This window comes from Ceratotherium simum, chromosome 33, assembly GCF_057802395.1.
Source record: "Ceratotherium simum simum isolate JZ-2026a chromosome 33, ASM5780239v1, whole genome shotgun sequence".
NCBI lineage: Eukaryota > Metazoa > Chordata > Mammalia > Perissodactyla > Rhinocerotidae > Ceratotherium > Ceratotherium simum.
The window spans coordinates 17,724,540-17,868,718 of NC_141932.1; the positions used below are offsets into that span (position 1 = coordinate 17,724,540).

The 144,179-nt window shown below is 38.4% G+C and overlaps 3 protein-coding genes across 12 annotated transcripts; 1 reads left to right on the forward strand and 2 right to left on the reverse strand.

Moving 5' to 3' along the window:
• Window positions 1-791: 791 nt before the first annotated feature.
• Window positions 792-45,371, reverse strand: ZNF45 (zinc finger protein 45). 7 transcript variants are annotated; one of them, XM_087421621.1, is made up of 10 exons: window positions 23,176-23,236; window positions 22,387-22,625; window positions 20,747-20,832; window positions 18,310-18,375; window positions 14,015-14,172; window positions 13,856-13,928; window positions 12,569-12,615; window positions 9,953-10,079; window positions 9,253-9,348; window positions 792-5,978 (listed from the first exon to the last, which is right to left on the reverse strand). In XM_087421621.1, exons 7-10 carry the CDS (start codon window positions 12,581-12,583, stop codon window positions 4,150-4,152), a joined length of 2,067 nt encoding a protein of 688 aa, XP_087277747.1. In that variant the 5' UTR covers window positions 12,584-12,615; window positions 13,856-13,928; window positions 14,015-14,172; window positions 18,310-18,375; window positions 20,747-20,832; window positions 22,387-22,625; window positions 23,176-23,236; the 3' UTR covers window positions 792-4,149. The 7 variants fall into 7 exon arrangements, with proteins under 7 accessions (XP_087277747.1, XP_087277750.1, XP_087277751.1 ...); XM_087421624.1 differs by having other exon boundaries at window positions 22,387-22,553; window positions 23,176-23,203; XM_087421625.1 differs by lacking the exons at window positions 18,310-18,375; window positions 23,176-23,236 and having other exon boundaries at window positions 20,751-20,832; window positions 22,387-22,903.
• Window positions 45,372-45,622: 251 nt separating this feature from the next.
• ZNF404 (zinc finger protein 404) lies at window positions 45,623-73,565 on the forward strand. Of its 2 annotated transcripts, XM_014795133.2 has the most exons (5): window positions 45,623-45,755; window positions 46,574-46,647; window positions 60,584-60,659; window positions 62,985-63,111; window positions 69,882-73,565. In XM_014795133.2, the coding sequence occupies exons 3-5, from the start codon at window positions 60,651-60,653 to the stop codon at window positions 71,402-71,404; spliced, it is 1,659 nt and encodes a 552-aa protein (XP_014650619.1). In that variant the 5' UTR covers window positions 45,623-45,755; window positions 46,574-46,647; window positions 60,584-60,650; the 3' UTR covers window positions 71,405-73,565. The 2 variants fall into 2 exon arrangements, 1 of the variants encoding a protein (XP_014650619.1); XR_015549489.1 differs by lacking the exons at window positions 60,584-60,659; window positions 62,985-63,111; window positions 69,882-73,565 and adding an exon at window positions 52,514-54,557.
• Window positions 73,566-85,669: 12,104 nt separating this feature from the next.
• Window positions 85,670-116,044, reverse strand: ZNF283 (zinc finger protein 283). Of its 3 annotated transcripts, none has more exons than XM_087421628.1 (6): window positions 115,902-116,044; window positions 114,797-114,847; window positions 113,185-113,248; window positions 110,663-110,750; window positions 108,750-108,876; window positions 85,670-90,350 (listed from the first exon to the last, which is right to left on the reverse strand). In XM_087421628.1, the coding sequence occupies exons 3-6, from the start codon at window positions 113,214-113,216 to the stop codon at window positions 88,816-88,818; spliced, it is 1,782 nt and encodes a 593-aa protein (XP_087277754.1). In that variant the 5' UTR covers window positions 113,217-113,248; window positions 114,797-114,847; window positions 115,902-116,044; the 3' UTR covers window positions 85,670-88,815. The 3 variants fall into 3 exon arrangements, with proteins under 3 accessions (XP_087277754.1, XP_087277755.1, XP_004440419.1); XM_087421629.1 differs by having other exon boundaries at window positions 114,797-114,923; XM_004440362.3 differs by lacking the exon at window positions 114,797-114,847.
• Window positions 116,045-144,179: the final 28,135 nt, after the last annotated feature.

Consider the following 144,179-nt stretch of genomic DNA (forward strand, 5'->3'; position numbering starts at 1 on the left):
ACCCCCACAACCACATCAGCTCCAATCCCCTTGTCCAACAATCCATGCTTCACTCTCCACTATTCCCTCATCACCACACAACTTCCTACTTCCCTCAACCTGCCAGATAATATCTATAAAACAGTACCAGAACATGTCACCCAAAAGACAAACCAATGCTGGGCCTACCACCAAGCACCCCAGCCTGGGTAACCACTTACAAACTAATTCCCATAGTCCTTGGAGGTCTTTGCTATCCATATTAACTGCTCACCATCCTCTTCAGTCACCCTCCAACTCCCTTACTTCCCCCAGCGCTCCCTCAACCTCACGAGGTTCTTCCTCATTAACTTTCCCTTCACAATTCCCATGCCCTTCCAGGCCTCTACAACAATTGATATAATTATATACAACTATTGAAACTATATGGCCCCCACATGTATGCACTGATGTATGCCCCTCCCATAAAAACGTACACACAGGCTTTTACTATGAATTGGGCCTTATCACAATCTTTGGTATAATAGGTATAATTCTAAGTCTTTTCAGTTCTATAGCACAGACTTAGCACTTAGAAGCCAGCCAAACAATGCCACAACTCCTGGCAGACCACATGTACCCAACAGCCCAAGATTTAGAAGCCCTTAATGAGAGAGAAAACTCTGTACCTGCTATGGTAGCTGATAACATATTGCATTAGACTACCTACTGGCACCTCAATGTGGATGCTTAAAGGTAACCTCTGGCTGCATGTAGGTCACTAATACAGGAAAGGTCTCCAGAACAATTCAACAGATAAAACAACAAACCCAAATAGTTGATGATTTTATTAAATTACTAAAATATTCCAAGAGATTTCTTGAACCCCTATTGATTTCTTCTTCAGATTAACATTATCTGGCCCTACATTATCTTTCAGGGAGCTAGCACAATAATTGCTGACCTAATTATTTTCGGTTAACTTTGCAAATGTGGTCTCTCTCAAATACAAGTTTATTTACAGGAAAACCTGGGAGGTTGCCATGCTAGCCCAAACGTCAGGGGTGAATTGTGAAGACCACAGGAAAGAAACTTGGACATGACTTAATGCCAGCAACCTACGAGCCTCATCTCCTGCCCATGTCTACCGTCTCCTTCACAATCCTGATGAGGTCCTCCCACCACCTCTTTTAAACTTTGTGCAGGCAAGACTTCCCCTCTACATGGAACATTATTCTTTCTCTCTGTTCTGGACCTTCTCCTAGACAGTCATCCCTTCCACCTTTGATCATACCAAAGGACTACTGTCATGAGTTTTGTCATCCAAACCTAATGTTGGGGGCAGCTTCCTTGTGTCACAGTGGAGTCACCGTAACATGCATATCAATTGGCAGGGAGAAATAAAACTTTTTCCAGATGACATGATTGTCTACACAGAAAATCCCAAGGAATCTACAGAACAGCAACTTTAACTAATACGCAAGTTTGGCAATATTGTAGGATACAAGGTCAACATAAAACAATATGTTGAATATACTAGCAATGAACAATTGGAAATTGAAATTTGAAAAATAGTACCATTTAATTTAGCACCAAAAAGCACAGACTACTTAGGTATAAGTCTAATAAAATATGTGCAAGATCTATATGCTGAAAACTACAAACTACTGATGAAAGAAAGAAAAGGAGTCCTAAATAAGCAGATATACTGTAGTCTATGGTTGAGAATAGTCAATATTGATGTCAATTTTCCCCCAAACTCGTCTATATATATAAATGCAATCCCAACAAAACTCCCAGCAAGAGTTTATTTTTAAAAATCACAAAGTTGACTTGAAAATTATGGAAAGGCAAAATACAATAGCCAAAATAATTTTGAAAACAAAGAATGGAGTTGGAAGACTCATACTATCTGATTTCAAGACCTGTTGTATAAAGCTACATATTGGCAAGATGACAAACACACAGATCAATGGAACCAAATAGAGGCCACAAAAAGACCCCTACAGGTACCGGCTAATGATTTTTCACAAAGGGGCAACAGCAATTCAATGCTGAAAAGATAGTTAATTGGATATTCATATGCAAAAAAAAATGGACCTTGACCTCACACTTTATAAAGATTAACTCAAATGGATCACAGACCTAAATATAAAATCTGAAACCATACAACTTTTAGATTAAAAAAGAGGAGAAAAATCTTTGTGACCTTGGTTTAGGCAGAGTTCTTCTATCTGAAACCAAAAGCACAATCCATGCAAGACAAAAATTGAACTTTATCAAAAGTCAAAAAAGCTCCATCTGTAAAAAATATTAATGGAATAAAAAACACAAACCACACACAGGGATAAAATATTTGCAAAACACATGACTGACAAAGGACATGTATCCAGAACATATAAAGAACACTAAAAAATCAAGAACAAGAAAATAGTTCACCCAAGAAAATAGGTATGTGATTAGCAAACATTCATAGGAAAGATGCTCAACATAGTCATTATGGAAATGTAAATTATAGCCAAAATGAGATATCACTATAAACCTATTGAAATACTAAAAACAAAACAAAACCCTGATATGCATTGATGGTGGGAAGGCAAAATGGTATATCCATCTTAGAAAAGTTTTCGTTTTTCATGAAGTTAAACACAGTCTTACCATACAACCCAGCCACCCCACTCCTAAATATTTACTAAGACAAAGAAAACTTATGTTGACACACAAACCTGTATGTGAATGTTCACAGCTTCTTTCTTCATAATCACTAAAAACTGGAAACCCAAATATCTTTCAAATCATAAATGGATAAAGTATGGTACCTCCATACAACAGAACACCACAAAGCAATAAAGGGAACGACTACCAATACATATATCAAGATGGATGTAATCTCAGGAGCATTAACTGAAAGACACCGGATTCCAAAGGTTACATACTATATGATTCCATTTATACGACATTCTGGAAAAGCTAAACTATACAGACAGAACACAGGTCAGTGGCGGCCAACACAGGGGGAGGAGGTGCCATGGGTTGACTACAAAAGGGTACAGGGGAATCTCAGGGCAAGGGTGCTGGAACTGCTAAATGTCTTGATTGTGGTAGTGGTAACACAACAGTAAGCACTTGCCAAAACACGAAATGATCCACCAAAGAGTAGATTTTACTGTATATAAATTATTCCTTAATAATAATAATTTAAAAAAGAAAGCCTAGCTTGTAGGATTTTCATAGATGCCTTTTATCTCATTGAGGAATTTGTATCATGAATGGATGTTGAATTTTGTTAAATGTTTTCTCTGAATCTATTGAGAGGATCATATATTTGATCAAAAGAATCCAGTCACAAAAGAGTATATACTGAACCCATATGAAGCTCAAGAGACCTAACTAATCTAGTATAGAAATCACAGTAATTGTTGCCACTAGAGGTGGAGTGACCAGAAACGGGCACAAGGCAACATTCTGGTTTAATAGAAATATCATATACATTAATCTCGGTGATGATTACATGTGTATGCATTGTCAAAATTCATGAAGCCATAACCTTGAGATTTATGCATATTACTGCATGCAAATTATACCTGAATTGTTAGCATAAAAAACTCCTGTTCACAACTTGCTGAATTATTTCTGGAATCACTAACGGGTTACAACTTTCAGTTTATAATCACTAGTTCACATGATCTGCATGGTTGGGAAAATGAGCCCAAGTGGTCTAATGTAAATGTCTTCCAAGGCTTGCTGAATTCCTCTTCTAAGTAGAATTTTCAGAAATGAACTGAAAAAAAATTTCAACTGTGACTGGTGGCCCTTTTACTCATTTAACGATCACTAAAGACCTACACTGTGTTAGGCACTGAAAAGGCAGAGTAGATTTGACAGTCAAGAAAGTCCCTATCCTCTTGGAGTGTATATGCTAGTGGAATCAATTTTGGCATTTCCATCTTAGTACTGTTGGTTAACTCCAAATCAGACTCATCCTTCCTAAGCCTCTCTTCTGTGTAATATCTGCTCAATGTCAAGGTTCTGAATCAGGTCCTTATGTCCCCATTCTCACGAGGCTTCTCTGCTGTGTGGTCACCCAGCCACTGTAACATGTCAAGCTCTGGCTGACTCTTATGAAATAAATGCTTTGTCTTCCATGATAGGACTATTTCAGCACCCATTGAGGTATGAAAACATATAATTTTATAGGGCTTCTTTCCTGTATGAATTCTCTGATGAGGGAAAGTCCTTATCACCCTCATCATCAACATGGACTCTCTGATGAATTATAAGACTCGAGCTCCAACTGAAGCCCTTCCCACACTCCTCACATTTGTATGGTTTTTCTCCAGTGTGGACTCTCTGATGGGCTTGAAGGTATGAGCTCCAACTGAAGACTTTACCACATTCTTCACATTTATATGGTTTCTCTCCAGTGTGGACCCTCTGGTGGGCTTGAAGGTATGATCTCTGTCTGAAGCGCTTACCACACACATCACATCGGTATGGTTTCTCTCCCGTGTGGACTCCACGATGAGCCAGAAAATTTGAGGCCCGACAGAAGCCCTTTCCACATTCCTCACATTGGTATGGCTTCTCTCCAGTATGGCACCTCTGATGGGCTTGAAGCTGTGAACCCACACTGAAGCCCTTCCCACACTCTGCACACTGATATGGTTTCTCTCCAGTATGGACCCTTTGATGCACTTGAAGACTTGAAAACTGACTGAAGGCCTTCCCACACTTCTCACATTTATAGGGTTTCTCTCCTGTGTGGATTCTACAATGAACGTTAAGATCTGAACTCCGACTGAAGCCCTTCCCACATGTACTGCATTTATATGGTTTCTCTCCAGTGTGGCCTCTTTGATGGGCCAGAAGATTTGACGCCTGACTGAAGCCCTTCCCACACTCCTCACATTTATAGGGTTTCTCTCCAGTATGGACTCTAAAATGAATGTTAAAATCTGAGCTACGACTGAAGCCCTTCCCACATGCATCACATTGATATGGTTTCTCACCAGTATGGCCTCTCTGATGGTCCAGAAGATTTGAGGCCCGACAGAAGCCCTTCCCACACTCCTCACATTTGTATGGTTTCTCTCCGGTGTGGCTTATCTGATGGGCTTGAAGGTGTGAACCCACGCTGAAGCCTTTCCCACACTCCTCACATTTATAAGGTTTCTCTCCCGTGTGGATTCTACAATGAATGTTAAGATGTGAGCTATAACTAAAGCCCTTGCCACATGCATCGCATTTGTATGGTTTCTCTCCAGTGTGGATTCGCTGATGAGCCTGAAGTCGTGAACGCCAACTGAAGCCCTTCCCACACTCTTCACATTGATAAGGTTTCTTTCTCATGTGGATTCTCTGATGGACTCGAAGATAAGAGCTCTGACTGAAGCCCAGCCCACACTCCTCACAATTATAGGGTTTCTCTAATGTTTGGACTATCAGAGAAGCTTGACAATGAGAGCTTTTCCTGACGCTCCTCCCACACTCCTCAAATTTGTGTGGATTCTCTCCAGTGGGACCTCTCTGATGATGACAAAGATACGACTTCTGACTGAAACCCTTACATGATGTATCATATTTGTCTGCTTTCTCTCTACTGTGGACTCTCTGATGGGCTTGAAGACTTGAAAACCGACGGAAGGTGTTTTCACATTTTTCACATTTATAGGGCTTCTCTCCTGCACGGGCCTTCTGGTTAATTTGAAGATGAGAGCCCCGAATGAAATCTTTCCCACACTCCTCTCGTTTGTAGGGTTTTTCTCCAGTTTGGGCTCTGTGGTGAACTTGAAGATGTGAACTCTGATTAAAGCCTTTACCAAATTCCTCACATTTACAGAGTGCATCACCTTGTTTTTCCACATGAGAGCCAGTTCCTTGAATATTTACCATGGAGTGTTGACATCTGGTTAACTCCTTTGTAACCTGTTGCCAGATTTGTGAGTGGAAAAGCTCTTCATGTGGCAGGTACCTTAATCCAACTTCATGAAGCATCTCCAGGTCATTTAGATTCTTGTGTCCTAAAAGGGTAAGAGAATTTGGAGATGTGGCATGTGAATGCTTTGTTTAGAAATGTCAATGTTACAAACTTAGGCCCACACCCTAAGGCTTTTTTTAACCAAGAGAAGGTTCCATTTTTCTTTATCATCATGTAGCATGTTCTCTGATTTACATGCCTCCAGAAACCAAGATGCAGACCACCAGGCTCTCATTTATTATGCATTAACAAATTCCACTTAGAATCATTCTAAGTTTCATAAGTGAGCTGCAACTTAGAAATCTGGTAGCTGCAGAGCAAGAAAAATACTTCCTAGGGAATCTTTACAAAGACAAAACTGCACCTTACTAAAAGCCTGTCTTATTTTGCTGCAGCAGGTGTCTAATAAATAGCTCCTACATAATTCTGCCTACTGCATGCACATCTGACCAAATGCTCAAAAGGTCTAGCAAAACTCTTACAGACAGATTATCAGAAGATGTCCCCGTGCAATGTTGAAAACCTTTGCTTTGAATTATTTCATTGGAAGTTTACTCCAATGTTAGGAGCCTTTGTGGCATTAGACTAGTTGGAAAGACACATGTTTGGGAGAAAATACCTTATCACCTAAATTCCTAAAGTTCAGAGTAGTGAGCAAAGAGTGGTCCTTCATGTCCTGCTGGAAAATATCCTTCAGGAGGACAACTTGGGGAAGAGGTTTACAGTAATAACATAAACTACTCTAAAGCATCAAAGCAATTAAAGTACCCATAACCTCCAGGGGGAAAAAAAGTAAAAAATTAGAAGCTAATCTTTTACAACAGAGCAAGAACTTGTGAGGAGGAAATAAATAGGGCATAGTATAGATTCTCCAAGTCGACACTGGACAGGAAGAGTTATGTTCTCCTTGGAACTCTGTTCCACCAATTAGCCATAGAGCTTGCTACTGACTTCTTTTCACATCTCTCTTCAAATAACACCTTATCAGTGAGGCCTTTTACTACCCAATCTCAAACAGTAAATGCTCCCTATCCACTCTACAGCCCTGGCAATCTCCATTCACCTTACCCTGCTTTGTTTTTTGTTGTTGTTTTTTGCCCTTTGTTTGTGAGGAAGATTAGCCCTGAGCTAACATCCATGCCCATCTTCATCTACTTTATACATGGGATGCCTGCCACAGCATGGCTTGATAAGCAGTGTGTAGGTCTTCACTCAGGATCTGAACTTGCGAACCCCGGGCCGCTGAAGTGGAGCGCATGAACTTAACCACTACACCACCAGGCCGCCCCCCTGCTTTGTTTTTACACGGCACATATTACCATCTGACATACTACATTTGTCCTTTATCTGTTTTGTGTCTTCTCTCACTTGAATGCAATACCCACAAGGATAAGCTTTTCACATTGCTCACTACTTTATCACCACCCCCAGAACTCTGCCTAACGCAGTCAGTGTTCAACAAATACACGCTGAATGGATACATGAATCCCAATTTGACTTCTTTGTGAGAGTTCGGGCTGTGTTACACAAGTAAAAGAGCTTTTTCAAGTAACTTACCCATAATAGGAAAAGGATTGGAAACAGCAATTGTTCTGGGAAGTTGAAAGGCATCACCAGATACAGGGCTAAACTAAGCAGGTGTTACTGATGAGAAAATCACGTTGATCACAAAATCATGGCTCAAATCACTTGGGAGGTTTAAAAAAAAAAAAGGAAAAGGCCTAAAAGTGGCCATAGGGCCTATGGATTGATTGCTTCTGTAATTTTTGTACTCCCTTTCTAAGTGTGTAAAATTTTTCCTTTTGCACGTAGGAGTCAATACCTAAAACCTCAGGAATAACATTGTCTGGGAAAGCAGACTCCAACTGATAGATGTTCCTATATGGACCACACCACTGTCTTTCAAGCTGAAGACTGGGATTGAGTGTGAAATAAATTTAGTAGCTTGTGACAAGCATTAACAGGAACAGAAAAATATTACAGGAGCTTTTAAGCAGTAAAGGTATATCTGTATAAAATGACTATTAGAATCTTCATTCTAAAAAGTAGTTCTTTACCAAGACACTATGATTTACTACTAAAGCCTGCAGGAAAGCCACGGGGGGGAAATGATAATCAATTTGGTTACAAGTGCAAAGCTAAGCTCTCATTAGATGGGGTTTAATGGACACATATCTACATATATCCACAAGCATCTAATAAATTAAAATTAGACACTCACTGGGGGGAAAACACTGTTCTAGACTGTGCCTCCATCACACATTTTTGATTACTACCCTTTAAGTATCTCCATGACTAATGGAAAAAAGTCCAAGTAACCATTATTAACTCATTCATTCATTCAACAAATGTTTATAGCATGCCTGCCCTCTGCCAAGTCTGTTCTATACACTGAGGATATAGCAATAAAGAGAATTTCTCCTCTCCTGAGATTATATTCCAACGGGAATACAGTGACAAAAACAAAAATATATGTTTATCTGGCAAGTGGTGATCAATGCTTAGACACCAAGTAAGACAGGGTAAAGGAAAGAGTGGAGGAAGAATACAGTATTATGAATAGAGTGGTCACGGGAGGCCTTTCTTACGATGTTACATCTGAGAAGAGACCTGCGTGAAGTGAGGGAGGGGCCAAGGGGATGACAGAGCGCAAGAGCACTCCTGAGAGAAAGAAGAACCAGGGGAGGGTGACCAGCAGAGCATGCTTGGCACAGCAAAGAGGCAAAATTGGGTGGAATAGACTGACATGGAGGAAAATGAAAGGTCATGTTTACAGAAGGATGGGGAAAGATGGAGCAGCAGCCAGTGGGATATTATGAGCCACCTGGAACTTACTCTGAATCAGATAAGAAGCGACTAAAGGTTTTAAGCAAAGGACTGACGAGATCTGACAAACATTCAAAAGAATCACTTCAAGAGCCAGCCCTGATGGCCTGGTGGTTAAAGTTTGGTGCACTCCACTTCGGCGACCCGGGTTCAGTTCCCAGGCGTGGAACCATACCACCCGTCTGTCAGTAGCCATGCTGTGGCAGCAGCTCACATAGAAGAACTAGAGGACCTACAACTAGAATATACAACTATGTACTGGGGCTTTGGGGAGAAAAAAAAAACTGGCAACAGATGTTAGCTCAGGGCAAATCTTTCCCAGCAAAAACAAAAGAATTACTTCGAGTAGAGAACTGATTGTAAAAGAGCAAAGCTGAAGAGGGGGAGTGAGACAAAGCCTGCAGCCTGTGCAGATTAGGCACTGACTCGGACCCGAGTCATCATTGTGGAGGTGACAGGAAGCAGGACAGACTGAGGCGCACGGCTCTCACCTGGGGAGCTCCAGCTCTGGCTTGCCGTCTTTATCATCCAAAGCTTTTCTTCTCTCTCTAACTGGGGTATTACATCTGGTGTGAAGGACTGATGCCCTGGGAAAAGCCAAGGACAAATATTTAAAATCAATACATTAGAGGCAAAATTACTAACAATTGTGGTTCTCTGCGTCATCTCAGGACATCAAAATGAGTGTTTTCCAAACTGTTAATTATGACCCATCAGAGGAAATACACTTTATGCAAAAATCCAGGATACATAGACATAAGTATAAATTACAGGAAAAAAATGTCTATTTTCATCACATCCTCTCCACCATTTCTCACGCTATTCTTGGCAATAAGCCATAGTTTTGCTGCAATGTGCATTTATTGGCAAGGGCCCTGGTATTTTCTACCCTATTTTATTTCATTAAAAAATGCTGGTACAATTCCCTAAATGTAGGTGCTGACTCACTAATTGGAGACAACAACTTGAGAAAGGCCAAAAATGTATAGCAGTCATGCTGTCAATTTACAGTTCATTTACAAAACACACAGTTTAGGTGGTGGTGGGGGAAAGACTAGAGAAATGCCACCTCTGTGTCTCCTGCTAATTAGAAAACTGGAAACCAGTTCAGGAGCTCCAAAGCCCCACATGTCCAAGGACACACACACACCGCAGGGGGCTGAAGTTCAGTCACAGAGCGCCTGTCCTCACCCACAGAGAGCAGGTTCCTGAAGTTCTCCAGCATCACGTCTCGGTACAGCTGCCTCTGGGCGGAGTCCAGCAGTCCCAGCTCCTCCTCCGTGAAGACCACAGCCACGTCCTTGAAGGTCACGGCCTCCTACAACACCAAACACACGTAACCTCAATCTTGCAACAAAGGTCCACTGGAAGGAGGGTAGCACTGAGAAAAGTGGAAAGGATGTGTACGAAGTGGCTTCAGATTCCAAGAGACTAGAGTCAATTTTACTATAATATAAACATTCCAAATAACGCATATTACATTTTAGATTTTTTCTTTTCATAATCAATGCTGAAAAGAACAACTTTTTACACAGATATTAGCTCCCCGTCTAATTATTTTCTTATAAGTTCCAAGATGTGAAAACTGCAATGTCAAAGAATACGCAACTTCAAAATTATTATGTACAATGGCAGATTTTCTCTTCAACTTTTTTGCTAGTTTATCCCTCCCCCAAGAGAATATCAGCATTCCTGATTCTCTGTACCATACACAACGCTGACTATAACCAAAGTTTTTAAATCTTAGGTAATCTGATCAGTAAAAAACAACTTATTTTGGTTATTTCTATTATTGATAATTAATAAGCTCATCATATTTTCATATATTTACTGGCCATCTTTAATTTTTCTTCAGTACCTTGTCTGTTAATGTTCTTTGCTCATACTCCAATTGGGGTTTTATGACTGTAAAAGTTTCTATAGAGATTTTAAGCTTTTGGTTTTTTAACATATATATTATAAATATTTCCATCCACATTTTGCTATTGTCCTTGTATAGCTTTGTGTACAGCATGGTTTCTCATCCTTGGCACTACTGATATTTTGGGCCAGATCATTATCTGTTGTGCACAGTAGGATGTTTAGCAGCAGCCCTAGCTTCTACACACTATCAGTAGCATCCCTCAAGTTGTGACAGCAAAAATGTTTCCAGACGTTGCCTGGGGGCAAAATTGCCCATGATTAAGAATCATTAATGCATAGTATTGTCTTAACTTCTCATTATGAAGACTGTGTTCATCACCAGAGCCCTGCACCTCCAGGTGCCCTAAATGAGCAACAGAGATCACAGAGAAGGGGCCACTGAAGACTCACCAGGTACAGGCAGTATTATCTGTGGTATCTTCTACCTTCCAGGACAATTAGGTACCACACACAAAGGACTAGGTCCCTGACCGGAGAATTCTGTTCCCTTGCCTCGCTCTCTTTATCTAAGTAAAAATCCTAGGAGTTTTTTGGATCAGTTGGATCTTTGGTTTCCCATGTGAACCTAATCAGCTTTCTGAAATTCTACAATCCTGCTTCTTTGTAATTAAAATGCAGATGAGACCAAGTATTGCCTCACAAGGTTGGTCTGAGACTAAATGCAGCAAGAAAAGAAAAGTATCTGGCAAATCCTCTTGTACTCCTGGACTTTTTAAATTAGTACATTATTACTTCAATAAAATAAATTAACACATGAATAACAAATATAAATCAGTAAATAAAACATGCACATGACATGACTCAGATATGGGTAAGAAACAATCTAGCTTTCATTTTTTTTTTTTTTTTTGTGAGGGAGATCAGCCCTGAGCTAACATCCGTGCTAATCCTCCTCTTTTTGCTTAGGAAGACCGGCTCCGAGCTAACATCTATTGCCAGTCCTCCTCCTTTTTTTCTTCCCCAAAGTCCCAGTAGATAGTTGTATGTCATAGTTGCACATCTTTCTAGTTGCTGTATGTGGGACGCGGCCTCAGCATGGCCGGACGAGTGGTGCGTCGGTGCGCGCCCGGGATCCAAACCCGGGCTGCCAGTAGTGGAACGCGCGCACTTAACCGCTAAGCCACCGGGCTGGCCCAATCTAGCTTTCTTATGTGAAAATATCTAATATTTTCTCTGTGTGAAGCATCAATTAGACCCTGGAGCACCACGCCATAGCTGAATGTTCTACATACAAAATACCCGAGGTACCGCATAGCAAATGTACTTTGTCAATTTTGAGTTCCTAAAACATTAAGAAGGATGGCAAACTCCTCCAAATTCCCTTTTGAGGAAAATAGTTACATTATGAAAACTGTTATTAGAATGTTCTTTAAAATACTAAAAATTCTGAACTACCTAAATATCCATGAATGGGGAAAAGTTATGAGACACACACAGACACAGACACACACACACTCACACAGTGTACATCAATTCAAGGGAATGTCATGTTGCCATTAAAAATGTAGGGTATATAATATTCATTAGAAAAGACACAATTTGAGAATTTTAACTATATAATGATTACAAATATACAGTTATGAATGCATGAGAGGACAAGAACATGGGAAAATGAAAACAGTTGTTTTGTAAGGAAAACAGTAGTAAAGTGGGAGATTTTTTTTCACTGCTATTGACTTTTCCTACCCTACTCTTATTTGTGAACTTATAAAAGGTGATAAAATAACAAAAAGTAAACTACACTAAAATAAAAAGTCGTGATCATAAGAAGTTCCCAAAGGCCTACTGTTCTCTTTAATCCTTCCCAAGAAAGAGAAACAGGAGGTGTGTAATCATTGAAAATAAGAGGACAATTGAAAACCCAGAAAGGCAAGCCCAACTCACCTTGAACTTGGTCATTCTGTCCTCCTCCTTCTGGGAAAGGGCTGAGTCTAGGGAAGGCACAACAGGGGAAGGAGAAAAAAGCCATCAGAGTCTGGCCTAGGATGTCGCTAACCCATATGGCTGCTGTACGTGAAATAGCAACGGTGCCCCTTCCTCGGGGTGGCCCGGTGAGCACGGCATGGGCTGGGTTCCAGATACCACTTCCCCCTCAGCAGAGGGCCCCTGCGCAGTGAAGGACCCACCCAAACACACACAGTGGCCCTAATACAAGTTCTTGTAGTGCTCGGTATGATTCTGATTCTAGGGAGGGTAGAAATTGAGAATAAAGGAGCCAGGTGGAGAGAGTAATCTCTGGGGCCAAATGCCTGGGTTCATGGCACTGCTACTTATTAGCTGTGAAATCTTGGACAAATTATTAGTATCTCCATGCCTCAATTCTTTCATCTGTAAAATGGAGGGATTAACAAGGCCCATGTCATAGGATTGTTGTAAGAATTAAATGAGTAGGCAGAATGCTCAAAGAACACTTACAAAGTACCTTACTTCTTGGTAGCAGCAGAAAAGCAGGTAATATTCAGTAATATAAAACCTGTCTTCATAAATGGTTTCTACCAATGGAGCCTTTAGAGATCGTTGCTCTGTCATATGAAAATCACCTTTAACTTCTGAAATATCTGTTGTTCTCTCTTGGTTTGTCATACTTAATTTGATGCCTTTGCAATAATATTTAAGATTATAAGGACGATTGGTTTTGTGTGTGTGTGTAAAACATATATAACATAAAATTTACCATTTTAACCATCTTTAGGTGTACAGTTCATTAAGTACCTTCATATTGTTGTGCAACCATCACCACTACCCCTCTCCAGAACTTTTTCACCATCCCAAACTGAAACTCTGTCCCCATTAAATACTAACTCTCCATTCCCCTTCCCCTCAGCCCTGGTAACCACTATTCTTTCTCTCTCTATGAATTTGACTACATGGACAACTGTTTTTTAAAAAGACATAGGATCTTGCCAAATTTACGATGCTAACAGTAGGGCTTTAAAAAGACTCTATCATGGAGATGAAGAAAAACCAATAAAAACCTGTGACTCTGCAAGATTTATTTAACCACAAGCTAGATAATCAATATGTCATTCAAATTAGCAAGCTACAGTAATCATATTAATGGTAAAGACAACAAAAACGGCAATGTTTAACATTAAATAAGAACACAGTACATCCTAGGGATCTTGCGAAGCACTCGGCACACATTGTTTCATGAAGGTACCTCCCACGTACCTGTGAAGACACTACTGTTGTACCAGTCGTATGACTCTGGTCTAATCTCCTATACCTCTGTGCCCATCCTCAGCTATAACAAAGAGAGAAAAACAGAATGTTAGAGGATTATTGTGGGGAATGAATGGGCTAATTTATGCAATGCCCTTGGCTTAGTACCTGGCATTTTAGGAAGTTCTCAATAAATGATGATGACGACGACCGCTGTTCCCATTTAACAGATGAGGAGGCTGAGGCTTGGTGAGGTCCAGAGGCAGGAACCTGAATGCAGCTCTCACATCACAGCCAGTATTCTAGATCTTGTCTCTCTGCTGCTTCTAAAGATAAAAATAAGCAGATGGGAATTTAAGGTCTTACGGAAAGAGAAATGAGAACTTGAGAGCTGGGATAAAAGACAGACATAGAACAGGGAAAGGACTCTGAAGCCAAAGGATGTGCTTGAGGGAGAAGAGAACAGAGTTGTTGGGGTGCAGGCTCTGGACTCAGACCACTGGTATTTAACCGCTGGCATCTCCAACTTGGTGGTACTTTGTGCCTCAATGTCCAATCCATAAATTGGGGATAATAATAACAACAACAACAATCATAATAACCTCATAAACCTCACTCGAAGGTTAGTCAGCCTAAGTGACTATACTTAAAACATTTGGAACAGTGTCTGGTAGCTTAAGCATTCAATACAAGTTACCCATATGCCTTCTTTACCTGAAAATAGTCAAGGAACCCCTTCCTCAGGGTGACATGGTGAGCAGAGAGTGGGCTGAATTCCAGATACCGCTCACCCCTTCAGCCGAGAGCCCCTGCGCAGTGAAGGACCCACCCATCCACACACAATGGCCCTAATATAAGTCCTCCTTATAGCTCTCAGGGTATGATTCTGATTCTGGGGAGGGTGAAACTGAGAGTGAAATACCAAGGTTAAGAGATTACAATTAGTCGGTTAATTACTATTTAATTAATAATTAATTATTATTAGTCATCTGACTTCACATAGAAGAACCCTGGTATGGAAAAGGGCACTGTAAAACTTCCTAATCTTAGAAGAAATACCCTTGGAATTTGTAATTCACTTTGTTCTGACTCTGTATTTCCCTGGCGACGCCTGCTCAGTAAGAGTGCTTTGCAGGGAGATCTTTCCATCACCTCTGGGGAACGGGATAATTAGTAAATTAGTCTAATTAGTCTACAATTAGTCGGTCTTGTGATTAATACTTACTCAGCTTTATATCTCAAACGCCTAAAACAGTGCCTGTAACACAGTAACTGCTCAGCAGACTCCCAGCGGTGTCAGTGTCCTGATGAACGAGCCACCATCAGGCAGAGGCACATAGAGAAACAAGCCTCTTTGGTCTAAGGTCTCTAAGTGGTAAAATTCTGAGGCTGACCCCATTTGGGAGGAGAGCAAGGGTTTTATTTCCAAGTTTTTCCTCTAGGTCTTTCACAATATTTCCTGTCCTTAGGCAAAATGAAGGTCATCTTTGGAAGGAAAAGAGCCTCTGGATTTTTAAAAATACCATCTTAGGAAGGTGCTTTCTGCTATTCAAAGTCTGTGCCTACATGGACTCCTGTTGCAAAATCCACAGAATGTGTCCATCAAAATATTGAGAATGACAACTATTTCATTGCCTGCATAATTAGCACTACACAAGCTAATTTATTAATTCTTCATTAAATATATGAGTTTATTAACTCAATGAACACTTATGGAAATCTTACTAAAAGAGATACAATTACCTAACCTAGTGAGTAGGAAACCAGTAATTATGCTACACATTGCTAAGCAGCAGAGTAGCGAAAGGGGTCCTCTGGAAGCACAAAGTACGGGCCCTGAGGCCCACACTCAGTTGAAGCAGGTTCTGCATAAGCATGGCTTGATCTGAGCCCTGGAGGGTGACTGAGCTCTATCAGCCAAAGAGAAGCAGTATCACTGAAAACCTGCAGGAGAGCGCAAGTGCTGACCTAAGTGAAGGCCAACGAGAGGCAGAAAAAGATGGGCAGGACGGCAGGATTCAACCACGATGATGTGGAAAGTTCCAGTTTTAGCTGCAAGTCAGCAGGAGAGCAGCGAAGGACTGGAGGAAGGGAGAGTAAGATTCCTTTTGTGTTGGAAACAGATTACTCTCCCAGCAGACAGGAGGAGATTACAGGGGGAAGAGACGGGGGCCAGAGAGACTGTTAGGAGGGCCACAGCAAGCATCATTCCCTTCTTTCTTCAAATCTCCCCTCCTCAGACGGTTCCTCCCTGGCCACCCTATAGAGAACTCTGATCTCCTAATCACATCCTAACACTTCCTACCCCCCATCCCTGCTTAATTCTTTCCTCTTTAGCACACATCCCTCTCTAACATCCTACTAGGTACTTTATTTATACTCATCACATCTGTCCCACATGTGTTTCCTGCTGTATCCCCAATACCTAGTATGCTGCTGCAAGCTCTTGGTAGGGACTCAACAAAGATCTGCAGATGACCACTGTAATGAAGACCTGACAAATACATCATGTGGATCAGGGCCTCGTTATTCACTACCTGAGTCATTCATTCAACATAGAATTAAGGAAAGCCTACTCTGCGCCAGCCAAGGATCCCAAATGTGAAAGAGACAGCAGTGCGCAAAGCTGGCAAAGACCTGGATCTCATGGAGCTGATGTTACGACAGATACAAGGAAAATAATAAGCCAATAATGTAGTGAGAGATGCTTTCAAGAACAAGGCAGGGTAAAGGGATAAGAAGAGATGGGAGGAAGGGCTGTTACAGAGTTAAGTTGTTGTCAAGGAAGGCTTCTCTTACATTTGAGCAAGACCTGAACCAAGGGAGAGAGCCTCACAGATCTCTGATATCTGAAGGATGTGTAATTTAGCCAGAGGGAAACAAAATATTTTTTGTTAAAATGCCACAACTCTGCTCTCTCTACTAGTGCTTCTCAGATTTTAACATTCCATGAACTGACTGGGGACTCTGTAAAGATACAGGTGCCTATGTTTCACCTCCAGAAATTCTAAATCAGAAGACCAAGGATGGGAACTAAGAATCCACATTTCTAACAATACCCAGGGGATGTTGATGCTGTTGGCCCCTGGATCACAATTTGAGTAGCATCCGTCAAAAACAGCCCTCTAGATATTTTCAGACAGACTAAGGACTTGAGGTTTTCACCTCTAACTTTTCTACTTACCCCAACAGATTGCCCTTTGCCCAAGGGCAAATAAATTAAAGAAAGTAAACACAAATTGCAAGCTTCTCTCTCTCTCTCTCTGAACCTAACAAACGGGATTAAAATCAAGGTTTGTTAGGATCAGAAGGAGCACCAAGATCAACTCTCAGCACCTAATTTTACTCACAAGGAAACTCAACCCATCAAACACTCCCAATAATTACAGCAGCTGATACTGATGGCAGCCGACTTACTAGCTACCAAGAAATGAAAGCTTCACATGTACTACCTCACGTGATCTTCTTAACAACTCTAGAGATGGAGACGATGATTATCTCCATTTTACAGATAAGGAAATTGAGGCACAGAGAAGTAACTTGGCTCATGATTAACCAGTGGCCAACAGAAGAGTCAAGATTTTCACCCAGAGCCTTCCCTACTAGGACAGTGGTTCTCAACTCTGGCAGCACATTAGACTCACAGGGAAACTTAAAAAAAAAAATGCTCAAGCCTTATCCACAACTAATTAAATCAGCATCTGTGGACGTGGGTTGCTGACATCTGCATTTTCACATCCTTCCCACTGCCATGATTTCAGGCCAGGATCTCACTGTCCAGTCAGGACATCGCCCTACGCAACAAACCCAGGCAATCTGACACCTGGGCCCACACCCTCGACCAACACGTGGTGGTTCTCAGACTCTGGTGTGCATCTGTACTGTAAGGCCTGAAACTCCACGTGCTGCCCTGACATCTTTGAGCCTCACTGGGCCTCAAAGGCCTAGCCATGAGTTCATGAGTTCCTCCGCTCTCTCCACATACAGTCTCAAGCCTGAGGGAAGGGCTCCCCACTGAGCTAGTTCCCTATGTATTAACCATGTTTTCAGATTCTGTATCGGCTATTTGACACGCTATTCCTAACCTCTCCATACGTCTGCTGAAACACGGGGCTAAACTATCGACCACAGTTATTTATAACGTCCCTGCAAGCTAGCTTTCCAGGGCACGTGAGAGTCATAATATAATTCCTCCAACCACTGACTCCGACCTGCGTGTTCTCAGTATTCAATACAAGACATCTCCACTAGTTACTTCCTGCCACTATAGTCATAAAGGCACAGTCCCAGTTCCTCTCTCTCTGCTTCCAGACCCATGTGTGTGACAGGCTTCGTGTGACCATGTGTGGCATGCTGTGCCTCTCATTTCTGGGGGAACTGTATTAAAAATGTTGCTCAATGGCATTAGCCTCTCCATGTTGTCACTCAGTCACCTTTATAAATTAAGACCAAACACAACTCACCCCATCAGCTGGTCCAGCTGCATCCCACTCGGTCCTTAACTCAACAGGATCCACCTCCCCACCAGTCTGCAAAATTATCCACACAAACCAGTCACATCCTCATGCGGGAACCAAGGGTCACTCTACCCTCTCGTCACCACAAAGCCCACCTGCCATAACCCCTGCTGGTTCATTCTATTCCCGAGCGCAACCCCTGGATGGCCCAACATGGCCTGCAGTGTCCTCTTCCCACAGGCGGTGAGTATGTGACTAAGAAACTGCTGTCAATGTCATCTGTCCGGTGTTGGGTGTCACGTGTCCCACCATCTCATACTGTTTAGGACAGGGATTCCTCCTTCCCAAACAGGGTGAACAGGAGGTGATCAGAACAGTATCAGAATCACCCAGAGAATTCGGCACATGTGTGTGGTGATGGGTTGTAATTAGTATTTGGGTGATGAACATGATGTAATCTATGCAGAAATAGAAGTATAATGATGTACACCTGAAATTTATACAATGTTATAAACCAATGTTACTGCAATAAACAAAAAATTAAAAAAAAAAAAAGAATCACCCAGAGAGCTGATAAAGAACACAGAAGCCCAGACTCACTGATATAGTAAAAGGCCTGGGTCTTTATATTTTTACCAAGTTCCCTGGGTGATTCTGATGTGACCAAAGTTAGAGAACCACTGCATTATTCCATCCTGCCTCACAAGGAGTTAACTGAACTGCCCAAGGACAGCTGCGAAGGCAGGGGCAGGGCTAGTCAGGCCTTCTGATCACCAATTCCCTGCTTCTCTCCACTCTAAGAGGCTGTTGGAGGTCTAAGAGGCCAAGAATGACTTGTAAATGCCCCTGGAGGCAAATTCTCAGAGTGAAAAGAGAGGCTACCATTTAGAGCAGCGCTGTCCAACAGAAGTATATATGTGTAATTTATATGTTTCTAGTAGCCACATTAAAGAATGTAAAAAGAAGCAAGTGAGCTTAATTTTAACAATATATTTTATTTAACCTACTATATCCAAAATATTATCACTTCCACTTGCAATCTATATAAAAATTATTGTGATATTTTACATTCTTTTTCTCATCCTAAGTCCTTGAAATCCATTGTGTGTCTCACACTTACAGCACATCTCAATTAGCACTAGCCCCATTTCAAGTGCTCAATAGTCACAAGTAGCTAACGGCTACCATATTGGATAGTGCAGACTTAGACCTTTTTAAAGCAATAGAGACCATATAATTATTCCCCAGGGACTCTCAAGGTTCAAAAGACAGCTAATTAGTGTTAGCTATAAGTTTAAACAATAGTTATTATAGAAACTATTCAGGGCCGGCCCCGTGGCTTAGCGGTTAAGTGCGCGCGCTCCGCTACTGGCGGCCGGGGGTTCGGATCCCGGGTGCGCACTGACGCACCGCTTCTCCGGCCATGCTGAGGCCGCATCCCACATACAGCAACTAGAAGGATGTGCAACTATGACACACAACTATCTACTGGGGCTTTGGGGGGAAAAAAAAAGGAGGAGGATTGGCAATAGATGTTAGCTCAGAGCTGGTCTTCCTCAGCAAAAGGAGGAGGATTAGCATAGATGTTAGCTCAGGGCTGATCTTCCTCACAAAAAAAAAAAAAAAGAAACTATTCATTTTTGTTCAACTGTACAATAGAATTGAAGTATTAAAAGCAAAAGATGGGGGGGAAATACCTTAAAATATCCTTTTGCCCTTTCAATAACTTGCTGCATTGTCAATGTTGCATACTCACCAGTAACAGACAAAGGACAACTCTAGTCTGTAATACACAGAGGATTGACTATGTGCCAGGCACTGTTTCAAGCACTCTACATGTGTCTTTTAATCTTCACAAAAACTTTAGAAGGCAGGTGCTGATATTATTATCCCTACTTGATATGTAAGAAAACTGAGGCACAGAGAAGTTAAGTAACTTGCCCAAGGTTATCCAGTTAGAGTGCTAGAGCTACATCTCAAACGCAGCTGCTGAGGTTTGATCCTGGCTCTGCCCCTTGCTGACTGTGCCACCACGTCATTTATTCAATTGTTTGTGCCTGTTTCTTCATTTTTAAAATGAGAATAATAGCATTGTTATGAAAAACACACGAGTTAGTACATGTAAAGCACTGGAAATTCTTCAAGTCTTAAGAGGTGCCCAATAAATATTAGCTATTCTCACATCCCCATTATGATCTCCACGCACGAAACAAAAAATTGAACACTAACATCAAATTGTTTCTAAGGAAATTTGTTGTAGATCATGACAATATTAGGCATAATGATCCATCAACTTCTGAATACTCTGAAAAAGTTGGTGGATTCTACAGCCCACCAAAAGTGAGATAAAAGACAAGGAATATGGAAACGGACTGTCTTTCTATTTTGTTCTCTAATCCCAGGCTGTCGCACCCTTTTGGACAGCTACATGAATCACACTTACTCACTGAATAACTTCTCTCTGCCAACCTCATGCCAGGCACTCTGAGAAGAATATGACAAGGTCCATGAAACAGAGGTCCCTGCAGCCTAACAGGAGAGAGATAAGAAACCAAGAGTTATATGCCAGTGGCAAGTATGACTCCAAAGGAGCAAAGAAAATTCATCCTCCTCCTTCCCTAACTGCAACTCTTTCTAACTTTCTCATGTAAGTTACATTCTCCCAGTGGCCAAGAGTGAAAACTTTCGAGTTGCTGTTAATATCTCTGTTATGCGCTGAATTGTGACCTCCCTCAAAACTCATATGTTGAAGTCCTAACCCTCAATAGCTCAGAATGTGATTGTATCTGGAGACGGGGCATTTAAAGAGGTGATTAAGTTAAAATGAGGCTGTTAGGGTGGACCCTAAACCAATGTGACTGGTGTCCTGGTAAGTGGAAATTGGGACAGAGAGAGGGACATGCACACACACAAAGGAAAGACCACATGACAGCACAGTCAGGAAGCCATCGGTAAGCCAAAGGGAGAGGCCTCAGAAGAAACCAAACCTGCCGACACCTTGATCTTGGACTTCTAGCTCCAGAACTGTGAGAAAATAAATTTCTGTTGTTTAAGTCACCCAGTTTGTGGTATTTTGTTATGACAGCCCTAGTGAACTAATACAATCTCCCCTCCCCTGTACTTCATATATAAACAATTTATGATAACTGAATTTTAAGTCCTACTGAGTCAACATCAGAGCTTGCTTTAAAGTAGTTAGGGGGAAAAATGTGTGTGGGGGAGAGAAAAAAGCAACAAGATGAGCAAAGATTGAAGCAGGGTGATTGTTACATAGGAGTTCATTATCCTATACTTTGGGTGTGTTTGAAAATTTCCACAGTAAACAGTCAGGGGGTAACTATGAATAGTGTGATAACAATTTCATAAAACATAGATAAAAAAAATTTAACAACTGCTAAATAGAAATGCATTAAAATGTTAATAATTGTCTATATCCTAGTATTATGGGTAATTCTTAATGTTTTTCTTTTATATATTTATACATTTTCTGAATTCTCTACAATGAGTGTGCATTTCTTCTATAATCAGACTATGAACTATAGGTATTGTTTGAAATAAACTTAAAAAAAAATGCTTTAAAATTTTAAACAGAAGTCCAAGCTCACTAACACTGCTTTCAAAATCCTCTACGACAAAATTCCAGCCTACCTCCATAACTTGATCCCAAATGACTCCTCTGCAGCCAGTGTCCTACGGCTGAATATTTATATAACTGTTTTTTCTATTTTGTTTCCTAATTCCAATTTGAGGATTTTAAACTGTGAGACCAAAGATCTAAGGAACACAAGCCCGAGACTCAAATCCCACTGCTCTTACTAGCAGGGTGGGCCAGGCTAAGTCATTACGCTCTCTGTTTCCAAGTTTTCGTCTGTAAAAATAGAGTCAATAACAGTATTCACTTCACGGGGCCTTGTGAAGGTTAATGTGTTCATTTGTACAAAGCCCTTAAAATGATACTTAGCACTCAATGTTTAACCATTATGACTATTACTCATGCCTTGTGGAGGTTCTACATATTTTCCCACTTATTTAACAACAACGGAACACCTTTGTAGCAGAAACATTTGCTAATGACTAAAATACCTTCTATCCCTCTGAACAGAAAAGGAAGATGAATGCGAAGTCCTGCCGCGGTGGGGCTCTGCTGCCAGGAGCCCCGGGCTCACTCCCTCCTTTCTGCAGCCCTCTTTCAGAAGTCAGGGCAGGAGAAGGAAAAGAAGCTGAGAGAGACCACAATCTTGTCTGTGGGCCTGGAAAAACCACAAAGGATGCACTCTTTCTTTAAAAACAGCTCAGAAGTAGTCCAGGCACAGCCTCCTTTCCTGCAGGCATCAGAAAGAAGAGCCAGTGGCACTTCGAGGAGCTTCCAGAGAAGGAATACTTTTCTAATTATTATAATAGTATTAATATTAACAGCTAACACCTTTGCCACACGCCTGAACTGTCCTAAACATTTCACTTGTAGTATACCATTAATTGCCAAACAAATGTTTAAGATAGGTACTCGTAATATCCCCTTTTACAGAAAAGGAAACTGAGGCACAGAAGCATTAAGTTCTCACCTAATGCTATAGCGCTAGGAAGTGACAGAGCGCGTGGAAGGTGTGGGGGGGAGGCGGGTTGGGCAGCGGAGAACCCGGGAGACCCTCCACCCCTGCCCGATCCCGGTCCGCCTCCAACCCGGGGAACCGCGAACCCCCCCAAACGCTGAGGCTCCGGCGAGGGGAAGGCAAGCGGCTGCCCCCGCCCCTCGACCCCGCCCTCTGCCGCTGGCCGCGGCTTTTCTTCCCCGTGACCGAGCGCCGGCCCGGCTGGTGCCACGACCAGTGCAGAGAAGTTACAAGAAGCCGCGGGGTCCCAGGGCTCACTCACCTCCCGGGGAGAAACGCAGGCCTCGATCTCAACCTCCTGCAGCGGAAGTGCCTCCGACTTCGCGGAGCCCCGGGACTACATCTCCCAGCATCCCCGAGAGGGACGGGCGCCGCTGCCCCGCCCCCTAGAGCGGAAGTGCCTGCCCCACACCGACGGCCTCAATCGAATTTCCCAGAGTCCACCAGGGGAGGAGGTTTGCCTTCTCGCCCTCCGGTAGCCGAGCTTCCAAACACGCAGAACCGTGGGTTATACTCTCCTGTTTCTCTGGCGGAGCAACTAACGCATTCGCGCTTTCCCGGAGTGGAAGTGCCCCAATCACAGGAAGCATCTGGATTACGCATTCCAGAATCCTCTGTAGGGATGAGCCTCCCGCCAGCCTGCAATTTTCCTTTTGAATTAGCAGGCGGAGTGTAAATAAACCATCGGGTGCTTGTAGAACTCGGCTTGCGTTTTCTTTTTCTCATTGTTCCCGTTTACACGTGACAAAAGTTGGAAATAGGGAAAATAATTGTAAAGGAGTGGTATGTGTGAGCTAAAAATAGAGATCATAAAAGAGACGGGCTGCACCAAGCAAGCCTTCTTTATTACATGGGCCTGGATTCACCTGGGACCAAGAACCCACGAAAAGCAGATGAAACCATGGAGCTGGACAAGAAACAAAAGCAGCAAATTCTGCGCTTTTCCTTCACCATAGTTTCTTGCACTGACAAGGAATTGGAGAAAATAGTATAGTGTGGAATAGGGTCCACCCTGTATAGTATCTTGAAAAATTTTCTTCTTTGAGTTCAAATTAAGGAATCACATCACTTACTTATTGCTCTTATCAGAAATCCGTGATGGTGTCTTAAAATTTGGCAAAGCAGTTGGAACTAAAAAGTCCTTGATTATTTACTAAGGAGAAGAAGGGCAGTGAAGTGAGGGCTCAAGTCATGAAGGTAACGAAAAATACGAAAGCTGTGCTATCCACTTTTATCCTAGGCAGAAACTAAATATTTTTCTAATTTTATTATGAAAGTATGTTTTAAAAAACAAGAGCAGAAGTAGACTACAAAGGAGGAGCTACAAATATTTGAACAATGTCCAATTGAGGCCATCTCAAATCCTGGATAAGTACACTCTCTGTGTAGGAAAACAAAGAGAAATAACCACAATTTTTTTAAGTCAATGGCTTAAATGATAACCATTTGATCAAATGATCTCCGATTCCCCTTCCCCGAAAAACAAAAACAAATCAAAAGGTTTACAACTGAAAAATAAGACTAAAAAGAGAAGTAGACACTCTAGTATGGACTGAAAGTCCAGCTCCAAATTGTCCCTGAAATTGAATTATGGTGATCCTGTGCTGCTAATTCCCTCAGGAATCTGGTAGAAGAAAATTAAAAATCTCAATGAACAAAGATAATATTATCTCAAGCATCAATTTACTTCTATACTTTTTGAATAACAATAGAAATATTGGAAAAAGTTGGCTTTAGATAAAGCAATATTTGAGCTGTTGAGGGACGCAAAAATGATTTACAAAAATTTATTTCTTGAGGGATGTAACACAAATCTAATTTGTATGCACCTAATAAATATTCTCAAATATTTAAAGCAAAGACAGAGAATTAAAAAGAAAAATACATAAACACAATCAAAGTGGAAATTTTAACATACCTCAGAACAAAGCAGACCAAAAAAGTTATCAGGAAGTATTAGGAAGACTTGACGTACCTGATAGAAACCAGAACTAATAAACATATACAGAATGCTGAATCCAGCAACTGTTGAATCTTTTCAAGAACACATAGAATGTGTTGCATAAACACAAAAATTGAGCATATCCTGGACCAAAGAAGCAATAACAACACATTTCAAAGAACCAAAATAACTCACAGTGGAGTCTCCGGGTATAATGCAATTAAGCTCAAAATCAATAATAAAAGGGTAACTAGATAACCCCATTATGTTTAGCTATGAAGGAATTTACTTTTAAAAATCCATGAAGCAAAACAAGATCCTAATGTAAACTAAAATATATTTTAAACTGAGTGATAATAAATATGCTATATCCCAAAACTTGTAGGATACGACCAAAGCCAACTTGCAAGGGCTAAAAATCATAAATGAATAATCTAATTTAAGAGGTTAGAAAAAGAACAGGAAATGAAATCAAAGAAAAGTATTTTTAAAACAGCAAATAAATGAAATAGAAAAAAACATAAAGGGTTGAAATGTTATTCTTTAAAAAGAAAATAATAAAATTGTTAAAGTCCAGTTGAGGCTGACCAAGAAAGTAGAGTGTATTCTCAAATTACAAATGAAAGGATGAAAAATTGGTCATCACGACAAATCTTTCAAACATTAAATATGTATCAGAAATTTATGCCAATGAAATTGAAGATTTATGTGAAATGGATAAATTTGTAGAGAATTTGACACAAGAAAAAATAGAAAATCTGAGTAGATCTAGAACTATTTAAAAATCGAATTTGTAAATAAAAATCCTCATAAAAACTAATCTCTAAATCCAGGTACCATCACAGTGAATTCTAGCATATATTTAACAAATCTATCAGAGAATAGAAAAATAGGAAACACTCTCCAGTTTATTTGATGAGTTTAATAAAAACTCGATACCAAAATCCAACAAAAAAACTGTAGGAGAAAACAAAATGCCAGGCCCTTGGCATCATTAATGTATATGCACAATTTTGGAATAAAATTTTAACAAATCAAATCCAACAAAATATAAAGAGGATAATACATTATGACCAAGTTGGGTTTAATCCAAGAATGCAATCAATTTAATACACTCTGTTACAAAATATATCTACAGAGATGCAGAAAATTTCTTTCATAAAACAACATATATTCATGATAAAAACTCAAAAATGGTAATAGAAGTGATCTAAAAAAAAACCATAACAAATATTATTCTTATTGGTGAAGTGTTGAAAGCTTTTGCTCTGAGATTAGAAATGAGTAAGAAAGCATACTCGCATACCTTCTCTTCAACAACATACTGGCCCTCCATCACTTATTCATTCTAATAATTTGTTAATAGACTTTTTGAATTTCCCTGTTGCTGGCAAATTTCCAACAAAAGGAACAATGCACAGCAGTGGGGAGAGGGAGGACTTTTTTTTATAGATGCTGATTTAGTTGGCTATTCATATGGAAAAAATGAAATTGACACCTACTTCATGGTGTATTGCACACAAAAATCAATTCCTAGTTGATTTTAAATCTAAATGTGAAAAGAAAAACAAATCTCCTAGAAAATAATAGAAGACACATCTTGATGATTTGGTGATAGGGAAAGATTTCTTGAACAGGACATGCAAACCACTAACCAAAAGAAAACAACAGATAAATTAGACCACATTACAATATACTAATGGAATAGAAAAGAGAATCCACAGATCCACACATATTCATTCACCTAGCTCATACTAAAGATGACACTGAAATGCAATGGAGAAAAGCTAGTCTTTTTTTTTTTTTCCTGGTGAGGAAGATTGGCCCTGAGCTAACATCTGTTGCCAATATTCCTCTTTTTGCTTGAGAAAGATTGTCCCTGAACTAACATCTGTGCCAATCCTCCTCCACTTTATACATGGGACACCACCACAGCATGGCTCAATGAGTGGTGTGTACGTCCGTGCCCGGGATCTGAACCCACAAACCCCAGGGCACTGAAGCGGAGCATGCGAACTTAACCACTATGCCACCGGGCAAGCCCTGAAAAGCCAGTCTTTTACATAAATGGCACAAGAGCCTGGGTGCCTGGAATTACCACAACATCCCTGGGTTGCCTACATCTAAGCTTCTTTTATGTGAAATAGAAATGAACTATTTTATTTAAGCCACTATTAGGAGAGTCTTTGTCAATTGCAGCTAACCCTTCTCCCAACTGAAACATAAGGAGAGTAGTTTTTACCTTCCAATCTGCATTTTTTGCAAGAAGGAATAAGAGATATGAATAGACGCTAAATGTTGCTTTGTCTCCACCCACCTAACCAGGATTCTTATGCAATGAAAACCAGCAATAATGCCCATGACACGGGCCTGTTGGACTCCTCCAACCTAGGGGAGTTAGTGTCTATGCCTACGTTGGGATGCAAGGGGAGCGTGACAGATGGAATAAGTTGAGTTCAAGCTGCACAACTCCCTGTAGTCCAAGGAATCTCACATTTGGAGATCCACATCATATCCATCTATGGGAAGGCACCTCATCCATCGCTGAAGGTCTTCCTGCTTTAACAAAGAAAATAGTGAGTTTCTGTACCTTTTGTGCTTGCTGTTTTTAAGACATCATTTGGGTCTATTATTTTCACCCCCAGTTCCTGAAAGCTTGTATTATCTCTATTGAATTTAGGTGTCTATGAAATTAGCTCTGTAGAGCATCTTCAATTATCATCATTTAGAAAGATAACAATGGTAAGAGATCTTCCTGACATATTTCTTGGTTAGTGAACAATACCCACACTTCATTCCCCAAAGCAAACCCCAGATGCCACTATAGCATTAGAACAGCTGAAGAGCCAGTGACTTCTGCTATAATCCTAGCAGTCCTACAATCAGCTTAGGTTTACATGTCTGAGACACATGCCTTCTTGTGACCTATGGATGTTTCTCTCTCCCAAAGAATGCAAATCTAAGGACCACTACCATATACAAATTTCTCCTATAAATGAGTCTATATGAGAGCTGAGAAATTTTATTGCCTTTCATTCTGATTTGAAAAATAGCCTTGCGGGGCCGGCCCCATGGCTTAGCGGTTAAGTGTGCACGCTCAGCTGCTGGTGGCCCGGGTTTGGATCCCGGGCGCGCACCGACACACCGCTTCTCCCGCCATGCTGAGGCCGCATCCCACATACAGCAACTGGAAGGATGTGCAGCTATGACACACAACTATCTACTGGGGCTTTGGGGGAAAAAATAAATAAAAAATAAATAAAAATTTAAAAAAATGAAAAATAGCCTTGCTTATCCTAGGATTAGCACTGAAGATGTCATTGAGCATTACCAACTCAAATTCCTTTAACACTAAGACTATTAGTGGTAGTGGTATTGGTAATATTTTATTTTTTAAACCAACTTTATTGAAGTATAATTTACATAAAATAAAACACGTCTATTTTAAGTATAAAGTTCAGTGAGTTTGACAAATGGGTACACTTGTATAAGTACCCCTACACTCAAGATATAGAAATTTCCATCATGCCAAAAAGTTCGCTTAAGCCCTTTTGTAGCACTTTGCCCCACCCCAAGCCCCAACTACTAATCTGCTTTCTGTCAATAAAGATTAATTTTTCCTGTGAGAATTTCATACAAATGGAATTATACAATATGTAGGTACTCTGATGTGTCAGCTTTTTTTGACACAGCATAATGTTTGTGAGAGTGATTCACGTTGTGTGTATCATTCCTTCTTATTGTTGAGTACTTTTCAATTGTATGGATATATCACAATTTGTTAATCCATTCATTTCTTGATGAACATCGGGAATGTTTCCAAATTTGGCTATTACAAATATAGCTGATGTGACCATTCCTACATAAGGATTTATGTGTCCATAAGTTTTCATTTCTCTAGGCAAATAACTAGGAGTGTGCCTGCTAGGTCATATTATAATTATATTTTATAGCATTATTAAAGCATAATTGATGTACAATAAACTGCCAATAAAGCATATAATTAGATGAATCTTAACATATGGATACAACTGTGAAACCATAACACAGTCAAACATCTCCAGTATCCCCAAAAGTCTCCTCATACTCCTTTGTAATTCCTCCCTCTTCTTATATGTTTAACTTTATAAGAAATTGCCAAAATATTTTCCAAAGGGGCTGTAATTTCATATTTCCACCAAAATGTATGAAAGTTCCAGTTGCTCCACAACCTCACCAACACTTGGTATTGTCACTTTTTTTTTTTTATGAGGAAGATCAGCCCTGAGCTAACATCCATGCTAATCCTCCTCTTTTTGCTGAGGAAGACCGGCTCTGAGCTAACATCTATTGCCAATCCTCCTTGGTTTTTTTTTCCCCAAAGCCCCAGTAGATAGTTGTATGTCATAGTTGCACATCCTTCTAGTTGCTGTATGTGGGACGTGGCCTCAGCATGGCCAGACAAGCAGTGTGTCAGTGTGCGCCCGGGATCCGAACCCCGGGCCGCCAGTAGTGGAGTGTGTGCACTTAACCGCTAAGCCACGGGGCCGGCCCCTGTCACTTTTTAATTTTAGTCATTCTGGTGGGTGTGTAGTGGTAACTTTTGCGGTTTTAGTTTGCATTTTCCTGATGACAAAAGATGTTGATCATCTTTTCATGTGCTTAATGGCCATTTATGTAATTATTAAGAGTTTGTTCAAATCTTTAGCCTATTTTCCCCCAGCTTTATTGAGATATGACTGACATATAATACTGTATAAGTTTAAGGTGTACAATGTGTTGATTTGATACACTTATACATTGCAAAATGATTACCACTGTAGCATTAGCTAACACACCTCCGTCATGTCACATAATTACCATTTCTTTTTTGTGGTGAGAACATTCAAGATCTACTCTCTTGACAACTTTCAAGTATATAATACATTATTGTTAACTATAATCACAATGCTGCACATTAGATGCCAAGAACTTATTTATCTTCTAACTGGGAGTTTGTACTCTTTGACCAACATATCGCCCATTTTCCCCACCCCACAACCCCTAGTAACCACCACTCTACTCTCTGCTTCTACAAGTTCAGTTTTTTTAGACTCCATATATTAATGATATCACACACGGGCCGGCCCCGTGGCTTAGCAGTTAAGTGCGTGCGCTCCACTGCTGGCGGCCCGGGGTTCGGATCCTGGGCGCGCACCGACGCACCGCTTCTCCGGCCATGCTGAGGCCGCGTCCCACATACAGCAACTAGAAGGATGTGCAGCTATGACATACAACTATCTACTTGGGCTTTGGGGGAAAAATAAATAAATAAATAAAATTATGAAAAAAAACTGATATCACACAGTATTGGTCTTTCTCTATCTGACTTATTTCACTTAGCATAATACCTTTAGGGTCCAACCATGTTGTTGCAAATGGCAGGATTTCCTTCTTTATCTATTTCCTTCTTTATATATACCACATCTTCTTTGTCTATTCATCCATCGATGGACACTTAGGTTGTGTCCATATCTTAGCTATTGTGAATAATGCTGCAATAAACATGAGAGTGCAGATATCTCTTTGCGATCCTGTTTTCATTTCCTTTGGATATACACCCAGAAGTGGGATTGCTGGATCATATGGTAGTTCTATTTTTAACTTTTTGAGGAAACTCCATGCTGTTTTCCATAATAGCTGTACCAATTTACATTCCTATCAACAGGATACAGGGGTTCTCTTTTCTCCACATCCCCACCTACTTGTTATCTTTCATCTTTTTGATGATAGCCATTCTAACAGATATAAAGTGACATCTTATTGCAATTTTGATTTGTATTTCCCTGATGATTAGTGATGTTGACCATCTTTTCATGTATCTGTTAGCCATTTCTACATCTTCTTTGGAAAAATGTCTACACAATTCCTCTGCTCATTTTTAATCAGATCTTTTTTTTTTTTTTTTTTGCTATTGCCTTGTATGAACTTCTTTATATATTTTATATATTAACCCCTTATCAGATATATGTGTTGCAAATGTTTTCTTCCATTCTGTAGGTTACCTTTTCATTTTGTTGAATGTTTCTTTTGCTGTGCAGAAGTTTTTTAGTTTGGTGTAGTCCTACTTACTGATTTTTGCTTTTGTTGCTTGTGCTTTTGGTGTCATATCCAAAACATCATTGACAACGCTAATGTCAACGAGCTTTTTCCCTGTTTTCTACTAGGAGTTTTACCAATTCAGGTCTTATGTTTAAGTTTTTAATTCATTTCAAGCTAATTTTTGTGAGTAGTGTAAGACAGGGGTCCAATTTAATTTTTCTGCATGTGGTTACCCAGGTTTCCCAACACCATTTATTGAGGAGACTATCCTGTCTCCATTGTATATTCTTGGCATCTTTGTCATAAATTAATTGACCATATATGCATGGGTTTATTTCTGAGCTCTCTTTTCTGTTCCATTCTTCTATGTGTCTGTTTTTATGCCAGTACCATACTGCTTTGATTACTATAGCTTTGTAATATAGTTTGAAATCAAGAAGTGTGATGTCTCCAGCTCTTCTTTCTCAAGATTGCTTTGGCTGTTCAGGGTCTTTTGTGGTTCTATATAAATTTTAGGGTTCTTTTTCTATTTCTGTGAAAAATGCCATTGAAATTTTGATAGGAATTGCATTGAATTTATAGATGGCGTTGGGTAGTATGGACATTTTAACAATATTAATTCTGTTGGTCCATGAACACAGGATATCTTAACATTTTGTTTCTGTCTTCTTCAATTTCTTTCATCAAAGTTTTGTAGTTTTCAGTGTACAGATATTTCACTTCCTTGGTTAAATTATTACTAAATATTTTATTGTTTTTTACGCTATTGTGAATGAGATTGTTTTATTTATTTCCTTTTCAGATATTTCATTGTCAGTGTATAGAAATACAATTGATTTCTGTATGGTGATTTTGTACCCTGCAACTTTACTGAATTCATTGCTTAGATCTAACAGTTTTTGTGTGGAGTCTTAAGGATTTTCTATATATAAGATCATATCACCTGCAAGCAAAGACAATTTTACTTCTTCTTCTCTGACTTGGATGCCTTTTATTTCTTTTTCTTGCCTGATTGCTCTGGTTATTACTTCCAGAACTATATTGAATATGAGTGGTGAGAGTGGGCACCTTTGGCTTCTTCTTAATCTTAGAGGAAAAGTTTTCAATCTTTCACCATTGAGTATAATGTTACCTGTTTGTCATATATGTCCTCTATTATGTATCTCCTATACCTGATTTGTTGAGAGTTTTTATCATGAAAGGATGTTGGATTTGTCTTCCGCATCTGTTGAGATGATCATATGATTTTTATCTTTCATTCTATTAATGTGGTGTATCACATTTATTGATTTGTATATGTTGAATGATCCTTGCATCCCAGGGATAAATTCCACTTGGTCATGATGTACGATCCTTTTAATGTGCTGTTGAACTCAGTTTGCTAATATTTTGCTGAGAATATTTGCATCAACATTCATGAGGGATATTGGTCTGTAGTTTTCTTTTCTTATAGTGTCCTTCTCTGACTTTGGTATCAAGGTAATGCTGGCCTTGTAAAATGAGTTTGGGAGTGTTCTTCTCTTCAATTTTTGGAAGAGTTTGAAAAGGATTGATGTTAATTCTTTAAATGTTTGGTAGGCTTCACCAGTGAAACCATCTGGTCTTGAGATTTTCTGAGTTTGGAGGTTTTTGATTATTGCTTCAATCTCCTTATTCATTATTGGTCTGTACAGATTTTCTATTTCTTCATGATTCAGTCTTGGAAGGTTGTATGTTTCTAGGAAATGATTCATTTCTTATTGGTTATCCAATTTGTTGGCATATACTTGTTCATAGTAGTCACTCATGATCCTATGTATATCCTTTGTATCTTCTCCTCTTTCATTTCTGATTTTATTTATTTGAGTCATCTCTTTTTTTCTTAGGCTAGCTAAAGGTTTGTCAATTTTGTTTATCTTTTCAAAAAAAAGCTTAGTTTCATTGATCTTTTCTATTGCTTTTCTGTTCTCTATTTCATTTATTTCTGCTCTGATCTTTGTTATTTCCTTCCTTCTGCTAACTTCAGGCTTAGTTTGTTCTTCTTTTTCTAGTTCCTTGAGGTGTGAAGTTCAGTTGTTTATTTGAGATCTTTCCTTTTTCTTAATGTAGGCATGTATCACTATAAACTTCTTAGAACTGTTTTTGTAGCATCTCATAGATTTTAGTATGTTGTGTTTCCATTTTCATTGTTTTAAGGTATTTTTTAATTTCTTCTTTGACCCATTGGTTGTTCAGGAGTTTTTGTTTAATTTCCACATATTTGTAAATTTTCCAGCTTTCCTCTTGTTATTGATTTCTAGTTTCATACCATTATGTTTGGAAAAGACACTTGATATGATTTCATCTTCTTAAATTTGCTAAAATTTGTTTTGTGGCCTATCATATGATGTATCCTGGAGGATGTTCTGGGTCCACTTGACAAGAATGTGTATTCTGCTGCTGTTGCATGGGTTGTTCTGTATATGTCTCTTAGGTCCATTTGTCTAAAGTATGGCTCAATTCCAATATTTCCTTGTTTCTTTTCTGTCTGGATGATCTATCCATTGTTGAAAGTGGGGTACTGAATTCCCTTACTATTATTATATTAACTATTATTGTAGTGTTGTCTATTTCTCCCTTCAGATCTGTTAGTATTTCCTTAAAATATTTAGGTGCTCCAATGTTGAGTGCATATATATTTACAATTGCTATATCTTCTTGATGAATTAATTGCTTTTCATTATATAATGACCATCTTTGTCTCTTATTAACATTTTTTGCCTTAAAATCTATTTTGTCTGATGTAAGTATAGCTAACCCTGTTCTCTTTTGGTTTCCACTTGCGTGCAATATCTTTTTGGATTCCTTGACTTTGAGCCTCTGTGTGTCCTTAAAGCTGAAGTGAGTCTCTTGTAGGCAGCATATAGTTGGGTCATTTTTTTTTTTTTTTGGCAGGGTAAGATTTTCCCTGAGCTAATATCTATTGCCAATCTTCCTCTTTTTTTTTTTTTCCTCCCCAAAGCCTCAGTGCATGGTTGTATATCCTAGTTGTAAGTTCTTCTAGTTCTTCTATGGGAGCTGCTGCCACAGCATGGCAACTGACAGACGGGTGGTGTGGTTCTGCAACTGGGAAGTGAAGCTGGGCTGCCAAAGTGGTGAGAGCACCGAACTTTAACCATTAGGCCATCAGGGCTGTCTCAGGTCTTACTTTTTTAATCCATCTAAGCACTCTATGCCTTCTAATTGGAGAACTCAATCCATTTACATTTAGAGTAATTATTGATAGATAAGGACTTAGCAATGCCATATTATTAATTGTTTTCTGGCTGTTTTACAGTTCCCTTGTTCCTTTCTTCTTCTCTTGCTGCCATCCTTTGTGAATTGTAGTGGTATGCTCTGATTTCCTTCTACTTATCTCTTGTTAATATACCATAGGTTTTCACCTTGTGGTTATGATGAGGATTACATAAAATGTCTTATAGATATAACAACCTATTTTATGCCGATAACAACTTGACTTTGATCACATATAAAAACTCCCCTGGCTTTTATGCTTTGGTCACAATTTATCTCTTTTTATATTGTGTATCTATTAACAAATTATTATAGCTATAGTTATTTTTAATACTCTCATCCTGTAACTTGTACACTATAGTTAAGTAGTTAATACACTACCATATTATAGTATTAGGATATTCTAAATTTGGCTGTATATTTATCTTTACCAGTATGTTGTATATTTTCATATGTTATCATGTTACTAATTAGCATTTTTTCATTTCAGCTTGAAGAACTCCTTTCAGCATTTCTGGTAAAGCAGGTCTAGTGGTGATGAATTCCCCCAGCTTTGGATTGTCTTTATTTATTTCCCTTTGTCTAAAGGGAAAGCCTTTATTTCTCCTTTATTCTTGAAGGATAGCACTGCCTTTGAAGTATTCTTGGTTGGCAATTTTTTTCTTTCAGTACTCTGAATACATCATCTTTGACTCTCTGATATCATCTTTTAATACATCATCTCACTTTCCTGGCTTGTAAGGTTTCTACTGAGAAATCCACTGATAGCTTAATGGTGGTTCCTTTGTAGGTTACAATCTTCTTTTCTCTTGCTGCTTTTAGAATTCTCTTTGTCTTTGATTTTTGAAAAAAAATTTTGTATTATTTTTAATTTTATTGCAGTCACATTGGTTTATAACATTGTAAAAATTTCAGGTGTACATCATTATACTTCTATTTCTGCATAAATTACCTCATGTTCACCACACAAATACTAATTACAATCCATCACCACACACATGTGCCTAATGTCTTTCATTTTTGACAGTTTCATTATCATGTGTCTTGGAGAATATCATTTTGGATTGAAATTATGGGGTGACCTATTAGTTTCATGAACTTGGATGTCTGAATCACTCCCCAGGTTTGGGAAGTTCTTAGACATTATTCCTTTAAATGATTTCTGCCCATTTCTCCCTCACTTCTCCTTCTGGAACTCCAATAATTCTCACATTGGTTCTTTTGATGGTGTCCCATAGATCCCATAGGCTTTCTTCACTCTTTTTCATTCTTTTTTTTTTGTTGTTATCCTCTAATTAGTTAACTTCAAAGTTCCCTTCTTCTAATTCACATGTTCTTTCTTCTGTTTGGTTGATTCTGCTTTTGATGCTTTTTATTAATTTTTCACTTCATTCATTAAATTTTTCTGCCCCAAATTTTCTTTTTTATGATTTCTTTTTGTTAAATGTCTTATTTTGTTCATGTACCATTTTCCTGATTTTGTTGAATTTGTCTTTCTTTGTTTTCTTGTAGCTCATTGAGTTTCCTTTAAAAAGCTCTTTTGAATTCTTTATTGGGTAAATCATTGATCTCCATGTCTTTGGGTTCAGTTACTGGAAAATTATTGTGATCCTTTGGTGATATCATGTTTCCTTGATTTTTCATGTGTCTTGGAGTTTTGTCTTCCTGTCTTTACATTTGAAGTAGCAGTCACCTCCTTCAATCTTTACTAACTACCTTCGGGGGAGAAATACCTTCTGTTAGTCACACTGAAAATTCTAAGACTTTCTCAGACCTTGTATGGATACACGTGCTCCACGCTTTTTGTGACCTCTTGTAGCAGAACCCTTAAGTTTGTATGTCTTCTCTTGATCCTGTAATACACAAGGCCAGCTGCTGATAGCCTTTCTCTTGTTTTCCCAAAGGAGGCACTACTGCTCAAGTTTGTGGTTTCTCCCTGGTCTGCTTTCTGTGCATGCTCCCTCTTCTACCGAAGCTCACTCTCACTGTCATCCTTAGGAGTCTGCATGGGGAGACAGCAGCAGATTTGGGGGGGGGGTGTTTGTGAAGCATGGGGTGGACTGTTGTTAGGCCCATATGTAGCCTGCCACCATTGTGCCACAACTAAGAAAGAGACGACAAATACTAGATGATAGTAACTGGCCAAGGCATTTTGTCTACCTAATTGTTTAGTGTCTTTTTCACAGTGGGTGCTCTCTGGTGGGTATTAACGTGAAACACAAAGTTCTTTACATTCATGCCTACTACCATATGTCTCCCCACATGCTTCTGCCCCAGACTTCCTTTTCCTTGATCTTCCAATCTGCTCTTTTCAGGTATCTTACCAATTGTCAAGCCATGCACCATTACACGAGTCTATATATATTCTAACTTTGGGTCACTTTTCATTTCACACCAAGTGGACGACCAGATACACTGATAAAATTCAGACCCCACTGGGAGAATTTTCCCTTGTCACTGACCTTCGAGGCCACTCCTAAATGGGGTTTTAGTGTGCCAGCCATCTATTTATGGCTTGCATACTGAACCGATCCATATATGAATCAAACTTGGGATTTTTTTCTCCTTCCTCTATCAGCTGGTCATAAATGACTCCTCATGAGGCCATATATACATACATAAGCAGAGGGAAAGGGGCTGGTGCAACAGTGGTGGATGAAATGGAGTCTGGGTTACATACTCACGTAGCTTGCTTGTGCACTCTGGTCCTGATCATGCTTAATTCCAGATATACCACTTCCATCTTGAAATGGGTTGTTGTGAGTTAGTGAGTCTGAGAAAACCCAGCTCACGGTGGACAACTATAGCCACATGGTCATTTGATGTTCCATGGTCAGGTGCTCCATCTCTACCAGGTTCCACTAGCATGCCCAGAGTTATTTATCAAAAGGTATATGATTCTGCACTGCAGATGGCTTCTCCAGAACCCTTGGGATCTGTGTTATGATTCTCCCAGTGCGGTTTGCCACAAACTCCATGTGGCTTCTTTACTCACCACTGCTAGGTCTTATGCCCTAAGATGAAGTTATGCGTGCACCACATTCTAAAACTGCTGCAGAGTCCTTTCCTGTTCTGGGCCTCACTCAAATCTGGCAACCTTTTTTATTCATCTGATATGTGTTGTAGCAGCGTTCCTAGGTGTGGAAAATGCAGCTTCCAGAACACAAGCCTGAAAGGCATTGTGTTTTCTGCTTCAAGGAGAGAGTTGCAATATGTAATAATTTGTCCTTTATTTTGTAAATATATCAGAAGGTCCCTTATCACTGGACCCCTAAATATTTTACTAATGTAGCAGATTGCTGAATCACTCCCATCCTTTAGAGCACAAAAGTCTTACCCAGGCTTCCAAAGGACCAAATGATTTTTCTTCTTTGGGCTAACTAGCACGATGTCATCCACTTAGAGGATTAACGTGATGATTTTCAGGATATCAAGATGGTTCATATCGGTTTAGACTATATTATGACCAAAGGCAGGATCATTAACCTAGCGCAGTGGCAAAACTGTAAATGTATACTGTTGTGCATTCCATGTGAATTGTTTCTGATCCTTTCTTTACTGATAGGAATGGAAAAGTACACTTTATTCAAATCAATGGTTGCATCCCACGTACCGGAGAACATGTTAATCAGCTCTAGAAAGATACGACATCTGGTAGGGTGGATTCATCTGGGGGTACAACTTGATTGAGTTTGGAGTAGGTTACTGTCCTTCTCAAAACCCGTTCTATTTTTTCCAGAGGACAGGCTGGTAAATTAAATGGAGATAACATGGGGGAAAACAGCCATTACTTTCTTTTTTAAAGCTCTTTAAAAGGACTGTAGTTTCTGTCTTTACCTCTAGGAAATTATATTGTTTTACATCTACTATATTTTCTAGGGTGGGGAGAAGTTTCAGAAGTTTCCATTTGGCTTTCCCTACTATGATAGTCAAATATCCAACGTTGGGTTCAAGACAACTTCAAAGTAGTTTATTTTGATTTCAGATTGGGGACCAGAAAAATGACTACCAAGTGGTTTTGTGGACCCAGTAAACCCAATGTAAGCTAGACTTCAGGTAGGACTCCATCTATTACCAGGCTTCCATATGCCCCACGGCAATAGGAGGGGTTCTGAGGATCAATGTCAACTCAGACCTGCATCCAAGGGTTGTTTAATTCCTTTCTCCAGTATGCAGTTACCAGAGGAAATGCCCATATATCCCTTTGAGGAAGGGTTTGGAAATATTTACCATTCCCATACCATCATTTGCTGTAATGTTGTCGGGTTCTCCCCCCTTGGAAACTGGTGTCTTCTTCACTTACAAGATTCCATGTCTGAAAATTGCTTTATGTCTGTCTGGAAATTGGGCAAGGAATAATGACTTTTCAGTGGGGAGACTGCCCTTAGCCTCCTGATATTCCATCCTTGATTTTTTTCTTACATTTCAATATGAACACTTTCAAACAGCAAAAAGTTGAATTTTATAATGAACACATATACCTGAGGCCTAGAAACTATCATTAAAATTTTACTACACCAGTTTTTTCACACATCTATCCACGTACCCATTTCTCTATCAATCCATCAATATATCTTATTTTTGAAGCATTTCAAAGTAATTGCAGATAGTAATTTTCCCCTAAATACTTCCACATTGATATCATTATCTAGAATTCAATAGTTGCTTATAATAATTTTCTTTTGAGGTAGAATTTACATACAATAAAGTACACAAATCTAAAGTAAACATTTACTAAGTTTTGATGAACGCATTCACTGGTATAAACTAAATCTCTATCAGGATATAGAATATTATTATCAGCCCAGAAAGTTGTTTCATGCCCTTCTAATCAATCCCCTCTCCAATTCCAAAAGAAATAACCACTGTTCTCTTTATTTTCCACCATAGATTATATCTGCCTGTTCTAGAACTTCATAGAAATGGAATTGTAGAGTATGTACTCTTTTTATCAGTGTATCTTTCACCTAATATAATAAAGGTTCATCCATGTTGTTGTATAAATATTCTAAGTTCATTCCTTTTTACTGACGAATAGAAGTCCATTGAATGAATAAACCACAATTTTGTTTATCCATTCTTCTATTGATGGACACCTGTGCTGTTTCCAGGTTTGGGCTATTACAAATAAAGCAGCTATGAGCAATCTCATACAGGCCTTTGGAGGGATATATATTTACTTTTCACTTAAGCAAATATTTGAGTTGAATTGCTTGGTACCTTTGCATGGTAAGTGTTAAACAGCGTTAGTTTTATAGGAATATGCCAGACTCTTTTCCAAAATGATTGTAACATTTTACACTCCACCAAAAATATATGAGATTTATAAGCGCTCCAGACAACGTTTGGTGTTGTCAGTCTATAATTTTAGCCATTCTGGTGGGTGTGTAGGGCTATCTCATTGTGGTTTTAATTTGGATGTCCCTGATGGTTAATGAACACCTTTTAATGTAACTATTGGCCATTTGCATATCTTTTTGGTGAACTCTCTGTTCAAGTAATAATTCCATTTTTTAGGTTATTTATCTCTTAATTGAGTTTTAAGACTTCTTTATGTATTCTGATTACAAGACCTTTATCACATATGTTTTGCTAATGTTTACTACAAGTCAGTGGCCTGCCTTTTAATCTTTTAAAAACAGGTTCTTTTGAAGAGCAAACGTTTATAATTTGATGAAGTCCAATTTACCAATGTTTTTCATTTAGGGATCATCTTTTTAGTGGGTTAATTTCTGGAGTCTAGTCTGTTCCATTGATCTATGTCTATTTTACACAAATACCACACTGTCTTATTTAATGTATCTTTACAATAATTCTTGAAAGTAGTGTAAATGCACCAAAATTATTTTGGCTATCAACATCCTTTGCATTTCCAAATATTTTTAGAATCACCTCATTAACATCTACTTTGAAAGCCTTATGAGAGCTTGATAGGGAATGTGTTAAAACTAGACAATTTGGGGGAAAAATAGCGTCTTAACAATATAGAGCCTTCTGATAAATGAAAATGATCTTTCTCCTTCTGTCTTTAATTTTTCTGTGATCTTAAATATTTTTCAGAGTACAGGTCTGGCACATATTTTGTTATATTTATTCCTATGTATTTTGTATATTTGTTCCTATTGTAAATGGTACTACCAGTAATGAAAATACAACTGGATTTTGTATATTAACATGCTATCTTGTATATAGCCTTGCTAAACTAATTTATAAATTATAAGTGTTTTATAGATTTCATTAAATATTCATAATAGTAATTAGTATTAGCATCAGTATTTGTAATTAGTAAGTTATATGTATTTTGTAGATGACCTTTATCAAATAGTGAAGTCATTTGGGCCTAGAGGTTTTTGTGGGGGGGAGCCAGGAGGTGGAGGAGAGTTAGGATTTTAATTACAAATTCAATTCCTTCAATATATATTCAGCTACATAGTTTACCTATTTCTTCTTGAATACTCTGGTAGTTTTTGTCTTTTAAGGAACGAGCCTTTTTTATCTGAGTTGTCAGATTATATATTACCATGAAGTTTTACATAGTATTTCCTTATTATTCTTTTAATATCTGTTCAATCTGTAATGAACAGATTGAACCTCTGTCATTCTTGGTCTTGGTAATTTGTGTCTGCTCCTTTCTTTTCTTTTTCAGTCTGCTTATACATTTGTCAATTTTATTGATCTTATCAAAGAACAAGGTTTTGGTTTCATCGATTCTATTTTCTTTTTTCTCTTTAATAAATTTTTTTAAAACAGCTTAATTGCAATATTATTAACATACCATACATTTCACCCATTTAAAATGCACAATAGTTTTTAGTATATTCACAGAGCTGTGCGTCCATCACCACAATCTAAAGTCTCAAACTCATTAGCTCTTCCCATCCCCCCAATCACCCATTCCCAGCCCTAAGTAACCACTAATCTATTTACTGTCTCTACAGATTTACATATTCTAGATGTTTCATATAAATGGAATCATCCAATATGTGATCCTTTGTGACTGGCTTCTTTCACAATGTTTTGAAGGTTCATCCATGTTGGAATATGTATCAGTACTTCATTTCTTTTTTAGTATCAAATAATATTCTATTGCATGGATATATCACATCAGTTGCTGCATGTTTGGGTTGTCTCTACTTTTTGGCTATTATGAATATTGCTGTTTTGAACATTTGTGTTTGGAAGCCTGAACATCATATCTAATGGCAAGTAGTGCACGTACCTTATAATAGAGTATTACCAATTCCTCTCTTTCATCTCTTATAACAACGCTATCATTCATTTCACTTATTCATCTGCTATCATCACATTGCTGTTATCATTATATTGAACAAATAGCTATATATTAGATCAATAAGAAGCAAAACAAAAGATTTAATTTTATCTTCACTTATTCCTTCTCTAGTGATCTTTTCTTCATGTAGATCTGAGTTTCTGACCTATATCATTTTACTTCTATATGAATAATTTGTTTTAACATTTCTTGCAAGCCGGGTTTACTGGCAACAAATTCCCTCAATTTTTGCTTGTTTGAGAAAGTCTTTATTTCTCCTTCACTTTTGAGGAATAATTTCACTGAATATAGGATTCTAGGTTGGTGAGTTTTTTCTTTCAACACTTTAAATTTTTCACTCCACTTGTATGTTTTTCATTTTACTTCCTGCCTGCATGCTTTCTGAAGTCTGATTTAATTTTTATCCTTGCTTCTCTGTAGGTCAATTGCAACCCCCCACCCTCTGGCTTCTTTCTAAGATTTTCTCTCTGTCATTGGTTTTCTGAAGTTTGAATATGATATGCCTAGATGTAGTTTTGGTATTTATCCTAAGTTTTCTGGATCTGTGGTTTGGTGTCTGTCATTAATTGTGGAAAATTCTTAGCCATTATTAATTCAACATTTTTTTCTGCTCCTCTCTCTCTTTCTTCTCCTTCCCCATTCTCATTTCATATATATATATTACACATTTTTTATTCGTTTCCAAGTTTTTGGATATTCTACTTTTCTTTTTTTCATTTTTTTCCTCTTTTCATTTCAGTTTAGAAAGTTACTATTGACATATCTTCAAGGTCACTGATTCTTTCCTTGGCCACGTCCAGTCTACTGGTGATCCCATGAAAGGCATTCTACATTTCTGTCGCAGTGTTTTTCATTTCTAGCATTTCTGTTTTTATTATTATTTTTCTAAATTTTGGTAATTACACATAAAATTTATCATTTAACCATTTTTAAATGTAACCATTTTTAAGTTCAGTGGTATTAAATATATTCATATTTTTGTGCAACCATCTCCACCATCCATCTCCAGAACTCTTTTCATCTTGCAAAACTGAAACTAAATCCATCAAATAGTAACTTCCCATTCCTCCTCCCTACACCCCCAGCAACCAACATTCTACTTTCTGTCTCTATGAATATGAGCAATTTAGGTACCTCATATAAATGGAATCATACAGTATTTATCTTTTTGTGACTGGCTTATTTGAATTATCATAATGTCCTCTAGGTTCCATGTTATAGCATGTATCTGAATTTCCTTCCTTTTTAAGGCTGAATAATAGTCCATTGTATGTATAAGCCACACTCTGTTTTTCCATTCCTCCATCAGTGGACACTTGGATTGCTTCCACTTTTTGGCTATTGCGAATAATGCCACTATGAACATCAGTGTCTAGTATTTTCTTTAGAATCGTTGTTAGGATTTGCATCTCTCTGTTTACTCATTGGTTTTTGCAAAGTTCTCTTGTGGAAATGATCTCAAATACGTATATAACCTCTGTCGCAGTAATTCCATTGAGAATTTATTAAAAATATGTATATCCTTATTTCTAGGAGATGCATACTGAAGTATTTAATATTTTATTAAAAATGAAAGGAAATAGGGGCCAGCCCCGTGGCATACTGGCTGGGTTCACACGCTCCACTTTGGCAGCCTGGGGTTTGCAGGTTCAGATCCTGGGTGCGGACCTACACACCGCTTATTAAGCCGTGCTGTGGCAGGCATCCCACATATAAAGTAGAGGAAGATGGGCACAGATGTTAGGCCAGGGTCAATCTTCCTCAGCAAAAACAAGAGGACTGGCAACTGATGTTAGCTCAGGGCTAATCTTCCTCACCAAAAAAAAAAAAAGAAAGGAAATATTTAAAAAGTCAATGTGAAGAATGGGAACACCATAGATAGAACTATTATCACTAACAATGACCACTCTGCCATTAGAAGTTGCCATATTTCAACAGTGATAAGGCCTTATACAGGAAATAGAACTCTAATTTTGTATTTCTTTGGAATATATATATATATATATATAACAATGTATTAATTACCTATAATTTGAAGTATGGCAAGTAGTTCTCTGATGGACAAATTAAATGGTCTTAAATACGCTGCCTTCTCTGAGTCAGTTTTCTCTCCAGAAAATAGAAGTAACAATGCTGCTTGACGTAGAATTCAGAACATGACTCCCTCGTCCAAGTTCTCTGCTCTAAGCCAAACTACCTCTCCAAGGGCAAATTATGTCTCTCGCCCAGGGCTTTCCAAACTTATCCAGTAAAAATTCCTTCACAGTATAGGAGAATGGAAGCCTACCTCTGGGAGTCTAAGATGGACACAAAAGCTGCAAACTTTTGCATACGGAGTATGTGACTCTGAATTCTTTCTTATTTGAAAAGCTATGTTGATTTGTATTCTTTTCCTTACAAAAAAGAACTATCTGATTGAATATAAAATATCCAAATGATTTGCCACATAAATAGCAAATCGCCTTTTACCCAAATCTTAAAATTATTGCTCCAAGAAGATGCAACATTCCTCTCTTTATTTCCTTGTTGAGAAGGGTAAGAAGGCTTGTGGTCACTCACAAATATACACAGTCGTAATGTTACAGGGTTTTATATTCATATAGTCAAAATCACACATATCTGGCTCAAAGTCATGCTGTTTCTCACTCAACAATCTTGTTCACACAGTGATTCACATTCACAATCTCCACAGAATGCACCCATAAGAAAAGCATATCTTTTAAAACATCACATAAATTTTAACAGTCATACTCACTTCCAGATAAAAACATACAATCTCATATCTCAAATCACAATCTCATAAGACTCAAAAAGTGCATCATTTTATAGAATTTCACAGAGTCACAAAGCAGTCAAACATTTTACTACCTATTCCCAAAGAGTCTGGAAAAGAAAATTTTATTAGGAACCTAACACATGTGTTCAAACTTCATTCTCAAGGTGCTCATCGAGCTGGAGAAGGAAATATTCCAGTCCATCCTGGAGCCACGAAGGGGTTCACAAGGGGAAAGGTCAGAGTTTACACACAGTTTCACATAAGATCAATGGACAGTGTGGTGTTTTCACAAGTCCCAACGGGGAGTTTGGAGAGGAATAAAGATGGATTGAAATCTGATTTGATTTGGCTAAGATTCAGGGCAGCCTTATGACTTTTGTGGGCCCCTTCTTCATAAAAATAAAATAAAAATTATATTTTATGACTGCATTGGTATAATAATAATAATAAATTAATATAAGTTGTCTTGACTTAAACATTTTCTTTGACTTAAAAATTCATTTTTAATTCTGATTTTAAAAGAATTTTTTGTGCCCCTAAAAGTACTGTGGGCCCCAGGCACTTTGCCTACCGTGCCTAATGGACAAGTAGGCCCTGCTAGGTTGCGTCTTGGGCAAAAGTCAGCCAGACTCGGGTTTTAGTGGAGAGAAAGGCATGTTACTGGGCACGAGGAATTTCGGGGTGGGGGATAAGAAGGCTTAATAAATTTTATATAATCTCAAAATCTAAAACACAAACCATTTTCACATCCAAAGGAACACACTCCGCAACAAACCAAAGAAACACAACCTCACACATGGCTACAGACATACAATGGGTCCCACAATGTCACAGAGAAGGAAAACACACACATACCTGCACACGCCCAAGCAGTCTTTCCTTAAATCAAAAGCATCCCTCACGCCCGCTGTGCTGCTGGCGCTACTCCAGGCGCTGTGCCCCCTTGGGGGGCGAAAGACCCAAGTCCCCGTCCTCGCAAAGCCCACACCCAGGGAACCACCGCGGACCGTACCCAGGAACCTGGCACGCAGGTTTGAGGCTCTGGAGTCCGCCTGCTCCTGCCCCGCCTTCCACAACCTGGACTCAGAGTCCACTCGCCTCCTCCAGTACGCAGGACCCCCTGAAGTCACCGTCCTCCATGGGTCACCTCCTGCAACGCCGCGGACCCACACACGCCCGCGCCTGCGCGCTCCGAGCACAGGCTACAGACCCGCGGGCTCCCCTCCTCCGTGACTATGCCGCTGGACTGCATTTCCCAGAAGCCCTCGGGCTCGCGTTACCCTCGACCTCTGGGTCCTCTTCCGGTGTCCGAGCAGCTGTGGTCCCTACGTGGTGAGTAGGTGGTGCCCAAAGATAAAAACCAGCGGGGCCTCCCCCAGTCCCCGACCGCAGCCGGTCACGACCCTGCGGTGAGGGTGACAGGCGCTCCAGGCGAGGACGCTCCGGGCGTGGACAGGGCGTGTCAGGCCCGGAGTCTCAGGCCTGTCTGCGTGAGCAGCAGAGGAGGAGATTTGTGTGCCTGTGAGCGACGGGGTGTGTGTGTTTCTAGGTCTAGGTGTCTCTCTGTGCGTTTGTGTGTCAGCGACTGATATTGTGTGTGTGTGTTTCTAGGTCTAGGTGTCTGTGCGTTAGTGTCAGTGATAGTGTGTGTGTGTGTGTGTTTCTAGGTCTAGGTCTAGGCGTGTCTCTGTGCGTTTGTGTGTCAGTGACTGGTCTTGACTGTGTTTACTTAACTCGGTGATTGTGCTTATTTAACTCTGTGGTTTACGGCTGAGCGAGGCTTGTGTGGCCATGTGGGTTGTCACGGGCACTTGTGGCTCTAGACTCCCTGATTTCCTCCGCCCTGTCCCCTCCCAGCCGCTTGGGGTTTGCCGTAGATGAAAGGGAAGCCAGATTCTGAGCCTGAGAATGGAAGAAGGGAGGATCCCAGTGGGAAGACGCAAGACTTGATCTTGAAATGAGATTTTTTTGAAGTTGGATGCGGCCTCAGGGCAGGCCTCTGGGAAGACCTGATGAGGTCCAAGGAGTGGGGTTTCCTCCAAGGAGGGTCCCCCTTGGAAGCTCCAAGGGGCCAGCTACATGTTTCATAACCACAGCATTTCCAGAACTCTGACCCTAGGAACCTGCTGTGAATTAGAGACAGATTCCACCCTAGACATCAGTGACCTTGGCCTCTCTCAAACTGGGAATGGTCAACACTGTTCCAGTCTTCTTCCTACTCCAGTCTGGTTGTGTGTGGTGGACTGGGTGAGAGGGTGTGGTCTTGGAGGGCCTTTTGTTAAGTTACAGTGCTTTCCAGGAAAATCCTGATGTCTCATGATTGCCTTCTTTTTTCCCAGTGTTGCCTGTTTCTAAAAAAAGAATCCTGAGAGAGGAAAGAATTTTTGTTACACATCTAAAAGTTAAAGTTCCGGTGAGTTTGTGTTTCCTCATTATTCATAAAATACACTTTAATTTTAAAGACATGAGACCCTTCTTTTCCTTCTGCTGAAATGTCCTGCCTAATAGTGACATGTGTAAATCGTAGGGCCATTGAGATGAGCGACCCTTGTCAGGGTCCCCAAGCCTTTCTCTCCATAATTTATTTAACCTGTTGCCTACTGTTAGCTCCTATATTTCTAATTCTTGACTAAAAACTAAATTATTCTATAATTAACATCATTATGGATAGATTCTTATGTCCTTTTATAGTCATTCCCTAAGGGTAAATTCCTAGTTTTTAAATTTGAGTCAAATACCAGATATTTACAGTATACCAATATGCTTGTATGCATTGGAATACAATGACAAAAAGATATGATTGCTATCCTCAAATGACTTGTTATCCAGTAAGGAAATGAAATCAGAATAGGAATAAGGACGATAGAAGGTGTGAAATGCCACTAGAGAAGTTCAGGTGACCTGCCTTGGGAATTTATAGGAAGAGATCTCATTCTGACTATAGCAGCACTGCCAGAATATGATCAAATTTTGAGAACTCTGTGAAGGAAAATGGATTTTATGCCTTAGAGTTTTTATTCTAGTGATGTTAAATGCAAAGTGACATTAAATGGGATAAGATGTCTCAACAGCTGTTTGTAGGATGTTGTGGCTAGGAGGACGGGTTCAGAAGCAAAGTAAACCCATCCATCAAGAATATATAATAGGAAGCTGCATTGAGACTACCATTAATGCATACAAAACATCATAGGCTCCAATTTACATGGACATACATTTCTATAGGCAAACAAATCATAGGGTGGGTTGAGGCCCTGGGAGCTGATGGGAATGAAGGAAAACCTTTCAGTAAAACATAGCAACTGGATGGGCCCCGTGGCGTAGTGGTTGAGTTCCCATGTGCCACTTCGGCAGCCCAGGGTTTGCAAGTTCGAATCCAGGCGTGGACCTACACACTGCTCATCAAGCCGTGCTGTGGCAGCATCCCATATACAAAATAGAGGAAGATGGGCATAGATCTTGGCTCAGGGACAATCTTCCTCACCAAAAACAACAACAACAACAACAACAATAAAACACAGCAACTGTTTTTAGAACAGCATTTGTTCTCAAATGTAGGGTGCCTCAGAATCACCTGCAGGGCTTGTTCGAACAAGATTGCTGGGCCCACTCCGAGAGTTTCTGATTCAGTAGGCCTGGGGTGGAGCTGAGAATCTGCATTTCTAGCAAGTTCCCAGAGACACAATTTTGAGGACCTTTGTTCTCCAGTGTTCTAGGCTCTATTTTCAGGTTCAGGGATATTTAAGGGGGATGGGATTTTTTTCCACCTATTTGGAGAAATGGTTGCTCTTTTAAAAAATAAAAAACATATCTGTGTGTGTGTGTCAAATTAATGAATGGCCATTTTTTTAAATTTAATGAAATAAACTTTTAGGAAAAGGAAGAAAACCAGGACTATAACATAAATAAGCAATGCTAATATATGGATATATACTTTTCCATACTTTTTGCTATTTATTGATATCTGCCACTTTTTCTCTATATATTGATAAATATGTATATTTTATATAGGTAATCATATTTTATATTTATATAATTTTGTACATTTGTAACCTAATTTTTTAACTGCTTTGTTGAGATACAATTCACATGCCACACAATTCAACCATTTAAAGTGTACAACTTAATATGTGTAGTATATTCACAGGTTTTTTAAACCATCACCACAGTCAACTTTAGAACATTTTCATCACCCCAAAAAGACACCCTAAACCAATTAGCAGTCACTCCCCATTTCCCCCACTCTTCCCAGCCATAGGCAACCACTTATCTATTTTCTGTCTTTATTAATTCACTCCTTTTAGACATTTCGTAGGAATGGAATCATACAATATGTGGTATTTTGTGACTGGATTCTTTCACTTAGCATAGTGTTTTCAAGATTCATCCATGTTGTAGCACATATCACTACTTCATTTCTTTTTATTACCAAATAATATTCCATTGTATGGATATACCGCATTTTATTTACCCATTCATCGGTTGATGGACATTGGAGTTTTCCCTACTTTTTTAGCTGTTATGAATAATGTTGCTATGAACATTTGTGTACAAGTTTTTGTGTAGATGTATGTTTCTATTTCTCTTAGGTATATACTTAGGAGTGGAATTGCTGGTTCATACAGTAACTCTTTTGAGGAAAGTCAGATTGCTTTCTGAAATGTCTGCATCATTTTACATTCCCACCAGCCATGTGTGAGGGTTCCAATTTCTCCCATTTTCACCAACACTTGTTATTACCTGTCTTTTTTATTATAGCCATCATAGTGGGTATGAAGTGGGTCTTGTGGTTTTGATTTGAATTTCCCTGATGGCTTATGATATTGAGCATCTTTCCATGTGCTTATCGGCCATTTGTATATCTTTGGAGAAATGTCTATTCAAATTCTTTAGCCACTTTTTACCTGGGATTTTGGTCTTTGTAACCTAATTTTTTTACTGATAGTATATCTTGAATATTTTCATTCCTTTAACAGTTTCTCAAACTTAGCATTTAATGACTGCTTAATATTTCATTATGTGCATGTTCTGTTATGTGTTTAACCAGTCAGCTGTTGCAGAGCTCAGAATGCTGAACACACCTGCTTCTACAGGCTGTCCCACTTGCGTTTCTTGATCAACTTCACTTCTCCCAATTTCTCAGGGCCACGTGGGAACTTAGGTCTTTGTAATTTCAGAGGTGGTGACATTTGGGAAGGTGGCCACAGCCTCCACTGGGTGCAGGAGTGCACCCCCCAGAAGAACTTGTTTAGGGATGTGATACTAAAAACTCATAGGAACAGAGTCTTTATGATCAAATTTTTAAATGGTGATCCTATTTTGAAAATAGGATCTCTGGAGCTTTTTTATTCCCTCAGTGTGACCTCTAGGGAGGCTGAAGTGTTTGAATTTACGAGGGATTTGTTTGAGAGTCCATGGTCGTTCTGCTCTGTTTTCCTTCCGGTATCATGCTCTCGGTCCCTCGGCTGGCTGTCCTTTGCCCTTCTTGTGCTGGACCTCTCTGCCCTGTAACCACACGACTCTGAGTTTGTCGATAGCCACAGCATGCCTCGGTTCCATTTCTTTTATATGCGGGTTTTTCTATTTCCAAGCCAGGCGCAGTTCCTGAATTGGAACGAGGAGTCCAGGCCTAGTGGGTGGAGAGTGTAGTAGAGGCTTTGAGTCAGGGAAAACCAGTAAAGGGAAACTATTGTGTATCAAAGCTCAGGACTCAGCACCTTGATATGTATTCCAATTTGAGACAATCCACTCAAAGACTTCAAGCCTTTGGAGAAAATAAGGCCTCACCGTCATACCCTAAATATCACCAAATTCATATCTCCTTTGATTTCACCCTCCAATCTCAAAGAGGGTGATTAGCTCTATTGTAATTTTTATTATAAAAGTAATACATTCTCATGCAATAATTCAGAAAATACAGAAAAGCCGAAAGTGAAGAGGCAATCACTGTAAACATTTTACTCCAAATCTTTTTATCCACCAGTTAATTCACATGCATGTATTCATATATGCATGTGATAATATAAATATGTTATATTACCTGCCATAACAGGATAAAAATATAATGTTTTTACCCATTATCATCAAATAAAGGTCTGTATCATCATTTTCATTGAAATATGTATTATATATAATAAAATGCACATATCTTAGCTGTGTGTATAACTTAATGAACTGTTACATTTGGAAACACCACCCAGATTGAGACGTAGAGCGTTTCTGTCCCCCTTGGAGGATTTGCTTGTGTCCAGTCCCAGTTAGAACCACCCCGCCCCCACAAGAAGTAAAGGCTATTCCACCTTCTCTCATTGAAGATGAGATTTGCCTGTTCTTGAACTTCATATAAATGGAACTCTTGTATCTATTACCTTTTGTCCAAAATTGTACTTTTGAGATTCATACATGTTGTTTTGTGAATCAGTAGGTTCCCCTCCCCATTGTTGTGTAGTATTCCCTTGCATGACCATACCACGATTTGTTTATTCATTCTCGTGATGATGGGTTGTTTCCAGTATTTGACTGTTATGAATAAACCTTCTAAAACGTTCTTGTACAAGTCTTTTTGTGGACATATGTTCTTGTTTTTCGTGGGTATATACCCAGGGATAGAGGTGGTTGACCTAATTATCATTCCTACTGCAGTGTATGAAAGGTCCAGTTACCTCTTAAACTGGCTGACACTTGTTATTGCCAATCATTTTAATTTTAGCCATTCTGATGCAGGTAGAGTGGTATCTCATTGTGATTTTAATTTGCATTTTCCTGATAATGATGTGAGTATCTTTTCATATGATACTGCCCATTTTGATATACTCTTACGAAGTGTCTATTCAAATCTTTTGTCCATTTTTCAGTGTGTTTTTTTGGTCATTTTCCTATTGATTTTAGGAATTTTAGATATATTTTGAATACAAGTCCTTTCTGTGTGTGTATAAACATAGATGTGTGCGTATGTATGTGTGTGTGTGTGAAGAGAGAGGTAGAAACAGAGAAAGAGGGAGTATCTATTAGCCTGTAGCTTCTTATTTACTTTCTTAATGATGTCTTATAATGAAAAGTGTTATTAATTTTATTTTATTTTGTTTTGTTTTATTTTTTTGGTGAGGAAGATTAGCCCTGAGCTAACATCTATTGCCAATCCTCCTCTTTTTTTTTTTTTTTTGCTGAGGAAGATTGGCCCTGGGCTAACATCCGTGCCCATCTTCCTCTACTTTTTTCTATGTAGGATGCCTGCCACAGCATGGCTTGATAAGCGGGTGCATAGGTCCACGCCTGGGATCCGAACCTGCGAACCCCGGGCTGCCAAAGTGGAGCATGTGAATTTAACCAGTATGCCATGGGGCCAGCCCCTATTCTTAATTTTTTTTTTTTTGTCTGAGGACGATTGGCCCTGAGCTAACATCCGTGCCCATGATCCTCTACTTTATATGGGACACCGCCACAGCATGGCTCAACAAGCAGTGCGTTGGTGCGCGCCCGGGATCCAAACCGGTGAACCCCAGGCTGCTGCAGCAGAGCACATGCACTTAACCACTTGCACCACCGGGCCGGCCCGCCCGTTCTTAATTTTAATGGAGCTCATTTACCAATATTTTTCTTTTATGCTTATTGCATTTTTGTTCTGTTTAAAAAATCTCTTCCTGGGGAAGAAGGGACAACTCTTCTTTACAGTAGAATTCCAACTGTGAAATGTAGAAGGAAAGAAGGACATAGAAAATGGTCATTAGGCCAACAGCACAGTCATAGTTGTTTCAGACAAGATCTACTGATAGATGCTAACACTAGTGGGTGAAATTTGGGGGATAAAAAGGATTTGCATAGTGTCAAAGTATTTCCCACCACTCAAGATACTTGTTGACTACAAAGGGAATGGTAGTAAGTAACCTTACAGTGGAGAAACCAAGCCGAAAGCACTTTAACCAAGTGATCACGGTTAACATCACCAGTAAGAAAACACTGACATCGTGAGCCCTTTCGTATGATACAGTGAGAAGGACACAGCATCATGGTGGTACAGTAGTCCCGTCTTATCCATGAGGGGTATATTTCCAAGACCCCCAGTGGATGTCTGAAACCATGGATAGCGCCCAACCCTATCTATACTATTTTTTTCCTATGTATACATACCTATGATAAAGTTTAATTTATAAATTAGGCATAGTTAGAGATTAACAACAATAACTAATAATAAAATAGAACCATTATAACAATATGCTGTAATAACAGTTATGTGCACGTGGTCTCTCTCTCTCTCAAAGTGTCTTTTCATACTCTATTTTCAGACTGTGGTTGACCATGGGTAACTGAAACCGTGGAAGGCAAAATTGCAGATAACGGGGGACTACCGTCCTGCCCCAAATGCATAACCTCATTCCAATTGTGAAACATGGGACAAACCAGGTAGAGGGACATTTGACAAAATAAAAGATTGGTAATCTTCCAAAGTCAAAAGGGCATGAAGATAGGAGTGGTGGACACATTTTAGGGTGGCCCGATGATTCCTGCCTGCTGGTGTCTATGGCGTTGTGTAATTCCCTCCTCTGGAGTGCAGGCAGGGCCTGTGATTGCTTCTAACCAGTAGAAAATGGCAAAGGTGAGGGAATATCACTCCTGGGATTAGCCTTATATGGCAAAAGTAATGGGCTGTCACTACTGTGACTATGTTATAAGACTCCAGCATAGCAGACTGAAGCTAGAGACCTGCCTTGTGGGCTTGATGGAATAAGTGACAATGTTGGAGAAGCGCATATTGCAAGAAACTGCAGGTGGCCTCTAGGACCTGAGGGCATCCTTCAGCTGACAGCCAGCAAAAATCTGAGGCTCTCAGTCTTATGGCCACAAGGAAATGGATTCTGCCAACAATCTTAATGAACTTGGAAATGGATTCCTCCCCACTTGAGCCTCTGAATGAGAACACAGCCCAGCTGACACCTTGTTTGCAGCTTATGAGTCCAGCCTGAGAACAGCACCCGTCTAAACTGTGTCCAGACTCCAGGTCCACATAGACTGAGATAATAAATGTGTGTTGTTTTAAGCTAAATTTGTGGTAATTTGTTTTGGCAGCAATTGAAAACTAATACCGTAAGAAAGACTGAAGAGACTGGAAGCAACTAAGGGGAAATAACAGCTACATGCAATGTGGGATCGTATATAGGATCCTGGAAAAGAAAAAGGACATTAGTGGAAAAACTGGTGATATTTGAATGAGATATGCCATTTATTGTATTGTACTAGTGTTAATTTTCTGGTTTTGATAATTGTCCTGTGGTTATGTAAGATGTTAACATTAGGATGAGGGTTACACAGGAATTTTCTGTACTACTCTTGTGACTTTTCTCTAAGACTAACATAAGTGAAAATAAAAATTTTTTAAAAAGGAAAATTTTGCCTACCCCAAGATCATGAAGATATTTTCCTGTTTCTTCTTCCAGAAGCTTTATTGTTTTAGTTTTCACATTTAGGCCTATGAGCTGTCTTGAATTTATATCTGTGTATGTAGTGGGATCAGGGTCAAAATCATTTTTTCAATACAGATACCCAATTGCTTAGGCACCATTTGTCAAAAAGACTATCCTTTCCGCTCCAAGTTGCAATCAGACTTTTATTGTAAATCATGTGACTACATATGTACAGGTCTCTTTCTGGACTCTCTATTCTGTTCCATTGATCTACTTGTCAATCTTTGGGCCAGTACTGCTGTTTTAATTACAGTAGCTTTATATTGTATCTTGATGTCTGGTAATATAGGTTCGACAACTTTGTTCTTCAAAATTGCCTTGACTGTTCTGGGTTCTTTACATTTCCATATGATTTTAGAATGAGTTTGTTAATTTTCTCAGGAAAAAAGACCTGCTGATATTTTGTTGGAGATGCATTGAATCAATAGGTCAATTTAGAGAGAATTGATAATCTTAAAATTGAGTCTCCCGGGGCTGGTCCGGTGGCATAGTGGTTAAGTTCTGCACACTCCACTTCAGCGGCCCAGGTTTGCAGGTTCAGATCCCAGGCGTGGACCTACACGACTAGTTAAGCCGTGTGGTGGTGGCCACCCACACACAAAAATAGAGGAAGATGGGCACAGAGGTTAGCTTAGGGCCAACCTTCCTCACCAAAAAAAAAAAAATTGAGTCTTCCTATTCATGAACATGAAATATGTTTCCATTTATTTAATTCTTCTTTAATTTCTTTCCTTAATGTTTTGCTGTTTTCAATCTAAACGTCATGCACATCTTTTGTTAGATTTATTCCAAAGTGTTTTATATTTTTGATAAACTGTTGGGATTTTTAAAATTTCTTTTTTTCAATAGCTTTGCTTTAGTACCATTGTGTTTTATACATTGACCTTTTATTCAACAATTTTGCTAATAAATTCATTTATTAATTTTAATAGTTTGTAGAATTGAAAATGTTTTTCAGTGTACAAATGATGTTATCCTCAAATAAAGATGGTTTTACTTCTTTCTTTTCAATCTTCATACCTTTCTTTTCAATATTTTTCCCTTATGCTCTTGGATAGGTCTTCTGGTACAAAGTTTAATAGAAGTGGTAGGACTGGGTACCCCTGTTTTCTTCCTGAACTCAGAAGGACCATGGTCCATATTTCACCTCTCATAAAATGGTAGTTGTAGTTTTATTCTGTAGATCCCTTTTATCAGATTAAAAAAGTTCTCTTCTTTTCCTAGTTGGCTGAGAATTTTTATCATGAACTGACAGTGAATGTTATCAGATGGTTTTTCTGCATCTAATGAAATGATTGGTTTTCTCCTTTATTATTTAAAGTTGGAAGATTACATTGATTGCTTTTTGAAAATTAAATGACCTTTGCATTTCTAGAATAAATCTCGTGATCATATATATTCTGGTTTCTCCTTGCTAATATTTTAATATGCTTGCACCTGTGTTCATGAGAGAGATATATTGTAATTTTCCTTTCTTGTAATGTCCTTGTCAGGTTTTGATATCACAATTGTGCTGGCCATGACATGGTCCATTTTTTTCTATTTTCTAAAAAAAGATTGAGTGTGATTGGGATTTTTAATTCCTTAAATGTTTGGGAGAATTGGCCGCTGAAGTCTCTGGGCCTGACATTTTATGGGAAGGTCCTTAAAACAGATTTAATTTCTTTAACAAATAAAATAATATTCAGATTTTCTATTTCTTATATCAGTTTAGTTAAATTGTGTTTCAAGGAGTTTTTAAATTTCATCTATATTTTCAAGTTTGTTGTCATAAGTTGTTCATAAAATTCTGTTATCAAGTTAAAAGTCTGTAATATATGTAGTGATATTTCGTTTTATATTCCTGATATTGGCAGGTTTTTTCTTGATCAGTGTAGCCAGAGGTTTTTCAATATTATTAATCTCTTTAATGAAACAGCTTTTGGCTGTATTGATTTTTCTCTGTTGTATGTCTGGATTTTTGTTTTGTCATTGGTTTCTTTTAGTATGTTCCACTTGCTGTAAGCTTAATTTGCTTTTCCTTTTCTAGCTTCCAAAGGTAGATCATTGATGTTTAACCTTTCTACTTTTATAAAACAAACATTTAAAGCCCAAAATGTCTTTGTAAGCATTGGTTTGGCTGCATCTCACAGGCTTGGAGACTTTCATTATCATTCAGCTCAAAATATCTTCTAGTTTTTATTATGCTTTATTCTTTGATCTATACTTATTTAAGAATGAACGTTTTATATTTGGAAACGTTTGAGAAATGCCTGTTTTTGAGTTCTGAGTTAATTCTTAAGGCTTAAAAAAACTATACATTCTTTGATACTAATCCTTTGAAATTTATAGATACTTGTTTTATGGCCCAGAATATTATTCTGAAAAATATGCTGTGAGCATTTGAAAAGAAGGTGTAGTCTGTAGTTTGGGAGTATAATGTTCAGTTGGGTCAATTTGGGTAATTTTATTCAAACTTCTTTGGCTTTGTGGATTTTTTTCACTTTTCCTATTATTAATTACCAATGGAAGGTATTAAAATCTCTAACTTTAATTATAAATTTGTCTGTCCTTTAATTCTGTTGACTTTTGCTTTATATATTGTGAAGCTATGTTATTAGGTACATAACAAATATAGGACTACTGTTATATTCTTGTTGAATTATAGGACACACCTCTATTATAATACTTCTTGCATTGAAAAAATAAACAAATGGGACTACATCAAGCTAAAAAGCTTCTGCACAGCAAAGGAAACCATCAACAAAACGAAAAGACAACCTAACAATTGGGAGAAGATATTTGCAAACCATACATCTGATAAGGGCTTAATCTCCAAAATATATAAAGAACTCATGCATCTCAACAACAAAAAAACTACCAACCCAATTAAAAAATGGGCAAAAGACCTGAACAGACATTTCTCCAAAGAAGATATACAGATGGCCAACAGACACATGAAAAGATGTTCAAAATCACTAACTATCAGGGAAATGCAAATCAAAACTACAATGAGATATCACCTCACGCCCGTCAGAATGGCTATAATTAACAAGACAGGAAACAACATGTGTTGGAGAGGTTGTGGAGAGAAGGGAACTCTCATACACTGCTGGTGGGAGGGCAAACTGGTGCAGCCACTATGGAAAACAGTATGGAGATTCCTCAAAAAATCAAGGATAGAACTACCATATGATCCAGCTATTCCACTGTTGGGTATTTATCCAAAGAACTTGAAAACACCAATTTGCAAAGGTACATGCACCCCTGTGTTCATTGCAGCCTTATTCACGATAGCCAAGACTTGGAAGCAGCCTGGGTGCCCATCAAGGGACGAATGGATAAAAAAGCTGTGGTATATATACACAATGGAATACTACTCAGCCATAAGAAACGATGAAATCCAGCCATTTGTGACAACATGGATGGACATTGAGGGCATGATGCAAAGTGAAATAAGTCAGAGGGAGAAGGTCAAATACCGTATGATTTCCTTCATTAAGTAGTAGATAATAACAACAATAAACAGACACATGGGGACAGAGATTGGATTGGTGGTTACCAGAGGGGAAGGGGGGAGGGAGGAGGGTGAGGGGGATAATTGGGTACATGTGTGTGGTGATGGGTTGTAATTAGTATTTTGGTGGTGAACATGATGTAATCTGTGCAGAAATGGAAGTACAATGATGTACACCTGAAATTTTTACAATGTTATAGACCAATGTTACTGCAATAAACAAAAAAAATTAAAAAAAAAATACTTCTTGCATTAAAGTCTATTTTATCTGTTATTAATATATTTATAGCAGCATTCTTCTAATTACTGTCTAATATATTTCTCCCCTCTTTTACTTTTAACATATCTGTCTTCATATTTAAAGTATGTTTCTTGTAAGCAGCATAATTGATCCTGTTTTTCCTTTTAATCTCATCTAACAATCTTAGTTTTTAATTGCAGTGGTTAGTCCATTCACATTTTACTACAATTACTTGATAAAGTGTGGTTTAAGTCTGTCATCTTGCTAAAGTTTTCAGTTTGTCCCATCCATTCTTTATTTCTCCTTTCCTGCTCTCTTTTATGTCAATCAGGTATTTTTCATTGTTCTGTTTTATCTCCTTTACTTACTTTTTTGTTTATACATCTTCGTATAATTATTTTAGTAGTTAACCTGAGATATTATAAGATGCATATTTAACACAGTCTCCTTTAAATTAGGGCTTTTACCACATCCCAAATAACGTAAGAACATTTCAAAAGTGTGACTCCATTTACCTTATCCACCATTTTTGCTACTATTGTCATTCCTTCTTCCTATATTACAAGCCCCAGAAAGCATTATTATTTTTGTTACTTTAAACAGCCTACTTGTTTAGCCATATTAATTGTATATATACTGTGTCTACAGCTGTTCATTGCTTTTTTGCACATCTGGGATTATTTTCCTTTAGTCTGAATGCTTTCCTTTAGTATTTCTCTTATTGTGGGTCTGTTGGTAAAAAATTCAGCTTATATTTGAAAAAAATCTTTATTTCACCTTCATTTCTGAAAGATATTTTCTCTGGGTATAAAATTCAGAGTTGTCAGTTTTTTTCTTTCTGCATTTAAAGATATAATTCCCTTCTTCAGGGTATTATAGTTTCTGTTGAGAAATGAACTATTTTTCTTATTATTGTTTTCTTATAACTGATGTCTTTTTTTTTAACTAGATACTTTTAAGGTATGTTTTCAAGTGTGTTTTTCAACAGTTTGGCTGTGATGTGCCTAGGTGTGGATTTCTTTATTTTATCTTGGTTAGGTTTGCTGAGCTGTTTGATTTATGTATCAAAGTATTTCATGAGATTGGGGATGTTTTGTCCATTATTTCTTCAAATAATTTTTCTGTCCCATTCTCCTTTATTGTAGGCGTTCAGTTTCACATTTGGACTGTTTCCTGTGTTTCTCTTATGTTCAGCTCAGTTCTTGCCTTTCTTTTTTATCCTCTCTGCATAAGATTATTGTTAATTTGACTTTATGTTGATCAATACTGTTTTCTGTTGTTAAATCCATCCAATAAATTCTTAATTTTAGATATTATATTTTTGTAATTATAAAACATTCACATGATTCTTTTTTTAAGATTCTCAATCTCTAATGATATCCTCCATTTTGCATTCCTTTTTGCCCATGTTTTCCTTTACTTTCTTTAGCATGTTAATCATAATATTTTCAAGTCCTTGTCTGCTAGCTCCATTATCTGGATGATCTCTGCATCTGTTTCTATTGAGATGTTTTTTCTCTTCATTATCATTAACTTTTTCTTGTTTAATAATTTTTATCATATGATGGCATTGTGGATAATATATTATACAGACTTTGGATTATGTTAGCTTCCTTTAATAAATCTACATCAGGGTTTCTCAACCTTAGCACCGTTGATATTTTTGGCTAGATAACTCTTTGTTTTGGGGGACTTTCTTGTGCATTGTAGGATGTTTAGCAGCATCCTTGGTCTCTACCCACTAGAGCACCCCTTTCCACATTTTGACAACCAAATAAGTCTCCAGACATTGCCAAATGTTCCCTAGGGAGAAAAATCACCCCCTGTTGAGAACCAGTGGTCTGCACAGTAATTTTCAATATCTGCATCATTTTCCATTATATGAACGCACTATAGTTTATTAATTAACTACCCGTCTAAGTACCTTTAGATTTTTCTCCAGCTTTTTTTCATTTTAACTAGTGTCTATTATCGTATTCCTTTATACATCTCTAGGCACATTTTACAGTTATTTCCTTTGGATGGAGTCTCAGAAATGGCCTTTCACGGTTAAATTCTTCTTATGCAGAATTCTGTTTACATATCTCAATTGCACTAGGTTTTCACAAGTTTACGGGACACCTTGAGAATGCCCTTTTCCCTAAAACCTTACTAATACATAGTGTATCATCAGCCTTTCAAATCTGACAATTGAATACCTGTAAAATGATAGTATCTTATTGCTTAAAAATATCTCCTTAGTCAATCTTTTAGTAGGTGATGTTTTACAGTTGAAAAAAAAGGTGGCTTTATAGTTACGGAAAAATGATTTAAAACACATCACTTCTACTTGTTATTTGTGATATGGGCAAATGTCTTTAATTCTTTGAGCTTCCATTTCCTCATCTGTTGAACTTAGGTAATAAGTACATTGTAGGATTAAATGTTAATGTGTATAGATCACCTATCACACAGAAGTTTGCAAAAGTCTATGTGTTGCTATATGGCTTCAGTGAGCATGAATCACTCCTCCCTAGTGGGTACTGTGTGGGTTGGGAGCAGAGGGCACAGACAGTGATTCATGCCAGCAAGCAAAGTGGATCGCATTAGCGGGGCATCCAGGTTGGTTAGCCCAGAGGATCTCGGGAGTCATAGTTCCGGCTCAGGGGGAAGGCTTCACATGGGCGGGCAGTTTTACGGTGGTAAAAAGATTTCCACGTTGGTCTCTACTGTTTTCTGCCTTTTGTCTGGGGGAGTCCAGGTCCATCCCAAGGCCATGAAGGTTTGTGTTGCGTAGCCTGGTCTTGACCGTGGAACGTAGGCCTTGATGCTGGAGCATCTACTCAGTATGACTAAAGACCCAGGCTGGGGTACCATTGGCATGATCAGGATGAGGAATAGGACAGAGTAGGGTGTCTGGATCTGGGTTTGGTGCAAGAGTGCCTGCTCTGTATCCACGCTTGTGTGGCTTGTCTCCCTACATATGGGGAAGGGCTTGGATTTGTCTGGACTTCTTCTCATATCCTCTGACATGTGTTTATGTGCTTGGGAGTGCGGGGAGTGGGCAGGGACAGGAGAAAGCAGGAATACAGAAGAAAAAAGAGAGGTTATCTTACCTTAAATAATTTTTGGAGTTCTGAGATACACCGTATCTCAAGGCCTCTTTTTCCTCCCCCAGCCCTGGCTTCTCTGAACTCTGCTTCTCCAGTAGAGGAAACTTGAGGAGGATTGGCAGTTCTAAAACCATGGCCCAGGTAAGTGGGTGTCTCTTTCTCCTTCCTAAAATACTATGATTTTTAGTTCATGTAACATTTTCATTCATTATCCCCAGACCACCTACCTAGGAAAGCTGTGAATCTATTCCAGAGTTTCTCCCCTTACAGAGAAGGATGGTGTCCTCTTCATTTGCTCCCTTTTTCAAACTGATTTTCACTTACTCATCAAATAATTCATTCATCTTCCATGTATTCAGTCTTCTCTCAAGAGCAGTGTTGGAGCAGTGAAAGAGTGAAGTACTTTGAAGGCAACGTTTGAGCTTCCCTCATCAGGTTCGTGGTTTCATGATATAGAAATGATAGTCCTATTTGACCACAGGAGGGAAAACGTTCTCCCCAGTTTTTCAGGTAGATAAGGGAGATTGGGTTATGAGTGGTCTCAGTCTCAGTATGAGATGAGATCTCAGCTTTGAAAAGCTTTTAGGTTTGGGTAGAAATGGGAGATGCCTAAAGAGAGATCATGGATCTGGCTAAGGAATCACAAGAAATGAATAAGGTACCAAGGTCCATTTTGTATTGGAAGAGAAATTGCTGGTCTTGAGTGAATCAGTGTTGTTCTAGATCATCCTACGTTAGTGTGTTCCAACTCAGGAATAGGAATTCAGTAAGCAGTTGTAGAAAGGAAGGTCATCTAGAACTACATTTGCTAGATGAAATTGAACTGTGGGGAGGAAGTTAGGATTTGTGTCCAACCTAAATATCATAATAGTATAATACTTTATATTTTAATATTATTATTATTAATACCTTAATACTTTAAGAAAGATTAAATCTGATATCTGTAAGAGGGACTAAATAAAGACATTAATTTGTCAGAATAAAGGAAATGCTTATGACATAATCTGACATATAAAAAACTTGTGTCTTGATAAAATTACTTAATTTTATACAAACTCTATTTCCTAAGATAGAAACTTTATCAGCTTTTTTTGAGGTATAATTGACATATAATTAAGTGTATGTATTTTGTCTTTTTAAAGCAGCTGTATTGAAATATAATTGACAATAAACTGCTCATATTTAGAGCGTAGAATTTGATGACTTTTGACATATGTATACACCTGTGAAGCCATCACCACAGTCAAGATAATGGACATATCCATCACTCTAAATTTTTCTCATACCCCTTTATAATTGCCCCTTCCTACCCTTCCCACCCTGCCCCAGTGCCCAGGCTAATCACTGTTCTGCTTTCTGTCACTAGAGGTTAGTTTGCGGTTTCTAGAATTCTATATAAATGGAATCATACATTATGTACTCTTTTTCTGTCTGTCTTATTTCATTCAGCATATTTATTTTGAGATTCATTCATATTGTTGTATGTATTAGTAGGGCCTTCTATTTTATTGCTGACTGGTATTCTATTCTCAGGATATAGCACAATCTGTTTATCTATTCCTGTGTTGATGGACATGTGGGTTCATTCCACTTTTTGGCTCTTACAAATAAAGCTGCTGTGAGCCTTCATGCACAAATCTTTGGTTGGACATATGCTTTCATTTCTCTTGGGTAAACTCTAGGAGTGGAATGGCTGGATCATATGGATGTTTAACTTTTAAAGAAACCAATAAACTGTTTTTCAAAGTGATTGTTCCATTTTACTTTCCCACCAGCAGTGTATCAGAATGCCATTTTTCCCACATCCTTGCCAACACTTAAAATGGTCAGTCTTTTTCATTTTAGTCATTCTAATAGTTGCGTAGTAGTACTGTCTCCTGGCAGTAAGCTAGCACCATCATAGGGTTCACTTCATTGGTTACCGTCTCTCAGCAACCAGTTTTTCATTGCCCAGCGTTTTCTGTCTTGAAACCATCGTTTCATATGTTTTAGCCAGGTTTTTAGTTATTTCATGCAGGAGGGTAAATTCAATCCCTGTTATTCCATTTTGGCTGGAAGAGATTTTATAATTCATTTTGGGGGAAGAAAATATCAATTCTTTTTACATAGTCCTTGAAGAAAAAAGATGTAAGTACTTACATTTATTAATAGTCTATAATTTAGGTACATAGCAGGTAGTATGCTTACATATACTCTTTCATTTAATTGAGAAAGTCTGATTACTTTATTCATTTTCATACATTTGGAAATTTAAGTTTTTCTGTATATTTAAAGAAATTTTGTGTGCTTCAACAGGATTCTTCAAGATTGTGTAGGGACAGTTAATTTATTCTCATCTGACCATGTCATGATCTTGTAACTTCAGCCTACTTGTTTTTGTGTATTGCCCCTTTACTGCAATTCACTATTCCATCCTGAAGATTTTTTGTTGATTTTCACAAATAATACATGGGTTTGTCCTTTCAGGTGCCCTTGACATTCAGTGATGTTGCCATAGACTTCTCTCAGGAGGAGTGGGATTGCCTAGACTCAGACCAGAGGGATTTGTACAGAGATGTGATGCTGGAGAATTATACTAACTTGGCCTCGCTGGGTAAGGACATCTGCCTGAAATGATGTAGAATCTGCCGTCTGGCATATCCACTTTCTCCACTGTATATTTTATGCTCTAGGCCAAGAAACCAGCTAAATTTCTGCTCCACATTCTCAAAGGACTAGTTTGAGCTCCGATAGATGGAAATGAGCACCTCCATTCGGCACCTGAATCTTCCCTATCCATCATTACCTTCCTGCCTCCCTCTGCCCCATCCTGCAGAAAAATTGCTCCTTTTTCTAAATGACTAAACATTTGAATTCTGGGCCTTTTTTTCTGCATAGTCACTGGCAAAGAAAACACATTTCATATTATGTGTATGTTCAGAATGTCTATAAATATTTTCTTTTAATTGCTGGTCCACCTATACAGAGAACAGGTAACATAGAGTCCTGGTTTCCTCTTTGCTACAAAAGAGACTTGGTAATTTTTATGATGGTAGAATGAATCAAGATCATTACCTTTTTGAGTATTATCATTTGTATTTATAGCACTGGCTTGCAGTGATTTGATAGATTCTACTCAGAAGTGAAAGTCTTTGTTCAGTTTTTGGAAAATACTTGACCGTTCTCTCCTCTCTTCTGAGACTCCAATTATAGCTATGTTGAATCTTTTGAGCATATCTCACGTTTCTATCATGTGTTTATCTTCTTTTCTCTCTATCATTTTCTGTTGACCTGTATGCCAGCTCACTTATCCTGTATTCTGCAGTGATGAGTATGCTCCTAAAGAGGGGTTTTTCGTATCAGATGTTGTCTTCTTCAGTTCTATAAATTCAATTTGATTGTCTTTCATAACTTCCAATGATCTGTTGAAGTTCTTCATTCTTTTATTTATGTTTTTTTCACTACTGTCTTTTCATCTGTTTTCTTAAACATTTTCATCATAGTTATTTTGTAATTCTTGTCTGCCTTCATTCTTTGTATCATCTGTGGGTCTGCTTCTATTGTTTCTTTTTTTTCTCTTGTTATTCATCATATGGTAATGCCTCTTCAGTTACTAGTAGTTGTGATTGTGTGCTGGACATTGTGTACAAAAGAACTGGAGCGGTTTCGGATGGTGGTGTCTTCCACCAGAGGGTATCTCCGTTTTCCCTGTGGGTCTAATAGAATGGCAGAGGTTAATTAGGACAGTCTGGGTTTCAGTTTTGGTAATACTAAGCTCCCTCTTTTTTATCACGGTGCCTTTACCTCTAGCTGTGCTCAGAATCAGTGAGTTTCTCCAGGGGAAAAGTAGCAGTAGAGCCTCAGAGCCAATTCACCACTCCTTTAAGGGCTCTTGCTGCTTATCTGTTTTGATTTCAAGCTTCCTCTTCCAGTGGATCTTTTGTTTCCAGAAGAAATGCTGAAAATTAACAAGCTAATCATCCATTTGATAAGTTAGGAAAAGAAGAGCACAGTGTACTTAAAGAAACCAGAAGAAAGGAAATAATAAAAGAAAGAACAGGGGCCGGCCCGGTGGCGCAAGCGGTTAAGTGCGCGCGCTCCGCTGCGGCGGCCCGGGGTTCGCTGGTTCGGATCCCGGGCGTGCACCGACACACCACTTGTTAAGCCACACTGTGGCGGCGTCCCATATAAAGTAGAGGAAGATGGGCACGGATGTTAGCCCAGGGCCAGTCTTCCTCAGCAAAAAGAGGAGGATTGGTAACAGATGTTAGCTCAGGGCTGGTCTTCCTCCCAAAAAAAAATAAAGAACAGAAATTAATGAAATAAAAACCATACAAAGAGCATGTCACAACCATAAATTTGATTATCACAAAGAACTGATAAAATTGGTGCAACTCTCTCAACATGAATCAAGAAAATCATCTACATGAGGAAAAAAGGGGACCTCATTACAAGCCATGAAGCCTTGAAAATATGATATTTTGATAAACATTATGCCAGAAACTTTGAAAAATCAAATGAAATAAATTACTAGAAAATTTTAATCTACATAAATCTCCACTCAAGAAAAAAAAAAAAAGAAAATGTGAAACGTCTCATAAGCACTAAAGAAACTGAATCAGTCATCAAGAGTCTTTCCACAGATTGGAAGATTCAGGCCTAGGTGGTTTGTCATTAAAGTATAAATGCAGCAGTTTGAACATGCAAAAATTGGGGGAGAATTTTTCCTATAAGCTCTTTTTTGTTGAGTCCAACAAAGAATAAACTACAGAAAAGTAAGAGACGAATAGAAAAATAACTACTTGAAAATAGAGAGTATATTTATAATAGCTCTTTTAATATTCTTTTCAACTAATTCTCTGTTATCATTCTTTGGTCTGTTTTTTTTCTTTGATTTTTCTCCTAGTCAGGGTGATATTTTCCTGCTATTTTTCATGTCTGACATTTTTACTAGATGCCGGACATTGTGAAGTTTACAGTGCTGGAATGCTGGATTTTTAATATTCTTTTTTGCATATTTTGGGGCTTGGTTCTGGGATTCGGTTATGTAATTTGGAACCTGTTGATCCTTTCACAGTTTGCCTTTAAGCTCTGTGGGGGCGTGTCCAGAACAGCTTTTAGTCTAGTGCTGGTTTGGCCCCGCTACTGAGGCACTACCCTTCTCTGAACTCTATTCAATGCCTCATGTGTTATGGAGTCTTTCCATTCTGGCTGGTGAAACAGGAACTATCCTCTGCCTGTTGTGACTTCCAGGGCTTGTTCTGCCTACTCATATCTGGTGGTACTTTCCTTGGCGTCATTTGTTTCCTCACACTCATGTGAGATCCTTACTCAGCCAGTGTCAAGGGGACCCCTCACAGTTTCCTAGAGGTTTCTCTCTGTGCAGCTCACTCCTTTCTGGTACTCTGCCTTGCAAATTCTGTACTTCCTTCTCTCCCTGTATCTACTCTGTCTCCTCAACTCAGGGGTAAAGCTGGGCTCTGTTTTAGTTCCCCCTCCCTGGGCTTTGTTCTAGAAAGTCTCTTCGGGAGTCAGCTGTGGCACTTGTAGGGCTCGCTTCATTTGTTTGCCTTCTCTTAGGGGATCACTATCCTGCACTACCTGTTGTCTGGTATCTGAAAGCCGTTTCGTATATCTTTTCTGTTTTCCAGTTATTTAAGGTAGGAGGGTAAATCTGATTTCTCTTAATGTTACATGACCAGAAGCACAAGTGATTCACTCTCTTCATCTTTGAAAACTTCTTCGCACTTTAGTACAAGAGGTCCCAGACTCACCTTGCATCTTCCTTGCCCTGGACTGGGAATTAGCTATTTCTCCAAGGCACCCTAGTCCACATTAGTGGGAAACAGTTTATAGGGACTGAAACCTGGCCAATAGGGAGGCTAATGGTGATAGGCGTTTTGTGGGGATAAATATACAATTTTTTTTTCTATGTCATTGTGGATATTGGTTTGTTCTGATTTTCCATCTCTTCTGGAGTCTGCTTGTTGTTGTGTAACTTTTTATTTTGAAATAACTTTAGATTTACAGAAGAGTTACAAATGTGGTACAGAGAGTTCCAGTATACCGTTCCTGTAATGATAATGTCTTCCATAACCATAGCACATTTATGAAAACTATCAAATTAATATTTACAATACTATTAACTAAACTCAATATTTTATTCAGATTTCACCAATTTTTGCACTAATGTCTTTTTTTCTGTTCCAGGATCCAATCCAGGATACCACATTACTTTTAGTCATCCTGTGTCTGTAGTTTCCTCCAAATGTGACAGTTTCCCAGTCTTTCTTTCTCTTTCATGACCTTGATACTTTTGAAGAGTACTGGTCAGGTATTTTGTAGAGTGCCCCCAAATTTTGGTTGGTTTGATGTTTTCTTAGGATTAAACTGAGATTATGGATTTGGGGGAAGAATACCAGAGAAGTACCCTTCTCATCATGTCGTACTGGGGGTACATGATATCAACATGATGTGTCACTGGGGTGTTAACCTTAAAAACTTGTTTAAGGGGGTGTCTGTCAGTTTTCTTCACTGTAAAGTTATTATTTTTCCCTTTCCATATTCTATTTGTTAGAAGCAAGTCAGTACATCTAGCTGGGGTCGTTTTGATAAATTATATTTTCAGAAAGATTCATCATTTCACGTACATCTCAAATTTATTTGCACAGTTGTCTTGTATGATTTTTTAACATTCTCTATTTCTTTATCGATTACCATTTCCCTATTGTTTTGTATTCAGATTTTCCTCCTTTTTTTTCCTTGAATAGATAGACTAGTGGTTTGTATGTGTTAATTGTACACTTTTATTTAAATTTTGCTTTTATTTTATTAATGTCCCTTTCTGCCTTCCTTCGGTGTAATTTATCATTATTTTTCTAATTTTTTCCTAATTTTGAATTGTAATGCTTAATTCATTCATTTTAATTCTTGTATTTTTCGTTAGATGTAAGCCTTTTAGCCTATGAGTTTGCAGCACTATAGTTGAAAGCCATAGATTCTGATGTGTAGTATTCTCATTATCATTGTTTTCAAGAAGTTCTGTGGTTTCAGTTTGCATCTTCTCATTGACCTAAGAGTAGTTATTGAGGGCTTTTCATTTATAAATAGAAAGTGTTTTGGCTTTTTGAGATTGTTACTCATTTCTCCTTGGTTCAAAGAATATTGTTTATATTATTTCAAATTTTTGAACATACCATACTTTATTCGTAGAAGAATTCCACTTGTCTCCAACGCATACTTGACCCATTTCGCCTATTAGATTTCTTCAGGCTGCTCCACTCTCCACTTGTCTCCAGGCACTCAGTTTCCCTGACTCTTTCCCAATATTATTTAGTTACCCTCTTTTTTCCCAACATCCCCAAGTTTATTTGCTTAGCCCTTCATAAGCTTTTTAAAATAGTGTTAACTAATACCATTCCTGAAATACATTTCCATGAAATTAAAGAATGATTGGCTTTAGCTATAAAGGAATAGAAGGGAGAATTTGGGAGAGGCATTGGAGAAATGAAACAGATTGAACATCTGTAGGATGGGTGAATAACATTAAAACTCTACTGATGAAGGTCTTACACCACTGATTACCTTGACTGAGATAAAAGCAGAAAAACAGTCATGGCTATGCACAGGAAGGGCTGAACAATAGTGGTAGAGACATGTATATTTTTAAGAGGAGAGGCAATTGGAGAATGATCAGGTGTCAGCTTTTCCATTTATATTTTTGACTGACCTAGTTCGACTGTGCATTTTTCTCATCAGTAAGGTAAATGATAGAGGAAAGCATATTTTACTGTAATAAGGTGTGAGAGATTAGAGTCAGGGAGAGAGAGTTGATAACTGTTGCATAATTTTCAGAAACTAAATGGTTATTTTCACGGCTGCCTTCCCTGGTGACCTTGATTTTCATCCTTTTTTTTTTTTTTTTTTTGGTGAGGAAGATTAGCCCTGAGCTAACATCTGTTGCCAATCCTCCTCTTTTTGCTGAGGAAGATTGGCCTTTGGCCAACGTCTGTGCCCATCTTCCTCTACTTTATATGTAGGATGCCTGCCACAGCATGGCTTGATAAGTGGTGCATAGGTCGGCACCCGGGATCCGAACTGCAAATCCTGGGCTGCCAAAGCGGAGTGCACAGACTTAATCACTACGCCATCAGGCTGGCCCCTGATTTTCATCCTTATTTACCTTTATTTTCATCCCAGTTACTTTTTAAAATTCAATATTTTATTCTGCAATTAATTATTTAATACCTCTCTTGTGGTAAGGACTTGTTTTTCAGTGGTAGATGAAAGAAGTTTTGCATCAATACTTGAGTTTTAGAGTAAGAAAATAAATAAAAAAACAAATATGTAATAAATATGTAATAGAGGAAAACATTGTGAAGGCAAAAACTTAGGTGTTGGAATATAGAATAAAGGATATTTATTTATATAGAGTCAGCAGGGGCAGCCTTTCTAAGGAAGTGACTCCTAACTGTAACACTTGAATATAGTAATTTAAAGAAGCCACCTAAGAGGATTCCTGAAAGGTGGAGCACCTGTGTGAAGCCCCAGGAGATGGGAAAGGTTGTGGTATGTTCTAGAACCTGAAGAGATGCAGTGTGGTAGGATATAGGGAACAAAGATGTCAAGGGCTTGCAATGAATTTGTCTAAATAAGACAGAGCCTTTTTATTCATCGTTATGTGTTTGAGTTTCATTCTAAGATAAAGACAAACCATCAGGGCTGGCCCAGTGGCATAGTGCTTCAGGTTGTGCACTCTGCTTTGGTGGCCCGGGGTTCGCAGGTTCAGATCCCAGGCGTGGACCTATGCACCACTTATCAACCCATGCTGTGGCAGCATCCCACATATAAAGTAGGGGAAGATGGGCACAGATGTTACCTCAGGTCCAATCTTCCTCAGCAAAAAGAGGAGGATTGGCAACAGACGTTAGCTCAGGGCTAGTCTTCCTCACACACAAAAAAAAGACAAACCATTGAAAAAATTACATAGAGAGCCATCTGGTAGATAATGTTAGAAATGTAGATGACCAGGAGCTACTCCTAAGGATTCTGATAAACTCAGTCTCAGCAGATATCTAAACGGTGGTATATGTAAGCTCCCTTGGTAATTCCGATCCACAGCTAAATATGAGAACTACTGACCTTTTCTCTTTGCCCACTCACAAACTTACATTCTCATGAGAACTTTCATAATTTTCTGAGCCCTTCTTGCCTTTTCAAAATTTCATGGCCGTATTTCAGAATTTTGTGACCCTTTTACTTCTAACGAATATGCTTTTCAATTTTACTTCTAATGAATATACTTGTCAATTTTTACTATAGAAGGCTCCTCCCCACTCCCAGTACAGGAAAATAGCATTTGTTTGTTTTCTTGTTTTCTTTCAGACTTTGACTTCACAGCTGAGACCAATAAGTTATCTTCAGAAAAACACAGTTACGAAGTAAATTCATGCCATCGAGAGACAATGAAAAGAAGTAAAACCTTCAACCTTTTGGGATTTATTTTCAGAAATGACCCACAGAGCAGAATTGAATTTGAGAGACAACAGGGACCTAAAGTGGGATGTTTTAGTCCAATGACATTCAGAAAACATATATCCCTTCCTCTACGTCAGAGAATTCACACTAGAGAGAAAGCCTATGAATGTAGGGAATGTAGGAAGGGCTTCAGAAAATATTCACACCTTACTGAACATTTGAGAGACCACAGTGGTGTGAGACCCTATGAATGCAAGGAATGTGGAAAGGCGTTTATAGTTCTTCAGCATTTTATAAGACATAAAAAAGTTCACACCGATTTGAAGCCCTATGAATGTAATGGATGTGAGAAGGCCTTTCGGTTTTATTCCCAGCTGATTCAACATCAGATAATTCATACAGGTGTAAAACCCTATGAATGTAAGCAATGTGGGAAGGCCTTTAGACGCCATTCTCACCTTACTGAACATCAGAAAATTCACATTGGTTTGAAACCCTATGAATGTAAAGAATGTGGGGAAACTTTTAGGTTGTACCGACATATGTGTCTACATCAGAAAATTCATCATGGTGTGAAACCCTATATATGTAAGGAATGTGGGAAGGCCTTTGGTCATCGTTCAAGTCTTTATCAACATAAGAAAATTCATTCTGGTGAGAAACCCTATAAATGTAAACAATGTGGAAAGGCCTTTGTTCGCAGCTATCTACTTATTGAACATCAGAGAAGCCATACGGGTGAGAAGCCTCATGAATGTAAGGACTGTGGAAAGGCCTTTAGTAGGGGCTCAAGCCTTCTTAAACATAAGAGGATTCATAGTAGTGAGAAACTCTACGATTGTAAGGAATGCGGGAAGGCCTTCTGTAGAGGCTCTCAACTTACGCAACACCAGAGAATTCATACTGGTGAGAAGCCACATGAATGCAAAGAATGTGGGAAGACTTTTAAACTTCATTCATACCTTATTCAACATCAGATAATTCATACTGATTTGAAACCATATGAATGTAAACAATGTGGGAAAGCCTTCAGTCGCGTTGGAGACCTTAAAACACATCAGTCAATTCACGCTGGGGAGAAACCCTATGAATGTAAGGAATGTGGGAAAACCTTTAGACTTAATTCTCAACTAATTTATCATCAGACGATTCATACTGGTTTGAAACCATATATATGTAAAGAATGTAAGAAGGCCTTTCGTTCTATCTCAGGTCTTTCTCAACATAAGAGAATTCATACCGGTGAAAAACCCTATGAATGTAAAGAATGTGGTAAGGCCTTTAATCGTAGTGATCGACTTACTCAACATCAGAGAATTCATACTGGTGTAAAACCACACAAATGTAAGGAATGCGGGAAGGCCTTTACTCGTTGCTATCAACTTACTCAACATCAAAGATTTCACAGTGGTGAGAAACTCTTAATATAGTGAGAGTTGGCAAGCCTTTAGCCATGGCACATCCTTTACCATTATCACTGTTTTACCACCTAATGATGTTATGGTAAAGATAAAATTATTTAACATAAAATATAAACGTTTGGAAGGGCATCTGGCACACAGTATTTGCTTACTAAATATTGTTATTTTTTATGATAATCATTAGTGTTACTATGAATAAATTCATGTGGAATTTAAGGAAGGAAGGAAGACTCTATGAGCATATTTTAAAAATCTTTCTATCAGCACTTGTCCATATTTTACTTCAGATAATTTATTCTGGACAAAATCTCATAGAATATATTAAACAAGAAACTTTTTAACTCAAAGCTCATCCCCAGTGAAGACTAATGGAAGGAAACCCTGTGCCTTTGTTGAGTATTGAGAGTATAGCTGTTGAAAAATTGGAGAGTGGTTTAAAGAAATTTTCTTATAATAAATTCTATTATACAGAAAACATACAATCCACATTCCCTACAATTCAGAGAAATTAGAAATTAACAGTTGGGAAGCCAAAAGACAGATGTTGACCTGAAACAGTTTTCCTCAAGTTTTTGAAAGTTCTCAAATTTACGTAAAAGGTACAACAGTGATATAATGAAGGTTTCTTTGCCCTCCACCTAGATTCAATATATCTGATATCTCTCGTACGTATGAAAATGTGTATATACGGATGCACACATATCATATATCATTCTTATTACATATTAAATATATATTACATGTATCTTTTTGCTGTGCTTTTTGAGTGAATGTTTAGGTATCACTTCACCTCTAAAAAATCAACATACAACTCCTAGAATTAAAGATAATCTTCTACATGATCACTAAACTATTGTTCACCTAAAAAACATTAACAGTACCCCTGTGACATTCTGCAATATTCAGTCCATTTACAAATTGCTCCAGTTGTTCAAAGAATGTCTTCTAAAAGTGCTGGTTTTTTAAAAGCCAAAAACCAAACTAAGCTCATATATTTTATATGATTGTGGTTTATTGAGTCTCTTTTGGTCAAGAACTTACCCTCCACCTTTTTTTGTGACTTAGACTTTTTGAAGACTCAGGAGAGATAACCTATATAATGTTGCACATTCTGTATTTGTCCTATTTTTTTACAAAGTGGGCTTAATTTGTTCCTCTGTTTTGTATTTATTGTGAACTTGAGGTTATGTTTAGAGGCTTGATTAGGTTTCAGATTAAACATTTTTGACAACACTACTTCATAGATAATATTGTGTATTTAATATGGTAAAATACCAGGTGGCATACAGGTGAAACTGTTTGATCTCTTGGTTCACATGTTCACCACCAGCTCTCTCCATTATATTGGTACGTTTTTCCTTTGCAATTAATAAGCAATCCATGGAAAGTCACATTGGCACTCCACTTGGAAATTTAAACAGTCTTATGTTTTTTTAAGAAAGTAAGACCAAGAAAACCCTCATCTTTTATATTTACGCATAAATTTACCTTCTCCCATGCTCTTCATTCCTTCTCAATGATCTGAATTTCCATCTGGTATGATTTTCCTTCAGCTTGAAGAACTTAGTTTAGCATTTCTTGGAGTGCACATCTGCTGGATGAATTTTCATAGTTTCTTTTACTGAAATGCCTTTGTTCTTGAAGGGTATTTTTTCCTGCCATAGAATTCTGGGTTTTGGTTTGTAGTTTTTTGAAAAAGGATATTGTATCACTGACTTCTGGCCTCCATAGGTAATGATAAGAACTCACTTGAATTATTTTTCCTCTGTGATGTGTCATTTCTCTCTGTGTGCTTTCAAGATTTCCTCATTTTCAGATGTTTGAGTGTGCTGTGCTTAGGTGTGGTTTTCTTTGTGTTAATCCTATTTAGGATTCTCTGAGCCTCTGAAATCTGTACACTTCTGCCTTTCACCAAATTTCAGAAATTTTTGGCCATTGTATCTTCAGATATTTTTTCCTGCCTTTATTTGTCCTTCTGGGATTCCAAGTACTCATATGTTAAATCTTCTCATACTGTCCCACAGGTCACTGGCTCTTTTATTTATCTTTAACCTTCTTTCTGTTTTTCAGATTGGATAATTTCTGTTGATCTGTCTTCAAGTTCACTGATTCTTGTTTCTGTCATCTCAATTCTGCTGTTAAGCTTTTCTATCTAATGTTTAATTTGAGACATAGCATTTTTCAGTTCTAGAATTTTCATTTAGTACTTTTTTTATAGTTTCTATTTCTTTACTAAGACTTCCTGTTTCTTCATTGCAAGCATATTTTCACAGTGCTTTTGATTCTGGTGAAAATATTCTGTATATTTATTCGTGCTAGAAAAATATGTAACATTATTATTAACTTATGAAAAGTTTCACTTTCAACAAATGACCCTACCCTTTCAGCTAGGTCACAAAAAAAGCTTTTCCTTTCCTTGGATTTTGTTTGTTCATATGCAGTGTGTTACTGGTGAGAAAAGATAAATCACACTGTCATTTTTTGGGTTTTGATTATGAAATATTTGGCAAGTTTTTTTTTAAAGAAACCCTTGAACTGAAGTTCAAAGTACAGTAAATCTTTGTAACTCTTCCACCGTTCAACCAATGAGCATTTTTTTCGTACCTAGCAGAAATTTTTTTGACATATATAGAAGATTCAAAAATATCTATGCTGTGAGTCTGGTTTTGTAGGCTGCAAATTGACAACATTTCTTTTTGATTTTTAAGTCTTTTGAGACAAAATGTACCCAGAATATTAATTGGGCAGTGTCTCATTGCACAACTCATCTAAACCTAAAGAAGAGTATGTGTAGCTTTTTAAATTTTGAATTAATTGATCTTTGATATTGTTAGAAAGATCTGTGGGCAGTTGTTTGGTGGCTTAATTGAAGATGTGTTTCACTTTTTGTAAAATATAATTTTTAGTCTTTTCTCATAATATACTAACAAAATTTCCATAACTAAACTAATAATTATCTTTCTATGTCTCCATCTTAAAGTTTGATTTCTTTTTTGTGCAAGACTCAAAGCCATTTTATAGCTAGACAAAATGATAAGCTCAGATTATATTTTTAAATTATTTAGAATTTTTGGTTGCACATTTAATTTTGATTTCAGGCAACCATTTTCATTTATTCCTTTTTCCTTATCAAGAGGAAATTTCTCATTAAATTTACTACGTATTTGCTGAAGATGTCTCACAATATTGTCCACCTTATTAACTTAAGGTTTTTTTACATTATCAAACAGCTTTTTTGTTTTGCCCTGTCACAGCAATTGCAGTTGGCATTCATCATGAAATTCACAGTACAACTTCCAGTCTCCTATTTTTTATTCTTCTGGCCATAGAACTGGTCTCTACTTGATTGTGCATCATTAATACACTTTCATTTTAAGTTTAAAAATTTGTACATATTTTTTAACCTAGAATAATAATTATAATTAAAGTAGTATTTAAATTTAATTAACAATTATTATTTCTTTCATATCACTGTAACTCATGTTATCTTCAGAAAATATGCAAATAAACACATCAATTTCTTGACATCCACTAGATCAGTGATGTGTTTATAATACTATACACACAACACACACACAACATGTACACTATAACACCAAAGTAATACTATGCAATGCAATGGTTAAAGTGAAATGTAGTCCTACCAAAACAATAAAGTTGTCATAATGGGAAAATATTTTACACTGCTTCAGTTTTTTTCATTTAGATTTAAATTAATTAAAATTAGATAAAATTAAAAAGTTAATTCCTCAGTCACACTCGCCTTTTGTCTTAGGAGGTTCAATCTGGTGGCCATATAGAATATATTAGATGTAGGGTGGGAATGAGAGGAGCATCAGAAGAACCTGAATGCAAGGTATCTGTGCGGTATTACTAGGTATTGCAGTAATCTAGATTGGACATAGGGAAGATTCACTACCGCGGTGATGGTGGAAAAAGGTCAAATGTTTTTCATGTATTAAGTAGAATCAGCAGGATGTGATGCCTAATGGGATGTGAGAGACCAAAAATTCCAGAAAGATTCTCAAACACTGTAAGTATTCCTGTAAGCTCTCATTTTGATTATTTAATTCCAGCCTACTAGATATTTTGTATCAGTACTGATGTCTAAGAAGTTCAATTCCATGGTTGGTATTTGAGTTAGGGGCCTAATTCAAGACTGCTAATTACCCCCAATATTCATCTCCCTTTCTTCCATAATAAGAAAAAATCATGACTTATTTGCTTATGTGGGCCACTCAGGATCATAATTGTCTTCTTCTACCTTATTGGTCCAGGGATCTTCAGTTATGGCCAGTTGAAGATAACTGGAATTGTGTGGCAGTTTGGGGGAACCTTCCTTAAATGCACCTGGTTCATCTCCTTTTCTCTCTTTATTCCTCCATGCATCCATTCTGCTGCCTGAATTTGAATAAGATGATTCAGAGAACTTTGGAGCAGAGCTACAGTGCCAGGCTTAGACTGCCCACCTCCAGAATTTCATGTCACCGAGAAAAATTTTCCTGGTTAAATCACTGTCATTCTGGGTCTGTCTGTCTTACAGACAAACATGATCTTTACTGATTCATCCAGTTTGCTATATGTGCTATATACATCACACCCACCAATCTTATGTCAATCAAAAGCAGAGCAAAGATTTCCCATGAGTGTTCCCATGTAAGTACTCATCCCCACCTCATCAAAAATTCAGAGTACCTGCAAGGAGGAGACACTTAATTTGCCTTCTAGGACATGCTTTTCACCAAAAATTCAGAGTACCTGCAAGGGGGAGACACTTAATTTGCCTTCTAGGACATGCTTTTCTGCCTGTCTGGTAGACTGAGAAAAGTGCTAAATGACATTTTTAAAGATTGCATGAATTTTGGAGGTAAAGGCATTAGGAGATGCTATTTGAGATCATCCCTAGGGGAAGAAGAGCAGCCATGTTAATTTATAGAACATTGTAAGATAGGAGCTTTAGTAAGATGCTCCTAAGCTTGAGAGACAGAAGCAGTGAGTATTAGCAGAAGTAAGTGGAATTTCAAACCCTGCTATATTTGGCTTTTAAAATTGGAGTTGTTCCCCCATGTCTGTCTTTGGAAAACTGAAATAGAGCAATGCTTTGAGGCAAATGGAGAAAGAGGAGCTACAATCCATGAGTGAACAATCCTATGTTGTATCTCCGAACTGACCAGTTTACAATAATTCCATTCTGAAACTTGGGTTTATTAAGTCTGGACTCCTATCTCCAACCTTGGGAACCCTAGGTTCTTTCAAGAGCAAAGATAGAACTCTAGCCTATCAGGTGCCATATTCTGATTCAGAGTTTGCAGAGGGGGCTTAGAACTTCTCTTACAAAAGGTAGAATTGAAACTAGACCCATGGACAAGTCTGAGGATTGAGATCTAAGCTATGATGTCCATCCTTGACCTATCCTGAGCTGAATTCCTAACAGAAAGAACCAGATACAAGACTTATGTCCTTGTCACTGTAAGGATGAAGGTTTCTGTCCTAAGGCGTGGGATAGGTTCTCCTGTGAACTCCCAGACCCAAATTACCCCCTGTAGACATGTGATTGGCCCTTCTCCCACTCAGCCCAGAAAAATATTTCAATCCCTTCTTCCACCAGCCTACCATCTACTAATTTGCATAAGTTCTAATCATGACCTCTGACACTTTGTCTCTGTGATTTTATTTCCCATCAGGATGCTGGGACCAAGGACTTTCTTTTGTCCTACAGATAGCTCTTCTACTGGGGACCCAGAAACAAATCTAAAATGTATTTGCCTTCAAAGATATGCCTGTAGAGTTAGAAATGTAGACCAGTAAGAAGATTCTCATAATGCGTTGTGACTAAGAGCCATGAAATAATACTAAAGAAGGCTTAAGTAGGTCAGCACCAAAAACAATCTGGCAGCACTTCATGAAATAATATGGAGACTTCTATTTGGGGCAGACTAGATAACAAAAAATCCTATAAAATACCTGGAAATGCTCCGTAAAATAGAAAAAAATATTTCAAATGCTGATAGATATTCTATCAAATGCTTAGATAGTTCACTATCTAAGAATATTAAATCTGCATTGGGGCAAAACCGAAAAAGGAAACTGAAAAGTCAGTAATGCTGGGCTCTCCTGAGATGTTACAAAGTGAATGGACCTGGAGAAGAAAGTGATGCCGGAAGCTACAAGGAGAACTAGACAAATTCATACACGTAGTGGGAGATTTTAATACATCCTCAGTAAGCGAAAGTGCAAGCAGACAAAAATTGTGTGATGAACATGCTGATCTAATGGTAACATGCTGAGTATATTATAACATACTGAATACATGCTGAAGTGTGCATGGGTTATTTTTAAAAATTGACAAAGTTATAGAAGTCTAACATCTTGATTTCAAAACTTACTACAAAGCTGTTGTAATCAAAACTCTGTTACTGACATAAGGATAGACATACAGATCAATGGAATAGAATTGAGATTCCATAAATAAACTTGCACATTTATTGTCAACTGATTTTGACAAGGGTGTCAAAACCATTCAATGGGGAAAGAACAGTCTCCTCAATAAAAGGTTGAAAACTGGGAAAACTGGATATCCACGTGCAAAAGAATGAAATCAGACCTTTACCTCACACCATATACAAAAATTAACTCAAAATGGATCAAAAACCTAAAAGTAAGAGCTAATACTATAAAACTAGAAGAAAACATACAGGGAAAAGCTTCATGATATTGGATTTGGCAATGATTTCTTGGATATGACACCAAAAGCACAGGAAACAAAAGAAAAAATAGATCAATTGGACTTCATCAAAATTAAAAACCTTTCAAATGTCACAATAAACATAGTGAAAAGGTGGGCCTCAGAATATCTGACGAGATTAATATCCAAAATATGTAAAGAATTCCTACAACTCAACAACAACAAAAAACAACCTAATTTAAAAATGAACAAATGAATTGAATAGACATTTCTCCCAAGGAGATATACAAATGGTCAATAAGCACATGAAAAGATGATCAACGTCTTTAATCATTAGGGAAATGCCAAACAAAACCACAATTAGATACCACTTCTCACCCATTATGATGGCTAAAAAAGAAAAAGAAAAAAAGCATTGGTGAGGATGTGGAGAAACTGCAACACTTGTGCGTTGCTGGTAGGAACGTAAAATGGTACAGCTGCTGTGGAAAACCATATGATGATTCCTCAAAAATTTAAACATAAAATTACCACGTGATCCAACAATTCCACTTCTAGGTATATGCCCTAAAGAATTGAAAGCAGGGACTTGAAAAGATATTTGTATTCCAATGTTTAAAGCAACATTATATCACAATAGCCAAAGGTGGAAAAAAACCAAATGTCCACAATAGATAAATGGATAAACAAAATGTAATGTATAAATATTGTGGAACATTATTCAGCCTTTAAAAAGGAATAAATTTTTGATACATGCTATAATATGGAAGCTTTGAACACATTATGCTAAGTGAAATAAACCAGACACAAAATGACAAATATTGTATGATTCCACTTATATGCGGTACACAGAATTGTCAAATTCATAAAGACAGAAAGTGGACTAGTGGTTACCAGGGGCTCCGGGGGAGCAGAGGCTGGGGGATGGGGAGTTATTGTTTAATGGGCACAGAGTTTCAGTTTGGGATAATGAAAAAGTTCTGGAGACGATAGTGGTAGTGGTTGCACAACAATGTGACTGTACTTAGTGCTACTGAGTTATACACTTATAAAATGGTAAACATTATGTTACATATTTTACCACAATAAGAAAAGTAACGAAGGACGGGCCGGCTCCGTGGCTTAGCGGTTAAGTGCGCGCGCTCTGATGCTGGCGGCCCGGGTTCGGATCCCGGGAGTGCCCCGAGGCACCACTTCTCCGTCCAACGTGAGGCTGAGTCCCACGTACAGCAACTAGAAGGATGTGAACCTATGACATACAACTATCTACTGGGGCTTTGGGGGGAAAAAACTGAATAAATAAAATCTTTAAAAAAAAAAAAAAGAAAAGTAACGAAGGAAACACAGACTCTCAATATCTTTGTAGAATATAAATGAAGGCCATTTAATCCTTGATGTGGGTGCGTGATATCCAGTAGAAAACCTAAAGTAACTAATTAACAAACTTATCTATGGAAATAGAAAAACTTGTTTCAGTACCCCCTTGAGCAAAATTAAAAGCAAATTCAGTGGGAAATTTTTGTTCCAAATATGAGAAACAAAATATTATTGGACGGAATTAATAAACAGTTTTTATATATCAATATACAGATGAACACACCAATGTGAAAAAGAATGAGCTAAGAATAGAAATGGAGATTTAATAAAAGAAGAATTAAAAATGAATGAATGTGTGCATGAAAACATATCTAAGCTTATGAGAAATAAATAGAAATGTTATAAAATATGCCATATTGGCCTAAAAACTGGTAAGTTTTTACAAAAATAATAACCATTGTACCATAATTTTGATGTACTATTAATTCCCAATTAATTTTGGTGGAAAATAATTCATATACCACTTTTCTAGAGGGTACTTTATATCCTTATTTAAAGTAAGCATGTTCTCTAATCCAGCACTCAATTTATAGGAATATATCTCATGGTAATGGTTAAACTAGCGTGAAAAAACTACATTTCCATAGGGTTATCTATATTAACAAAGTCTGGAAACAATCAACAACAATTATGTATAGGCAGATAAAGTATTGTATTCCAAAAAATGGAAAACTTGGTAGGCATTAATAATCATATAGAAGTATAATGACTGATATTCAAAAGATTTTAAGAAATAAGAAAAAAACAGATTACATACAAAAATGCAAGGTCTCTTGGGGCCAGCCCAGTGGCATATGGTTAAGTTCGGCATGCTCCACTTTGGCAGCCTGGGGTTCGTGGGTTCAGATCCTGGACGCAGACCTACACCACTCGTCAAAAAACCATGCTGTGACAGCAACCCACATACAAAATATAGGGGAAGATTGGCACAGATGTTAGCTCAGGGCCAATCTTCCTCACCAAAAAAAAAGGAAATTCTTTCCAATGTGTAAAAATTATAGATGTGCCCTAAAATATAAATGTCTGAACATAATATTTTTAAAGGTACATTTGATATTAGACACTGGCTAATTCTAACTAGTTGATAAAACTTTTGAAATTCAGGCTTCTTCACTCTTAAGTAGAAAATAATTCCTTCTTTAATATTTGTGTAATGCAGAGTGAGTAAGCCCTGAGGGCCCTGAAACACAACCATTTCAGTTCAAATCCACGTCATCCCCCTTAGAAGCTGGTGGGCCTTGGACCAGTTGTTTAACTTGCATAAACTTTCTTTTCTTCGTTGGTATAATGGTGACATTATTACCACACACATAGGGTTTTGTTGCTAGATTTAAATTAGATAATGATGTGAGTGTTTTAGCACTGTGCCTGACACATGGAAGCATGATCATAATTTACTCAGTTACCCTCCTTGGGAGAGGCATGTTGTCGCTGGAATAGAACTGGCAATGATCGTTGGGTGGGACACTGACAGTATCTACTGCTCTAGCCAAGATCCTCTGTCATATGAGAGCTGTGATGGTTAATTTTATGTGTCAGCTTGACTGGGCCCTGGGTGCCCAGATATTTGGTTAACCACTAATTCTCGGTGTGCCTGTAAGGGTGTTGATGGTTTTTTTTTTTCTTTTTTTTTTTGGTGAGGAAGATTAGGCTTGATGAGTGGTGGTTAGGTCCACACCCAGGGTCTGAACCTGAAACCCCAGGCCACCGAAGTAGAGCACATGAACTTAACCACTACACCACCCGGCCAGCCCCTGTAAGGCTGTTTTGGATGAGATTAACATTTGAATCAGTGGACTGACTAAAGGAGATTTGCCATCCCCAGTGTGGGTGGGCCTCCCCCAAGCCATCGAAAGCCTGAATAGAATAAAACGGCTGAGCAGGAAAGAATTCGTTCTCTCTGCCTGTCTTCAAGCTGGGACATCAGTCTTCTGCCTTTGGACTCAGACTCCAACTGGAACATACATCAGCTTTCCTGGTTCTCAGGCCTTGAAACTTGGACTGGGACTATACTATTGGCTCTCCTGGGTCTCCAGTTTGTCAACTGCAGATCTTATATATATCTATATGTGTATGTGTGTATTATCTATGTCTAAATTTACATTTATACATAGATATAGATATAGATAGCTCCTATTGGTTCTGTTTCTCTGGGGAACCCAGACTAATAGAAGAGCAAAGGGAAATCTCAGACATGCAGGGGCTTAGCAATTATGCCATCTACCCTAAGTGACCCAGATAAGGTGTCTGAGGGAACTCTTAGGGGAGGGGATACAGCCAGATGATATTTAAATCAGAACCAAGCTTCCACGGAAGAGGAGATGAGATGCACACCCAGCAGAGATGCTCCCACACCTCTGATCCTCTTCCAGTTCCTCTCAGTCTCCAAGCACTTTCCCTTCTCGGTGTTGGTTTACAACCTCAGGAGTTCCTGGGTGAAATTCAAAACCAGCCCCAGTGCAGAGAGCAAGGAGAGTCCCAAGAAGGAGGCAGGCCACTACAGATTGGTAGGCGGCAGGTTTAATAAGCAAAAGAACTTACATGGGAAGCCTGTCTTGGGCAGCTGCAAGCGAGTAAATCTCTGCACCGCCCACCAGAGTCTTAAAAGTGTGTATAGAGGCTTTAACTGGGTTTGGTCAAGTACCCAGTCCAGATGCCCTCAACAACACATTACTCTCTCAAGGCTGCGTCCTTGAAACAGCTCCTAGTACAGGAACAGTGGGCAGAACATGCAATCCAAGGAGGGGGGTGGGGATTGGTGAGATAGGAGCCTCCAATTGCCCAGGTCCAGCTCTCAGGTCAACCTCCTCCGATAGCCTGCATCTGTTAAAAGGCTGTCAGCGGGATTCTGCACAGCCTTTTGCTAGAGCACCTCCCTGCCCAGCGTTGTGGTCAAGATAACAGTCATTTGATGGAGTTCACTGTTGTGAGCCAACCCCAGAAGTAAGAACACCCACTTGTCTGTTCAGAGCTTTTATTTCTTTTTCAAATTGTGCTCACAGAGTGGGGTCGTTTTCAGGAAGATTGTATGAAGAAGAGATGTCTTTAACTTTAGATATTGAAAAGCATCTTAACATACAGAGTTGTCACATTTTCTCCCTTTTTTCTAATTTTATCCATAATTATTCATAAACATACATATTACATGGTGACTTTAATCATTCTGCCACATATAAGACTTACTTTAAACTATATTAATATAGAATAATTTGCTGAACTTTTTCACTATTGTTAAATGTATAAGAAATATATGTAAATTTATAAATTAATATAACTATGAACGTGTTTATAGGAAAAGTTGATATTTTTATTGATTAACATCATGGCAATAAATTATCACTGAAATCATTAACTATTGCTGTTATCCCCATAATGAGTTGTGTTGACTCACAGTGATGGCCAGAGATGTTGGTGTAAGTCTGGTAGCATATAGTATTTGTCTATAATTCTTCCTTTACTCTCCGCCCTTGGCATGGCTCACCCCTGCCCCATTAATGCTGGGCTTGGCCATATGACTTGTCTAATCAACAGAATGTGGACTAATTAGGATGGGTGTATAGACTTTAAAGACCCCTTGGGCCAGCCTTTTGTGCTTCTGCCATCCACCATGAAAACAACATGCCCAGGAACCTGCTGGCAAAAATAAGGAGACACCAGAAACAGAATTAATCACATAAATTATTTCACAATCAGTCACCCCTTCGAAGAAAGCAACTGGAGGCTTTCCATCAGGTGAATAAGTGTAAAACTGGAAATTCAATGTAGGAGAGAAGTGAAGAGAATCCCTAGTAATGGTGATGGATGAGGCCACAATATCTCTTGTGCCCCGGGCACAGAGGGTGACCAGTCCAGAATGGATCGTATTTAAAAATGGTGGCCAAGAATGATGCAGACTCTTTCCTCCATAGTAAACACTCAGGTATAGTGAAAGTAAATTGAACCAAAGTTTTTATTGGTGAAATCCATAATAATGGGATATGGCTGACACCAAATTATGAAGCCTTAAAGGAATATTTTCAAATCTTAAATGTCTACCCTGAGGCAATATATTCTGTTCTTTACATAGAATGTCTGCCCGAGAATACAAAAGAGGCTGAAGACTGTAGTTGTCTCTGAAGAGGATCATTGTGTAGTTTGAGGAAAGGGAACTGAATAAGACTTTTGTTTCTTTTGAATTTAGTCCTACGTGTGTGCGCTATGAAAATGAACTGAGTGAATATATTCCCCCCAATTCCAATTTGTGTGTGTGTGAGGAAGATTAGCCCTGAGCTAACACCTGTTGCCAATCCTCCTCTTTTTTGCTGAGGAAGATTGGCCCTGGGCTAACATCCGTGCCCATCTTCCTCTGCTTTATGTGGGACGCCTGCCACAGCGTGGCTTGATGAATGGTGCGTAGGTCTGTGTCTGGGATCCAAACCTGCAAACCTCAGGCCACCAGAAACAGCGCATGAACTTAACCACTACGCCGCCACCAGGCTGGCCCCTCAATTACACCTTTGTTTCATTTCCACATTGTAAATTTTGGCCTTCTTTAGTCTTGAGGCTAAAAGGATTCCAGTAATTAACCTTAAAAGAGCAGGCTCCTCTGACTCTGGGAGGAAAAAATACTTACAAGGTTAGACCAATAATATTTCCCCGGATCCCCATAGCTACAAAAAATCAAATAAAAAACTCCTAGTGATAAAAAACTCCTAGTAAATGTTCTCACTAATAATATAGACTTTAATACTTCAGAATTTTTGCTCTTTTTGAAATAAACATTAACCTCTCAATGGTCTGTAATTATGTTTGGTGGTCTTAATTATACATACATTTAATTAAAATTGTCATCATTTTATGAAATGTATATTCATTTATATTTTACATATTTGTAAAATTTTTGTTGTTAAAAGATCTAGTTTATTCTGGTTCTTTCTTCCTACATACATGAAAAGTTAATGACATTTATGAGTCTGCTAGAATTCTTATTTAAATAAAATGTTCAAAAGTCTGTGACTAATTTAAAGTAAAACCAGTGATTATTTGAGAAATTACCCATGACCCATTTTAGCAATTAATGTAAGAGCAGACGTACACTGTTGGCTAATGGGAAATGTTTCCTTGCTCCTGAGAGAGAGATATTTCAGATCATTTTGTTCTCTGGGTGTTGTCATGTCTACATATAACTTCTAGAAACCTAGCATGGTACCGGCCAACACGGGGAAATGCAGAGTGAAAAATGGAAGAGAATCTGTCTCTGTGTATATTTCATTTTGCTGATGCATCAAAAATCTCTGTAGCCTGCCGTCCCTCTGAACACCTGTTATATGACACAATATACTTTCTCATTGCTTCAGCCAGTTTGTATCCTAATTGTATCAAACAACTAAGGGTCATAGGGTCACAGTTCATACTGGGAGCTGGAGAGGCAGAGATAAAGCTGATTTCATCACAGCCATCAACCAGCTCACTGTCTGGTGGGGGATGAACACACACACAGACACACACAGAGCCGTGGCGTAGGTGTCACATGTTGTCCTACAAGTTGTATAGATGCTTTGTGAAACCAGACACACCTAATGCATCCAATGTCAGGAGCGAGGAGCGGAGAGAGATTGCAAGAATATCCAGAGCCAATCAACAATCAGAAAAACTGGAAATGGAAACCACAGTCATCACAATCAGATACCACTATATACCAAGCAGAGTAGCAAAAAAGAAAAATTATTTTTAACTGATGATGCCAAGTATTGCAAAGGATATGGAGAAAACAGAACACTCATACACTGCTGGTGGAGTGCCAGTTGGTACATCTGTTTGGAAATCTATTTAGAAGAATTAAACCTACTAAAGTTGAAGACAGGCATACTCATGCCCAAACCCAAGAAATTCCACTTCCAGTATATACAGAAAGTATATATAGTATATACAGAGTACATGTACGCTCTGACATGTACAAGTATGATCAGAACAGTCCTACACGGAGCTCTGACTTCCCAATACAGGATTCCCAAGGATACATAACGAAGGCTCTTCAGTGAGGGGCTATGTTGGAATGCTCCTTTGATATGGATCTCGGCTGGTACTACGTGACTATGAAGGCTCCTTGAAGAAACCATGCTGGGCACTCAGTGAATTTGTTGTGTCCCAAGTAGAAATTCAAAGACAAGAAAACCAACAGATGGAATCAGAAAAGTGATTAAGGTTTTCCAATTCAAGAAAAAGCAAGCCAGTACTGTCATACAGTTTTAATACAGGTAATTGCAATACAAAAACAGACAGAAATACATTAAAAAAGAAAACTATTATATGGTCTCACTCATGAGATGTAAAAATTCTAAAAAGCAGTAAATGAAATCAAGCAGTGCATCCAAAAAAAAGTATATCAATGACTAACCTGGGTATACCCAGGACCGGGAAGAAGTCAGAGAACCTGTCAGTATAAATTATCACAGTAACAAATTAAATACTATACAATTGCAGGAAGAGAGGATAAAATGACATTTGATAAAACCCAAGAGCCACCTCTACTTAGATACAACAAAGAATTTTACTCACAAACAAGAGAAAACATTAAAAGGCAACCTTTTGAGAGCATGATTCTAACTGCCATGCCATCATAGCTAACAGCCAGACTTGGTGACTGAAATTTCCAACTTCAGAGTTTCTTTTAGTGATGGCAGCATCTCCCAACGCAGTTTCACATCCCTAAGTAATGGAAATTAGCATTTCCATGGTAAAGTTTGAGATACACCAATTGAAACAAAGTCGAGCAATTTCCTTCACTAGAATACTCTTTAGTCTTTTGAGCCAGATGCATTTTGCTTTCCTCCAAGACAGACTGAAGGGTATTATGTTTCCACTGAGTAGAGCTTCAGGAACATCCTGCAAGTTCTGATACACAATCATTTCATTATCTTTCTTTCCGAAGAATCTGTAATTGTTTCAACTTTCTCTTTTAATTCAGAACTTATACACATGATTACGTATTTCCAAAAGCAGTTGACCAAGGTTCACCAATCCTATTAGTTGTATAATGGATCTTTATAATGGAGAGCACCAGCAGTCACCATCTTAATCAAATGATCAAACTTAGCATTGGTGATAGTGGGAAAAATGGATATTTACGTGCTTCTGATGTATTGCAACATGAAGTACACATCACCTCCTACGAAGTGCTCTGGCTGAAAATGTTTAATCCTCTAGCTCTAACGATTTTATGAGAGATATGAAGGATAGAGGCACAAATTGAACTTCACCATGAGGGAAGAAACAAATCTAAAATGTATGGCATTCTATAAAGCAGCTTTCCTAAACTCTTCAAAGTCTGTTCAAGATTAAAATCTAGAGACATGGCAACCAAATGCGATTCGTGAATATACAGAAGATGCTGGTTAGAAAATAAATAGCAATACGATAAATTCTTGGGAGCACTCAGAAATATGAAGTGAATATAAAAGAATATTACAGAATTATTGCTAATTTTCTTATGTGACTATGGTGTTAGAGTTAAGAATAAGACAGTTTTTATTCTTAAAAGAGGCATGCTGATGTGTTCAGGAAAGAAATATCATTTCTACATCATAAGTCAAATTGTACACGAGTATAAATACACATACATACATATATATTCAGAGAGAAAGCAGATATGGCCAAATGTTAAGAATTATTGATTCCATATAGAGTATATGGATGTTCATGATACTATTCTTTAAACTTTTCTGAATGTCCTAATAGAATTTTGGGAAAGAGTTCCCAAATGCACAGTTTTCTTTTTGTTCTCTTTTTAATTTCTAATTTATCTTGAAATGAGTGGAGAATTTTAATTACTACCTGTCTGTTGGAATTCATTACAGCCAAATTGCTTCACACTGCTCCCTGATTCCTCAACAGGTGTATTCCCAACGTTTTAACACTTACTAAATCCACAACGTGTCTTTCAGTGTTAATTTTTGCTGCAGCTTAAGGGATAAATTCTGAATAAAAATCCTCTCTAGTTCTTTACATACTAGATTTTATCCAGAATGAAATAAATGGATGAAATTCAAATGGATGGGTAGTTATGGGAAGCTTTTCTAAATTCATTACACCAAATGGGCATTCCTCTCTTAAGAATCACCAGTACTAATACCAATGATGAGGATAAGAACAATAGCTATTATGTATTGTTCATAGGCTACATAACCAGATACTCTTCCAAAGATCTGACCCATACTAAATCCATTCAGTCTCTACAAGAGCACTATTAGATCGTTACCATCACCAGCATTTTAAACAAGATGCCCAGAGGGGATAAGCATTTTGCCCAACATCCTATAGGTAGTAAGGAGGTGGAATGGTGATGACAAAGTATGGTTTGTGCCATAGATAAGGGGTTTCCTACATTTGTTACGTTAATAGGGTTATTCTCTAGGATGAGTTTGCTAAAGTTTAACAAAGATTGAATAGTGTTGGAAGGCTTCTATACATTCACTAAATGAACATATCTGGTATAAATTCTCTGTGCTTTTATGGGCATAAGAAAATGGTGATTCCCATAGTAACCAAACCTTCCTATAGTACGAAGATTTTGCTATTGTAATCAGAGAGATGACAAGTGAGGGATTTCTTATTCTAATTAAATCATATCATGACTTGTCTCATGTTTTAAAAGGTGTGAATGTTGTCCCTCAAATTATTTCTGAGGAAGGACAAACTTTTTGTTTTTAATTTCCCATTATTCATGGACTGATACTTTTGTAAAATACAACGATAATGTTATGGCAATATCAAATTATGGCAATATCAAATTACTATAAAAGTTTCCAAACATTTACTCTCATTTTCTGCATTTATCTCATGATGGACAGGTAACAATTTTGTGGACTAGCACTTGTCTCTGGATAATAGTTTGAGTAGCACTTGTCTAAAGCCTTCCTACAATTCTAATTCAAAGTGTTTCTCATTTGGATGAATTCTCTGATGTCCTCTAAGATGTTTACCACATCCTCGAGCCTTCCCACATTCCTTACATAAACTGAATTAAGTTTAGGTCCTTCCCACCTTCCTTAAAGTGTTTCCAATGAGCATCAATTCTCTGGTGTGTATCAGACTTTCTGCCATGAATTCAAGATCTTTACACATTCCTTGCATTTAAACGGCTTCACATCAGTATAAATTGATGTTCAATAAGATTGTACAGAAGTCTAAAGGCCTTTCCATATTCCTTATGTTCAGAATATTTCTCACTAGTATGATTTTTCTGATAACAAGTAAATTGTCCATATACAGGTAAGGCTTTTGCATATCCCCTACAGTCATAAGGTTTCTTAAGAGTAAGGTTTCTCCTCGTGTTGAATAAGTTATCCATACACACAAAAAAATGTTCTTTCACATCTCTTCAATCATAAAGTTTCACCATATCAATTGTCTCATTTGAGTAAGGTGTCCATATAAAGGCTTCCCCACACTCTTCATATTTGTAGGACATATCATTACTATGAGTTCTTTCATGTTGAACAAGGCTTGAGCCATAAGTAAAAGTCTTCCCAAATTCCATACATTGATAAGGGTTCCCACCAGTATGAAATATCTGATGAAAACTAAGTTGATAGCCATTACCAAAGGCCTTCCCACATTCTTTACATTCATAGGATTTCTCAACAGTATGGGCTCTCTCATGTTTAACAAGGCTTGAACTCCAACTAAAGGCCTTCCCACATTCCTTACATTTAAAAGGTTTCTCACCAGTATGAATTCTCTGATGTTGAGTAAGGTGATAGCCACGAATGAAAGCCTTTCCACATTCTTTACATCCATAGGGTTTCTCACCAGTATGAATTCTTTCATGTTTAGCAAGACTTGAGGCACAATTAAAGGCCTTCCCACATTCCTTACATTCATAGGGTTTCTCACCAGTATGAAATCTCTGATGTCGAGTAAGCTGATACCCGCTACCAAAGGCCTTCCCACATTCTTCACATTCGTGGGATTTCTCACCAGTATGGACTCTCTCATGTTTAACAAGGCTTGAACCCCAAGTAAAGGCCTTCCCACATTCCTTACATTCAAAAGGTTTCTCACCAGTATGGATTTTCTGATGTTCGGTAAGGTGATAGCCACGACCAAAAGCCTTTCCACATTCTTTACATTCGTAGGGTTTCTCACCAGTATGAATTCTCTCATGCTGAAGAAGACTTGAGCCACAATTAAAGTTCTTCCCACATTCTCTACATTCAAAAGCTTTCTCGCCAGTGTGAAATATCTGATGTCGAGTGAGTTGATAGCCCCAACGAAAAGCCTTTCCACATACTTTACATTCATAAGGTTTCTTCCCCGTATGGATTTTCTGATGCTGAGTAAGTTGATAGCCACGGCTGAAGGCCTTCCCACATTCTTTACATTCATAAGGTTTCTCACCTGTATGAACTATCTCATGTTTAGCAAGGCTTGAGCCCCAAAAAAAGGCCTTCCCACATTCCTTACATTTATAAGATTTGACACCAATATGAATTTTCTGATGTTCAGTAAGGTGATAGCCACGGCTAAAGGCCTTCCCACATTCTTTACATTCATAGGGTTTCTCACCAGTATGGATTCTCTCATGTTTAACAAGACTTGAGCCCCAACTAAAGGTCTTCCCACATTCCTTACATTCATAGAGTTTCTCTTGATTATGAATTCTTTGATGTGCAGTGGGAGATTTACTTTTTCCGTAAGTGGGCATTTTTTCATAGCTGATTATCATTTGACTGAAGTATCCCTCCTGGGGTCCCTGAAGTCCCTCGAATTCGCTTTTGCACTTCCAATTGTTTTTGAAAATGGATGCCTCAAGGCCAAGGGTTTTACTTTCCTTTATCTCCCATTGGGAAAATTTTATTTCAGAAATGTCCTTTTCTGGAAATGTATTTTTGGTCTCGTATGTTGACTCCAAATCTGAAAGAAAACAAGAAAACCACACACTTTATTTCCTTTACCAGAAAAAAGCCCTCCATAGTAGAAATAAAAGACCAATTGAAAATAATACCCATAAGTGATTTGGATTAAGAGACTTACTGAACTCCTAAGCATCAAGTCTCTCCCCTGTCAAACAACAAACTCAGCTTTGATTTTTCAGTTCTTGTGATCTTAATGTTCTGATTTGACAGTTTTCGGAGGATTCCACAAAGATCATCACCATGTAGACAGTCCCTTACACCAAAATGTGCCCTTCCATCAATCAAACCCTTCTGTGCCCAGGTGTAGTTCCAGCTGAACTTTTAATTAATGACTGTGTAGGCTGGCATGATGAACTGGAATCCAGAAAATCCCGCAACTCAGAAACAAAATCATTACACTAGATAATTCTTCCTCACAGGAATTTTTCTGAGAGATTGATGATGGGCTAGAAAGCAGACAAAATCTCGCAGTTCAAGTTATTACAGTTATTAAGTTAATGCAGTTATTAAGTTCCAAGGCTCTGCTGGAGTTCAAACAAGAAGTGAAACAGAACGAGTTAAAGCTGTACTGCAACCTCCACCCAGCTCAAATCATTATACAAAGAGTTTAGCCCATCAGTGGTCATGTGGGAAATTCAGGGCAAATAAAAATTTTTTAATCTAACTTGAAACCAGAAGTGAACTGAAACTTATGAAAACTAACACCCAGTCCAACTCAGCTCCATGCTTGGTGGGATCCAAGTTATCAGCCTCTCACCCTACATGACTGACCGAGGAAGGGCATATACATTCGGGGGCGGGGGGAGTATACATTCTTTACTGTTATTTATTCAAGATGTCTGCTACACAATAAAAAATTATGAGACAGGCGAAGAACAAGAAAAATGTGACCTATAATCCCAACAAAAACACAAGCAAAAGAGAGAACAGATGATGCCGATATTAGAATCAGCAGACAAGGTCATTAAACAAGTATATGTTACAAAATCTGGAAGAAAAGATGGACAGTGACCAGATGGGAAATTTGAGCAGAGAAATGGAAACTCTAAAATTGAACCAAATGGAAATTCTATAACTAAAAGCCCAAACTAAAGCACAAAGAGAAAAAAGACTGGGGAAAAAAAAAACAGTGTCAGATCTGTGCAACGATATCAAACAATCTAACTTCGGGCAATGGAGTCCCAGAAAGAGGACAGAGTCAAAGAAATACTTGAAGAGATGGTAGTTTAAATTTTCTCAAAATGTATGAACAGCATCAGCCTATTTTCAGCCCTCTGCCAGCAGGATAAACACAAAGAAAAGCAACAACTGGGAACATCATAATCCAACAGTTGAAAACCAAAGATAAAGAGAAAACAGTCAAAGTAGCGGGGGTGGGCGAGATACCAAATTTAGAGGAAAAAATGTAAGAATTATGGCTGACTTTATATCAGTAACAATGGAAGCTACAAGACAAAGGAATATCTTTAAAGGCTGAAGGAAGAAAGCTCTCAACCTAGAATCCTATATATAGCAAAAAACTATTCTTCAAAATGAAGGTAAGTGGTTTCTAGCTCTATCCATGAAGAAAACTCTGGTATTAGACTTACTGCCTCGCTACAAAAAACTATAAAATTGGACGCTAGACACAGGGATGAAAAACTTTCACAGCAGAAAAACCTATCAGAAAATTCACCCTTTCTACTGGCTGTATCCTCTAAACCAAGGCACAGGAAAATGAAGTCCAAATAGAGAGCAGTAGTCTCACTGGGCAAAGGATATTAGGATCTGGGCTCAGGGCTGCTAAGGTGGCTGGAATTTGTGGTTCAAGGTTTACTAGAGGAAGAAGTCATGCAAAGGAGCCCCCATAATCTTTGTAGGGATCCCTCCTTGGATCTGTAACCAAATACTAAGTTATGCAGCCACGGGGTAACTCTCCACAAGGCCTCTGGCGTATTCACTACGATCAGAGATTCTAGAGATTGTATGTTGGAGTGCCAAGCTGGCCTGAGTGGGAAGACCTCAACCAACACCCCCAAGCATTCATTTGATGCCTTAGTACTTCTCAAACTTTTTGGTTTCAGTATCCCTTACACTCTTAAAAATTACTGGTGAATCCCTTGCTTGCTCATGCATAAGTGTATCTGTAATACAAAATTAAAAAGTTTAGCATTTTTGCCTATTGGTGATTATATATTTTGGTTGAGCTATAAAATGGTAGATGATACTGTGGATGTTTGTGAGAACTAATTTTAATTATGGATAATTGGTCACAGCCCTAAACTGCAGTAACTATTGCTATTTTATTTAATGATGTCTTATTGCTTTGTATTTAACATTTGGGTGTAAAGACTGTGTGTATATCTAAAAGGAAGCCATAGTATTTAAGTTGACCAACTTAATACTACAACTACTTTGAGGTGGCCAAACGTAAACTAAAAGGAGTGCAGTTTTGTACAACTTAGCATCAAAAAATAGTTCAATAGGGGCCGGCCCAGTGGCGTAGTAGTTAAGGTCACGTGCCCCGCTTCGGCAGCCCCGGGGTACGCAGGTTCAGATCCCAGGCACAGACCTACACGCTGCTCACCAAGCCATGCTGTGGTGGCGTCCCACATAAAAAACAGAGGAAGATGGGCACAGATGTTAGCTCAGGGCCAATCTTCCTCAAGCAAAAAGAGAAAGATTGGCGACAGATTTTAGCTCAGGGCCAATCTTCCTCACCAAAAAAATAATAATAATAATTCAATTGAATTGCATGGCAATTTTACTGAAGTGCCACCCAAGGGCTTGCATTATAATTATTTGGTAGTTGAATGTTTTGTGTAAGGCTTAACCATGTTAATAAATAAATATAGGTTTAATTTCTTTTTAGATTTAAAAAGAAATCATCGAGGACTCAAAAGAGCTTTTGTTTATGTGGGTTATATCTTTTGATATTTACCATATTAGAAATTAAAACTGAGAAATTTAAAGATTTATTAATTCATTTAAAAATAATAAATCATTAAATGTTAACATAATAAACATATTTTATGAAAAGTAATTATGTTTTCCAAAACAAAAAATTTAATGAAGTATTGTCTTAATCGTTTGCAAATCTCTTTAATATTGGGTTTAACAGAAGACAACTGGATTTTCATACCTGCTTCTGCATTCAATCTGTGGCAATGCTATTTTGGTCAAAGTATATGAAGGAAATCCAGCCTCCCATAGATATGTAATTGTACAATGGCAGAACGTTATATGAGCCTGTCCAGGTGCTCATGTCAAATTATTCTCTGATACGACAGTAAAACTTGAGAAGTGGTAGTTTCTTAAAGCTTAGTAGCAATGTGGAATATGCAACCATACCCATGAACTTTTCATACTATGTTACATTCAAATCCACTGCACTTTGCATGATCTTTTATCCATGCATGATTTTGTAACATCATGCACTGGTCATTTGAAAAATAGTGATTCACTGAGTTATGCAGATCTTTGAGATGTTGACATATTTCATTTCACAATATCAAAAAGATCACGTTAATATTACAACCTATCTCATCAGAAAAATTTTATATCTTGGGAAACTATAAAGCTCAAAATGATGGATACAGGTTTTACACAATTCTAATTCTGACTTGAAAGTCTGAATTCTGGGGCCGGCGCAGTGGTGTAGCAGTTAAGTACGCGCACTCCGCTGCAGTGGCCCAGGGTTCGGATCCCAGGCGTGCACCGATGCACTGCTTGTCAAGCCATACTGTGAGGGCATCCCATATAAAGTGGAGGAAGATGGGCACAGATGTTAGCCCAGGGCCAGTCTTCCTCAGCAAAAAAAGAGGAGGATTGGTGACAGATGTTAGCTCAGGGCTGATCCTCCTCACAAAAAAAAAAAAAAAAAAAAAAAAGAAGGTCTGAATTCTATCATTGGCAACAAATACCGTTAGCTGTTCTTGCAGTCACAGGCTTGCTTGCAAGAAAATGTTTGTCAACTACCTAAGTCTCGATAACCATAGTTTGTCTGTCAGTCATTCTTTCAAGGAAAAAAAATGGTATTCCCTGAAAAAAGCAGGTAGTTTCACTCATAATTGGAACAACTGCACAAACAAGTGTACTTTGGTACATAGCAGAAGAGCTGAATTAATACTTCCCATTTCATCACACAGAATATTTTTTAAATGCATACTCAAGGGTCAAGATTTAATCAAATGAAGCCCAGAGCAAGGTATTGAAGGTCAACCAGTGTGAGAAGGGTGTCAGTATAAGAGGGCTGTCCCATGTGGGGAGGGTGAGGATAAATGTCTGTGTGTATGGGACCTGGCGTGGGTTGTCACAGCCCAAGTGGGATGAGAAGGGCAATCACAGGATCAAGGTGGTGGTGGTGGTGGTAGTAATAGAAGATTGGTTACACAGAAAGAGTTTGATCAAATAAGTAAATATATTAAGGATAATGGAAGCCAGGTTTTTCACCGTCAGAGCAGGGAGTTAGAAATACAGAAAGTGAGTAAGCCGAAATGAAACCTGTAGTGTTGAAATGGAATTGGAGAGATCTGTGTGAACTCATGGTTTTCAACAGATAGATGTAAATGTGTATGCATGTCTATAGATAAGTCTATTCCCTAGCTCTGTCCACTGAGAGTGCCTGGGAGCAGCCATCTCCCAGTAGAAATGAGCAAACTTATATCCAGATTTTGGTTTCTAAATACCATTCTCAACTAACAGAAACCAGAGCATCATGAAGAAAAGGCTGAACGAGCTGGAGCAGGCAAAGCATATGATGAGCCTGGAACCCACTGTGTTAGAAAATAAAGAGGTGCTCAAAGAGTGATGGAGATGTGCCCAAGGATGCAGAAGCCATCACGAGAGGGTCCCCACTGGTCAAATCTGGGACAAGCTCAAATATTCTGAGCTTCAAGATAAATAATGGGAAGAAGAGATTACAATCCACTGACTAGAAATCCAATACATGAATACATTGAAAGTTTGAAGAGGAATACAATATTCAATAGTCTCGAAGTTCCTCCTCATGAAATACTCATTAAAGGAAAAATTATTTATTTGACAGGGAGGAGGCCGGCAGATACTACTCTGATCAAAAGTTCAAAGGAAGCATTAAGGGAGGAGGCCGGCAGATACTACTCTGATCAAAAGTTCAAAGGAAGCATTATCAGTAACAACAAGTCGTTTGCAATGCCTGAAGAATGCAAGGAGAACACAGCATCAACTCTGTGATATTCCTGCCAAAGATGCACAATCTAAATCTACTCATGAGAAAAGAGCAGGCAAACCCAAACTGAGGGACGCTATACAAAATAACTGGCCTGTAATCTTCAAAAGCAGCAGGGAATGCAAGTCAAGGAAAGATGTACAAACTGTTTCAGACTGAAAGAGACTAAACAACCCAAAGTCCTAAAACAACAACACAAAACTGCACATTACCTGGCCCTTGCCTATCTCCCTGACCTAATTTCTCAGTACACCCTCCTTAACTCTGCCTTGGCCTTCTTGCAGCTCCTCCAATAAGGTTCCTTTCCAACCACAGGGCCTTTGCATATGCTGTTCACTGTGATTGCTATATTCCTCCCCCAGATATTCATATAACTTTATCCCAGGCTCCATGTCTCTACTCAAGAAAGCCTTCCCTGACCATCTTATCCGAATTAGCTCTGTCAATTCCCATCATTTTCTAATCTCTTATGCTGTTTACCTCTCCTGAACAACATGTTTAATTACATGACATTATCTATTTACTTATTTATTTTCTGTTTCTCCCAACTACATAAACTACACAAGAATGGATGACTTATCAATCTTGTTCATGATTGTATTAATAGTGCCCAGTACAATGCCTGGCTAGGAGCAGGCACTCAAAATATTTGCAGAATTTATGAATGAATGCATACATTCATTCACACACACAAATGCAAAAGAGCTGGCAAGCAGATGAATCCAGCGTATAAGTAAAGTGCTTGTACTGGAAACAAAAAAGAACACATTCCTCACTGACATGGGAAGGAAATGTGAGAAGAAAAACAAGGAGAGTGGGAAATGAGATCAAGATGATGTTCCTTTGGGAGCCCAAACTGAGATCTCTATTTGTCGGGCCTTCACTCCACAGGCCTTGGTCCTTCGTAGGGAGTTTTCCAAACACCATCCCGGGTGTTCCTCCTTCTCCTCTGTGACCTGTGATGGTTCCCTCCTGCCTTTGCCTTCCTAGGTTCCAGCTTCTCGGCCCTCCCCTCACCACCATCCAGGGCTCTTCTCTTTGCTCCAATAATGTGGTCACACCTGGCTTAGAAATGGAGTGTCTGCTTACAAGGAAAGAAATACCAGATGGCATAGACATTTTTTAAAAAAATTATAAGCTCAAAACATTTGGTTAAATTTACAATAGAATAACAGTAGAAATAACATTGACAAAGACTTCAGAGAAGAGACAGATGATGGGAATGAAGAACATGAGATCACATAAGTAGGAAAATGATCTTGTTTTAGACTCATTCAGACTCCATCTCTTTAGAACAAATAGAACACAGCGGATGAGAACAGACTCTGGAGCCAGACTTCTTAGGTTCAGTTGCTGCCACTGCCTCCTACCAGCTGTGTGACCTTGTGAAGTCACTTAAACTGTATGTGCCTCAGTATTATAATCTATGAAAAGGAGAAAAAGATGGTACCTACCTCACAGGGATGTTGTGAAGGTTGAATACATTAACGTATTTGCACTGCTTAGAACAGAGCCTGATTTCTAGTAAGCACAGTGTAAGTATTAACGTTATTATTACTGTTGTTATTCTGCTAAGAAGAAAACAAGAAGTTTCATGAGACATTTTTAGGGTTTATCTCAGTGTAAAATGCAAAGTTCACAGACTGTAACATTCAACTTCAAATCTATTGTAAGTAAAGCAATGTATTCACCTAATATGAAATAAATTCTGTTCACTCAGTCCACCCCTATGCAAAGTGGAGAGGCTCTTTTGAAAGTCAAGAGTATATCAGGACCCTGTTTCCAGCTCTACTCCCTGCATGTGGGTCAGAAAATAACAAAGAACAGTGCTGCTTTAATGTGCATAAAAATCACCTGGGGATCTTGTGTAAATGCAGCTTCTGTTCTGCAGGTCTGGAGTAGGACCTAACATGCTGCCTTTCTAACAAGCCCTAGAAGAAGCTGATGTTAGGTATTTGTAATACTTAACAATAAAAAAAACCACACATAACCGAACATGGCTTCTGATCACTGAGAAAACAATCCACATTCCTCCCCGAAACCAACAAAACTGCCTATCATCTGGGCCTGCCTATCTCCCTCACTAACTTCTTGGTCCTCCCTCCCTGACTGACTCTGCTCTGACCTTCCTGTGATTCCTCAAACAAAAGAACCACACTTTGATGCACATGGCACATTTTCAAAGATAGGCCATATGTTGGGAAACAAGGCAAGCCTCAATAAGTTTATTTTTTATTTATTTATTTTTTTTTATTTCTTTTTCCCCCAAAGCCCCAGTAGATAGTTGTATGTCATAGCTGCACATCCTTCTAGTTGCTGTATGTGGGACGCGGCCTCAGCATGGCCAGAGAAGCGGTGCGTCGGTGCACGCCCGGGATCCGAACCCAGGCCGCCAGCAGCAGAGCGCGCGCACTTAACCGCTAAGCCACGGGGCCGGCCCTAGCCTCAATAAGTTTAAAAAGATTAAAATCATATCAAGCATTTTTTCTGATCACAGCACTATGAAACTGGAAATCAACTACAAGAAAGAAGCTGCGAAAGTCACAAATATGTGGAGTCTAAACAACATGCTACTGAAAAACCAATGGATCATTGAAGAAATTAAAAGAGAAATCAAAAAATATCTGGAGACAAATGAAAATGAACATACACCATACCAACTTATATGGGATGCAGCAAAAGTGGTCCTAAGAGGGAAATTCATAGCAATACAGGCCCACCGAAACAAACAAGAAAAATCTCAAATAAGCAATCTTAAACTACACCTAACAGAACTAGAAAAAGAAGAACAAACAAAGCCCAAAGTCAGCTGAAGGAGGGAAATAATAAAAATTAGAGCAGAAATAAATTAAATAGAAACCAAAAAAACAGCAGAAAGGATCACTGAAACTAATAGCTGGTTCTTGGAGAAGATAAACAAAACTGACAAACCCTTAGCCAGACTCACTAAGAAAAAAAGAGAGAAGGCTCAAATAAATAAAATTAGAAATGAAAGAGGAGAAATTACAACGGATACTAAAGAAATAAAAAGGATTATAATAGAATACTATGAAAAACTATATGCCAACAAATTGGACAATCTAGAAGAAATGGATAAATTCTTAGACTCATACAACCACCCAAAACTGAATCAAGAAGAAATAGAGAATCTGAATAGACCAATCACAAGTAAAGAGATTGAAATAGTGATCAAAAACCTCCCAAAAAATAATAGGCCAGGGGCCAGCCCAGTGGTGTAGCGGTGAAGTTTGCGCGCTCTGCTTCGGCGGCCCAGGGTTCACAGGTTTGGATCATGGGCGTGGACCTACACAACACTTATCAAGCCATGCTGTGGCAGGCATCCCACATACAAAGTAGAGGAAGAAGGGTACGGATGTTAGGCCACGGCCAGTCTTCCTCAGCAAAAAGAGGAGGATTGGCAACAGATGTTAGCTCAGGGCTAAACTTCCTCACCAAGAAAATTAAAAATAAAAATAAATAAATAAATAAATAAATTTTATAAAGTCCAGGACCAGATGGATTCTCAGGAGAATTCTACCAAACATTCAAAGAAGATTTAATTCCTATCCTTCTCAAACTGTTCCAAAAAATTAAAGAAGACAGAGCACTTCCTAACTCATTCCATGAGGCCAACAGCACCCTGATCCCAAAGCCAGACAAGGACAACACAAAGAAGGAAAATTACAGGCCAATATTGCTGATGAACATAGATGCAAAAATCCTCAACAAAATACTGGCAAACTGAATACAGCAATTCATTAAAAGGATCACACACCATGATCACATGGGACTTATACCAGGGACCCAGTGGTGGTTCAACATCTGCAAATCCATCACTGTGGTACACCACATCAACAAAATGAGCAACAAGAACCACACGGTCATCTCAATAGATGCAGAGAATGCATTTGACAAGATCCAACATCCATTTATGATAAAAACTCTCAATAAAATAGGTATAGAATGAAAGTACCTCAACATAATAAAGCCATATAACAAACCAACAGCTAACATCATACTCAACGGGGAAAAACTGAAAGCCATTCCTAGGAGAACACGAACAAGACAAGGGTGCCCACTCTCCCCGCTCTTATTCAACACAGTACTGGAGGTTTTTGCCAGAGCAATTAGGCAAGAAAAGGAAATAAAAGGTATCCAAATTGTCAAGGAAGAAGTGAAACTCTCACTGTTTGCAGATGACATGATTCTATATATAGAAAACCCTAAAGAATCCATCAGAAAACTATTAGAAATAACAACCACAGCAAAGTTGCAAGGTACAAAATCAACTTACAAAAATCAGTTGCATTTCTGTACACTAATAATGAACTAACAGAAAGAGAACTCAAAAATACAATCCCATTTACAATCGCAGCAAAAAGAGTAAAATATCTAGGAATAAATTTAACGAAGGAGGGGAAAGACCTACACAACGAAAACTATAAGACATTAGTGAAAGAAATCGATGATGACATAAAGAAATGGAAAGATATCCCATGCACATGGATTGGGAAAATAAACATAGATAAAATGTCTACATTACCTAAAGCAATCTACAGATTCAACATGATCCCAATCAGAATCCCAATGACATTCTTCACAGAAATAGTACAAAGAATCCTAACATTCATATGGGGCAACAAAGACCCTGAATAGCTAAAGCAATCCTGAGAAAAAAGAACAAAGCTAGAGGCATCACAATCCCTGACTTCACAACATACTACAGGAGGAAGTCAAGATGGCAGCATAGGCAGACTCCGAACTCACCTCCTCCCGGGGACACAGCCAATTTACAACTACTCGTGGAAAAATTACCCCTGAGACAGAACTGAAAACTGGATAAGAGGAACCCCTGCAACAACGGACAATCCTAACTGAGGTAGAAGAGGCAGAAACTCCCTTCTGGAGAGGAAAAATGCCGCCTTCACAGGCCGCAGCACGTCATGGCCGCCTGGGAGCAGCCCACAGGTACGCAGCCCTCCCTGGAGGCGTGGGGCCCTGAGCCGCGGAGCGCCCCCGCTGTGGGCATTTTGTGGACCCAGCACAATCGAGACGAGTGGCAGAATATCTGACTTTGCCTGCAACTAAAACATTGGGGAGTACCCCCAGAAAAGCTGGTTCACAAAGAAATTAAAACCGGCTCTTAAAGGGCCCACACACAAACTCACTCGTTTCAGAAAGCAACCTAAAATCACCAGAAAGAAAGGTACATAGTGCTTTGGTGAAAAGAGACTCACCTAATAGGCCCTGTGTGCATCTCGGTGAGAGGTGAGACCTCTCCAGGGACTGGGACATTGGTGGTGGCCACTGTTGTGGCCTGGTGTGGGCATGCTGACACAGACGCCATTGGAGTTCTCCCTGAGGCCTGCTAGCCCAGGTCTGCCCCACTCGCTAGAGCACCGATTTAATCCAGCTCAGCCAGGGCAGGCAGCCCACCCTAGAGACTGACCCCACCCAACAACAAGCCCTCAGGCAACTTGTGGGCCTGCATAGATTGGTGACTGGATTCCCTGCAGCGTGGCAACTGAGCCGACATTAGTGGGGCAGGGCGTGCACAAGGAGCAGGTGGAGAGTGTGGGGCGGTGGCGGAGTGTGTGGGGCTCCCACCATGGAGAGACTGGGTCCGCTTCGGGAGGTCGGGGCGTGCACATGGGGCAGCACTGTGTTGACTGCGTGTGTGGACCTGTGGGCGGCAGGGCTTGTCAGCTGCAGAAGACTTGTGCTTCTCAAAGACCCACGTAGGGGGTTTGCCCCACCTTCCAAAGCCTGAAACAATTGGGTGCTCCTGTGCCTGAGGCCAGCCCCACCCAGCTGCAATCCTCAGAGAACTGACAAGAGACCTAAAGGCTGGAGGCTTATAGCAATTATAAGCCCCTGAGCCTAACAACGTGCCATGCTGGGGGCCTACTCACTTAAAAGAAATACAGCAACACAAATGTGGTATTAGAACTTGCAGCCACTGTGCTGAGGCTCCCCACACCTGATAAAGAGACTGAAGGGCCCACAACAACTACAAGCAGCTGCGCATTACAACAGCTGGCCAGGAGCATAACTCGGCCTCCCTGGGCGCCTACAGGGAGAGCAAACAGGCCACAACGGAAGAACACACGTAGCCCATATAGGGGTCACCCCTGGAACATTGAGAACTGAGGGAAGCACACTGGAAGACTCCTAAGGCATCACTTACATAAGGTCACCTATTCAAGAGCAGGAGACTTAGCTGACCTACCTAATATGTAGACACAAGCACAGGGAAAGAGGCAAAATGAGGAGGCAAAAGAATACATTCCAAGTAAGGGAACAGGACAAAACCCCAGAAAAGGAACTAAGTGAAACAGAAATGAGCAACCTACCCGACAGAGAGTTCAAACTAAGAGTGTTAAGGATGCTCACTGATCTGGGGAGAAGAATAGATGAACTCAGTGAGAATGTCAACAAAGAAATGGAAGATATAAAAAAGAACCAATCAGAAATGAAGAATACAATACTGGAAATGAAAAATTCACTAGAGGGACTCAAAAGCAGTGTAGAGGATACAGAAGAACGGATCTGTGAGCTGGACGAAAGACTAGAAGAAATTACCCAAGCTGAACAGGTAAAAGAGAAAAGAATTAAAAAGAGTGAGGACAGTCTAAGGGACCTCTGGGACAACATCAAGCGCACTAACATCCGTGTTATAGGTGTCCCAGAAGGAGAAGAGTGAGACAAAGGGGCAGAGAATCTATTTCAAGAAATAATAGATGAAAACTTCCCTAACCTAAGGAAGGAAACAGACATCCAGGTACAGGAAACACAGAGAGCCCCAAACAAGATAAACCCAAAGAGGCCCACACCAAGACACATCATAATCAAAATGTCCAGAATTAAAGATAAAGAGAAAATCCTAAAAGCCACAAGAGAAAGTCAAGTTACATACAAAGGAAACCCCATAATGCTATCAGCTGACTTCTCAGCAGAAACCTTACAGGCTAGAAGAGAGTGGCAGTATATACTTAAAGGGCTAAAAGGAAAAAACTTACAGCCAAGAATACTCTACCCAGCAAGGTTATCATTCAAAATGGAAGGAGAGATCAAATATTTCCCAGACAAGCAAAAATTAAAGTAGTTTGTCACCAAGAAACCAGTGCTACAAGAAATGTTAAAGGGACTGATTTAAGGGGAAAAGAGAAGACCACAAATAGGAAAAATTATCTATTTCCAGGATAAGAGGGTAAGGGATACAAATGCACAAAAAAGAGGTTAGATATGACACCAAAAACATAAAAGGAGGGAAGAGGGGAGTTAAAGAGTAGAGCTTTCAGACAGAGGTCAAACTAAAGAGACCATCAATTCTGTATAGGAGAAGACAGGAACAGAGAAGGACTATTGAAACACTGAGAAAAAAAGTTAAAAAATGGCAGTAAGTACATACTTATCAATAGCTACTTTAAATGTCAACGGACTAAATGCTCCAATTAAAAGGCATAAGGTGGCTGACTGGATAAAAAAACAAGACCCATATATATGCTGCATACAAGAGACACACTTCAGACCTAAAGACACTCACAAACTGAAAGTGAAGGGATGGAAAAAGATACTCCACGCAAATGGCAATGAAAGAAAGCTGGGGTAGCAGTACTCATATCAGACAAAATAGACTTTAAAACAAAAACTGTAAAAAGAGACAAAGAAGGGCATTACATAATGATCAAGGGAACAATCCAACAAGAGGATATAACACTTGTACATATCTACGCACCCAATGTAGGTGCACCTAAATATATAAAGCAATTATTAACAGACATAAAAACAGAAATAGACAGTAACACAATAATAGTAGGGGACTTGAACACTCCACTTACACCAACGGATAGATCATCCAAACAGAAGATCAATAAGGAAACATTGGCCTTAAATGACACTAGAACAGATGGACCTAGTAGATATATACAGAGCATTCCATCCAAAAACCGAAGAATACACGTTCTTTTCAAATGCACATGGAACATTCTCCAGGACTGATCACATATTAGGCCACAAAACAAGTCTCCATAAATTTAAGAAGATTGAAATAATACCAAGCATCTTTTCTGACCACAACAGTATGAAACTAGAAATCAACTATAGGAAGAAAATCAGAAAAGCCACAAATACGTGGAGATTAAACAAAATGCTACTGAACAACGACTGGGTCAACGAAGAAATCAAAGAAGAAATCAAAAAATACCTGGAGACAAATGAAAATACGACATGCCAGAATTTATGGGATACAGCAAAAGCAGTTCTAAGAGGGAAGTTTATAGCAATACAGGCCTATCTCAACAAATAAGAAAAATCGCAAATAATCTAACAATGCACCTAAAGGAACTGGAAAAAGAAGAACAAACAAAGCCCAAAATCAGTAGAAGGAGGGAAATAATAAAAATCAGAGCAGAAATCAATGAAATAGAGACCAAAAAACAATAGAAAAAATTAATAAAACCAAGAGCTGGTTCTTTGAAAAGATCAACAAAATAGACAAACCTTTAGGTAGACTCACCAAGAAAAAAAGAGAGAAGACACAAATAAGTAAAATCAGAAATGAAAGAGGAAAAATTACAACAGACACCTCAGAAATACAAAAGATTATAAGAGAATACTATGAAAAGCTATATGCCAACCAATTCGACAATCTGGAAGAAATGGATAAATTCTTAGAATCATACAACCTTCCAAAACTGGATCAAGAAGAAGTAGAGAATTTGAATGGACCAATCACCAGTAAGGAGATTGAAACAGTAATCAAAAACCTCCCCAAAAATAAAAGTCCAGGACCAGATGGCTTCCCTGGTGAATTCTACCAAACATTCAAAGAAGACTTAATACCTATCCTTCTCAAACTCTTCCAAAAAATTGAGGAGGAGGGGAAGCTCCCCAACTCATTTTACGAAGCCGACATTACCCTGATACCAAAACCAGACAAGGACAACACAAAAAAAGAAAATTACAGGCCAGTATCACTCATGAACATCGATGCAAAAATCCTCAACAAAATACTAGCAAATCACATACAACAATACGTTAAAAAGATTATACACCATGATCGAGTGGGATTTATTCCAGGTATGCAGGGATGGTTTAACATTCGCAAATCAATCAACGTGATACACCACATTAATAAAATGAAGAATAAAAATCACATGATCATCTCAATACATGCAGAGAAAGCATTTGACAAGATACAGCATCCATTTATGATAAAAACTCTGAATAAAATGGGTATAGAAGGAAAGTACCTCAACATAACAAAGACCATATATGAGAAACCCACAGCTAACATCATCCTCAATGGTGAAAAACTGAAAGCTATCCCTCTAAGAACAGGAACCAGACAAGGATGCCCACTCTCACCACTCCTATTTAACATAGTACTGGAAGTCCTAGCCAGAGCAATCAGGCAAGAGAAAGAAGTAAGAGGGATCCAAATTGGAAAGGAAGAAGTGAAACTCTCACTATTTGCAGATGACATGATTTTACATATAGAAAACCCTAAAGAATCCACCAGAAAACTTTTAGAAGTAATAAACGAATATGGTAAAGTTGCAGGATACAAAATCAACATACAAAAATCAGTTGCATTTCTATACACTAACAACAAAGTAGCAGAAAGAGAAATTAAGAATACCATCCCATTTACAATTGCAACAAAAAGAATAAAATACCTAGGAATAAACTTAACCAAAGAGGTGAAAGAGCTGTACACGGAAAACTATAAAACATTTCTGAAAGAAACTGAAGAAGACACAAAGAAATGGAAAGATATTTCGTGCTCTTGGATTGGAAGAATTCACATAGTTAAGATGTCCATACTTCCTAAAGCAATCTATAGATTTAATGCAATCCCTATCAAAGTTCCAACTAAATTTTTCACAGAAATAGAACAAAGAATCCTAAAATTTATGTGGAACAACAAAAGACCCCGAATAGGTAAAGGAATCCTGAGAAAAAAGAACAAAGCTGGAAGCGTCACACTCCCTGATTTCAAAATATACTACAAAGCTATAGTAACCAAAACAGCATGGTACTGCCACAAAAACAGACACACAGATCAATGGAATAGAATCGAAAGCCCAGAAATAAACCCACACATCTATGGACAGCTAATCTTTGACAAAGGAGCCAAGAACATACGATAGAGAAAAGAAAGTCTCTTCAACAAATGGTGCTGGGAAAACTGGACAGCCACATGCAAAAAAATGAAAGTAGACCCTTACCTTATACCATACACAAAAATTAACTCCAAATGGATTAAAGACTTGAATGTAAGACCTGAAACTATGAAACTTCTAGAAGAAAACATAGCCAGTACGCTCTTCAACATCGGTCTTAGCAACATATTTTCAAGCACCATGTCTGACTGGGCAAGAGAAACAATAGAAAAAATAAACAAATGGGACTACATCAAACTAAAAAGCTTCTGTACAGCAAAGGAAACCATCAACAAAACGAAAAGACAACCTAACAATTGGGAGAAGATATTTGCAAACCATACATCTGATAAGGGCTTCATCTCCAAAATATAAAAAGAACTCATGCATCTCAACAACAAAAAAACTACCAACCCAATTAAAAAATGGGCAAAAGACCTGAACAGACACTTCTCCAAAGAAGATATACAGATGGCCAACAGACACATGAAAAGATGTTCAAAATCATTAACTATCAGGGAAATGCAAATCAAAACTACAATGAGATATCACCTCACGCCCGTCAGAATGGCTATAATTAACAAGACAGGAAACAACATGTGTTGGAGAGGATGTGGAGAGAAGGGAACTCTCATACACTGCTGGTCGGAGTGCAAACTGGTGCAGCCACTACAGAACACAGTATGGAGATTCCTCAAAAAATCAAGGATAGAACTACCATATGATCCAGCTATTCCACTGTTGGATATTTATCCCAAGAACTTGAAAACACCAATGCGTAAAGATACATGCACCCCTGTGTTCATTGCAGCGTTATTCACAATAGCCAAGACTTGGAAGCAACCTAAGTGCCCATCAATGGACGAATGGATAAAGAAGATGTGGTATATATACACAATGGAATACTACTCAGCCATAAGAAACGATGAAATCCAGCCATTTGTGACAACATGGATGGACATTGAGGGTATTATGCAAAGTGAAATAAGTCAGAGGGAGAAGGTCAAATACCATATGATTTCCTTCATTAAGTAGTAGATAATAACAACAATAAACGAACACACAGAGACAGAGACTGGATTGGTGGTTACCAGAGGGGAAGGGGGGAGGTAGGAGGGCGAAAGGGATAATTCGGCACATGTGTGTGGTGATGGGTTGTAATTAGTATTTGGGTGGTGAACATGATGTAATCTATGCAGAAATAGAAGTATAATGATGTACACCTGAAATTTATACAATGTTATAAACCAATCTTACTGCAATAAACAAAAAACTAAAAAAAAAAAAAAAAAACATACTACAAAGCAATAGTAATCAAAACAGCATGGTACTGGTACAAAAACAGACACACAGATCAATGGAACAGAATTGAAAGCCCAGAAATAAAACCCACACACCTACAGACAGCTAATCTTTGACAAAGGAGCCAAGAACACACAATGGAGAAAGGAAAGTCTCTTCAATAAATGGTGTTGGGAAAACTGGACAGCCACATGCGAAAGAATGAAAGTAGAACTTTACCTTTCGCCATACACAAAAATTAACTCAAAATGGATTAAAGACTTGAAGGTAAGATATGAAACCATAAAACTCCTTGAAGAAAATATAGGCAGTCCACTTTTTGACATTGGCCTTAGAAACATCTTTTTGAATACCATATCTACTTGGGCAAGGGAAACAAAAGAAAAAATAAACAAATGGGACTTCATCAGACTAAAGAGCTTCTGCAAGGCAAAGGAAACCAGGAACAAAACAAAAAGACAACCTACCAACTGGGAGGAAATATTTGCACATCATATCTCCGACAAGCGGTTAATCTCCAAAATACATAGAGAACACACACAACTCAACAACAAAAAAACAAAGAACCCGATTAAAAAATGGGCAGAGGATATGAACAGATATTTTTCCAAAGATATACAGATGGCCGACAGGCATGTGAAAAGATGCTCAACATCACTAATCATTAGGGAAATGCAAATAAAAACTATAATGAGATATCACCTTACACCCACTAGAATGGCTATAAATACCAAGATGAAAAATAACAAATGTTGGAGAGGATGTGGAGAGAAGGGAACTCTCATACACTGCTGGTGGGAGTGCAAACTGGTGCAGCTGCTATGGAAAACAGTATGGAGATTTCTCAAAAAATTAAAAATAGAAATACCATATGACCCAGCTATCCCACTACCAGGTATTTATCCAAAGAACTTGAAATCAACAATTCAAAGAGACTAATGCACCCCTATGTTCACTGCAGCATTATTCACAATAGCCAAGATGTGGAAGCAACCCAAGTGCCCGTCAACTGATGAATGGATAAAGAAGATGTAGTATATATATATATAATGGAATACTACTCAGCCATAAAAAAAGACAAAATCATACCATTTGCAACAACATGGATGGACTTTGAGGGTATTATGTTAAGTGAAATAAGTCAGACAGAGACAGACAAACACTGCGTGACTTTACTCATATGTGGAAGATAAACAAACACACGGACAAAGAGAACAGATTAGTGGTTACCAGAGGGGAAGGGGGTTGGCGGTGGGCATAACAGGTAAAGGGGCACATATATATGGTGACCGACAAATAATAATGTACAACTGAAATTGCACAATGTTATAAACTATTATGACCTCAATAAAAGAAAAAAGGAAAAAAAAAAAAGAACCAGACTTTGAGTAGCAAGGACACACAGATCATCTATAACAATGCTGACAGTAAACACAGCATGAAACCTGGTTTCTTTGACAATGGTTAGGAAATAAATGCCCCATCGTGCGAATCCAACTCCCCATCGTTAAAGAAAGGCGAGCGCAGGAAGGGCCAGAGGAAGGTGTGACATTCACTGAGGGATGGCAAGATCAGGGTGCTTAATGAACCCATTCCTAACCCAACAAATATCAAAACATTCCTTTGAGAACAAGGAGAAGAAATCCACCTGGTTTCTTCCAAGATAGCCCTGTAATTCCCAGGGGAGAAAGCTGAGGTTGCCGAGAGGAGATTCTACATGACTTCACGCAGAAGACCTTACCCAGTGAGGCCCAGTTACTATAGTTCTCCAGCATCACATCCATGTACAAGTCCCTCTGAGCGGGGTCCAGGCACTCCCACTCCTCCTGCGAGAAGTCGATGGCCACGTCGCTGAAAGTCACCAATGCCTAAAACCAAAAGCCCACGCATTACTTGTGAAATTAAAGAAATTAAGACAATATTTCAAAGAGGGAAAAAGAGAGTCATGAAGGATGAACTGCAAGTAGAGAAAAATACAACAATCAAGTCGGCAGGAAGCCTGTGATACGGGTAGGGAAATGTTAAGGAAATTAATGTGACTAAAGTAGAGTGCCTACATGTACTAGAAGAATCCTGTTATAGCAGAAAAACCTTCCTGGACACTGAGATAACTCAGCTATCCAGATCTGTCTGGTAATATACAAAATTATCTCAGTTTCTCCCCCATTAAATAAAAATAGTGTGAGTGAATGTGTGTGTGTGTGTGTACATACATACAACCTTCCTCATAAATTCTTTATAAATGTAAACCACTACACCATTGTTTCCCTTTGAGGAATAAGAAAAAAAAACATGAAAACTTTTTTTTCCAAATTTACTATAAAATATTTGAGAAAAATAATTTCCATTAAATTACGGATTATTGTTGTTAAACCTCAAGTATATCATTCTGTTAGGTTACATCATAAGCATTTTTTCTTATGATGATAACTACACAAAATGTTTTTATTAGCTGCAATTCAGTTCCTCATATGGATATATGAGACTAATAATTCTATTAAATAATTTATACATGTAGGCTGAACAAAACTTCTAAAGATTTTCTTAATTCTGACAATCTATTATCATCTAGTACATAAGAATCTGGATCATCTTCTTCTTTGTTACCATCAACCACCCCTTGCTTAACACCCGCCTTGTTTCCGAGTTGGAAGATATGGATATAGGATATGATACATGACACAGATGTCACCCAAGACCTGTATGTCCTGGTCAATGACAAAATAGACTTTGACACTGACGATTAGGGAATCCCTGGAGAGAACCACTCACTCCCTTCTCTAATCTTAAAAGCCTCGCAAAGGACATAAACTGAGGCTGAGACGAAGAAATCCCAAATTCCATCTTATCTCTCTGGAAAACACAGGTCTGTGAAGAAGTTCTAAGCTTTCCTGTGTGGTCCAATGAGACCCTCATCGCTAACTTATCACACCCTAGACTTGACACAGGAATGAGAAATTCTGAGAAGGGAACTGGAGCAGCCCTGGCCGGAAGAAGACAGAGGTGATAACGAAGGGCACAAACCAAGACAGCCTGCCATGGACACGTCACAGTGAAACACCAAAGCTCTTCCAGAGAATGTACAAATGGACACTGCTCTCTCGGGTGACCATCTAGCTGTCTGAGGGCAGAGTATCCTGACTGGCTGTCTTCCTACCTGTCTGCCAATTAGCATCTTAGCCTAAAAAAGGAGAAGTGTTGTTTTCAAAATGTCTGCAAACTTTCATTCTCTCCTCCTTCCTCCTCTCATGTAAATCCTGTTTGTGCCTTTGACAGATGAAATCTATCAAATATATTATTGGTTTTCCTTGTACACAAGTAAAAGTGTGCTCATTGTTAACTATATTTCTTTGAGTTATTCTTTGACAGAAGCTCAAGTATTTCCCTCAAAAAACTCCATTCCTTCACTGTTCTGGACAGAAGACTGAGCACACAGAGGTTGAATAATGTGTTTAGTGAATATGATGACGCTGATTGGCAAAGGCACACAGGGAGGACCCTGGGCTATCTGGCACCATCCTTCACTGGAACAGGAGGAACTGAGAAGCAGGTTCAGGGATGGGGTTCTGTTAGACAGAAAGCTTTAGGATAAGGAAAAGATTCATATGACCTAAAGAATCATAATATTTCAAGAAGAGAGAAATACCAACTTACATCAGTCATGGTTCTAGAATTGCAAGAGCTAATTAATGCTCCATGGGGTTCCTCTATTGGTGAAGCACAGAATCCAGAAAAGCCAGAGCTGGAGAAGAAAAAACAAGCTTTAGACCAGGTGTGCTTAAGTGATTCCATCCTGACTTCAGTTAATATAAGCTTCTCTGTCCTCCACTCCTGCTTCTACCCCACATCCCACACGTCACTTATGGGATCTAAACTCTCACCCCAAACCCAAGGTCCTTCAGCAGGAAGGTTTCTGGTACTGCCCAATCCTGGAGATGCTGATATGGACCTGAGATTGGACCACTCAGTCCTGCTCCTACTAGATCCTCCTCCCCTCATTCCCTTCGGGGCTGAGAAGAGACCACATGGTCCAAGTTAGAGCATCCTTCATAGGCTCAGGAGCCTAAAAAGCTGACTTCTTAATGCATTCAGAACCTCCATGCAACGGAACACTATGGAACTATGCTAAGTTGGGGAAAATCATCACAAAGGGGTTTATTCTGTATCTGAACCTGTCTTTTTAGACATGACACCCTTCAGATAACTGCTGAATCACAAGATCCCATTAGTCTCACTTTGCAGCTAACATGAGGAGGATAAAAACTAGAAGGTATAAAACTCACAGGATCAATTCCATTCGCCTCCAGAAAGTTGGTCATGACCCAACAGTATTGCTGTGATTACTTTCCTGTGAGTTCCTAAGACAGGTCACCTGAATTGCCTTTTAGTCTTTGCTGCTGGCTGCCTTACACTTATTCTATGTATATTTTGTCTTACTTGTCTTAGAGGTAACGACTATGTCTTTAGTCATTGTATTACCTCCCAAGCACTACTATCTCAGGGTCTTATATTTGAGACAAATTTTTACCCAAAATTCCACGTATAGAAATGTATCCTTAAATAGCTAGAGAAGTACACAAGATGTATACACAAGGATATTCAACCAAAAATCATTTACGATAATCAAGAATTAGAAACTATGTAATAGTAGGCAAAAGGCTTAATAAATTATGGCTCATGATACCCTTGTTAGTTATGATGATATCGGACCATATTAATTGATGAAGAAAAGCATGCATAACCAATTTCTTAGTGAGGGAGGCAGGTTTGTAAAAGACACATAATGTGAGAAGTGTTTCTGAAGTTAAGATAGGTTAATAAGGTAATGCTCTGGTATCAGATTTTCAGGATGTAGATCCGAGCTTGTTAGTTACCAATTTCTCAACACTTCTATTTCCTCATCAATAAAAGAGGGATAAGTACAGTGTTCTGGTTGCATTCAAGATTACGTAAGAAAATCCATATAAAAATACTGAATGGTGTATAATAACTGCTTAATATATGTTTCAGCCATTATTATTGAAGATGAAGATTAACGTCCCTTATCCCATTATAATACAGTTACTGCCACTCTTTCCATTTTTCTCATAATAAAATCTTTGCTTCTCAGTCTGCTTTCTTATAATCCTAATTAAAATTTCACAGCCCAGCCTTGAGCCCACTATTCTTCCTAAATAATAAGATGAGCAAAATAGGTTCTCAGAAAAATATAGAGGAAATATGCCTTCCTCCCAGAAGCTACAGGAGAGACAGGATTCCGCATTATAAAGCCAGCTCAGAAAACACAACCCAATTAGGTGTCAAGCTGAGAACATTAACTACAGGCTCAATCTTATTCTTCTGTGCAAACTGGTGGCTTATTTGAATATTTATAACTGTAACATTCTTATTCTACCCTCTGGTATTAACATCTGTTCTTGGAAATATTATCTGTAAAATAGATTTTAGTAAGACAACTCTATATTAGAGATTATTGCTATTCTCTGTGGAAGGAACCTTTAAAATCATCTAGTTCTGAAAGGCTGTCTTTGTTGCCCTGGTAATCAATTTTTTTTTTTTTTTTTTTTGTGAAGAAGATTAGCCCTGAGCTAACATCTGTTGCCAATCTTCCTCATTTTTTGGCTTGGGGAAGATCAGCCCTGAGCTCACATCTGTGCCAATCTTCCTCTCTGGTAATCAATTTTTAAGTGGCATTTCTATATTCCTAAAAATTGTAAATACTTGACAGTTTTCAAATAAGAAAGGAAGCTGGTTCTTCCCTCTTGTTTCTACATATTCAAGATTAAAATAAAATCCATGTCTGGGTTGGGTTTCTTTTTCAAACTAAGAGCTAAAGAGTCTTCAACTCAATTATATCACTGATTACTGTGATTTTATTCTGCAGAAATAAAATCAGAGACATAGGCTCACAGGAAGAAAAATTTGAATAAAAATACATCAAAATATTAAGCATGATTAACTCTAGAGGACGTAATTTTCACTTCCTTCCCTATACATTTCCTGGCTTGCCGAATTTTTTGCAACAAATTTGTATTAATTCCATAATCAAAAATATAAAGAAACTTCCAAATGTAAAAAATGGAGTGATAGGGAAAAGGCATATTTCAGTCATTAAGAAAATTGAACAACCAGGCCCGACACTGAAAATCAGCGAGTCTGAAACAAACTACACCTACCAGCTCTCGAACATGCTGGAGCTGTCACTCATCAATACGAGACGCTTTCACTGTCAAGATTCTCCTGTGAAGGAACACGAATTATGTGAGTCACCTTCAAAGTCTGAGAAGAAAATATATGTGGATATATGCATAAATAAACAAAACAATATTTGGCACAAAATAAATGTTTAACAAGTGTGGCCACACCTCTCCCCCTCTTCACTTAATGGTCAATTAAAATAACATTTTGGATACAACCTTTGCAAAATGTCTTTCAAAAGCTTGTCTTTTTGAATAGGATTCATAATAAATCATAATATTCTTGAGTACTTTTGTTCATAACTACACCTATAGCTTAATATTATATCATTTCCATTTTTCCTTCTTTTGATTCTTTATAAACATGATTTTTATTAGGCACATGTTATTCCATCACAGGATATACTGCAATTCAATTAACTGTTTCCATAAAACTAGACACTCATTTTAAGGTTCCTTCCCAGCTATTATGTCTTTATACCAGATCAATGGAACTAGATCTTTTTTGGGTCTTGTACACTTGATAATCTCATGAAATTATAGACATTCTGCCCATTAAAAAATGAATTTGCACATATTTACAAAAATTACGTCTCAATTTCAAGGGGTCTGTGGTCACCGGGAAGCTCACAAAAGGAATAAGAAGCCCTCAGGTTAAGATTTCCTGTACTAGACCATTTGAGCATCTTTCTTAAACTTTCAAACACTCATCACAATCATCTTCATATTTCAATCTATAAAAAGTTTATGGAGAATGATCCAGAATCACTACATAACAGCATCTCTTAATATTTACTAAGCCTGTATCATGGGGCAGGCACTGTTCTAAGGAGCTTTACACATATTATCTCATCTTACATCATTACAACCCCATTAAGCAGGTATTATTTTGGCCCAATTTTGTAGATGTGGCACAGAGATGCTGAGTCATCTGTCTAAGCACACACAGCTAGTCGCAGGCAGAGCCAGGATTTAAAGCCAGATGCTCTAACTCCAGAGCCTTACTCTTAACCACAATAGAGTACTGCCTCTCACAACCCACACGAAGTTGGACCTGAAACAATTCATGCTTAGCAATGTTACAGATTTCTACCTAAAGATGATCTGAAGTCTCTGCCCTTGTTCGTACAAACTGCAAACCCCTATGCTCAAAGCCCACTCATATTCCCGCCCCTAAAAGCCTCACAACATTGTCATTTATTAACTGAAATAATCCCCTTCTACCTTGCCTTGCTTTAAAAATCATGACCGAGGAAAAGATAAAAAATAGTTTGTACACAATACCATGTAAATAGTGATCTCTAAAATAAAGCTCTAACATTCATCTCCAGGAGGGGTATTTCTATGCCACCAGAATACTTAGAAAGAGAATGCCCTGAAGGATTTGAACACTTTGCCATAGGAACAGATGGCTGGTAATTGAGGACGCTAGGGGGCCCGTGGGAAGAGTGATGCATCACCTTAGGGGGTTATTCACGAAAAGGAAGATCCAGGAGAGACTCTACTAGTCAAGACATTTCAGGCCAAGGAAAGCAAATATTCTCATGATCTAAAAACAAAAGTAACTCTATAAATAAAGAAACAAACTCACTTGAACCTTGATTTCTAAATATGCGACAATTCTCTCCTCCTCTTCAGGGTCCTTCTCAGGAACCCGGCAGCAGTGGGGGAAAAAAAGGAACCATGAGACACTAGCATTTCTTGCAGCACAGACTAAACTAAAAAAGAAAAAAACCAAACAAAACACCCTCTATGGCACATCTGCCTTCAACCACATATAGCCAAATAGAACTAAAAGGGAGGTTGGGGGGCCGGCCCCGTGGCCTAGTGGTTAATTCTCTGGCGCCGCAGACCTACATCACTCTTGGCGGCTATGCTACAGCGGTGACCCACATACAAAATAGAGGAAGACTGGCACAGATGTTAGCTCAGGGCGGATCTTCCTCCTGCAGCAAAAAAAAAAAGAGGAAGATTGGCGACAGATGTTAGCTCAGGGCGAATCTTCCTCTCTCAGCAAAAAAGAAGAAAAAAGAGGAAGATTGGCAACAGATGTTAGCTCAAGGCAATCTTCCTCCCTCAGCAAAAAACAAAAGAAAAAAGAGGGAGGTTGGACTCTATCTCTGAGTTGACGGAATTCTTGGGTCTGGTTGCAGTGGCCCTGAGACATGTAGCTGGCCCCAGGGAGCTGTTAGAGGCGCCCCTTCTAGGAATCCCACCTCTGGGACCCCCGATCACGTCTTCCCAGGAGCCTGTCACGAGGACACTTCCAGAGGTAAAATTCTCACCGCAACTCTCGACCTGTGCCTGCCTTCTGGCTTGAAATGTCCCCTCTAGGGCTTAGAAGAGGACTCTTTTCTTGTGGTCATTTAACTGTGGCGGACCCTAAGAGAGTCTAGAGAGACCTAGAGCACACGGCCCAAACAAAACCACGAGGCCAGCACCCCATCACTGTCACCCCTTCCCGATCGCACACGCGGTCACGCAGACACACCCAGCCCTGTCACTCCGCCTGTCAGACACCATCCTGCTCAACCGCTCGCGCACACAGGCTTGAGGCTCCGGACGCGACACGCCGCGTCCGCCCCCCAGACTCCCCCCACCCCCCACCGCCGTCCTGATGCGGCTCCGGTCAAGTCCGCAGAGCCCTCCCACCCTCACCCCGGCGCTCACTACTTCCTCGGACGCGACCGACTCACCGCGCAGGGTCCGAAAGCCTTGAGGACACCGGAAAGAGACCCAGAGATCGAGGTGATCTTGGGCCCAGATGCTTATGGGAAATGAGAGCCGGAAAATCCACGGAGGCTGGGAGCCCGGCGGTTCGAAGTGCTCTCGCAGGCAAGCTCTCCTCGCCCGGAAAAGATCTGGGCGCGCAGACTTCTGGGAAATGTAGTCCACAGCCGGCAAATCCCCGGAAGCCGGGAACCTGGCGCTTCAGACCGCTCCCAGCGTGCAACTCGGCTCTGCCCATCTAAGGTGCTTTAGCAGAAGCCCGCTCGGAGCTCTGGTTTCTGCTGGGGGAAGTAGTTCCCGGCTTGGGCGAGCCTCGCGGCTCAGTGGACTTTGGCGTGGTTAAGGGCAAATTCAGAGGTTCTCGGCGAAAGCTAAGGAACGCATTCTGAAGTCCAGAGCGGGTGGAGATGGGAATAAAGGGTGACCAGGGACTTGGGCCTCGGGGAGGGGTCAGCCCAGGTAAAGTCCGTGAGAATGACCCTGAGGAGGGCCACGAGCTTACCTGGGTATGAGAGACTGACTGGAGCAGTCTGGCAGTTGAACAGATGGGTGTGTCTTGCTCTGGGTGAGTTTGTGGGTCCCATTCGGTGTCTGGGACCCTGTGTGGAGTTGTTTATATTCATGGGATAGTTTCTGCCAGTGTGGGTCTTTGTTTCCTTAGGTGTTACCCGGCTTGTGTTAGAGATGGCATGCTGCTGTTGGAAAGCAACAATAAGTGGTCGCGAATGGATATTGTGACCATGGGGACTTGTGCGAAGGTCTCTGTAGGACAGAGACGTGAGGAGGTCTATGACATTGTCTGTTTCTGTTAATATCAGTAGCTGAAGATGACTTAATATTTGTGACTTTTTTGATAGGCCTTTCTTTTATGTGCATACCATGGTGATTATGAAAGTGGGTCACTGTCCAGGTGGGTTTGAAAAACAGTGTAGTGTTGTCTAGCTCGGTATGTGTTAGTTTGATTATCTGACTACTGACCACTATATGTGCCTGGGAAATTGTGACTGTGTGTTGTGACAGTGAGTGACAATAATCCACAATTTCATTATCTTTTATATAAAATAGAGTAGTGTTATTACATCTTCTTGGAGCATCAAATTTAAGATGCCGAGAAAGATTTGCAGTTTATCTGCCAAATGATTTAGATGTTTTATAAATGAATCAAAGATGTTTTATGGGAAAGAATGCAAAGCAGTTAACTTTTAAAGAGAAAGAAGAAATCAAAGTCACGGAGTGGTTGAAGTAGACTTCCACTCTTCTGTGATGTTGAGGGGACTTGACCAGATAACTTTAAAAGCCCTAGATTAACGAAATAACTTCCCACTTGTAGAGGCAGGTAGATTAGATCAGAGCCCAGAATTAGGGAATCAGATGTCTTAGCTTATAGGTCAGGCAAGGCAAGGAACCTGGTTGAGACTACATGATTAGTACATTAGAAAACTACTTGTCTTGACAAAGCAATCCTGAGAAAAAACAACATAGCTGGAGGTATCACACTCCCTGATTTCAAAGTATACTACAAAGGTATGTACAAATCAAAACATCATGGTATTGGCAGAAAAACAGATACACAGATCAATGGAACAGAATTGAGAGCCCAGAAATAAACCTACACATATGTGGGCAGCTAATTTTGGCACAGGAGCCAAGAACATACAATGGAGAAAGGAAAGTCTCTCCAATAAATGGTGTTGAGGGGCCGGCCCTGTGGCTGAGTGGTTAAAGCTCCAAGCTCTCCTCTTCGGTGGCCCAGATTCACGGGTTTGGATCCCGGGCGTGGACCTACTCCACTCATCAGCCATGCTGTGGAGGTGTCCCATATACAAAGTAGAGGAAGATTGGCACAGATGTTAGCTCAGGGTTAATCTTCCTCAAGCCGGAAAAAAAAAAAAAAGAGGAGGATTGGCAATGATGTTAGCTCAGGGTGAATGTTCCTCACCAAAAAAAAATAAAAGGGCTGGCCCAGTGGCATAGTGGTTAAGTTTGCGTGCTCCACTTTGGTGGCCTGGGGTTCACAGGTTCGAAACACAGGCGTGGACTGATGCACCACTCATCAGGCCACACTGTGGTAGCATCCCATATACAAAATAGAGGAAGATTGGCACAGATGTTAGCTCAGGGCCAATCTTCCTCATCAAAAAAATAAAATAAAGTAAAAAAATAAATGGTGTTGGGAAAACTGGACAGCCACATGCAAAAGAATGAAACTAGACCACTACCTTACACCGTACACAAAAATTAACTCAAAATGGATTAAAGACTTGAATGTAAGGCCTGAAACTATAAAACTCCTAGAATAAAACATAGGTAGTACTCTCTTTGACATCAGTCTTAGCAACATCTTTTCCAATACTGTGTCTACTCAGGCAAAAGAAACAAAAGCAAAAATAAACAAATGGGACTACATGAAACTAAAAATCTTCTGCACACCAAAGGAAACCATCAACTAAATGAAAAGACAACCTACCGATGGGGAGAGGATATTTGCAAATCATACATCCAATAAGGGGTAAATATCTGAAAAATATAAAGAACTCATACAACTCAACAAGAAAAACAAACAACCTGATTTAAAAAATGGGCAGAGGATCAGAACAGACATTTTTCCAAAGAAGATATACAGATAGCCAACAGGCACATGAAAAGATATTCAACATCACCAATTATTAGGAATATGCAAATCAAAACCACAATGAGATATCATCTCACATCCGTCAGAATGGCTAGTATTAAAAAGACAAGAAATAACAAGTGTTAGCAAGGATGTGGAGAAAAAGGAACCCTCATACACTGCTAGTGAGAGTGTAAATTGGTGCAACCACTATGGAAAACGGTATGACAATTCCTCAAAAAATTAAGAATAGAACTACTATATAATCCAGCTATTCCACTTCTGGGTATTTATCCAAAGAATATGAAAACACTAATTTGAAAAGATAGATGCACCCCTAAATTCATTGCAGCATTATTTACAATAGTCAAGACATGGAAACAACCTAAGTGCCCAATTATGGATAAATGGATAAAGAAAATTTGGTATATATATATATATATATATATATATATATATATATATATACACACACAATGGAATATTACTCAGCCATAAAAAAGATGAAATCTTGCCATTTGTGACAACATGGATGGACCTTGAGGGTATTATGCTAAGTGAAATAAGTCAGAGGGAGAAAGACAAATACCATATTATTTCACTCATATGTGGAGGTAAAACAACAACAACAAACAAACGTAGATATAGAGGACAGACTGGTGGTTACCAGAAGGGAAGAGGGTTGGAGGGAGGGTGAAAGGGGTAAAGGTGGCAGATGGAAACTAGACTTTTGGTGAACACAATGTGGTGTATACAGAAGTCGAATTATAATGATGTACACCTGAAATCTATATAATGTTATAAACCAATGTTACCTCAATAAAAAAATAGACAATTGGTGGAATTTCAAACACTAGATATTGGAAAGAATAATTAATTTTTCTAGTTAGGATGATGGTTTTGTGGTTATGTTCTTTTAAAAGTCTATCTCTTTAGAGATAACATACTAAGATACTTACAGAAATGGTACATTATTTGTGATTTGCTTAAAATTAACGCAATGGGAAGAAGTGGGTAGGGGTGTTTATGAAAAGTATTTGTCACAAATCAATGATTGCTGAAGGTATATGAGTACATAATATTCGTTATGCTCTCTTCTTCTACTTTTGTGTGTGTTTGAAATTTTCCATAATAAAAAGTTAAAAGATGAAAAAAAGAAAACTACTTTTCTTATTTCAAAAAGTGATAATTACATTTTGGTATGTTCTAAATAGACAAAACCAGGCTTGTATTTCCTAGGAGGGCCCAATTTCTCTGTTGCAGTTGGCAATTTTGAACCTAAATATTTGTAGTTTCTTCTGACATTTATGACAGACTTTTTTTTCTGATCTGAAGTGGTAATAAAAATAGATGAACAGTTAATGGATGCAGTATTAGGCAAGAAGAGAAAATTCCTTTTCTATTACAATTTCAGAAGAAAGTCCTAAATGTTCGTAAAAAAAAAAAAAAAAAAAAAAGGTTTTTTTTCTTATTTTTTTTCCAGTTTGTTTCTCCTCCAAGAGTCTCTCTTTTGCTTCACCCTAATTGGCCTCATCACAGCTAAAAATCATTAAAAACACTGTCTCTGTCATCAAACACAGTAGTATTGCTTTTATTAACATCATTGCAGTAACAAATCTGGAAATGAATCATGCCCATCCAAAGTAGGATGGATAATTAGGTGTGGAGTACTTATATGGTGGAATAGTACACAGGAGTGAAAATTACTGAATCTAACAAATATGATGAGCAAAGAGTCATAGAAATGTACATACAGTATGATTCTATTCATAAAATTTTTTAAAGAGGCAAAATAAATTGTACTTTGTGCATAAGTGATACGTAATGAAAACCAAGGATATAGTAAATAAAATTCAGGAATGTGGTAACTTCAGGGAAGAGGAAAAATGAAGGGATAAGTTTGCAAAGGGATCAAAGACATTTTGTGTATTCTATTTCTTAAACTGGATTGTATTTACACAATTGTATACAGTTATTTTTATATATTCCTCATTAGTTATAAATATTTCATCTGTGATGAAATATTTTAAATTTTTGATATAGGAATCGGAGACAACTGTGTAGTGTTGTATATATCTGATTGTATGAACATGGAGAAAGATGTGGGATATGTACACCAGATCTGTAACATTGTTCTACACAAGGGGACTGTGGGAATTTGTGAAGGTATGAACATAAGAGAAACTGATAGGTAAACAATGAAAAAAAGTGCCTGTTAAAAGTGTAAAATACATACATACCTCTCTGTTATTTACATGTTTATAAGTTATAAGATGGTTAATAAAATACTAAGCATAATTATTACAAGGTAGTAGGCTTTCAGGTGTTCTTTTTTTTTTTTAATAATTTTATTTATTTTTTCCCCCAAAGCCCCAGTAGATAGTTGTATGTCATAGCTGCACTTCCTTCTAGTTGCTGTATGTGGGATGCGGCCTCAGCATGGCCAGAGAAGCGGTGCGTCAGTGCGCGCCCGGGATCCAAACCCAGGCCACCAGTAGCGGAGTGTGCGCACTTAACCGATAAGCCACGGGGCCGGCCCCTCAGGTGTTCTTACTTTATATTTTTATGTCCTGCTTGAATTTGTTACTTAAATTCTATTTCATCTAAGTATGGGCACCCCTGCTTTCTTTTGGTTACCATTTGCATGGAATGTCATTTTCCTTACTTTCACTTACAGCCTATGTGTATACTTAAATCTAAAGTGAATTTCTTATAGACAGCATATAGTTGGATCTTGTTTTTTTAAATTCATTCAGCCAATCTATGTCTTTTGATTGGCGAGTTTAATCCATTTATACCTAAAGTAATTATTGATAGGGAAAGAATTAATCTTGTCATTTTGTTAATTGTTTTATCTTTGTCTTGTGGCTTTTTTATCCCTCTTTTTCTCTCTTGCTGTCTTGGGTTTCATTGATTTTTTTTTTTTTTTGTAGTGACATGCTTTGATTCCTTTCAGATTTTCTTTTGTGTACCTTCTATATGTATTTTCTTTGTGGCTACTATCGGCCTTACACTAAACATCTTATAGTTATAACAATCTCTATTAAGCTAATAACAACTTCAATTACATACAAATACTCAACACTTTTACATCTCCCCCCAACATTTTATGTTATTGATGTCACAAATTTTATCTTTTTATATTGTGAATCCATTAACATAATTTAATAGTTATAGTTATTTTTTTATATTTCTATCTTTAACTTCTATACCAGAATTAAAAATGATTTATGTACCACCATTATAGTATTATGGTGTTGTGTATTTGTCTACATATTTTTCTTTACCAGAGAGCTTTATACTTTCATATGCTTTCATGTTGCTAGTTAGCATCTTTTCATTTCAAGTTAAAGGACTCCCGTTAGCATTTCTTGTAAGGCAGGTCTAGTGGTTATGAACTCCCCTCAGCTTTAGTTTTTCTGGGAAAGTTTTTATTTCTCCTTCATTTTTGAAGGATAGTTTTGCCAGATATATTATTCTTAATTGGCAATTTTTTTCTTTCAGCATGTTGAACATATCATCCCACTCCCTTTTAGCCTGCAAGGCATCTACTGAGAAAGCTGCTGAGAGTCTTATGGGGGTTCCATTGTACATGGTGTGTTGCTTTTCTCTTGCTGCTTTCAAAATTCTCTCTTTGTCTTTGACTTTTGACAACTTGATTATAATGTGTCTCAGTGTAGATTTCTTTGACTTCATCCTAGTTGGAGTCTATACAGCTTCTTGAATCTGGTGTCCATTTCCTTCTGCAGATTGGGGAAGTTTTTGGCCATTATTTCTTTAAATAAGCTTTCTGCCTCTTTCTTTTTTCTTTTTCTGGGACTCCCATAATGCATATATTGGTCCATTTTGTGGTATCCCATAAGTCCCTCAGGCTTGCTTCACTCTTTTTCATTCTATTTTCTTTTTGTTTCTCTGACTGGATAATTTCAAGTGACCTATCTTCGAATTCATTGATTCTTCTGTTTGACCGTGTCATCTGTTGAGCCCCTCTAGTGAATTCTCCAGTTCAGTTATTGTATTCTTCAGCTCCAAAATTGTGTTTGGTTCCTTTTTAATGTTTTCTCTTTGTTGATATTATCATTTTGTTCAAGCATTATTTTCTTGCACTTGTAGAGCATCTTTATGATGGCTATTTTGAATTCTTTTTCAGGTAATCCGTATACTTCCATTTCTTTAGAATTGATTTCTGGAAAATAGATTTTGTTCCTGTGTTTGGGCCATGCTTGTTTTTTCGTGTGTATCATAACTTTGTGTTAAGATCCATGCATTTGAAAAAACAACCACTTCTCCTAGTCTTTATGGACTGGTTTCATAGAGAAGAAGACCCTCATGAATAAGCCTGGCTAGAGATTCTAGGATCCTCTGAAACATTGTTTTGGAGGGGTGCGACTTCTCTGTGTGCAAATTCTCAATTAAAGAGTTTGCCAGTTTCTTTTACAGGAGCTTGTAATCTCTTGCTCCCTCTGGTATCTGTGGTACTACAACTTCTCTGCTTCTACAGCAGCAAGCCACCCTGCTCTCCCTTGTTCTCAGCAGCCGCCAGGCACCCAAAGTATGCCAGCTCCCCATCAGTGCCCTGAGTCAGGCAAGACAGGTCCCAGTCCCTCATGCAGCCTTCTGAAAAGCCAGAATGCTAGATGCATGCACCACTCCTCTCCCTCCCAAGGGAGAAGCCTGAGGTTATGCTTCCTCTCCCAATCAAACTGTACTGGCTGCAGCAAGCTGCCCCGACTCTTCTTTGTTCTCAGGGTCCCCCAGGTATTCAATCTATGCTAGTTCTGTCAGTGCTTCAAATGAAGCTAGACAGAAACCAGTCCCTTAGGCAGTGCTCCAAAGAGCTGGAATACAGGACACATGCTCCACGCTTCTCCCACCTAAGGGAGAAGCCTCCAATTGTGCGCCTTCTCCTGATTACACTGAGCCTTGCCAGCAACAGCAAATTGCTCCCTGCTCTGTTTTGTTCTCATGATCCACCAGTATCCAAATTATGCCAGTCCTGTCAGCACTCTGAGTGAGGTGAGACAGAAACCAGTACCTTGGGCAGCCCTCCAAAAAGCCAGAATTTTGGATGCATGCTTCACTCTTCTCTTTCCCCTCAAGGGAGAAGTTGTGAGCCAAGGCGTTTTCTCCTGGCACTGAGCTATGCCATCTTGGGGGAGGGCCTGACATGGGTAATATGAAATTGCTCTTCTTACACATTTAAATGCAGCTGTTCTCAGCTTTGTCGTTGCCTGGAGTACTCTAACTTCTTAACTGGATTCTAGAATTCTCCTAAAGGTATTTCGGTTCGTATATCATTGTTAAATTGATGTTTCTGTGGGGGAACAAGGGCTGGGACTTACTATTCTGCCATCTTGCTGATGTCACTCTGAGTCTGCTTGAATTTTTAATAAGCTCCTGTATATAAGGCTACAATAAAAACAATAATTGTGTTTTCATTGAGGAAAAAGTAATCATAAATAAACTCAAACTTATTATGACTCCGATATTTTTGTTTTTTGAGGAAAAGGTATAGCCAAACAAAAGCAACTAGAATTCTTAAGAATTCAGCAACAGCCAGATATTAAATCACAAAAGTGAAAATTTCTGATACCATCGGCAACCTATTTGAGAAAAAAGAGTTAATTTGTTACATTGCAATTGCAATATAAAATTCCTAAAGAAAAACAAAATGTATTGTTTTTAAAAGAAACTTCAAAAAAGAATTGGATTAATGGAAAGAGTTGCCCTGCACCTGTATGTAAACACTCAAATTTGGAGCCATCCAATCCTTTCCAAAATTACATAAATTAGTTCCAATTCAAAACAATACTCCAAAGTATATTTTTCCCATAGATTTGATAAATTGTTATATTTCAAATGGAAAAAATATACAAAAGAAAACCACAACAATTTTGAGAACTATGTGTTAGGAGTGGAATTTGTTTATTGCCTTTCAAAAAAATATTTTGTTATGGAATATATAGTGAACCCTCATGTACCTACCACCAGCATCAACAATTACCAATTTATAAGCAATTTGGTTTTATCTCTACCCCACCCTCTTCTCCCAATCCCTTATTGTTTTGAAGCAAATCTATCACATTTCATTTATAAATATTTCAGTTTCTCTTAAAGTTAAGGATTCTTTTTTAAAAATACAACCTCATTGCTATTTTCTCAAACATACATAATTAAGAGCAAATCCTTAATATCAAATATTCAGTCCTTCCATTCTTCTTTCCAGTCAAAAATCCATTAGGTGGACCTGGTAGGAAAGAGCAGAAGGAGATATGGCTGTTGACCCAGCCCAGCATGGGATCAGTGCCCAAGCATGGTAATGACAGCTTCTGAGCAAGGGGAGGGGGAAGGCAGCCCAGGTTGGTGGCTGAGCAGATGAAGCAGGTGTTTCTATGGGAAGTAGCAGTGGCGTGGGTTGAAAGATCAGTTACTTAGAGGGGAACTCATCAAATAAGTAAACATATTAGAGACAGTGGGAGCCAGGTTTCTCACTGAAAGAAAAGGAAGTTACAAATATGAAATTCCTATAACATATTGGAATGGGAGTTTTGGCATGAACTCATGGTTTCCAGTATATAAATATATACCTATAAATATATACATGTGCATATGTATATACATATATATCTTACCTCTTGAACTAGTGCCCCTTCCCCCACTCATAGCATTGAGCAAAACTGGTGCCTAAATCTTAGTTTCTCAATACCATTCTCTGCTAAAAGAGAAATAGCTGTTTCCAGGACTGGACCATGGAAAGCACAAGATGAGCCTGGAACATCTTGTGTCAGTAAATAATGAGGTTCTCAAAGAGTACTGGGGACATTCCAAGAGAAGCCAACTTGAAGGGGATCTCACTGACCACATCTGGGGCCATTTGTAATAATGATAATGGATTACAGTACATTGAATAAAATAAGAATCCATGAGCCTATGGTAATAGAAATGAATAAATGGTAACACTTTTCAGCAGAATGCCAAATGAATAAATGTAGAAAGAATGAAAAACTTCAAAAAATCACAATCTGGCAATCACTATGGTAATAATTGTTTTAAGCAAGAATCATCAATTGATACCAAAATGGTGGGTGTAGGTTTAGAGGAGTAGGATATTTACATAGTCTCAAATGATATCCCCACAAAATACTTATTAATTACAAAGGAAAACAGGAAAGTGAAGAAACCTAGCAAGCACCACCTTAATCAAACTAAGGAGGATACAAATTAACATCACATGGGACAAATTGACATTGTGTACTAATAGGATGCAGTGAGAAGAACAGAGTATCCTGCCAAAAAATAAAATGCATAACCTGAATATTATCATCCAGAAACATCAGACAAATTCAAACGGAAGGACATTCTACAAAATATCTCTTCTGAAATCTTCAAAAATGAAAGTCAAGGAAAGACTGATTCTTCCAGATTGAAGAAGGCTGAGGAGACATGAAAGCTAAAAGCAACACTTGCTTCTGTATAGGATCTTTTTGCTATAAAGGACATTATTGGAATAGTTTGTGAAACTCAGATGGGGTCTGTGTATTAGATGGGAGTAATGAACTGATATGTATTTTCTGATTGTTGTACTATAAATATGCAAGAAAATGTCCTTGTTTATAAGAAATACTAATTTATTTGGGAATGATGGGGCATTATGTTGACAACTTACTCTAAAACTGTTCAGGAAAAAGGTTTTTGTGCTATTCTTGCAACATTTCTGTACATATGAAATTATTTTAAAATTAAATTTAGCAAGCTTTCAAATTTATGATATGTCAGAGTCAATATTTTATAGTTTGTTTAACTCAGAATTCAGATAAGGTCTACACATTGTAATTGGTAGACTTAAGTCTACTTGAATATATAGATTCTACCTCCATTTCTTCATTTCGAAACAATTATTTGATGAATAAATTACACATGTTTTTTCTAGTAGTATTTCTCACAATCTGGATTCTGCTGATAGCATCCTGCGATGTCATTTAATGTATTCCTCTGTTTTCTTATATTTCCTGTTAATTGGTAGTTGAGTGTAGAGACCTTATCAAGATTGAGGTTCAATATTTTTGGCAAGACCACTTCCTAGATGGTGTTGTGTTCTTCCACCAGGAGAGACACAAAGACCTGTTGTCTCTCTTTTGGTAAAATTCCTTGTTGTTGTTGATCAATTCCTACATCTATTGATTCATTAGAAGTTAAAAAGTGGTGATACTCCATTTCCTTCATTTCTCCTACATTTATTAGTTTTAACATTTCCATAAAGAGAAATAGTCTCTCAACTATTGGGTTAGCCAATGGTATAGTTAATATAGGAACGTCAGAATAAATTCTTGATTCTTTTATTTTATTTGCCAGTTATCGACATGAGTTGGTTTATCAGCAACCTTCAATGGCATTGAATTAGATTTCTTTAGTATCATTTTAAACTCAGATATTTAATTGATATGTTTTAATCCATTGCAGTTATTATCTTTATTAGTACTCAATATGCCCAACCTTTAGAGTGAGAGTCTCTTTAAGGTGATTCCTGAGTTTTTGTTTAGTTTTGCTTGGCATGAACCAAGTCGTGTTTTACATAGTTCCTTTGCTCTCTGGTTTTACAAGATATTCCAGGGTAATTTTATAAACCTGCCCCAGATCTGGATTCAGACATTTCTTCAAGGTTCCTTTTCGTGAAAACTAATATCTAAAGCCCACTGTCTGAGTAACAGGAGTACTTAGTGCTATTGGGTTGATATTTTCAGTGAACTATGAAATATCTTTAATTAATGCTTTTTATTGATCTTATATCTTGCCACATTGCTATATTTGTTTATTAGATCTAATAGTTTTGTGTCAGATTCTTTAGAATTTTCTATATACAAGGTTATGTCATCCCCAAATAGAAATAGTCTAATTCTTTTTCTATTTGGATGCCTTTTATTTCTTTTTATTGTCTACTTCCCTGGTTAGAACTAGTACAATAGTAAATAGTGAATTCACAACTAGTGAATTCCAGTACAATATTGAATAGAAGAGGTGAGAGTGGACAACCTTGTCTTGTTCTTGACAAGGGGGCAACTTTCAGTCTTTCACCATTAAGTATATTAGCTGTGGGTTTTTCATGGCTGCCCTTTATCAGGTTAAGGAAGTTCCCTTCTATTCCTAGTTTGTTGAATGTTTTTTATCATAAAATAATGTCGAATTTTGTCAAATGCTTTTTCGGCATCAGTTGAGATCATGTGGTTTTTTCCCTTCATTTATTAATGTGGTATATTACTTTTATTGATTTTATTATATTAAATCACCCTTGCCTTTCTGTAATAAATCTCACTTAGTGTATAATCCTTTTAAATGTTGCTGGATTCAGTTTGCTAGTATTTTGTTGAGAACATCTACATCTATATTCATAAGAGATACTGGACTTTAGTTTTCTTGTAATGTCTTTGTCTGGCTTTGGAATCAGGGTAATGCTGGCCTCATAGAATAACTTGGGAAGTGTGCCCCCCTCTTCTATTTTTTGGAAGAGTTTGTGAAAGATTGGTGTTAATTCTGCTTTAAATGTTTGGTAGAATTCATCAATGAAGCAGCCACCTGGTCCTGGACTTTTCTTTATAGGATGTGTTTAAATTAGTAATTCAATCTATTTACTTGTTATAGATCTATTCATATTTTCTATTTCTTCTAGCTTCAGTAGTTTGTGTCTTTCTAGGAAGTTGTCCATTCTGTTATGAGCGATTTTATTTCAGTAAAGTCGTTGGTAATGTCTGCTGTTTCATTCCTAATTTTAGTAATTTGAGTCTTCATTTTTTTTTTCTAGGTCAATCTAGCTAAAGCTTTGTCAATTTTGTTGATCTTCCAAAGAACCAACTTTTGGTTTTGTTGATTTTTATTTATTGTTTTCCTACTCTCTATTTCATTTATTTCCACTCTAATCTTTAATATTTCCTTCCTTCATGCTTTGGGTTCAGTTTGGTCTTCTCTCTCCAGCTTCTTAAGGTGGAAGTTTGGGTTATTGATTTAAGTTCTTTCTACTTTTTAAAATATAGGCATTTACAGCTATAAATTTCCCCCAGTCACTGCTTTAGCTGCATCTCATAAGTTTTGGTATGTTGTATTTTTGTTTTCATTCACCACAAAGTCTTTTCTAATATCTTTTGTAGTTTATTTTTGATCTGTTGGTTATTTAAGACTGTTTAATTTCTACATATTTGTGACTTTCCCAAATTTCCTTCTGTTATTTATTTTGAATTATATTCCATTGTAGTCAAAGAATACACTTTGTATACTTTCAATCCTTTTAAGTTTACTGAATGTCATTTTATTGCCTAATATATGGTCTAGTCGTGAGAATTTGCCATGTGTACTTGAGATGACTATGTATTCTGCTATTGTTGGATGGAGTGTTCTATAGATGTTTGTTAGGTCTAGTTGGTTTATACTGTTATTCAAGTCTTCTCTTGCCTTGCTAATCTTGTCTAGTTGTTCTATCCATTACAGAAGTTTCCAACTGTTACTGTTGAACTGTCTATTTTTCCCTTCAATTCTGTCAGTTTTTGTTTCATATATTTTAGAGCTCTGTTATTAAGTGTAGGTATGTTTATAATTATTATATCTTCTTAATGTATTGACCCTTTTATTATTATTATATGTCCTTCTTTATCTCCAGTAAAACTTTTCTTACGGTCTATTTTGTTAGACTGTATATTAGCTATACAGGTTTTAGACTATTAGACTGACATTAGTTATAGCCTCTTCAGCTCTACTTTGGTTACTGTTGCCATGGTATATCTTTTTCTATCCTCTTAATTTCAACTTATTTGTGTCTTTGAATCTTAAGGTGTGTCTTGTAGACAGCATACATGTTTTGATCATGTTTTTTCAATCTGTTCTTCTAATCTCTGCCTTTAGATAGGGGTGTTTAAGCCATTTACATTTAATGTAATTACTAAGGTAGGATTTCCATATGCCACTTTGCTATTTTCTATTATATTCTATGTCTTTTTTATTCCACTATTCCTCCATAACTGCCTTGTTTTGTGTTAAATAGATATTTTCTAATATACCACTTTAATTCTCTTTTTATTTCTTTTATAATATTTTTGAGTTTTCTTAGTCATTGCCTTGATGATTGCAATTCAAATCTTAATCTAGTTCAGATTGATTCCAACTTAATTTCAATAGTACTATATACAAGTCTATGCTTCTATATAGCTCTGTTCCCTCCTCCTCTCTTTTGTGATATTATTGTCATAGAAATTACGTCTTTATATATTTTATACCAATCACCATGAATTAATAATTGTTGCTTTATGGAGTTGTGTTTAAAATAAGATAGGCTCTGTGTTGGGGCATACCTTCAACACTCAGCCAAGCAGTTTTCAATTCCACTTTAGCCTTCACTTCCTCTTGCACAGAGCTTCAAGGCTAGCCAGAGATAAGAACTTAGGGCTTTCTCAGGTCTTTCTTGAGCCTGCACACAGCCCTATGCATGCACATGGTCTTCTGGATTTCCAGGAATATGTTGGAGGTTTTCAAAGTCCCCTATGAATATTGCATTCCCTAGATTTTCCTTAAAAAAAAAAACTTAAAGTGTTTTGGTTAGTGTGTTGTTTGCCCCAACTGTTATACACTACCTCAAGAAATGTGATGTTAAACAATTGCCACCAATTGTTTCTAACAAATATCCCTGAGGAAAAGGCTATTTACACTGGGTGAGCTCTGTGTCAGGTCAAATAAAGACAGCCTCATGAGTGGGGTCTTCCGGGGAAGCACCAGACAGTTCAAATAATGACAATTCTCCAGGTGGGCTTTTAAGGAGATCCAACCCCACTGTGCCCCCTCCAGTGGCTACCAGGCTACTGGTTTTCACCATGAGATTGTGGGCTATTGGTTTTCAAGGCCACTGTGAAGCTTGGGAGGAAGAGGATCAGAATAGTGAAAATTAAAATGCCACAAAACTCACTGTTCTTACTACGGTTCTGCTCTTTTTCTTGAATAAATACTCCCCAGATTGCTAAAAGCCTTTGGTTAATTTCTAGAGTTCTGAAAAAAATTGATTCTGTCCATTTTTGCCAGTGTTCTCATTACTTTTACGAAAGAAAGTATTCTTAGGGGTCCTTACTCAACTATTTCCACTGATGTTCCTCTAAATGCATCTTCAAAGTTCAGGAATTTGACAAGTATGAAACTGCTTATTTTGATACCACACCAACTGGTGTACTATAATACAATTTAACTCCGACATTAACCATCTGGAGTTAGCATCAGACTCCATAGGTTTAAGAGCATAGTCTCCAAAAAAACTGTCCTCACTTCAAACACCAGCTACAAGTTTCAGGGGTCCCCAGGTCACCTGCACTTCTGATGAACTAGCTATAAATCTAGGGAGGTCTCATGATACCCCTCAGGTTTGATAGGTCATTAGAATGACTCACAGAACTTAGGAAAGCACTATACTTATGAACACAGCTTTATTATAAAGAATACAAATTGGGAACAGTAAAATGAAGAGACCCATAGGGCAAGGTGCAGAAGAGTCCTGAACAAGAGCTTCCATGCCCTCTCCCCATGGAGTCAGGGCATAACACTCTCCCAGTACATCAATGTATTCATCAACCAGGAAGCACCTCTAAGCTTCGGTGTCCAGAGTTTTTATTGGAGTTTCATTACACAGGCATGATGTTTTAATCATGGATCATGTGATTTAATTCAATCTCTACCCCTCCTCCCTCCCTGGAGGAGGTCAGTAGGTAGAACCAATAACAATGGCTCAAATCCCCAACACTCTAATCACATTGGTCAAGCTACTGAGGGTCCCACCATGAGTCACCTCATCTAATTTAATTTAATAGATCTATCAAAGGATCAAAATCAATAGTTCAGTAAAAGACCCAAATATAAATGAAAACTAATATCTGGGAAATATATTATTTAATATAGCAGGAGAAAGTTTATTCCATAAATAGTGTTAGGTAAACTGACTAACAGTATGTGGGGAGGATAATTATATACCAATTTTATTCTTTGCATATAGGTACATTTAGAATAGATGGAATAATTAAATGACTCAGTGAAAGTCATGTAAATATATATTTAAATCTTGATATAGACATGGATTTTCTAAGCATAACACCAAAAACAAAAATGCTAAAGAAATATTGAGAGATTCAACTTGATAATTATTTGTAAATATCCAAAAAATGCCTGAATGGCAATAATTATATTTTTAAAAATCAAATTGGGACAAAAAACTTAAAGTACATGATAGACACACTGATGATAATATTAATACAATGTGCCTGCTTCATCAATATGTTGATAGTCCACACCCAAAGAGGAAAAGAAGTCAGTCATTTTGTGTTTTAGGATTGCATCCTGCCTTCCATTATGTGCAACCTATGAAATTTTTGATGACTCATTACTTCCTTAAATTATTTTTTGGATTTCATGATCCTTAATAATCCTAGCATTCCCCCTACTCTCATAATGCTCTTTTCCCTCTTCCTCCTCAATTAAGACATTCCTGCTGTATCTCTTTACACTTTTCCATAGGTATCTCCACTTTCTTCATTAGCACGATTGATCACTCCCATATATATTAGGCTACGTTGTGGTAAATTAATCACTGTAGGTTTTCCCTTCTGCATTTTCTGCTATTCATTGGTCTTCCCCAGTTCCAACATTAGGCCAGGAGGCATCTATCACTCTATGGCCAAGAAAGAAGAAAGAAGGAAACAAAACTCAAACTGTTTTGAAGTTTCAAAATCAAATTTTAGATGCAAACATTTTTAAAGGATTTTGTGCTCCTCCAGACTAGTTCAGATTGCTTGGTTTTGCAGAAGGAAGAGGGGATTTCATAATGTGAAACTTCCTCCTCTACAAAGAGACAGGAATATACTGATCGGACTGATACAACTTGAACTCATATCAGCTGATGGGACATAAAATCTGCCCCAAAAACAGAGAGACAACAAAGTGACTGATGAAACGCGGAGGGGGATGAGCTTACCCTCAAAGGGAATAAATGTAAGCTACATGGAAGAATGATGACTTAAGTAGAAATTATAAAGAGTCGTAACAAAATAAACATGCTTGGATTTCACTCATGAGGTTGTGGACTGATTCCTTTAAACACATAATGACAAACTGCTACATAAACATTAGGATTCACACACAGGTTTTCCTGTTGTACCAGCCCTCACTCTGAGGGGTACCATTTGTTTTATCTTGCTCTCTTACTAATGTAAAAGGTACAGATGAAAACTAGAGAAGATGGTACCAGAAAGGGAAAGAGTTTGTATTAAGTGAGGAATGAGAGGAATTAAGTGGGTTATTTTTTGGTTGCCTATAAGAAGTGTATTTTTTTAACCTGCCATGACAAACCTAACAAATTCAGTGAGACCTTCTCACATAACATTTTAATGAGCCCATTTCCTCTCTAGCCAAATGTACTATTAATCATGATGGCTTACATCTGTCTCATTTCCTCGCACTCTCCAAGGGATAGGGCTATTGCTATTTCTCCCTCCATAGTCAAGGGTTTTCCCCTTTCTCCAATAATATGAGAAACACAGCAGGATAGTGCAGTAGCTATCCCAGATTTCAAAAACCTGTCTGTGATCTGACTAGCGGTTTTACTCAGGGATCTGGACAGTATCAAACTAAGTTCCTCATGTTCATATTCAGAGATGGAATATTTGTGAGGACTGGGATGGTGTTAAATGAACATAAAAGCATAATCTTGATGTAACTTAAATTTATATTCTTGATTTAATTGGACTCTAGCAATAGAAGCATTGACTAGGGTAGTGTAATGGGATCAAAATTTGATGGTGGAATTCCAGTCACACCAATAATGTTAAGAACATGGACTCCAAGACCAACTGTCCTCCTAACCAAAGTCTACTTCCACATGTATAATCATTTAACACATTCAAGTCATTTAATCTCCTTATGTCTCAGCTTTTATATCTGTAATATGGGCAAATAATAGTATACTATATACTGTTACAAGGATTACATTAATTAATACACGTGGCATGGTTAGTACACTGGCTGACACATAGTGAATTCTATGTTTTCTCAAAAACCTCCAGTTCTGGCTGGCCAGACCATGAACAGCATACAGGAGGCATGGGTACAAGCCCAGGCATAGCTCTTCAGATATCTCCTATTAGTTCTAATGATTTATCTGATGCTTTTATTGGATGTTCATCACAAATTATCATATTATCTGAAAATATTAGTTTTATCATTTCCCTTTCATTTCTTATATAATTGGATAGGACCCCAGTACTATTTTAAATAGAAGTATTAATGATGGACATTCTTTCTCTGTTCCTGATATTAAATGAAATGTATATGTATTTCTCCAGTACACATGTTTGCTAGAGATTTTTAGTATATAAACTTCACCACCTTAAGGGCATTTTCTCCTATTTCTGACTTGGTAATATTTTTCACCATAAATAGACACTGAATTCTACCAAATGTTAAGAATCTATAAAGATAAATATCTGAATTTTTACTTTTAGAATTGATATGGTGAATTATATTAACAGACTTTGTACTGTTCATACTTTGGTTCCTAGACTAATATTTTCTAATTTGTTTTGATGGATACAGTAAATTGACCCTCAGCGTCAATCTACTCTCTTTTTAGTGTGCCTTTCAGAAATGAAGAAGCTGTCGTGCTAAAAAGTCTAAATTCACCAGTTCCTTTTCTGGTAGGGTTGTGGGAGTGAAATAGGTTTTTAAAATTCTCTTAACATTTTTTAAAAGAATGTAAATAAAATCTAAGTTCTCTTAAAATTTTGCTGATATATGGACGATAGAAGTGAGACAGATGCCATTTCCCTGCTGATTGCTTTGTCAAGCAAGGTTGTGCGGATAATGATCTTATTTACAGAAGGTTCCATTGCTGATTGCTAGCTATTAAAATGTTAAAAGTCAAATGAAGTGGCAGTGGTAAAGTTTTCTGATGCCTAGATTTAGTTATAATGTTGAGTCTTAGACATGACAGTTCCAGAGGTATCCTCATGACATCCCATCCTCCTGTCTGGATGGAAATCCACTGCAGAAATAATATCTCCAGTTTGGCCATCTTTTACTTGAAGTAATTCCTGAAATTCAGTCTAGATCTCTTTCCTCTAGTACTTTCAAAGATTTTGTAAGCCTCTGTTTATTTTCTCAAATTTTTTTATACTTTAAATGGGTAGAGTGGGTACAGGTTCCTGTATGTGAACTGTGCATTTGCTTCCAGAAAGAGCTGTAGATAACAGATGATCAAGAGTGGGAATCTGGGATTGGAAATCAAAGCTGATTGAGTTTGAAGGAAGTGAGGATCACGTTATTATTACAAAATAGAAACTTGGTTTCCATAGCCCAGTTATATAACAGTTAACAGAATGAAGTAGCTATTTGAAAATGACTTTCACAGAATGAGTCGAATGAAAATGACAAACTCTTAAACACGGCCTACATAGCCCATAATCGCCTTCGTGATCTGCCCTGTCTGCTTCTCGGATCCCATCTTCAACATTCCTCACATTACCTTATATATTTCAACCACATTTGCCGTTGTGTCATTTAGAGATACATTTGACAGAATACCAAATAAACCCTCTTCACTAGCTCAGGTACATATATTTTGGTCAAATAAATGGTCAGTGTTTATATATTATGCCTATTAACTACTGAGCTATATGAGGTTTTATGTTACATTTCTCTTCTCATAACAATTTTAATTTCCCAAAGTTAAAATTAACATATTTTAATATGTTTGGTTTCTCCATGTACAAACAATTTATCCATTCCTAAATCTCAATAGAACACATTGGGAATTCTATCAGTTTTAGTTTCTTTTTGAACATATTCACCACCTCTGCCACCAACTTGACTATGTCATGTCTAGGCTGGCTGCACAGCTGTCAGCCTAGGTTTCCTTTCTCTGTCATTGAAGAAATCTCATTAGCATTTCTGGTGGGTTGAACCTCCAGTTTCCAGAGATCCACATTTTCCTCTTTTTCACTTACTTTCTCTATAGAGTTTAGCCTTCAATAATTCCTCAAAAAGCATTAATAAAAGAGAACACTTTGAGACCTTGCCTTTCTGAAAGTATTTCCATTCTACATCATCTCTAACTGATAGTTTGACAGGTATGCAATTTGAGTTTGGAAAACAGTATCTCTGAAGTTTGGCAGCATCGCTCCATTGCATTCTAGTTCTCCATGTTGCTCTTTAGAAATCTGAAGCCACTTTGATTTTTTTCCCTTTGGATATGACCTGTTGTTTGCTTTCTGAATCTTTAGGAATCTGTTTTTCCTTCCCAATATTCTGAAATTATTTTAATTAATTTCCTGCTAAACAAATGGGCTCTTTCAGTCTGTAAATGGATGCATTTCAGCTCTAGCAAACTATCTTGTATAATTTCTTTGATATTATTCTCCTCTCCATGTTTATATTTCTTTCCTCTAGGGACATCTATTATTCAGATATTCACCTCCAGGAAAGCTCTGCTAATGCTTCTAATATTCTTTTCCCTTCTTCCAATTTCCTAGAGTTTCCCCCGTATTATCTTCCAACAACTCTATGAATACTTTATGTGTTCTGTCATTCCTAATTCCCAAAAGCTCTTTTGAGTCTTCTATCATTCATTTTAATAGCATCCTACACTTGTCTTATGCAATAGAGTTTCATATCTCACCAACAATATTACGTACAAATTGTAAAACTTTATTCTGCTCCCTTAATATGCTTTGTTTCCTCCATGTTACTTTTTTTCCCCTCTTTGTTTGTCTTTGTCTTTTTTTCAGGGTAGAATGTTTCTTCAAGGGCCTGCTGGTCCTTAGCTGGTCCATATTAAAGGATGAGGCCTTAAAAAGCTAATTCAAATCATCCATGGTAGGGCAGGAATAGTATCAAGTGGGTCTTCCACTAGGGTTATTATATAGGCCCTGCCATTTCATTATGGTAATGCCAAGTGTCAATATAAGTAGGCCCTTTTTCCTTGGGTTATGCAGTTTCTGCAGGGAGGAAAACTCGTATTTGCTGCACTGGAAGGCAATATGCAAAGAGACAATAACAAATGTATTTATAAAATTAAATTAAATCATAAAACTGAGGGGCCAGCCTGGTGGCGTAGCAGTTAAGTTCACGTGCTCCGCTTTGGTGGCCCAGGGTTTGCCGGTTTGGATCCTGGGCAGGGACCTATGCACCACTTATCAAGCCACGCTGAGGCGGTGTCCCACGTGGAGCAACTAGAAGGATGTACAGCTATGACATATAACTGTCCACTGGGGCTTTGGGGAGAAAAAAAGAATAAAGGAGGAAGATTGGCAACAGATGTTAGCTCAGGGCCAATCTTCCTCAAAAACATAAAAATAAAAAAAAATAAATCACAAATCTGAAATCTCACATTGGAAAGAAAACAGGATAAATTTTAGATGAGTCTAGATTTAGACCCACAGTCGTCGAATATTGAGTGCTTATAAACTGTTGCATGAATGGTAGCTGTTTGTAAAAGGACTATTCAGAGATTTTTGTTTTACCACAAACGACAAAGCAGGTTCTGAAGATTTGAGTATCACGGCTGATGAGCACAACGAGCTGACAGCTGGAGAACAAGCAGCCGGGAATGTACTGATGTTCACCAGTCACAGGCTTGGGTTGACAAAGCAAGACATATAAAGTGACAAGATGGAGGAGAGAGACTAAAAGGACACAAGGGAGCTCACCAGAAGCAGGGAGGCTCTGGGAGAGAGGCTGGCGTGGTGAATGTATCAGACTCTGCTTACGTCTTTGCAGCAAGAGCACTATGGAGCCACTGGCCCAACCCATGAGACCCAAACACAAAATATCAAGGAAGGAAAACAGGAACGCATAGAGTGAGGACATAAATGAATCAGACCCTTTGGTAGAACACAATCCAGAATTCTTTTCCATAATGTTTATAGCATTCCATGGGTGAGTCACTTTCATTGGCACAACAATATTTATCAGAAGATGAAGAATCCAACAGAGGGACCAGGAGGGTTGAACAAACTCAGGAGCTGTAAGTTTGAATTCTGCCCACTTGGAATTATTAGGGCTGATTGTGACAGCCTGGAAGCCACTCAAGAGACAGGTAGTACAGAAAGAAACTCCCGGGCCACTCTGTGGAGATAATAACTAACCTCACACTCAACTTCTCCCAGGGAATATGTCAAACCAAAAGCAGCCAGTGTCTGAGGGATTCCCCTAGAGAAAAGGACTATGGAGTTGGCTACGGCCAAGTGGTTGAGAAGTAGATCTGTGGGTCTCTGAGCGTGTTTAGTGAACAACGTCCATATACAGAGATAAAGGAGTGAGGAATTCCCTAGCAGCCCAACTCCAGTCTGGAAGAAGAGAATCCCCATTATCAACTCACCAGAAGCCATAAGGTCAATGTCCAGAAGAAGTTTATTTTATTCAAAGCCAGAGGATCTAGAGATAGTATATTATTTTCCTTAGTGTGGCAAATTCAATATTAATAAATTTCACCTTTATTTGCAAAATCCTACTTCATAAATATTGATTCAAACTACTTTGAAAGAGTAAACTTGTTCTTTTCCAAGTTGTATATTATTTGCTAGCATTTTATTTAGGGTATGTGGATGTGTATTTGTAAATGACATTTTTCTAAACATAGGCTACACAATGGCAGGGAATGGGTAGTTTGTGGCCTCAGTGTATCTCCTCCTTTTCTCACTAGGCTGTTTAAAATTTTTAAATTATATGCCAACTTTTAAACAATCTGGAGTTTTTGTTTCTCTTTAAAAACTCTAAAATGCTATGGTCCTGGCCAGTGTTCTCCCATTATAAATGATTGATGGAGCTAGGTAATGTCATCTCCATTGATTGGGCAGGCACCCTCTAATTCACCATAGTCTCCATAAAACCATCTTTATTTGTTCACGTTAATGGCTTAACCCTGTAGGATTTTGAATTGACAGCCTCTTTTTTATGCATAAAAAGCTTTAGGAAATAGAAGGACATAAGATGGAGCTTAAAAGATTTCTATCTGAAAATGTACTCAGTTCACAAAAATAAAATATAGAGAATCTGAATAACTTCATGCGCCTGCCTGATTTAATAGATGTGAGGGAATAATTTTAAACTGTGAAAGAATATCTTAAAGTTAACCTATGCATTCTGCTAAGTTTTACTTAAGACAGTAGAAGGAAGATGGCATTGAAGATAAAAGAATAAATTAATGAAATAAAAGTAACTCTATACTTGATAAAAATATAAAAAATATATAAATGACACTAATATTGGTAAATATGGTCAAGACAAAATGGAAAAAATTAACAACTTTATAATGGTAATAGAATATTACTCTAGATACAAATAGGCTTTAAGCATCATAAGAAGATATTATGTGCACAAGCTTAAGAAATGTTTGTTGATGGGTGCAGAAGAAACAGGATAATTTGGGGGAGAGAGCTTTGATATTCTACACTTGCTGCTCCCCTATATTGTATTTAGAAGATATTTATTAGCCCAATATTCATAGTAGATAACCATATCCCAGGTGACATGACATTGGAGGGGGTTATGCAGGAAGATTAAAAGCCTTGCTGAGTTGGGAAAATGATGAAAACAGCTGTAGGATTACCAAATCTCCCTAGATACTCACTCCTTCTCTCTTTCTCCACCAAACCCCAGGATGGCAGATTATGGAAAAAATCTCCCCACCAAGTTCCACTTCTTCAGTATTTAAAATGGAGTCCCTGGCCAGATGAGTTTTCTAGAGAAGCAGCAACAAATAGAGTGATCCATAGGGGTTCTGTGCAACCTAGGCCTTTCCAACTTGTAGCCCTTCCCCCTCTCCTCTCCTTACACTCAACAAGGACACAAGTTAGAGGTTTGCTGTCACCTTTCCACAAGAGAGATTACCAGTTGGGGATGGAAAATAGATGCTCACAGACTAACAGGGTTAAGAGAGGGAGTGACACTTCTCTGATAACCACATTTTATATACTTTTGATTTTTTGAACCACATTAATATTCTACATTTTCCAAAAATCAAATCACCAAGAACAGGAAGGGATTAAAAAAAACTAAAACAGAAACGAATGAACCCAATTGTATTTCACTGACTGCCATAACCACAATGAAGAAAGAACAAAAAGAGAAGTATGAACACAATAGTTGACTACATACCCTCAGTCTTGGGTGAGGTAGAAGGTGGACGAGAACTGCAAACTAACTGCAAATAAATCCTGAACTCTTTTTAGTAGGTTTGTTTCCTGTGGTAGTATGGATAAAGCAATTCTGAAATGATTTTAAATGTTTTACTGCACTGAGCAAATGAATAAATGTGTTACTGTTGGGAGCCAGTGCTTTCCCTGAGGAAGACAAGACAGAAAGTTTGAATGGAGAAAGGCAAAAGTGTGCCCTATGGAGTTTCATAAGAGCCTCTTTTCACTCTAAATGGTTTTGGTTTGGAAAATAAATGATTTTTTTATGCTAAGCATAAACTCTGGGAGTCAGGGGTGGGGAGGTGTCACTGGCTCATTCATTTGTATCAAATAGATAATATCAAAGGAGGAAAGCACTGTTCAAAGTATAGTACTTCACATGTTTTCACTTAACTTCTCTTTAAAAATAAGAGATGTTATTATCATCACCCATTTTCAGATGAGAAAAATTCAGTAAATCACCTAAAATCACACCACAGTAACGAAGGAGCCTTTGAATGGTGCCCCCAAATCTCCTACTCTCAACTCCTACATTACAGCTAAGCACAAAGTCTTCTCGGAAAAGGAGGAATTAAATGGCATCTTGTGTACAACTTCTCCCCCCAGCATTCAGAAGTCAGTGGACACCTTACCTTTCTGTTGGGTGTATATAATATATGCCCTTTGTGATTCTAAGGAAGGTGCTGGGGTATTTGAAGGGAGAAGGAATCATAGATTAGCACCGTAAGTCCATTTTCACTATGTTATGGTAAAAAAATGAAGGAAGAAAGGGAAGCAGAGAAGGAGAGAGGGAGGGGAAGAGAGAGATAGAGGCAAAAAAAGGAAGGCAGGCAGGTAGGCAGGGAAGCCTGACGTTATTTTCAATGGGGATCATATTAATGTATTTCCTATAACGGCATATGGGAAAGCTTCTACTTCCTGTTTCCAGCCCCAAGCACAGGATGCTGAAGGGACCCACACTCTATCTCAGAGAAGTCTTTGATGACGAGAATATCAGGTCTTGGCAGCTCAAATTTGAGGCCTAATGCCTTTCCCGCTGAGCCTCACCTCCAGTGTGAAATAGGACTATGGGTCCTTAACAGGTGTTTTCGGTCGGGTTCCCTGGAGCAGAGCCTGAGTTGGGGAAGCTGCCAAAGTGCTTTATTGAAGGAGAACTCTCAGGAGAGAGGAGTGAGGGAAGCAGGTAGGACAGAGGCTAAAGGCTAAGCAAGGATGTGGTCTCGGTCTGATCCCACAGGCGGGGGCCCGGAGCACACGTTGCAGCACAGAGTTAGTCCCTCACGGGATGACAAGCTGTGCTTACAGACCCTGTTTCAGTCATCATGGACCCTGGCCATTCAGGTAACCTTGTATGTGAGGTTGCTCTTCATCAAAGGGCAGGTCCCCTGAGAGGGGAGCAGGTGTGAGGCTTTGGCAGCCAACACTCACAGCAGCTGGGAGATGGGTGCACCAGTGGGTCAAGGGGTGCCCCCACTTCAGTCTGCCTTCTAGGAGTGCAAAGACTGAACATCAAAGCCGATTCTGCAATAAGCCCACAGATTCCAATGTGTTACCGTGAATGTGCATAAACGGTTAGAAACGAGGATAGTGTGGAGAGAGAAAATTAGGCGTGAGGTAATGAGAACTGAAAAATGTGGAAGAAGAACATAGATATCCAGATATTCTGGAGCCAGTTTTCCTTTGTCAAAAAAGAGTGCTATGTAGATGTTAGCTCAGGACGAATCTTCCTCAAGCAAAAAGAGGAAGATTGGCAACAGATGTTAGCTCAGGGAGGCTCTTCCTCAAGCAAAAAGAGGAAGATGGGCAACAGATGTTAGCTCAGGGTGACTATTCCTCAGCCAAAAAAAAAAGAGTGCTATGTATAAGAGCAAGAAAGGAGAAGTCAGTCAGTCATTAAAGGGGAAATAGCAGGAAGTCAGATACTGAGACAGAAAAGGCAGCCCCAAGGTAAGGAAGGTAATGAATTCAGGGTTTTGAAACCGAGAATGAAGAGATTAAATCTTCCCTGGGTTAGAGAAGACAAAACTTGGAGATAAGCTTTGCTAACTGCAGCTGTGCATATTCAGCATCATCAACTGTTGTTTAAAACTAACCAGGTCTTTCTGTCCCTCCTTAGTATGTGAGTGAGCTGTTTTGCCCAGGAAGTTAAGGTCCAGACGTCAAGAAGAAAAGAGATTCAGTCTCCAAGGCCAAATGCAGGCTGGTGGGAAGGCACCAACCAGCAAGGTCACTTGCTCCCCTTCCACTACCTAAAACCCCAGCACATACTCCCCCTCTCCTACTCTCCTAAAACCCCAAATAAAAACCACTACCTTCTTTTTCCTTCAAGGAGGTGGATCCGAGTTTTAACTCCCATCTCCTCATCTGGCTGCCTTTTGATAATAAGCCTCTTTCCTTGCCATAAGCCATACATTCCAGTTATTGGCCCCTCTGTATATTGAGTAACAAACCGGTGTTTATGTTTGGTAATGGTTTCTCTGCTTTAGCCACTGGCTTCAGCCAGGTGGGGAGAAGCAAGGTGACAACCTTCATGTGGTCCCTGCAGGTACTGACAACTAGTGTTAAAAATAACCCAATATTCAATGGGTTCTTTGCTGGGCACCCTGGTACAGCACGTTTTCTTGCTGGTGTGTTTCCTCTCTAGCACTGAAGGCAGGGTGGAGTCAGACCTGGGCAAGTGAGAGGGAACCATCCTGCATCCTGCATTAGAGCCCCAAACTCAGGATTTCCTGTCTTAATGCCGTGGCCTATTTTATACCTCAGGCTCAGCACGGATGATGTGGTCAATAGGTGACTTTATATCTATTATTTGTTCTGGGAAATAAATTCAAGAATACATCTTTAACAATTATACAATTGTTCAATTGTGAAGAATAGATATCCAACAATTATATCCCTTTCCTGCAGTCTAAGAAGAACCTGAGAGGAATAGGGTTTATGCCTTTTCTTCACACAAAGGGATAGCTCTTTAGGAATGTTTTTCTAAAGCCAATCTTGACCACAGAGAAAACAAGAAAAAAATGAACCCAGATTTTCCATGTCCATTCTCAAAGCTAGACATGTCTATGGTTTTATTTATTCCTCATAATATTCCTACAATGGAGGTGCTGTGGTCTCCAATTTTAAAGAAAAGTTTAAAAGGTTGGAAGAGAAAGGAGAAAAATTCTGGCAAGTCTAATAGTGAGAAAGGATGGACAGGAGGTCTCAGGAAGCCCAAGAACAAAAAGGAAAGGCAGGGAAAGAGGATAACTCAATTAAAACAGTAAAAACAAAGGACATATTAGAGCCCTCACAAGGGTCATAGATTTCTCTATAATCCTCAGATTTAATATGGCACACCACTCCTTCTCCAGTAAGAAAGCATTTTAGGATTTCAAGATAAAGCTCCAACACCGAAAGTCACTTTTTCTGAAATTTTCTAAGAAAAAATAAGAAAAACATACTCACCAAGCAGACCTCTGATACCTGGATGGTGAGCCTGTCACTGCCAGGGTTTCCGCCTGTGGGTGTGAGAAAGCGTCTGACCCTGAGTTATAAGTTAGGGGCACCATGATCTCATTTCCCATCAGTGCAGCCATTATAATGTCCCTGGTAGCAATGACAGTGTCTGCAGGGGGAATTGATAATATCTCTGAGAAACTGTTGGCCCGGGTAAAATAAAATAACATAAGCAGTTACTAGCCCTTGATGAGAAAAATCCAGAGGGACCAACGTACCTTGTAGAGAAACTTTCCTGTGATATGAGGAAGGAGATATGTCTCCAGGATGGAGCAGAGGGGACCTGAATGACTTGAGCACAGAACCTGTGGAGGGACAGCATCAGCAACAAACTCCCACGTCCCTGTGCCGACATTTTCATCTACCATCATCTCCTCATCTGACTCCACAATCCTGTCACCTCACCCCTCCAACTGCACTCACCTCACCCCTCCGATTATGCCAGTCTGGGTTCACTGCCTGACCAGCTGGGGCAAACTTGACTTTTCAGCAGCCAGGAATTCCTTTTGCCATCCAAGTCCCTTGGATGCCTCTTGTTTTCCCATTACTGGGAGAAAGCAATTGATTTTAAAAGTCCAGCTCTTGAGGTAAATGCTTGACGTCTAAGTGATACACTGATCCATCATCTGCCAGGCATTGTTCTCTGTACCGAGTATAAAGCAGGAGTTGGCACACTTTTCCCGTAAAGGCTCAGATAGTAAGTATTTTAGACAGAGTCTCTGTTGCAACTCCTCAACTCTGCCATTGACAACAGCCATAGACAATATGTAAACAATCCAGTGTGGCTGCGTGCCAATAAAACTTTACTTATAGGCAGCAAAATTTGAATTGAATAATTTTCAACTATCCATAAATATTGTTCATCTTACTTTTTTCAACCATTTAAGAACGTAAAAACTATTCTTACTTTTAACTCACTAGTCTTGTTACCAAAC

Excerpts from the sequence above, each read along its gene's own strand:
- ZNF45 (XM_087421626.1), bottom strand. Across the intron at positions 9,349-9,952 it reads CAGGAACCTGCTCTCTGTGG|GGCATCAGTCCTTCACACCA; the intron begins GTGAGGACAGGC and ends GGCTTTTCCCAG. Across the intron at positions 5,979-9,252 it reads CCAGAGCTGGAGCTCCCCAG|GACACAAGAATCTAAATGAC; the intron begins GTGAGAGCCGTG and ends TTACCCTTTTAG.
- ZNF404 (XM_014795133.2), top strand. Across the intron at positions 63,112-69,881 it reads TACTAACTTGGCCTCGCTGG|ACTTTGACTTCACAGCTGAG; the intron begins GTAAGGACATCT and ends GTTTTCTTTCAG.
- ZNF283 (XM_004440362.3), bottom strand. The coding sequence starts at position 113,216 with ATGAGTGACAGCTCCAGCATGTTCGAGAGCTG. Across the intron at positions 110,751-113,184 it reads TCCAGCATGTTCGAGAGCTG|CTCTGGCTTTTCTGGATTCT; the intron begins GTAGGTGTAGTT and ends TTTCTTCTCCAG. Across the intron at positions 90,351-108,749 it reads TAGTAACTGGGCCTCACTGG|ATTTGGAGTCAACATACGAG; the intron begins GTAAGGTCTTCT and ends GTTTTCTTTCAG.